At 33.5% G+C, this 118021-nt stretch overlaps 14 protein-coding genes across 19 annotated transcripts; 7 read left to right on the top strand and 7 right to left on the bottom strand.

Moving 5' to 3' along the window:
• Positions 1-12728: 12728 nt before the first annotated feature.
• Positions 12729-24348, top strand: LOC145627378 (uncharacterized). Its single transcript, XM_081679769.1, has 9 exons — positions 12729-12956; positions 13081-13152; positions 17661-17750; positions 19388-19430; positions 20544-20650; positions 21302-21397; positions 21951-22141; positions 22236-22305; positions 23929-24348. The coding sequence occupies exons 1-9, from the start codon at positions 12774-12776 to the stop codon at positions 24034-24036; spliced, it is 960 nt and encodes a 319-aa protein (XP_081535895.1). The 5' UTR covers positions 12729-12773; the 3' UTR covers positions 24037-24348.
• Positions 24349-26556: 2208 nt separating this feature from the next.
• LOC145628239 (ribonuclease 3-like protein 3) lies at positions 26557-38955 on the top strand. Its single transcript, XM_081680538.1, has 10 exons — positions 26557-26999; positions 28284-28439; positions 28538-28899; positions 29255-29426; positions 29487-29567; positions 30433-30521; positions 35955-36402; positions 37855-38010; positions 38105-38466; positions 38823-38955. The coding sequence occupies exons 1-10, from the start codon at positions 26625-26627 to the stop codon at positions 38953-38955; spliced, it is 2334 nt and encodes a 777-aa protein (XP_081536664.1). The 5' UTR covers positions 26557-26624.
• Positions 33182-36560, top strand: LOC145629399 (uncharacterized). The gene is made up of 4 exons (XM_081681998.1): positions 33182-33382; positions 33980-35055; positions 35150-35229; positions 35655-36560. Exons 2-4 carry the CDS (start codon positions 34006-34008, stop codon positions 35896-35898), a joined length of 1374 nt encoding a protein of 457 aa, XP_081538124.1. The 5' UTR covers positions 33182-33382; positions 33980-34005; the 3' UTR covers positions 35899-36560.
• A 1314-nt stretch (positions 38956-40269) lies between the features above and the next one.
• LOC145629400 (ribonuclease 3-like protein 2) lies at positions 40270-42656 on the top strand. Its single transcript, XM_081682000.1, has 4 exons — positions 40270-40701; positions 41712-41864; positions 41955-42313; positions 42479-42656. Exons 1-4 carry the CDS (start codon positions 40330-40332, stop codon positions 42654-42656), a joined length of 1062 nt encoding a protein of 353 aa, XP_081538126.1. The 5' UTR covers positions 40270-40329.
• A 2527-nt stretch (positions 42657-45183) lies between these two features.
• On the bottom strand, positions 45184-46061 carry LOC145627377 (stigma-specific STIG1-like protein 3). Its single transcript, XM_081679768.1, has one exon. It carries the CDS (start codon positions 45969-45971, stop codon positions 45450-45452), a length of 522 nt encoding a protein of 173 aa, XP_081535894.1. The 5' UTR covers positions 45972-46061; the 3' UTR covers positions 45184-45449.
• A 3851-nt stretch (positions 46062-49912) lies between these two features.
• On the bottom strand, positions 49913-50670 carry LOC145627376 (uncharacterized). Its single transcript, XM_081679767.1, has one exon. It carries the CDS (start codon positions 50569-50571, stop codon positions 50080-50082), a length of 492 nt encoding a protein of 163 aa, XP_081535893.1. The 5' UTR covers positions 50572-50670; the 3' UTR covers positions 49913-50079.
• A 1783-nt stretch (positions 50671-52453) lies between these two features.
• Positions 52454-53208, bottom strand: LOC145627375 (stigma-specific STIG1-like protein 1). Its single transcript, XM_081679766.1, has one exon. It carries the CDS (start codon positions 53129-53131, stop codon positions 52643-52645), a length of 489 nt encoding a protein of 162 aa, XP_081535892.1. The 5' UTR covers positions 53132-53208; the 3' UTR covers positions 52454-52642.
• A 2718-nt stretch (positions 53209-55926) lies between these two features.
• LOC145627374 (stigma-specific STIG1-like protein 3) lies at positions 55927-56592 on the bottom strand. Its single transcript, XM_081679765.1, has one exon. The coding sequence runs from the start codon at positions 56486-56488 to the stop codon at positions 56012-56014; it is 477 nt and encodes a 158-aa protein (XP_081535891.1). The 5' UTR covers positions 56489-56592; the 3' UTR covers positions 55927-56011.
• Positions 56593-59584: 2992 nt separating this feature from the next.
• On the top strand, positions 59585-80912 carry LOC145629398 (uncharacterized). Its single transcript, XM_081681997.1, has 23 exons — positions 59585-59755; positions 60677-60895; positions 61428-61458; positions 61660-61838; positions 62642-62801; positions 63181-63277; positions 66402-66571; positions 66840-67003; positions 69219-69404; positions 69552-69641; positions 70158-70238; positions 70462-70605; positions 71048-71130; positions 73304-73445; positions 73606-73689; positions 74621-74782; positions 74868-74952; positions 76822-76899; positions 77324-77390; positions 77470-77575; positions 78458-78574; positions 78662-78718; positions 80573-80912. Exons 1-23 carry the CDS (start codon positions 59609-59611, stop codon positions 80714-80716), a joined length of 2793 nt encoding a protein of 930 aa, XP_081538123.1. The 5' UTR covers positions 59585-59608; the 3' UTR covers positions 80717-80912.
• A 971-nt stretch (positions 80913-81883) lies between these two features.
• Positions 81884-89769, top strand: LOC145629396 (uncharacterized). 6 transcript variants are annotated; one of them, XM_081681993.1, is made up of 5 exons: positions 82212-82347; positions 84060-84145; positions 84314-84474; positions 84994-85788; positions 88086-89769. In XM_081681993.1, exons 2-5 carry the CDS (start codon positions 84139-84141, stop codon positions 89673-89675), a joined length of 2553 nt encoding a protein of 850 aa, XP_081538119.1. In that variant the 5' UTR covers positions 82212-82347; positions 84060-84138; the 3' UTR covers positions 89676-89769. The 6 variants fall into 6 exon arrangements, with proteins under 6 accessions (XP_081538117.1, XP_081538119.1, XP_081538118.1 ...); XM_081681992.1 differs by having other exon boundaries at positions 84308-84474; XM_081681994.1 differs by adding an exon at positions 84639-84729 and having other exon boundaries at positions 84060-84474.
• A 4561-nt stretch (positions 89770-94330) lies between these two features.
• Positions 94331-99435, top strand: LOC145627373 (WRKY transcription factor 42-like). The gene is made up of 6 exons (XM_081679764.1): positions 94331-94727; positions 94826-94939; positions 95100-95267; positions 95467-95772; positions 96205-96318; positions 98424-99435. Exons 1-6 carry the CDS (start codon positions 94497-94499, stop codon positions 99057-99059), a joined length of 1569 nt encoding a protein of 522 aa, XP_081535890.1. The 5' UTR covers positions 94331-94496; the 3' UTR covers positions 99060-99435.
• Positions 99436-99965: 530 nt separating this feature from the next.
• Positions 99966-101875, bottom strand: LOC145628238 (uncharacterized). Its single transcript, XM_081680537.1, has 2 exons — positions 101605-101875; positions 99966-100099 (listed from the first exon to the last, which is right to left on the bottom strand). The coding sequence occupies exons 1-2, from the start codon at positions 101873-101875 to the stop codon at positions 99966-99968; spliced, it is 405 nt and encodes a 134-aa protein (XP_081536663.1).
• Positions 101876-102942: 1067 nt separating this feature from the next.
• On the bottom strand, positions 102943-105323 carry LOC145628237 (putative F-box protein At3g25750). Its single transcript, XM_081680536.1, has 2 exons — positions 104522-105323; positions 102943-103771 (listed from the first exon to the last, which is right to left on the bottom strand). Exons 1-2 carry the CDS (start codon positions 105321-105323, stop codon positions 103089-103091), a joined length of 1485 nt encoding a protein of 494 aa, XP_081536662.1. The 3' UTR covers positions 102943-103088.
• A 2015-nt stretch (positions 105324-107338) lies between these two features.
• LOC145628236 (putative F-box protein At3g25750) lies at positions 107339-111078 on the bottom strand. Its single transcript, XM_081680535.1, has 2 exons — positions 110325-111078; positions 107339-107958 (listed from the first exon to the last, which is right to left on the bottom strand). The coding sequence occupies exons 1-2, from the start codon at positions 111076-111078 to the stop codon at positions 107339-107341; spliced, it is 1374 nt and encodes a 457-aa protein (XP_081536661.1).
• Positions 111079-118021: the final 6943 nt, after the last annotated feature.

Raw genomic sequence — 118021 nt, 5'->3', positions numbered from 1 at the left:
CTACCCCTTTTGTAGTTTATTTTCTGTTTGTAGTATTTACTTAACATTGTAGTATTTTTGCCTCTTTTTGGCACTCTTGTGGTTCCTTTTGTTGGCTTAACTATATTGCAAGTTTGATGACCAAAGAATGTGATTTAAACCACCTCTTAGCAAATGAAGGCTTGAAACTTGAGATGCTCTTCTATAGCAATGGCGGAGCCTTTCCTCTCTACTAGCCTAGCCTAGCCTCTCCGTTGGCACTGCCTCTCCTCATCACATGAGAGATGATCCTTGTTGAAAAAATTGCCCCATTTAGCAGAATTGAAGCTCTGGTGGTGAGGATTCTCCAATCTACATGCATCATGCTACTAAACTTGTTGCCTCTCAAATAGATTTGAAGATAATAAGAGGCGCGACCTCTCTAGCATAGCATAGAGGTGCGACATCTCACCCTCTCCACCCCTGACACAATATCTCCTATTTAGAGAGGCCTCTCCAGCATTGAGGTGCGACATCTCACCCTCTCCACCCCTGACACAATATCTCCTATTTAGAGAGGCCTCTCCTCTTGAGTGCTAAACAATCTACCTTACTCCTAACTGAAGGTGATGCGGCCTCTTCAAAGAATGGTGCAACCACGCCTAGGTTTCTCTGCGCTTCTTCTAGCGGAATACTTTATGTATGTAATTTAGAACTTCTATTAATTAGTGAATCAAGCTTAGAATTGTCAACTCAATCAGTGTAGAAAGATAATATTAAGACTTGTTCTCTTAATTTAAGCATTTCATTCAAACTTCGAAGCGTTAAGTTGTAATTTCTACGAGTATCCCTTTCTCTTACTATTTTATGTTTTTATTTACTTTGAACTTCTAATAGCTCTCTTAATCTTGCATAATTGTTATTGCTTGATTAATCTACACTTAAAGCCAAATCGATTTAAAAATCCTATTTGTTGATTCATTGGCTAGTAGGTGTCAAATCTCATCTCCTCCCAGCATTTGTCCAGATTACTCATATACTGAATTGTAATTATTATTTTAAACAAATGTTACCACATGCTACATACAAGATTTACTGTTATTTACCACAAACTTAGATACGGATTATTAATATAGTAGATTTATTAATTTTTGCAAGGGTAATGATATATGTAGCTGTATAAGCATTAAATATACTTCTCAAAATGGAATTAAGTTGAGAATTCATGAGAAAATTACGTGCAGATCGATGCAATTATTGTTAATCTTTCCTCAATCTTTCCTTTTTGAGCTTTTTATAGTACTAAGGGAAATATTTATCATTTTCCTTTTTTTTTTTAAATATGGTTTTTTTTTATATATTTTTTTATTTTTATTGGGTGTTCCACCCGATTACTTTTGGGATAATTCGGATTTACAGATCAGTTCTGAGTGGTTAGGTTCCAATCCCTCCCAATTGTTGTTGCGGGAATCAACACGGGTCCTCCCTAGCAAATGTAGTCTCAATCACTACTACATCAACAACCAATTGGCTATATGGTTATAATTACACAAAATATATTTATGATGTGGAGGATTAAAATATTATGTACTAGATGTAAGCCCGTGCGATGCACGGTTTTAGTAATCATTTTATTTAATTTAAAATTGTGTATATTTATGAAGACCATTCATTAAATATATAGATAAAATTCCTAATATCATAAGATATTTTTTTTTTTTTAACACTAAAGTTATCTTTTGTTGTTTTATTTATTTTATGTGACGCTTGAATTTAAAATGTCAAACCTTATTCAATAATTTTGCTTATGTTGTAAAATAAGGAGAAATATAAAGATTGAGAGAGAATCGAAATGTGTATTCTACTTGTATTTCATATGATGGAGGTATATATATATATATATATATATATATATATATATATATATATATATAGTACAATAATTGATAGAGTTTGCTTGGAGAATAATAAACCCTAAGCTCTAGAAAGTTCTAGAGTGATACAAGATGGACATCCACAAATATGTTTAGATAAGAATAAATCATATATCTAGAATATTCCGGAATGATATAAGGAGCATAATGGTCATCCACACGATATTTCATAACACTCCCCCTTGGATGTCCATTATCGAAGACTGTGCCTCGTTAAAACCTTATTAGGAAAAACCCTGTGGGATAAAAACCTAATGAAGGAAAAAGAGTACAACATTCTTCGTAATACGCTCGAGATGCTGCCTCATTAAAAACCTTACCAGAAAACCCAATGTGGGACAAAACCATGGTCAAGGGAAAAAGAGTGCAGTGCGTATTTTCTCCCCCTGATGAATACATAACTTGAGATCTTCTAGTGCCGCAACAATGAATCCAATATGTTTGGATATCTTTTCATATGTAGTAAGTAAAATATCATACGTTGATCTTCGAATCTCCTAAGCTGAAGTTGCATCTTCAATTCTTCAAGTCTTCACGTGAACATGTGAAGTGTCTTCATTTCACCATACATGTGTTTATCTCTAATATCACCATTCCAAATCTCTATTTAATAGTTGATTAAAAAGGCTAAACTCATGCGGTTATGACTTCTTCTGGAAGTTGTTAATAATAAATATTGGTGATCATTATTTGATTTAACATTCATTAATAATAATTTGATGACAAAACTTGATAATATTAATGTCATTCTTCAATCTCATATGAATTATAATATAACATATGTAATTATGTACGCTAATCATGGTTCTTCTGGACCATGAGAAAACATTCTCGCGCATAAGTATTCCATTAATATTATTTAGATGTTTCATGATTGACAAGATAGCTCTCTTGTAAATACAAATAGTAAATCTTATTAACTCTCATATGCTCAAACTTCATGTTGAGATGTCAATAATGTAGTCACATAGACTTTTAAGAGTTTGATAATAATTGCAATATTCAAGACATAAAAATTTGTAGGGTCACTAGTAGAATAAATGTAATGGGAAGCCCCAAATGGCAAGCGGTTTTGCAATTCCGCTTGCAATGTTGTAAATGGCAAGCGGTTTAGGGTGAACCGCTTGCCAAATTGTAAATGGCAAGCGGTTTGGAACATGAACCGCTTGCCATTTCTTTAAAAAACCCTAATTCTCATGCTCTCTCTCCTCCTCCTCTATATTTCTCACGCTCTCTCTCCTCCTCCCCTCAGTTTTCACGTTCTCTCTCCTCCTCCTCTATATTTCTCACGCTCTCTCTCCTCCTCCCTTCCATTTTCACGCCCTCACTCTCTCCAGCTCTCCTCCATCTCCTTCTCTTTCTTCTCTCATCTCCGTTCTCCATCTCCATGAGTTAGACCATATTTTCGAGCAAATTCGAGCAAATTTTCGAGCAAATTCGAGCAAATTTTTGACCATATTTTCGAGCAAATTCGAGCATAGACCATCCTTTTCGAGCAAATTCGAGTTTAGACCATAATTTTCGAGTTTTTTAGGTCAAATTCGACCATAAAACTCTAGATCTAGAGTTTTCTTGGTCGAATTTGACCCTTAAAACCCAAATTTCAAGCCAATTTCGAGGTTATGGTGGAATTCATGGTAATTTTTATTTTTTTAAGTTTTTTTTTAAAAATTTATGGTGATGTGTGGTTGAATTGATTTGTTTCAGGCCGATCTGGTGTTGATGGGGGTTTTGGTGGGGGTCGTGGTGGGCGAAGTAGGTTGGGATCTGGTGTTGGTGGGGGTTTTGGTGGGGGTCTTGGTGGGCGAATGGGCTGGGATCTGATGGATGGTGGGGGTCGTTTTACGCGAAAATGGCTGGGATTTTGTGGATGGTGGTGGTGCGCGTGCGTGGACGGTGGTGGTGCATGTGGACGGTGGTGGTGGTGGAGCAAGTGAACAAGAGTTGTTGTTGTTGTTGTTTTTTTTTTTTTTTTTTTTTTTTTTTTTTTTTTTTAATCAAGTTGTATTATTATTATTACTTGTATTAATTTTTTTTTTTTTTATGAAATGTAATACTTATAAGTTACAACAATCAATTAATTTATCTAAATATTATTGGTTTTACATATAGTTTGTTCGTGTATCAATTTTAGTGAAAAACACCAAAAAAAAAATTTTATTTTTTATAGCCATAATGGGCAGCGGTTTGGCGCCAAAACCGCTGCCCATTCACTACAAATGGCAAGCGGTTTCGAACCGCTTGCCATGTAAAAGGCTAATGGCAAGCCCCCTAAAAGCATGCGGTTCAGAACCGCTTCCCATTAGGGGGTTTGAACCGCTTGCCATTACATATTTTCTACTAGTGGGTTGGGCATTTAATACGTCGTATATAAGTTCTTCAGGAACTCATTTTACATGATTCATAACATGTTATTAAATAAGTGTCATCAATAATTTCATTACAATTATAAGCCCATTGGAATATAAATATCTCTTTCTAATTTTTCATCAAAGCTGTAAATATGTCTTACTATACTTTGAATGAACATTCACATACACCACATCCATTGTAAGAAATTAATCCATGCAATATGAGATGTATAAAACATGATAACATATAAACAAATTATACAATGAGTAATGCATCTAACTTCCTACATATGCAATAAACCATTAACCTATGACTCACATACACATGAATATAAGACTCAAAATGATGCAAGACACTGTACAATGTGGATTTAAAATTCCATATTTCATTGGACTTCGAGTCCATAATAAACTTATGATCATTATCATTATGTCGACATCAAAATGTACATATATTTCAGATCCCTTATTTATTAGTCCATTCCATTATGCATATGCATATTATTCATCGGTTCCATTATGTACCGGTATCATAAAATTCCTTTAACTTACATTTCGCATGCTATTTTACTATGATATCTGAATACATTTCTCATTGGTACCATCATAACTTTTCTTACATCATAGGCCATCTATTATAATAATTCAGATATCTATACCACTTTTAGGGTATTTCATACACTATGGTATTTATATACAATTACACTATTAGTGTCAATTGCACTATCTTGCCAAATATCATATCTATTAAACATATCTTTATTTTGGAACCGATCATATACAACCTACACTTCAGGTGTAGTGATTCAAGTACAATTGACAAGATTTTATCTCAATGTATACACATAATTAATATGACCAAAATGTATCTTCAACGCTATGCAACATGAGTCAGAATACAAATCAAATCATAAATGTGCAACATATCTTGATAAAATATATATACAAAAGTTGGCACATATATAACTTTTCAAACTACCATATATATATATAGCTTAGTTTTTTTTTTTTTTTTTTTAATTTTTTTTTAGAGAAGATAATTATTAGTTTTTAAAAGTAATTTAAATTTTAATTATTCTCTATTTGTTTTTTTTACCTATGTGTCAAAATTCTTAAATCTTATTCGTCACTTTTGCTTAGATGGCGAGTAAATTTTTTAATTCTAAAATTAATTATTAATTTAATTTTTCATTGGACAAAATAATACCTTTTCTTATATGGCGCGCCGAATGCTCCGAAAAATGCCTACTTTATTTATATATATATATATATTAGATTAGATTCCGAAAAATGCCTACTTTATTTTTATATATTAGATTATCCTATATATAAAGAAAACATTATTAAAATAGATCTTGTTAGATTCATCTGAACTATTCAAAAATATTATTTTTATAATTTTTTAAATACGCAATTAACGATATTTAACAATAAGTAAATGATAATTAAAAGTTTTGATCTGATCTGATCTGAATATTTCTAACCTGATCCGCTTTAAATTTATTGTGAAATAAGTAACAAATATCTAAAACAAGTTGTACGAAGTAATTTCTTTTACCATAGTCAAAGTAGGAGTTACTACTACACAATATAAAAACAAAATATTCATAATTTTATTACACAGAAGAATTATATTTTTGTTATGAAATATATAGAAATTAGAGGATTAAGAGAAGAAGGTAATAAGAGAAGTATTACTACTTTTATGTATTACTCTTGGTAATATTTTTGTGCATCATACAAGTGAAATTACATGGCTATTTATAGTAGTAAGAACCACTATTACATTGTGGGCTATAACCTTAGAGGGTGGCAATTAGGGTTGGCTACTACATTAAATGCAATGAAGAATTGGAGTGTGGACATTCACACCTTGACTAATTTAATTAACTCTTAACACTCCCCCTTGAATGTCCATACAGAATAGGGTATATGTTGCCTCGTTAAAACCTTGCTAGGTAAAACCCTTTAGGATAAAAGCCATAGCTAAGGGAAAAGAGTACAACAATACATTACTATATGCTTTAGTGTACTGCCTCATTAAAAACCTTGTCAGGAAAAAACCCATTGGGATAAAAACCTGATCGAAGGGAAAAAGAGTGCAGTGCATATAATGCTCCCCCTGATTTTAACATAGTTTATGAAGACGACGCATCCCAATCTTGTGGACCAACCGCTCAACACTCTTCGAAGGTAGGGACTTTGTAAACAAGTCTGCAAGATTATCAGATGATTGGATCTGTTGGACATTTATCTTCCCTTCCTTCTGCAAATCGTGTGTAAAGAACAGTTTTGGGGATATATGTTTAGTCCTATCACCTTTAATATATCCTTCAGTTACTTGTGCAATACATGCAGTATTGTCTTCGTAAATGATGGTTGGACTTTCAGTTACTTCTTTCATCCCACATTCTTCTTGGATATTGCCGATCATTGACCTTAGCCATACACACTCACGTCCTGCTTCATAAAGGGCAATCAACTCAGCATGATTTGATGATGTCGCAGTTAAGGTTTGCTTTGTTGATTTCCAAGAAATTGCAGTTCCACCATAGGTGAACAGATATCCAGTTTGTGACTTGGCGTTTTGTGGGTCTGATAGATATCCAGCATCTGCATATCCGATGAGGGTGGCATCTTGCCTTGATTGATAAAACAAACCAAGATCTTTTGTTCCTCGTAGATATCGTAGTAAGTGTCTTACTCCTTTCCAGTGTCTCTTCGTTGGTGCGTTGCTAAACCTGGCTAACAAATTCACAGAAAAAGCTATGTCTGGTCTAGTATTGTTAGCTAGATACATTAGATCCCCAATTGCACTTAGATATGGTACTTCAGGACCAAGGACATCCTCGTTTTCCTCTCGAGGTCTAAATGGATCATATTTCATAGTCAAAGACCGAACAATCATCGGGGTGTTTGTTGGGGTCGCTTTGTCCATGAAAAAACGTTTTAACACTCTTTCGGTGTAGTTAGACTGATGGACGAAAATACCATTATTTAAGTGCTCAATTTGCAATCCAAGGCAAAATTTAGTTTGTCCAAGGTCTTTCATCTCAAATTCTTTCATCAAGTATTTTGCAGTTCTTTCAAGTTCATTTGGGGTTCCAATGATATTCAAGTCATCAACATAAACTGCAACAATTGCAAACCCTGATTGTGATCTCTTAATGAAAACACAAGGACTGATTTGATTATTCTTGAACCCTTCTTTCATAAGGTATTCACTAAGACGATTATACCACATCCTCCCAGACTGTTTCAATCCATAAAGTGACCTTTTTAATTTTATGGAAAGTAAATGTCTAGGCTTGTGGTTTTCTGGTAATTTTAGTCCATCTGGGACTTTCATATAAATATCTGTATCGAGTGACCCATATAAATATGCGGTTACTACATCCATTAATCGCATCTTTAGTCCTTCTGAGACTGTCAAGCTTACCAAAAATCTTAACGTAGTTGCATCAACTACGGGAGAATATGTCTCCTCATAATCAATCCCAGGAATTTGAGAAAAACCTTGGGCTACAAGTCTTGCCTTGTATCTTACAATTTCATTTTTCTCATTTCGTTTTCTCACAAATACCCACTTGTATCCAACTGGCTTTACACCTTCTGGTGTAAGGGTTATTTTTCCAAACACTTCTCGTTTTTCGAGTGACTTTAACTCTGTCTGCATTGCCTCTTTCCATTTTGGCCAATCATGCCTGCAACGACATTCTTCCACTGTTCTTGGTTCACTATCATTTTCGTCAGATGCCATTTCAATTGCAATGGAATATGCAAATATTTCATTTACGATAACATCATTTCTATTCCAATAATTCCTGGTAGAAACAAAATTTATTGAAGTTTCATTGTTATCGATGTTATGGTCATCTTGTTCATCCCCTTTCGGATTATCATCTTTTTCTCTATTCTTATCTGTACTTTGTCTTTCTTGACCTTCTGTAAGGGGAATATTGTCGATCTCATCAGGTCTTTTTAATTTTCTTGGTTTAGAGTCTTTTGAACCAAGTGGTCTTCCACGCTTTCGGCGTGCTAGAGATTCATTTTCAATGATCTTATCACCAGAAGGAATTTCAATTCGTGCAGGGGCATTTTCAGCTGGTATATGTGATTTTGTCACTTTCTTTGCATCTATAAATGCATCAGGCAGCTGATTTGCAATGCTTTGTAAATGAACAATTTTCTGAACTTCTTGTTCACACATATTTGTTCGTGGATCAAACATTGACAATTGTGTTGCATTCCAAATGATTTCTATTTCTTTCTTTCGTGGGTCCACTTTCTCTCCCCCTAAGGCTGGGAATACTGTCTCATTGAAATGACAGTCGGCAAATCTGGCCGTAAATAAATCACCGGTCATTGGTTCAAGATATTTAATTATGGAGGGTGATTCAAACCCAACATAAATTCCCAGCCTTCTTTGTGGACCCATCTTTGTTCGTTGGGGTGGAGCAATAGGAACATACACCGCACAACCAAAAATTTTTAGATGTGAGACATTAGGTTCTCGACCAAAAACTAATTGTAGTGGTGAGAACTTATGATAAGCAGTTGGTCTCAACCTAATTAGAGTTGCCGCATGTATTATGGCATGACCCCAAGCAGATGAAGGCAATTTTGATCTCATCAATAATGGCCTTGCAATCAATTGTAGTCCCTTAATTAATGACTCAGCAAGTCCATTTTGTGTATGAACATGAGCTACTGGATGTTCTACAACAATTCCAATCGACATACAATAATCATTAAATGTTTGGGATGTAAATTCCCCAGCATTGTCAAGCCTTATTCTTTTTATTGTATGGTCTGGAAATTGTGCTCTTAGTTTAATAATTTGAGCAAGGAGTTTTGCAAAAGCAACATTTCTATTGGATAAGAGACTTACATGTGACCATCGAGTTGAGGCATCAATTAATACCATAAAATATCGGAATGGTCCACATGCAGGATTAATTGGTCCACAAATGTCTCCTTGAATCCTCTCTAAAAATGTTGGAGATTCAGTAGCAATTTTGTTCATAGATGGCCTTATTATTAATTTGCCAAGTGAACATGCAGAGCATGTTAATTCATCTGATCGAGGGATTTTAACATTCCTAATTGAATGTCCTACTGAATTTGCTATAATCTTGTGCATCATTCCTGTACCAGGATGACCCAAACGATCATGCCATAAATTTAGCAGATTCTTATTATCTAACTTCTGGTTAGATATCGAATTTATTTCAACTGGTCGTATATCTATATGATATAACCCTGAAGAATATGCTGGCAATTTCTCATACACATGTTTCTTGCCATGTTTTTCTGCCGTGAGGCATAAATATTCTTTTTGATCCACTATCATTGTTTCTAAATGAAAACCATTTTGACGCACATCTTTAAAACTTATAAGATTTCTTCGAGATTTACTCGAATATAAAGCGTCAATAATGATTAATTTTGTTCCATTTGGGAGTATTATGCAAGCTTTTCCAGAACCTTCTATTAGCTTGGCTGTCCCAGAAATGGTATTAACATTTGCTTGAAATAATTTTAACTTTAAAAAATATTTTCTATCCTTCAGAATAGTGTGTGTTGTTCCACTGTCCAAAAGGCATTGAAATTTGGAACCAACTTCGGGCAGATCCATATCTTCATAAAATAATAAGTATAAGATTAGTTTAAGATAATTAAACTGGACGTACTTTATTAATAATGAATAATTAAGAGTACATAACTTGAACATGAAAAAAAAACATACAAGAAAAGTACATAATGAAAACATAATACATATCATAGTAATTGATGAATTATCTAAACATGATTATTCTCTCCAAAGATAAATTCACCACTAGCTTCACCATTGTCTATGTGGAAATCAGACACATCAAGGCTAATTCCAGGGACATTTTCTTCATTAACATAATTTGTTTCGGCATGTTTTTCTTTCCCTTTAATGGAAGCCTGGTATAGTTCTACCAGATGTTTGGCCGTACGACAAGTACGTCCCCAATGTCCAGTCATGCCACATCTATAACATGTGTCTTTTCCTTTTGTGGTGGCTTGATTTTTGTTTCCTTGTTGATGCCCCCTTTGAGTGTTGTTTCTAGGGGGAAATTGGCCTCTACCACGGCCATAACCACGTCCACGGCCACGTCCGCGGAAATTTCCACGACCTCTGCCACGGTTATTATATTTTCCACGTCCACCTCTATGAGCAACATTTGTCTCGGGTGGATTTGAGCTTTCTACAGCATTTGTTTCATTGAATGCTTGAGACCCAGTTGGTCTTAGGTTGTGATTCTTCAACAGAAGATCATTATTCTTTTCAGCAACCAATAATGTAGAAATAAGCTCAGAATATTTTGCAAAGCCTCTTTCACGGTATTGCTGTTGCAATACAATGTTGTTAGCATGGAATGTAGAGAGTGTTTTCTCTATCATTTGTACTTCAGTGACTGGTTGATCACAATATCTCAATATTGATACGATTTTATATAATGATGAATTATAATCACTGACAGATTTAAAGTCCTGAAATCTCAGGTTTGTCCACTCAAATTGTGCTGAAGGAAGGAGTACCCTTTTATGGTGGTCATATCTTCCTTTCAGGCTATCCCATAGTTCTCTGGGATTTTCCACCATTAAATACTCGGTTTTCAAACTGTTATGTAAATGATGCCTTAAGAGAACTATAGCTTTTGCTTTCTCTTGATCAGTTGGAACTTTAACTTGAGCAGGGGCATCTTTTTCGTTTCCTGGGATGGTAATTTCTTTGATTGTATGTTCCAATCCCTGAGCCTTCAAATTCATTTGGGCATCAACTGTCCATTCAAGATAATTATGTCCAGACAAGTCTAATACGTCAAATTGTCTTTTCATCAAGTCTCCCATTTTAACTACAATCAAATAGGTAATTATTATTAAGCCAATTAAGCAAGTGATAATTAAAGTAATCAAATTGTAATCATAATAATAATCCATTTAAAACATATTTGCTTCTCCCCCTTGGGTTATTATTATGATTTACATAAAGTTAAGCTAAAATTAAACATGATAATTACGTTAGTTAAACAATGACAACAACAATAATAACAATAACAATGATAATAATAACAATAACAATAAATACTACTACTATCACTACATCACCGACAACGACAACAACAATAATAATAATAATAATAATAATAATAATAATAATAATATTAATGACATACATTAATGATAAGACAAAAGAAATATTTATTATAACAAAATGCACTTATAATCTACCTAGAAGACAAAAAAAACTTGAAGTACTACGGAGATTACATGCATGAATTCTCTTTGTCGAAAAACCGAGCGCTACTTATGTAAAATGATGAAAATCATCATTGCCATTAATAAAACTACTAGGGCCATAATTAAAAATAAATATAGTTTTAATTTCCTTAAATCTTCTTCGAAAGTAAAGGGGTGTGGTGGTTGTCGGTTGTCGACGGGGAACATGGTGTATGACCGGTGTAAATGGAGGAAGAAGAAGAGGAGATAATTTGGGTAAAGTTTAAGGAGGGGATAAGGTTTGTATGGTGAAATAAGGGGGTGTAATCCGCCTTTTATAGGGGGGTAAATTATCCGTTTCAGCTTTACACTACTGTAAAAATATCATACAATGTTCTAGTAGACTGGTAAAATAATCGTAATCAAACTATTAATATTTACAAACGTAAATAAGTATCACACTGGGATGCAAGCCGTAGTGGTCCGAGAACCCTAATCTATTCATGAGGTCAAGGGTTCGAAAACTGAAAGAAACATAAAAGTGTGTAATCTAAAAAATTAAATAAATATAAAGGCTGCATCATTTTTTTCATTTTAGTAATTATGCACAAGTAAGTAAGTATAAACATGATTTGTGTGACCATGAAATTTACTCTATTAACATGCATACAACAAATATTTCCACATGCAAAAGTAATTATATATTACTTTCTATAACCATGCATGAGAGTTACCAAACTAAGTATCATAAATAAGGTATGTATTGATATCCTCATTTTTAATCAACATGGCTAATAATGTGGAGTAATTTTGTGGAGAAATATATTGTGAGTTTCTGGTATAGAGGATCCCATATGGGCAACTATAGAGCATACTCCTCAAAATATATTTTGTGAAAGAAATTGAATCTTTGTAAAAATTGGATAATCGGTATAAGTATACCTGATTGAAGATGGTGCTGATAACGTGTTATGAAATATATAGAAATTAGAGGATTAAGAGAAGAAGGTAATAAGAGAAGTATTACTACTTTTATGTATTACTCTTGGTAATATTTTTGTGCATCATACAAGTGAAATTACATGGCTATTTATAGTAGTAAGAACCACTATTACATTGTGGGCTATAACCTTAGAGGGTGGCAATTAGGGTTGGCTACTACATTAAATGCAATGAAGAATTGGAGTGTGGACATTCACACCTTGACTAATTTAATTAACTCTTAACAATTTTAATAATTTTTGTTTTTTGTTACAAAGAGTAAGAAAATCAACCGAAAATGGCAAATCTGCCGCAATCTCTCTCCTTGAACGCAGCAGCTTACGGCCCAACCATCGGTGCTACTTCGCCGGCGAATTCACAATCCAACCCTAACGACCGTAAAATGCAATCGGCGGAACTTCTCGTCCTCGACCTTAGCAATCCCGACCGCCGTGAAAACGCGCTTCTCGAACTTTCCAAGGTATTTGTCCTTTCCCTCGCAAGTTTTGATTTTTCAATTTGAATTTTGATTTAGGGTTTTGAATTGATTATTGTTGTGAATTTCGATTGAATTTGTAGTTGATGATTGCTGTTTTGTGTATTAGAAAAGAGAATTGTTTCAGGATTTGGCTCCGTTGCTGTGGAATTCTTTTGGAACTATTGCTGCTCTTTTACAGGTGAATTCATCAACTTACTGGGGCTTATTATTTTATTTTTTTTAAATATATTTTTTTAATTCTCATTGTTATGAAGATTGGTGGCATGCCTAGAAGGTTTTGCATGTGTGACTGTTTAAGGAGTCAATTTAGAGGGTGTTTGGTTCATCAAGTTGGAATGGATTGGTATGAAATCTCATACGAGATAGGTATGGGTTCTAAAACCCATACTAGCCCTAATTTGTTTGGTTTTATAGTTGGAATGGATTCTATCGTTCATTAAAAGAATGGATTGTGAATCTTAGGGGGCGGGTATGGGATATTAGGGAAATGGGGTGGAATTAGAACCCTATATAAGATTTCATACCTAAAATGTCTAACCAAACAATAAAACGGATGGAATGGATTTTAATTCCGTTCCATAAGTTCAAACCAAACGACACCCTATTTTTATTTTTATTTTTTGCAAAATTCTGTTTGTTTGGTGAGTGAAGAATCTTAATTGCATAGCATAATGTTTTTCTAGAAATGAGGTTGCATTTGGAGTCGTTGATAGGTTAAATTTCATTTGAATATAGGGAATTAAATTCTAGAAATTAAATTCTATGATTTTATTCCAATTTGTTTGGTCGAAAATATTGGCAATTCAAGTTCCAAACTTTTAGATTCAGGAGATCTGTTTTGGAGATTTTAGAACTTCAATTCAAGCATAGGATTGCGTTGGAATATCAATGCTACAAAGGAAAGATCCAAACTCGGTATTCATGAATATCAATAATTATACCTAAAATTCAAAGTTCAAACTATGGAAGATAATTACGTTAATAGTTTAGACACTAGCAGAGTTAAAGTTACCGTCATTTTAGAGGCTGAGGAATCAATTAAGCTTCTCATTTAATACCTAATACTTCCAACAACTCCTCTACAAGTCTCCACTTTTCGGAGAATTCGTGTTATATTCCCACTATGAAGTCTTTGTAACCATTATATGCAAAAATACTACTCATAACTCCACTATAACTCTCCTCTTTTCGGGTAATGCGTTTCATACTCTTAAGCTCAAGTCCTTTGAAACCAGTCTATATTGTTGCTTGGGTTAGCAAATTTGGTAATCAATCAATTAAATCCTTAATCCCATAAGTGGGGTCGGTTACTTGAACAAAAAATGATTCTTCCGTATAGTCATCCACAAAAATCTTACTCTTTGATATCTTAGGTCAAATACCTCATTCTCATGCAAACATATCCTCTTCATGATCTCAATCTTCCACTCTTCATACGATGCACCTTAGGGTCTCCGTCTTACATGCCCAAACCAATGCAAACGATTTTTCCTTAGTTTTCAATGCCTGGAACACCCACTTTCTTACGAATAATTTAATTTTTGATTCTATTTGGTAGAGCGTTTCCACACATCCATCTTAACATGCACATTTATGTAACCTCTATCTTTTTAATGTGCTCCTTCTTAGAAACCCTACATTTTGTACCATTTAAACTACCCAGATTTAATCTTGTGGGTCACGTCTTGATCAATGTCACCATTCTTCTAGATGATTGACCCAAGATATTTAAAACACTCATTCATGGTCAAATTTTTTTTTGTCCAAACTCACTACATTATCGCTTGTCCCCCTTTGTGTACCAAAGCGGCATACTCCGACATAGCTTAAATCCTCTAGATGGACAGAGTCAGAGTTGGAATCAGAGTCAAAGGCCGAATATTCAAGTCGGATCAAAGTCGGAGTTGGAGTCTCGGATGTCGGAGTCAGATGTATCTACTTCTTATGGGGTCTAATTCGAAGTTAGCATAATTCAGTCCGACCTATTGCCATCCTTACACACCGTAGACCCCAAAACCAAGCCTTAAGCTTCTTCTTTTGTCCACCTTGTCTCTTGGCAGCCGAAATAAAATTAAGATATTCTCTTGCTAAACTTTTACAACCCACTAATTTAAAGTTAAAAGGAATACAAGATCAATGAAAATAACTAAAAGAAATTATGATTTAGGTAAGAGATTTCATTTAAACAACTGTGGTAGCGTAAACCAAACTACATATCATAGACATTATCTTACCATTTATCCCATTCCTCTTTTTTGATAAAATTCAAGTCAAGTTTTTAGTCCAAAGATTGAATTCGAATATGTTAGAGATGAGAACACATAGTACAACAAAGTGGGGAAATATGTTGTCGGGGTAGTGAGGAGGGGGGGGGGGGGGAGTTGGTTTAAGTTGTAATATTCCAATTATGATGTACGGTTGGTTTTGACTCTTAATTTGGACATTTAACTACTATTGACATGGTAAAGAGAATGCTATCAAGCATTTGGAAAGTGTAGGAGTGACGAAACATTTGCAGCGTATTAAGAGGCTAACATTAAGGCAAAGGTAGCTGTTAGCCAAGCAAAAGCAAAGGTTTTTTCAGGATGTTACGAAAAGTTTGAATTTTTGAAGGGATAAAATGTCATTTATAAGATGGCAAAAAGAAGACAAGAGTCGAGGAAGGATATTGGCATGGTAAGGTGTATGAAAGTTAAGATAAAGACAGGATAACGGATACTTCGATAAACTATTTAATAGAAGTCAAGGAGTTGTCGCAAGAGATACTTTTGTGAGTGATGAAGAAATCAACGTGGAGTATGTGCAAAGGATTCGAAGAGTAGAGATTAAGACTACACTAAAGAAGATGAAGCCTAAGAAAGCAGTTGGTCCTCATGGTATACCGGTGGAGGTTTGGAGGTGTTTGGGTAAGATTGTTATTTATTGGCTAACAAACTTTTTTAACAAGATATGGAGGGCTACAAGGATCCACAAGAGTGGAAGAAGAACACTTTGGTCCTAGTGTATAAAATAAAGGGGACATTCAAGATTGTTCTAACTATCGAGGGATTAAGCTTATGAGCCATACTATGAAGTTGTGGGAGAGGGTGATAGAACATAGGTTAAGGACATGCACAAGCATTTTGGATAATCAATTTAGTTTTATGCTCGTGGGATCTACTATAGAAGTAATTCATTTGATAAGATAAATGATGGAGTTTTATGGAGTAAAGAAGAATGACCTTCGTGTGTTTTTTATTGATTTAGAGAAGACCGATGACAAGGGGCCAAGAGAGGTACTTTGGTGGGCAATGTTGAAGAAAGGTATTCCACGAAGGTATGAGACTTGGTTAAGGATATGGATTGAGATGTGTCAACAAATGGTGGGTTGACAATAGATTTTCCTGTTATAATTGGATTGCATGCATTAAGCCCTTTTTTTTTTGCAAAGATTCTAGATGAAGTAACCTTTCCAATTCAAGATGAGGTTCTATGGTGTATGTTGTTTGCGGATGATATCGTTTTGGTGGATGAATCTAAAGATGAGGTTAATGCCAAATTGGAGTAATGGAGGCAAAGGTTGGAATCAAGAGGGTTTAAGCTAAGTTGGAGTAAGACTGTATATTTGGTATGCCGCTTGTGAGAGGATTTTGGGTCGATCATCTAGAGAAATTGTGACATTCAAGACGTGGCCCCCATGGTGGCTTAAAAGGAGAGCGATCACGGGAGTATTATGTGATCAAAGCATTATTTTATAGTTAAAGGGGAAGTTCTATAGGTATGCCATAAGACCAGTGTTGCTTTATGGTACATAATGTTGGGCTTCTAAAGGAGCACATTAACAAGATAGAGGTTACGGAAATGCGCATGTTAAGATGAATGATGAATGTGCGGGAACACGTTAAGAAAGTAAAAAAATAAAGTTATTCGCAAGAAAGTGGGTGTTGCAGGAATTGCGGACAAACTAAGTGAAAATTGGCTGCATTGACGGAGACCCAAGGTGCACTGGTACAAAGGCTGTAATAGTGGGATCATGGAGAAATTAGGCGAGGTAGAGGAAATTGAAAATAACTTGGTTGAAAGGAGTTAGGGAGGATATGAAACATGTGAATTTGCATGAGAATTAGGTATTTGATCGTAAGGGATGGAGGGCGAAGATTTTTGTGGATAACTATACGGAATAATCACTTTTAGCCGACTCCACTTATGGGATTAAGGCTAGGCTACCCCACTTGTGGGACTAAGGCTTTGATTGATTGGTTGATTGAACTATTATTTATTTGGAGGACGTGGTTTAGGCAAGAAGGATAACCAAACTTGACCTACCCATGACCCTTCTTGGGGCCCGAGTCTAGCCCAGCGCAAGTGCAAGGCAACAATGCAACATGGGTCAAATCATCTAAAATTTCAAGAACATATATGTAGTACAATGGTAACATAAATTACAGAACTACCAGTATGATTCTCAAGTTCTAATACAGAATAAATGCCTTACTTGCTTTGATCATTTTTCTACTTTTATAACTTCAAACAGTATTCAATATTCAGTACATGTCCCTTTTATAATTTTGAAATCTATGATACCTGTTTAGCTGTTACAAAATAGGATATTGTACTGCAATATTTAGAGTTTTGAGTATTACTGATCAGTTGTTTGTAATAAGATTTAAGTTTTGCTGTCATTGATGAGTAATTATTTGGCTGTAGGAGATCGTGTCAATATACCAGGTGCTGTCACCACCTACCCTAAATCCAGGACAATCAAACCGTGTCTGCAATGCTCTTGCTCTATTGCAGGTTTGATCTATTGTGTTTCCTTTGTTGTATGTAGCTTGTTTACAATCTTTTTGTTTTCCAACTTATTAAAAGTGTGGCTAATTGGGGTTACTGGTTTTTTTTTGCTTATTTTTGAATTTTAGTTAGTATGTAATATTGAAGTAATCTGTTTTTATTTTTCTTCCTGTGTATTTTCTTTTCTTCCTCCTTGATTATTCGTCTCTGTTGTTGCCAACACCGATTTATGAAGAGAATTATGAAAATAGAAACAAAAAGGATAAATATTTTTTGATTTCTGTTAAGTCCAAAGTTGATGAATATACATTTGATTTGGCCTTTCTTATTTTACAAATTTTTTAAAGTTCCAAGTATCGTCTCCTGATATTAATCCAGGGGATAGCCAGATTCAATGGTTGAGGGGGGCGGACAAATAGAAAGCTAAAAACTTTTGACTTGTCAGCCTTTTACTAGGGTACTTGGGCCTTTGGGAGGGGCCACGGCATATTTGAGCCTCTATAATGCCTAGCCCTTGCTTTCTCAATTTGCTATTTTTGATTGATGTATACTTTTGTAAGCATTGCTTCAACTTTGGGGATTTATTGGTTGGGAAAATTTCTACAGAGTTTCAATGGTTTGCTTCATTTCACATAATTTTGTAAATCTTTGAAGGGGATAGTTCACTAAAGTAAATTTGAAATATAAATGCTGCTTAGGTCATGTGGCTATATATAGAACTGAACTTATGAAGATAATTTAGTTGTATAATCCTGCTCATATGCCCTCATTAGGGCTGTACACAGTTTGGTCTGGACCGTAACCAAATCAGACCAAACCGCATTTTAGCGGTTTGGTTTGGTTTGCGGTTTGAAAAAATACGGTTTGGTTTCGATTTTTTGGGAAATACGGTTTGCGGTTTGGTTTGTTTTTTAAAAATTATAAACCAAATCAAACCGTAAACCAGTAGACCGCATTTTAATATTTAAATAATTTTTAAATAAATTAAAATAGTTATTATACATTATAAAACAATAAAAAAAAAATGAAAAATCATTAAAAGACTATATGGTCAGTATACTACTATACTCTATACTCAATCTCAAATATCAATACTTAAAATTCAATAGGTCATATAACTATAATGTAGTATGAATTATTTTTTTGGACAAATGTATTATGTTTTTTTTCCACTGTTAATTTCTTATGTATTATTTTTATTATGTGTTATTGTGTTAGCACTTAGCACTTGATTAGTTGGTTGTTATTTTTATTAAAAATTTGTAGTAGAATTTAATCCCTTTGGCTAATTATTTGAACTTTATTATAAATTTATTAATATTTGACAATTTTTAGGAAAAAATGTCATCTCATCATAAACCGCAAACCAAACCGCACCAAACCGCATTATTACGGTTTGGTTTCAATACTAATATGGTTTGGTTTGGTTTGGAAAATTGACCAAACCGTATTTTACGGTTTGGTTTGGTTTGGTTTAGACTCAAACCACACCAAACCAGACCGTGTTCACCCCTAGCCCTCATTGGTTGTCCAGTTCTTTTGCCGCTCTTGTTGTTTAGTAAATGAGTTATGTGGCTGTACTTGGACTATATAATATTTTATTGTCGTAGTCTGGTGACAGTAATCTTTCTGTTTTCCTGCAGTGTGTAGCATCTCACCCTGATACTCGGATGCTATTTTTAAATGGTGAGTTCCCTGACAAATTGCATTGTAAGGGCATAGTTAATTTCTTATACGTAGTTATTGCTATTACCATGTGCATTCTAATAAGTATATGAGAGAACCATTTTTTTTTCTTGGGATTACTACATGTCCCACATTTTCTGTTGCCAGAAACATAATTTTGGAGGATGTATTATTGATTCATGTCCATCAGTCAGCTTCTTGCATCTGTATATGGTTTTTTGTTCCCATTTATTTTTATGTATAGAGAATTTGTACCTATATTGTAATTTGTAAATAGTTTTTACTCTATGTTGCTTGCATGACTTATCTTTTGTGTTAACTCTACCATGACCACAGCTGCATGTATGTTCAAGTAAGCTGCATGTTGTAATGATCTGAGATCATTTACATTATCTGTTGAATTATCAGTGCGTCTTGTGTGTGGCTGGCCACACCATGTGGCCACTTATTAAAAAACAAAGTAACTCTTGTAACACTGACCCAGTAACCCCATGTAATACTGACCAAGTAACCCCTATTATACTGACAAAATAACCTTTGTAAAACTAAACGAGTAACCCTATAACACTAACAAAGTAATCTTCATAATGGATAGCCACACCGTGTGGCCAGCCACATATAAGAATTTGTGATTATCTATTTTATCAGTTATAATACTATAGGTCTGATTCTCTCTTTTTTGACCAGTTATCACCAAGTATATAGCTATACCATGTTAAATGCTTCCATGGAAGTACATTCAAGCTGTGTTCATAGTGATTCTTATTATTATCATGTTTAGAATTGTGCATGTCGAGGTGTGGCAGGCATTATGTGCATTAGTAACATACAATAAGATGTTTTCTTAGCAATTATAACTTTGCTATCCTCTTGACTAGACTTAGGTTGGAATAAATGGGTTCCATGACAAGAACCATGTGATCAATTGTGTAGCTCCATCTATCTAGAAATGTTTGTCCTTTTAGGTTTTTTTGGCACACAATATTAAGTCAGATTTTCAAGCTTGACAAAAATTCTTATTAACTTGAAGAATTACATGTTAAAACATGCTGTAATGTTTAAATTTGCTGACACTTTATGTCTAGAACCATTTTTATATATTTATTTTTTCAGCACATATCCCGTTATATCTATATCCATTCCTCAACACAACAAGCAAATCCAGGCCTTTTGAGTACTTGCGGCTAACTAGCTTGGGTGTCATTGGTGCTCTGGTTAAGGTATTAATATTTCTGGATGCTTTCATATTTTGTCTTAAATTACTTGTATTGCTTTTTACCAATAATCCCGAATTAGTCTCTTGGGAGTTGGGAGGCTTAACTAGGAAGAAGATTGCAGTTGGATCACTTCCTCCGTTTTTTTAGTTGCATCACTTTGTAAATTGCGGACTCCTTGGCAATTTTGGGAGATGAGAGAGATAGAGAGATAAAAAAAAAAATGGACCCATGTGATAGGAGAGAAAGAGAGAAATTATTAACTAAAAAGGAAAGTGATGCAACTAATATAAAACTTTCGGTTTAGGAAAGTGATGCAACTAAAAAGAAACGAAAGAAGTAAAGTCATGGAGCACTTTTAGCTGTTCCTGACATTCTTGATGTGATTTAAGATTCTTCAATTTTCAAGCTAAAATACATCTCATTATTCTCCTTTTTACGTATAAACAATAGTATACTAATCTTAGGTTAACTTTTTGAGTAAAAGGACACATGAAAATTTAAAGATTGTATTGTTAGTTGAAACAGTTCAGTCATGGAAAGTATATAGTATACTTTGTGGATCCTATTCTTTATGACTTTAAAAATAAAATGATATTCATTAGACTGATCACTGATGTTGCATATATTTCTGTAATTCGGGAATTTCATTTTCAGGTTGATGACACAGAAGTCATTAGTTTCCTTCTTTCAACAGAAATAATTCCATTGTGTCTTCGTACCATGGAAATGGGTAGTGAATTGTCAAAAACAGTAAGTTTCTTGTATCCTTGATAGACGCTTTCCGTCAAGTTCCTCCCTCTTCCCCCACCCCCTCAAATTGCTTTTTGTTTATTGTAGCTAAGTGGCCCTAATGTATATGATGTTTGCTTCTTTATGTGACTGATTTCTGGGTCCTATTGTATGGTATATACTGTTATCTACTGTATGGGCTCTATGTTCTTTTTCAGTTGACATGTTTCTCTTATCACATATGTCAATGCACAAGTTCAGCGATTAATATCTCTTATTGTACATATGTAAAAATTATAACAAGTTGATATATGAATGCATGCATTGAAACGATTTTAGAATGACCCCACATAATTATGATATATCGTAACTATAAATCACAAAAGCTAGTCAGAGTAGATTTTGTGATTAGTGTCAAAAGTCAACATTTGTCAACAAAAAAAAGAACGGAGGAAATATGATAATTAGTTAAAGGCTTAAAGCACAGAGGGAAGGAAAAAGCTTCTTTGTGGGATGTCAAAGCCTGTTCTTTGTATGTTATGTAAAGTTCAGCATGTTGTTTGGTTGTTGACAGGTTGCTACATTTATAGTCCAAAAGATTCTTCTGGATGATGTAGGCTTGGATTACATATGTACAACAGCGGAGCGCTTCTTTGCAGTTGGAAGAGTTCTAGCCAACATGGTTGCTGCATTGGCTGAGCAGCCTTCTTCACGGCTTCTGAAACATATTATCAGATGTTACCTTAGACTTTCAGATAATCCAAGGTTGGCAAAGTGATTGGATCTATGGTTATTATTTTCAGCTTTGGTCTTCTTATTTATGCTTAGTTATTTGCGTTGCCTTCTGTTTGTTCTGCAGAGCATGTGATGCTTTGCGAAGCTGTCTGCCAGATATGTTGAGGGATGCCACCTTTGCTAGTTGCCTTCGTGTAAGTTTCCTCTGTTTTTGTGTGTCATATTGTGCCATATATACATATACATATATACATATACATATACATATACATATACATATACATATAAATATACATATATATATATATATATATATATATATATATATATATATATATATATATATATATATATATATATAGTGTATCTCTTCTCTTTTGGGGTTAATTTTTTTTATATTTTTATTTTAAATAAATGCAAGTATCTGATGTGGTCCTTGATGTTGTGGTATGAGAAATCTGTGAAGGTTATAGCATGGGCTTTGATTGTGTTTTTGTGTTTGTGATTCATGGTTCCATTCCATCATGCATTTAGGCCCCTTTTGGTTTGATGTAAAATGTTTTTATGGAAAACAATTTAGTAAGAGTCAGCTATCTTTTCGAGGCTAACGAGGTTTTATCTTTTTCCCTTAAACTTTCATTAGTGATTTTTGTAGTTTGGAATTTTGGATTAGTCCTTGATAATTTTGGGATTATCTGGTAAAATGCTACATTGCTGCTTTGACCTTCTGAGGGGTTTTTTTAAATGTCATGTATGGTGCTTGAACTTGCAAAAATTGACCTGATCTGATATTGACAAGAAATAATAGGCTTTCAGCACATTTTTTGACCAATTCAAGGAACATGAATAACTGTATCTGCTACAGACTACAGTTGCATCATGGATCTGAGAAAATACAATATAGCATCATGTTCTCACTGTGTAAGTGGGTATAATGTTGGTTAAACACTTAAACCACATCCATCTTTATATTTTATTTACAGAATGAAACTTTTTCAACTAAACCCGGTGGCATTTCTCATAATATGAGCTTTTAGGTGCCAAATTTTCTCAGCCTCTTTTTGAGTCTACATACCTTAATGAAAATGTTAGATACTGCCGTGTGTCTTCCTTATGCTGATGAAAAATAGAAATCTCTTGAGTCATTTGGTCTTGGGGAGTTTCTAGAAGATGCACACACTAATCGCTGGCAAGATGCAGGATGCATTTTCTTTATTTATGGATCTAATTATGTTATTGGTTCAAATCTCATCACTCCCCTTGTTACATGAAGTTCTTCCCAGTTTCTAATTAGGGCTGTTTCTTAAAGTTATTCCAACTTTTACTTTTTTGTCAATGAAATACTATAATTTTATCCTAAATTGACCCACTTTTTGGGACCATTTTTCCTATTACACTCTCTCCTACATGTACAAACTTACATCATTTATTTTCCTTAGTACGTTTATCTATAGTAAATGGGAAGAACTTCATGGAACAGAGGGAGTACTCAAAAAGTCAATAGCCTGGGTTCAAGTTTTGGGTGGTTAGTGGTCCGACAGGAAAACATCTGGCACTTGGTATATCTGCTGTATTTACTATTATTGCCTGTGGGACTCTGCTAGATTTGTCTTTCAAACATGATCTATGGTTGGACCATATTATTGATTTTTTTGTTGCTGCTGAACGGGGCGCATTTTGTGCGCTGTGGATTCCCTCATTAACTCATTTATTGTTTGAAAGCTTAGTCTTATAGCCATGATTTGAGGGCTCATTTTGCTTTATAAAACTCGTTAATCTTCAAAATTTTCACATACATTTCATGGTTTCAATTTCAGGAAGATCCAACTACAAGAAAATGGCTTCAACAGCTGCTTCTCAATGTTGGAGGACCTCGAGTTGCATTTCAACCTGGAACTGGATTTGAACATATGATGGTGAACTAAGTTATACATATTACAAGCTTCCTGTCCTGTATACCAAGTGATTGCTTCCGACCTCTGATGTATTGCCAATTCAATTTAAACATATCATTAGAAGCTTTGCGCCGTATGCCTGTAGACAGAAAAGGAAAAAACGGTAAAAAAAGCCGAATAGAATTTCTTTATTAGCTGAATGTCAAACATAATTAGCGTAGACATTATGATTAGGGTTTCCTTCATCATATTTATTTCTTTATTTAGTACTGTTAACTATCATCTTTCTGTACATAAAGGAAATTGCTTTCGAGTTTTCAGTTAATTGCTGTTTTGATCCGTGATTTTGGAATGTTAATAGAGGTGTGTCTGATAACGTTCAGATACTAAGGTGTTATGTTCGTTATTTCTTGGTTAGAGGCTTTAGAAAGAAACATGCTATTCAGGTAAAAGTTATTTAATTATTAAACCCAAAATAAAAACAAAAATCCAATTACAAGAATATTTTCTTTTCTTTGGTAGGTGAGTCACTCAACATGTTTCATTATCCCTTGGGAAGGTTCCCTGAACATTAGTTTTTCTCTCAAGTTTTTGTTTTTTATCATTAACTTTTTATCTTTTATTGTTATTCCTTAATTTTTTTTTTTGGGTAAAGGTATGAAAAAGTAAACATTAGGAATATATTTTTGTTTCAATTGGTACGCGACTTTGCATGATTTAAACCTTCACCATCAAGGGGCTTCCTTTATGACTATTTGATTTGGAAAATTTAGACTGTGAGTGTTTAAAGGAAAAAAGAAGCTGGATGTGAGGCAATTCTCAGGGACTAGGCTTTTTACCCTTTGATAGTTAGATGACTACATAGAAATTTTTTTAAAATTTTTTGGACAATTATAAGTGGGTCTGGCCAATTAATCAGACCCAAGACCTAAAGTTTTTGATAAAATTTGATTTTGTTTTTGTTTTTTTTTTTTTTTTTTTTTTTTTGAAGGGATAAAAATTGAAATTGACCCTAACTTAAAGTACCCCATTGTTTATCCAAAAAAAAAAAAAAAAAAAAAAAAAAAAAAACATTCTCCCAATACAACCAATACTTAATAGATAAGCCTCAATGAATTACTCGTAGTAGAATAAAGATTTACAATTTGCACCCAAAAAAAATCATTGATTTTAGTTGCACTTTATTACTTTAATACTGGTACTTTATATTAGCTGAACTTTATTTGTAAAAACCAAAATTTACAAATAATTGATCAAAATAACAATGCAATTAAAAATCAAATGCAATTCTATACACTAGAGTTTAATTAAGAAATTATCAAATGGTTTTGGTACATCTATATCTATATCTATACTTAGTATTTAAAAACACAAACCATAATTTTTCATATGACACGTGTCATCACAAGTCACTCACTAACACATATGACACATGTCACCCCTTTTGATCTTTTTGTTTAAGTCTTTATACATTCTATAACTTGCAAATTCAATTAAGAAAATGAAGTGTTTCATTTCCATCATAATAAAATAAAGTTGAACCAATATGAATTGAATTGTATAAAAATTGTCTTTTTAAATAATAAACTTAAAATATAACTTAAACCAATATGTCATTTCATATCCTACAATCTCCATGTATATATACGTATTTAAATTCCTTTATCTTTTTCCACAGTTCTACCCTCATTCTTTTTTTCCTTTTAAGTTTTAGCAATAAAACAATTACTTCGTATTTCATATCAAAAGTTTCAACTATTGAAAAACATACCTACATATGAAATAGCCTAGATAAGAACCCGTGCATCGAACGGGCCAAAAGGCTAGTTATATATAAAAAGGTGATAGGAGATGATATATAACTTAAAAGTTTAAGGTAATTGCAACCAAAAAAAAAAACTAAAATAAAATAAAATAAAAGAGTTAGGTAATGAATTTCAGAATTCAGTATGATGAAGGAGCTACCCTCATATTGTATTTCACTTCGTATGAGGCAAAGTATTTAAAATTCAGCTCATTTACTGTGTGGCTGGTTTACACACACTAAAAGTCTAAAATATTGACCGAGTAACTACTAAACAAGAAATCCCTTACCAACTGAGTATCTCGTAACTGACCGAATAACCTTTGACCAAGGAACCCTTAATCAAGTAACCCATGAGTGATCTAATAACCTTTGACAAAGCCCTTGTTCTCTATGCATAGAGTTCTAGAAGAAATTGGAGAAATTAATAAAAATATGAAGGTAGGGGGAAGAATAAAAAAAATTATAAAAAATAAAAGTAGTTGAGAGAATTAGAGTACATAAGATATGAAATTAATAAAATATAATTTATATTGAATCCATTAGGTGAGAGAAATGAATTAAATATTATAAAAGATTTTCAAATAAGAAAATTAAACATGTACTCCGTATCAAAAAAGTGCCAAAAAGGGAAAGTGAACCAAATATTTAAAAACGGAGGGAATACCTCATAACTTGGTAAGCTTTTTTAAAAAAATAAAATTATGTTAAACTCAAAAGTAGGACCTAAATTGACTGAACTTCAAACTCCCTTATAATTCTCCTCTCTCTCTCTTTTTCTCTCTTTCTCTCTCCTAACTCAGCGATCCGAACAATGACTCACCGATTCAACTCACCATTACCACTCTCCACAGAATTACTAACCCACAAAAACGACATGGAATCCTGCGTATCATCAGTAGAATCAATCCTGAACTACAGGTTCGGGAACAAGAAGGTTCTAGAAGAAGCGCTGACTCACTCGTCGTGTACTGAGTCAGCATCGTACCAAAGACTGGAGTTCGTAGGAGATGCAGTAGTTGGACTTGCTTTTGCAAATTTTGTGTATTTGGCGTATCCAACTGTTGATCAGGGGATTCTCTCTCTCCTCCGTGCGGCTAACATCAGCACCGAGAAACTCGCCCGTGTTGCTGTTCGACACGGCCTCTACCGTTATGTCCGTCATAACGCTCTTGCTCTTGATGCTAAGGTTTTATTATTTTTTTTAATAACTTTAATTAATCAATTTCACTTCCTCTGTTTTGTTGTTTTTTTTATTAAAAAAAATAAATAAATAAATTGTTACATATGAAGTATTAATTGGACTATGTTTGTTAATGCACGACTTTGACTATTTTAAATATCGGTATATTTATTAAAAAAAAAAAATTAATAAATTGAAAGGTGGATGTTGTTATGTTGGGTTGATATTAAATTGACATTATTAATAATTTTTTTACACAAATTTGTTGTTATGTTGGGTTTGATATTGAATTGTGCTTGCTCTGTAATCTTACTTTTTCCATCTTGATTGTGGATGTTTGAGTCAATTGATTAATTTGAAACAATGAAAGGTTAAGATTATGATTTGTTTTATATATTTTCAACTTAAAAGGATTTTTTTTTATTATTTTTTAATTCAAATGGGGTAAATTTGCTAGAAATTTGGTAAATGGGAGAAAAGTAATGGAATGGTGTGCTAAAACTGATTTTGGCACTCATTTTTGTTAAGACTTGAGAGTGTCTAAATCAATTTTCTTTCTGCCAAAATTTTTTTCTATTAGTTTTCCCAAACTTGTTTATTCTTTGTTCTTTCCTTGAAATCAAATTAGATTGTTGGTTTTTGTTTGTTATTATTATTATTATTTTGGTTAAACTAGTTAAAAAGCAATAATTGTGAAGTGGGTGCTTGGCTTTGGTAATAATCAAATCATACATGATGTTTTTTTCTTTAGGTCTTTGGCATCTTGTATTTGACTATATGTCATATGTGTGGAGGGACAATAGGGGTTTATATGATAACTCCTTACTCCCTTAGATAACTTTGCTAATCCAAAAGCCTTATTGGATTTGATCTAATGAATCAGTCTTATGAAATTACTCGTCCCGTGGAACATTTCATCGTGTCCATATTGAACTATCATCGCTTGCATCATCTATGATTTTAACTGATAGTACTTTATTACAACAATAAGTATGACGCTGTGTTGTGCTCATATAATTGTTCCCCATGTTATTTTCTTCCCCTGCAAATTTAGTACTTAGGAAATTAAATTCGAGTGCTTTCCAGGAAAATTTTATACTTGTTATGGCAGGTGTTGTAAACAGGAAGTGTTTTAGACACATTTTCAAACACCTTTGGCTTTAATCAAATGTATATTTATGAAAAACTAGTCCATTTTGTAACATTACTTGAAACATATGAATTGTCTTGCATTAATTTGAAGCATAAACAAAAATCCCATCTGATCTTATTCGCCTTTTGTGTATAAAGGTTCGAGAGTTTGCACTTGCTGTGGAATCAGAGGATGAGCTAGCTGCTATTTACGGAGGTGCAGTAAAAGCCCCAAAAGTTCTTGCTGACATTGTAGAATCAATAATAGCAGCTGTTTATGTCGATTGTGATTTCGATTTGAAGTATGTTTGGAAGGTTAGTACACACTGGGGTTTTTTCTCTCCATTGAGCTTGTGTTAATTGTTAAAAGAATGCTTCTGTGTTTGAATTCCAAATTATGATGTTAATTGCAGATTATCAGGGGTCTTCTGGAGCCTATTGTGACCCTTGAGACCTTGCCGCTGCAGCCAGTGACAATGCTGTATGAGCTATGCCAGAAGCAAGGTAAACAAGTTGATATGAAACACTGGAGGAAGGTTGATACAAATATTTGTAGCATTTATGTGGATGGAAAGCTTATTGCTACCGGAACTTCTGATCAGAAGGATATTGCTAAGCTTAATGCAGCGAAAGAGGCACTGGAGAAAATCAATAAATCTGTTATCAATAATGTGGGTATTGTTTATGAAGTCAATGACAAAAATGAGATTGAATCTGCGAAGCAGAAGTTACATGAGCTATGTGGCAAAAAGAAATGGCCGAAGGCAACATACAGGTATTACTTTTTCTCTGTTGTAGATGTTCAATAGATGAAATTTCTAATTTTTTGGAACTGCATGCTTTTAAGTTGATGATATTTAGGTGTACAATGACTACTGTAAGAGTGTAAGGCTTGTTTGCACTAATCATGATTTACAGCCTTATAAAGTTCTTTCGCAACTAAAATCTGGTTTACCAAAATCAAACTTTGCAAGTCTTTAGTATTGGGGGTCTAGCATAAGATGTGATTAACTACATTCATATATGGGGCATTTGGAAACCAGAAACTGTAATAGTGAAAAGATAAGTTTAATAGTAATCTTGAATTAACAGATTTTATTTCTTTTCTGTTGTTTAATATGAACTTGCAGGGTTGAGAAAGAAGTGGGGCTAGCTCATGAGAAGAAATTTATATGCTCCGTTGAGATCGAAACAGCAGATGTGAAGCTGTTTATGTCAGGAGATGAGAAGTCAAGAGTCAAGGAGGCTGAGAATTCTGCTGCCTCCATGATGATCCATAGCCTTGTGGAGTCCAACTATCTCTGAAGGGTTCATCGTCATGTTGATGATGTGCTGTCATTACGGCCCATTCATCTGTTGCAGCTAAGTGGAGGAAATGGAGGAAAGTTCCTGCTTCTCATGCCTGAAACTGTGATGGAAATATCCCCCAAGAAAACCACCCAGGTTTACAGGTGTGGAAATTTCTGAACTCTGAAGTTACAGGCATAAGACACAGGTACTTCCACATTTCCTTGACCTAACTGCAACAGAGTAATGGGCCGCTCATGTATCAACAAAATCTTCAATTGAAACCATAAATATGTGTACTCAATACGGGTTTCAATTATTCTTTCAGAATAATTTGGCATCTCATCTCTGCCAAATCCATAAACTCGAAAAGTTTATGGCCTGTTAGGTTGAACTTTGATTTGACAATCTTAAGGCATTCCTTATTTGATGTACACTAGTCTTGTTTTTTTCTACATAGAACCAAATAAGCATATCCACATATTGTTTGGGCATAATTGTGGATTGTAATGTACACTTGTTATTCGTTAATGTAAGTGATTTGTTTATCTATTTTATCATACTTGTTTCTTTGGTTCTTCAACTGCCTTCCTTTTTCGGTTATCGGAATCTGTAAGCGTATGTTGAATCTTATAACTTGCAGTAGAGCAACACCCAAAAGCATGAGTCTTGCTTTGCTTGGCACACCTAACAAATTAAGATGAACTTTTTTAACAAGTTACAATGACCTCTTGGTAATTGCGTTTCCATTTTCTAAGAAAATCTACCTGCAAATTGCAAATACATTATTTGCCAGCTGTGCAATTTGGGAGGGAAATAAAGGTCAAACGAATTTTTTTAACCTGTTGACTTAATTAGTTCTAGGTTGCCTGTTTTTTCCCTAATTAAAACGGATTAGCAATAAACGTAGTATTTTTCAGAGATAATCAAAAGGTAGACTTATTTTTAGCAGATAGGTGATATTATTTATGACAATTTTCCCCTTATATTATTAGTTTGTCTGTTTTGTTTTTCATTTCAGGTTAGTTTTTTCGAGCTTCTCCGTGTTTCAACAAGTTTATTGGTTTTGTTCTGGATGTCCACTGTTGGTATATCCCCAGTTTCATTATTGTTAGACATATGAGATATCGGAAAATATATGTGTGATATATTTTCCGTAGATATTATTAAGAGAATAATATATTTAGGTTTATTTTATGTTAAGATATTATTTAGAGAATATATCTTTAGGTTTATGGTTATGTTAGTATATCTTTAGGAATATTTTTTCACAAGGGCGAAGGGACGCCGGGGGGGCTGGTGGAAGTCCGGCCTCCCCGGCCCAGATTTGTGGTCTTTGATTATTAACTCTTGCCCCCCCCCCTAAAAGTTATTATTTATAGTAATGAATACATATTTATAGTAATGCAGACACATAAAATACAACAAATGAAGCTTGTCATATTGGTTAGGTAGTGATTTTTTTCCCATGCATCATATTTTTGAATTGTGATTCTAATCTTGTTTTTATCATTGTTCAAACTTCAGAAGCAAATCAAACAAAACAAGTATTTTTAAAAATTCTTTGATTGATGATTTTGCTACTATGAAAAATCGTAGAGTACGTTTCAACTATTTTTTTTTTTTGGTAACAATAAAATACTAGTACATTTTCATTTTTTCCATCAATCTGTTGTTTAACAAGTCCGGCCCCCAGGACTTGAAAATCCTGGCTTCGCCCTGTTGTTTTCTATCTTATGTGCATAGGTTTTGTATAAATACTCTACCTATCGATGAATAATAAACAAGTCATTCTATTCTATTTCTCCCCTATTTTGTCATGGTATCAAGAGCAGGTTAGATACCTAAGGATCTTGCATACCGGTGGGATAAACCTTTAGCCAAAACTACAATTTTTTTTCTTTACATACCTAAGGATCTTGCATTGTTTAGTGTATGTTGATCACTTGATGATCATGCATGAAGATTTTTTTTTTTTTTTTTTTTTTTTGTGAGTTTTCTGTAGTTGACGAGGTGATGATGAATCAGGGTGAGCTTTGACTTTGATTTGATTAAAAAATAAAATAAATCGGCCCTGTTGTGTCGTGAGATGAATAGAATAATATATTGGAAAATTTGTAAATATTAAGTCAAACATTTTACCCATCGGCTTTTATTACGTCAACCTTTTGATTATTTCTTAACTCGTCAACCTTGTAATGGCATTAATCACGTTAAAATAAAAATTGACTTGTAAAAACAGGTTAATTACTATTAGATGAAGGTAACAAGGTTTTTTTTTTGTTTTCAATATTTGATCCTCTTTACTATTCCACTTTTTCTATCCATCTTCTTTGTTCTTCATCCCCTTACTTCATCTTTTCCGATCCACTCTTCCCATCATTCCCAAAAAAAAAAAAATAACTCTTCAATTCTTGTATTTGATGACGCCACTAAAAATTTAAATAACAATATATAGTCAAATTAGTTTGAAGGTAGAGAATTACTTTGTATTACTTGTATCTAGTGTTAATTCCCTTGTATATATCAATTTGAATAGACAATCATATACTTCAAATCGCTCCAAAGTGAATGCCATGAAAACCCCTAAATTTAAATGAGAATATTTCAAAGAGGATGATGGGAAAAGATGAATAGATGATGAGGTGGAATGGTTGTGGTGGGGTGGTCGTGGGGTGGCAGAGGTGATTTTTAGGTGGCGATAGTGGGTTTGGTAGTGTGAGCGTGTGTGGGTATGAGTGAGCAGCGATGAGGGTGGGTCGTGGGTTTGATAGGAAGAGGAAGGAATAATAATAGAGTATGTTTGATGGAGTTGAAATTAAAGGAAGTGTGGATAATATGAGGGAGATGGTGACTTTGCACAAGAGTAGGAGTAAAGAGTTAATTAGTTGGCATAATTAAAAGCTAACTTTTTTTTTTTAACATGTTAACAGATTTTTTTAATTTCAAAATTTAGAAATTATTATGGGTTTATCAAGTTACCGGTAAAAAATGTGATAAAAGTTAATAATATTATAAGGTTGACGTGTTTAATAATAATCAAAAGGTTGACATAATAAAAGCGGATGAGTAAAAAGTTGACTTAATATTTACAAACTAGATTAGCCCCGTGCGATGCACGATTTTAAAATAAAAAATGAATTATAAACTCTTTAGCACATGTTGAGAGAAAACAACTACTTTCTCTATAGTACTTTCTAATTAAATATGAAAATACAATATTCAAAAATCCATTTTTTCATATTTTTTTTAAGAATAAATTAAACTATATCATTAACTATTTTTAACAACTACTTTTAAATAACAAAATAGCGTAATATTCCCTCAAAGAAAAAAAGGGTAATATGCGTAGAAAAACTTAAAATTTAAAATTCAATTTGAATTTAATTTTCAAAACAATATAATGTTAAATAGAGTAGCTCAAAAGGGGAAAAAAAACAATATGACATCATCTTTGTATTTTGGCGGGAAAAAATTAAATAAGAGAGTGACACGTAAGCAGTGATAATGTCAGCGGTTGTTACTTTAGTAATATTTATAGATTTTCCAAATATATTTAGGTTTATTTTATGTTAAGATATTATTTAGAGAATATATCTTTAAGTTTATGGTTATGTACTTATGTTAGTACTTCGTATATCTTTAGGAATATTGTTTCCTATTTTATGAGCGTATGTTTTGTATAAATACTCAATCAAGCTATTCTATTTCTCTATAATTTGTCAACTATTAACTTTTCCAAAAAATCACAAAACCCAAAATTTTGTTTTGTCTCTCTTGTTATTCATCGTTTTCTCACCTTCTCTATTTGTCCTCAATAATTACGTAGTATTATTCTTTCATCACCTTCTTCATCCTCTCAACATCTTCGGGATTATAGTTTTTGAAAAATTGCGGTAGAAAAGTAAAAATCGCAGACATCAATTGTTATCGACGAAGCTCAACAGTTCCTTCCCTTGTTTAAATCTTCAGTAAGATGAAAATTTCAATTTTGTATTTTTAGTATTTGAAATTGAAGCACAATCATGTCTTTTCTTTTGGTTATCCCCGAATTAGCATAATTAATTAGGGTTTGAATTTTGAAGATTATCAGTTAAACCCTAATTTTATCCCACCCCTCTTTCAATTTATTTAAAGGAAAATGTTATACATAGCCGTTAGAGCTACATATAAGCATTAAATTTACACTTGAAAATCGTAAAAAGTGAAGAAATCATCAAAATATAAACACTAGTAACACTGCGCGTGTTTTTGTCATGAATCCCTAATTTTATAAAATTTTCTGGAGTATATTTAATGCTTATATATAGCCCTTACGGCTACATATAACATTATCCCCAACTTTTTGTTTATTTTAGGTTCTGGGTTTTCTGTGTATTTGAGCTTTTGTTGCTAATTGAATGTTTTGGGGAAAAAGTTCTGTTTTTACTGATTTGTGCCTATTCTGCTTATAATTCGTGTTGTGAATTTCTGAATTTGATTTCATTGTCAATTGTTATATGAAGAATTTTGGTTTTGTATATATGTTTTTGTAGTTTTATTATTTACTTTTAATACATTTTCTGCAGATTGAACTCTCACTCTCACTCTCATAATGTCGACGACTAAGTGGGCAGATCATGTACATCCAAATGTGCTTAATCTTTTCAAAGATGTTGCAAATGATCCGAATGAGGATCCCTTACTAGCTGAATTTGCTAATCAAGTGCTGGACTCGGATTTTGGGGAGGATCCTAATTACCACATTCGAGCATCACCTTTGTGGGAGTTGTCTTCTATCAAAATTTCCAGGGAATTGTTTCAGAAGATGGATAGTAATGAGGGGTCTAGCTGTGTAATTGAACTGTATGGTCATATTAGGCTAGTCGATGATAAGGGTAACATGTTTACCCTCTTCAAGCTAGATAGTCAAGATGCCAAAATCGTCGTTCTTGATGATGATTATTCAATTATTCTTCGAAAACCCCAATTAGGAACCCCTCGTTGCCTTCCAAAAAGTATGACTCTGCATATCTTACTCTGCGATAGGATTCGAGATGTTGTGTTCTTTGACGATTCGAAATTTTTGGATTTCACTCAACCCGTTTTTTACGACGTTAATGATTTTATCCTTTTAGATTATGATGTTGCTCACAACTTTTTGAAGCTTGAGAGTAAGCTTGAAATTGGTTTCACAATATTCCATTGTGCAGTCTTGGCTTATGTAGGTGTTACCGTTCGTAATGATGGAATTGATCTTGGAAGTGATGTTGAAGTGACTGGTCATTTTACCACCTCAATTAAACTTAGGAATGAGGAAGTTTCACAAGTGCTCTTTGATGAGCCTATGAAATTTGACTTTAACTCGGCTACTGAGTTGTGTGTGTTGGCTGTGCCTGTATATTCCCCACTCAAAATCAAAGCTGAATTGAAGTTTGATGAAGAGCCAATTGTCAGTGTCTTGGAATTTAAACCTAGGGATACAAAATATGAATCGGTTGATCAGGAAATTCTGGGGCATAAATGTCGCATACTAGTGAGTGTGACATGGGAGCATGCTTGCCATAAGCTTCCAGAAAATTATCTACGTGAGTGGGATGATGCTAGCGGCAGCGAAAGTGAAGACTTAGATGGTGGAGATGGGGAAAACATTAGTTTTGAGAAGGTGGGTTGTTTTGTTTTGTTTTGTTGTTGTCGTTATTTCTCTGTTGTGTTTACTTTTTCATTGGAATTGATTTTTTTTTTCTTTTCCTCTTTAGGTGCAGATCATGGAGGAGACATCTGATAGAATTGGTTTCTATATTCAACCAGAACTCCAAATGTTGCGCAAGCGAAGATGGTATGTTGCTTTGCCTAATCTGCCCTTGTGTTAAAGAGAATTATGTGAATTGGGGATAAAGTGTAGGCTTTTTACATGATTAATTAATTGAGAATATTTGTTTGGTATATTTTGATAATTTTCTTACTTAAAATCAAATTTCTTGTTTAACTACTTATATTAATATGTACAAAACCCCTTTGATTGCATACAACGCCCCCTCTAAAACTAGTGACCTTAATTGCATACAATGCCCTGTTTTAAACTATAAGTTCCCTTTCCCACCTCTTATTAAGCTGTCAATACCCCTTAATTGATAGCATATTTATTCCTTCGCGTGTTTATAATAGCACATATCTTTTGTTTTCAGTTTTCAGCATAACTATATATATTATATAGATGGATTGCTTGTGTAGTGATTGTTGATTTAATTCTTAAATTTCCAGGATCGTATCAAGTCACCCTAATGAACTTGTGGAGGTTTTCTCAGTTAGTATATGGTCTTTTGATGACGTTGACAGTCCTTTAAGTATCTCTGGATCAATCTTATCTTATTATACAGCCCAGAGTTTGGATCATTTCAGTCACAATAAGATGAAGCCCGGTATTCTTTATCCAAATGTAACTGATAATTGCATGGGTACAAACTTTTGTATGGATTTTGATTTGGAGGATTCTAAAGGTCAATAAATTAGTAGAGGATTTTTGGAATACGATGAGTTAAGAGCTGATGGTTGGTATGACAGGCGTATGTGCTCAGTAGTGCCAGGTAAACAGGGTTATGCAGCTGTGTACTACACTATATTCCAGGATGCTTTTAAAGCTAGACTAAAGATAATGTTAATGTCTGGAAATAGAGATGTAGTTCAACTTTGTGGGAGTATTCATGCTAGGTATAACAACTACAACTACTCTAGTTTATATGAGAAAGAATACTATCAAAGCACCCTTTTTGAAAAGGGCAAGTCAGAGTTGGTGAATGATGGGGGTGAAGTACCTTTGACAAAATCTGTGGTTTCTGTGCCGTCAAATGCTTCCCTGATTGTGAAAGTTGACTTGTTTGTTATGGTTGATGGCAAGTGTATTGAAACACTAAAGGGTAAGGCAACATTCAAGCCTCGAAAAGAGTCTGAAGAACCTGAAGAACCCAAGATAATCGGCGGATCAAAGTCATCTTCAACATACCATTTATTGGTGTCTGTTGTCTGGGGTAACCCTGAATATGGCCTCAACCATTGTTATTAAAATCCCAATTTAAATCTTAAAATCTTACGATTTTACGATTCATGTATATCATATGTTCGATTTACGATTCTACCCAATTTTAATAAATTATATAGGTTTTTATAAATATATATTGTCAAGTATTGATTGCTTAATGGGTAAATAACTATTATCTATCAATAATTAGGTTTCAAACTCATAATTTCAATATATTTAAATAAATTTATGTTTGATGTTTTGATTATACATGACAGTAGAATCTTACAATTCTACGATTTGATTTTACAATTCGATTCGATAGCTCCTTCTAGTTCAAAGTAGAATCTCGATTTTAATAACTTTGGCCCCAACCTTGTTATTCCATGATGGTTCTGGGATGTCTTCTTGGGCTTATCACTTGCTAGTGTCTTGAGATTGGATGATGTACTTTGTGTTTTGCATCATCATTAAGTTTTAGTAGAACTTTACACATGGAAGTTTGACTTTTCTGCCGTAGGTGGAGTAGCAGTCAAACTAAAAGTTAGTTTGGTTTAGTGATCTTGTTGTCCGAGTTACTTGTAACTCAGCCGGTAAAACTGTGATGTAGATAATTTTGCTCATCTAAAAACTTTATTGGATGTGATCTAATGACTCAGTCTTATGAAATTACTCATCCCCGGGAACATTTCATCGTATTCATATTGACAAACACTTGTTACTATCATCGCTTGCATCATCTATGATTTTAACAACATTAATATGACATTGTGTTGTGGTCATATATATAATTGTTCTCCATGTCATTTTTTTCCCTTACAAATTTAGTACTTAGGAAATTAAATTCGATTGCCTTGCAGGAAAAATTTATACTTATTATAGCAGCTATTTTGTAAACAGGAAGTGTGTTTAGGCATGTGTTCGAACACCTTTGGCTTTAAGTAAACACAAACTATCGGGTGTACAATAATTATTGTACATCCATTATAAAGATAACCCAAAGTGATTAAAAGTTACCCCTGAAATGAATAAAAGTTACCCCAATATGAGTTAAGTAACCCAATTCAAATAAAAATTATCTACGCTTTATTAGTAAAGAATCAAATTTTAAATGACTAAAAATCAATTACTAGTGATTGAATGTAATTAAATCACCTTTATAAAACTTTTCTTGTTGTTGATTTATATAAAAATTGTATTATGTTTAAAGTTACCCAAAAAAAGACAAAAAGTTACCCTAAAATTAGCTAAAAGTTACCCTTATACTGCTACACTAATATTAGTGTAAATCGGATGTATACAAAAGTTTTTGTTAATTAAATGTATATTTATGGAGGATTAGTCCATTTTGTAACATAACACGAAACATATGAAATGTCTCATATTAATTTGAAGCATGAAAAAAAAAAATTCACATCTGATCTTATTTGCCTTGTGTGTATAAAGGTTCGAGAGTTTGCACTTGCTGTGGAATCAGAGGATGAACTTGCTGCCATTTACGGAGGTGCAGTAAAAGCCCCAAAAGTTCTTTCTGACGTAGTAGAATATATCATAGCAGCTGTTTATGTTGACTGTGATTTTGATCTGAAGTATGTTTGGAAGGTTAGTACACAGATTTTTGCGCTCCATTGAGCTTGTGTTAATAATTGAAAGAATGCTTCTGTGTTTTAATTCCAAATTGTGATGTTAATTGCAGATTATCAGGGGTCTTCTGGAGCCTATCGTGACCCTTGAGACCTTGCCGCTGCAGCCTGTGACAATGCTCTATGAGTTATGCCAGAAGCAAGGAAAACAAGTTGATATGAAACATTGGAGGAAGGTTGATACAAATATTTGTAGCATTTATGTGGATGGAAAGCTTATTGCTACCGGAACTTCTGATCAGAAGGATATTGCTAAGCTTAATGCGGCAAAAGAGGCACTGGAGAAAATCAATAAATCTGTTATCAATAATGTGGGTATTGTTTATGAAGTCAATGACAAAAATGAGATTGAATCTGCTAAGCAGAAGTTACATGAGCTGTGTGGCAAAAAGAAATGGCCAAAGGCAACATACAGGTAATTCTTTTTAGCTTTGTGAGATGTTCGATAAATGAAATATCTAATCGTTTTGGAACTGCATGCTTTTAAATTGATGATGATATTCAGGTGTACAATGACTACTGTAAGGCTTCTTTGCATTAATCATGATTTACTGCCTTTTGAAATTCTTTCGAAACTAAAATAAGGTTTTCGTAAACCAAACTTATCAAGTCTTTATTATTTGGAGGTCTAGCATAAGATGTGAATTACTACATTCATATTTTGGCATTTGGAAACCAGAAACTGTAATTGTGTAATGACAAATAATTGTTAGTAATTACAAATCAACTGGTTTATTTTTTTTCTTTCTGTTGTTTAATATGAACTTGCAGGATTGAGAAAGAAGTGGGGCTAGCTCATGAGAAGAAATTTATATGCTCCGTTGAGATCGAAACAGCAGATGTGAAGCTGTTTATGTCAGGAGATGAGAAGTCAAGGAGGCTGAGAAATCTGCTGCCTCCATGATGATCCATAGCCTTGTGGAGTCTGACTATCTCTGAAGGGTTTCATCATCGTGTTGATGATATGCAGCCATTGCGGCCCATTCATCTGTTGCAGCTAAGTGGAGGAAATGGAGGAAAGTTCCTGCTTCTCATGCCTGAAACTGTAACGGAAATATCCCCGAGAAAATCACCCAGGTTTACAGGTGTGGAAAATTTCTGAACTCTGAAATTACAGGTATAAGACACAGGTACTTCCACATTTCCTTGACCTAACCCCAACAGAGTAATGGGCCTCTCATGTATCAATAAAATCTTTACTTGAAACCGTAGATAAGTATACTTTATACGAGTTTCAATTATTTTTTCAAAATAATTTGGCGTCTCTTCTCTGCCAAATCCATAAATTCAAAAAGTTTATGGCCTGTTAGGTTGAACTTTGATTTGACAATCTTAAGGCATTCCTTATTTGATGTACACTAGTCATGTTATTTTCTACATAGAACCAAATAAGCATATCCATATATTGTTTGGGCATAATTGTGGATTGTAATGTACACTCGTTATTCGTTAATGTAAGTGATTTATTTACCCATTTTATCACAGTTGTTTCTTTGGTTCTTCAACTGCCTCCCTTTTTCGTTAACTGGAATCTGTAAGCGTATGTTGAATCTTATATAACTTGGAGTAGAGCAACACCCAAAAGCATGAATCTTGCTTTGCTTGGCACACACCTAAACAAATTTAGATGAACTATTTAACAAGTTACAAAATACAAATGCACATGTGCCACGCTAGCGGGAAGCTTTGTTTTGCAAATGGCTTTTTGAAAATTGCGTTTCTAAGAAAGTCTACATTAGGTTAATTTTCAAGACATTATATGAACTTGCATCAACATTTCAACAAAGTTTTCTTTTCTTTTTTTTGACAAAAATAGACCAATCTTTTTGAAAAGCGTATATTTGTTTTAAATTTACTATAATGAACAAGCAACTGGAAATGTACCATACCAATGTAAGTTTTGATCAAAATATTAAGATGATACATTGCAAGGTAGAGGTGTCAAATACTGACTCAATTGATCCAATTTGAAACTGACCCAAAAAAAACACGATTCAGATTTAGACTTTTTTTTTTTTCACAATGGTAAGAAAAAAGTAAATATTAGGAAACGGGAAACCCCTCACAAGGGGAATTCCTAATGCATCGTTTCATAATTCAGATTTGGACTTGACTGTACACAATTACTCCGTATTTTGCAAGAATCAAATTTAAAATAGACCCGACCCAATCTAGCCTCACTATGGTCCAACCTTTAGCTATCAAACTAAACTTATCTTGTCCTCCACGCGCGGACACCGCGAGAGTATTTAGGTTTGTAATACAACAACCGATTCCAATGTCAATCCCCACCCCAATGTCCATCTCCGGTGAGGAGGACCCACCAAAAGACATGGAACGCTGCGTTTCATCCGTGGAAGGAATACTAAACTACAAGTTCAGGAACAAGAAGCTTCTAGAAGAAGCGCTGACTCACTCGTCGAGTACTACTACTAAGTCAGTGTCATACCAAAGACTGGAGTTCTTAGGCGACGCCGTTTTAGGGCTTGCAGTCGCAAATTCAGTGTTTTTGGATTATCCAAATGTTGACGAAGGAATTCTTCATCTCCTCTGTTGTGCAAATACTAATACTCAGAAACTTGCTCGTGTTGCTGTTCGTATTGGCCTTTATCGTTACGTTCGTCGTAATTCTCTTCTTCTTGATGCCAAGGTACTCATTTATTAAGAATTTGTATTGAATACGGAGTAATTGATTGTTTTTTGTAAATGACTTAATGGTCATTTTGTTGGAATTTTTCCCCATGGTGTAGAGAGATGCGAAAAGACGAATAATGTAGGCGAGATTTGATATCAAAACTTTTGGTACCACTTAAGGCTAAAACCAACTAAACTATTTCTTGTTTCATTATAGTTGCATCAATGTGATGTTTGTCAATATATTTCATACACTAATACAAAGTACTTCAATATCTTTACATACAAGTACATTTCATTTAATTAAATCATAAAAAATACAATAGTAATACTACATTTATATCAAAATATGTGTAAACGTCGAGAGGATGCAACTATTATGAAACAGAGTTTTTCGCACTTATACACATTTTTTACTTTTTATCTCCTCTGGTTTATATTGTAATTGGAATTAATGTGTGTTGGTGCTAATGCACACTATTAACTATAAAAGAGGTGATTGTTACCTGAATACCTGTTTATCACGTATGCAGATGACACGAGTGCCTCTAAGTACTAAACTCTTGCATTACTCACATTCTTGTGACTGCCCCATGTTACTACTTAATAAAACCTACTAGTACCAGATAAATAGTGTTGAACTTGAACATACGTAAGTACATGACTAAGGGCCTATTTGTTCTCATTGACTGAACTGAACTGAATATTTTATAAGAGAAGAAAATTAGGAGCTGACCTGAACTAAACTGAATTTCAACGTATGAGAATAGGTCCTAACTATGACTATACTCTGGATTGGAGACAACCAAAATAGTGTTCAATGCGCCAATCTTTCTAAAAAATTGGCAACGATGCATAGGAAATTATATTCTGTAAACGCCGAAATGGTTCTTTTTCATATGGCAATAAGAAAAATAAACACTTAGGAAATAAAACATACTTCGTAAGTTGGTATGAAATGTTCTCATATAATTTACAGCATATGAATACGTCTGATTCTATTATTTCTGCATTGCTTGTCTAAAGGTTCGAGAATTTGCACTTGTTGTGGAAGCAGAAGATGAAACTGCACTTAATAAAGGTGCAGTAAAAGCCCCAAAGGTTCTTGCTGACATAGTGGAATCTGTAATAGCAGCTGTTTATCTTGACTGTGATTTTGATCTGAAATTTCTCTGGCAGGTTAGTACACCGGTTTCTGGTTCTTTCATTGTACTTGCATCAATTAATGACAGCAATGCTGTCACATTTGAAAATGGCGGTATATTGTAGGTTGTTAGGGGTCTTCTAGAGCCAATTGTTAGACTCGAGACATTATCAGTGCAGCCAGTGGCAATGCTCTATGAGTTATGCCAGAATGAAGGAAAAAAAGTTGATATTAGGCACTGGAGGAAGGGTGAAAAAGATATTTGTAGCATTTACGTGGATGCTAAGCTCGTTGCTACTAGAACTTCTGACCAGGAAAATATTGCTAAGCTTAAGGCAGCTAAACTGGCACTAGAGAAGCTCAACAAATCTGTTAATGATATGGATGTTGATTATGAAGTTAACGAGACATATGAGATTGAATCTGCTAAGCAGAAGTTAAATGATCTTTGTGGCAAAAAGAAATGGTCTAAGGCAACATACAGGTACTCTTTTTTTATTTGTAAATAGCAATGAGACGAATGAAATGTCAAATGTATGTATAACTTTGTTGGAGCTGCATGAGCTTGTTTGTATTTTTAGTCGTAATTTACAGGTTTTTTGAAATTACATTAAGCAAATCTAATAATTTCATACACATCAACTTGCAGGATTGAAAAAGAAGTAGGGGTGGGTCACGAGAAGAAATATATATGTTCTGTTCTGATCGTAACATCAGATGATGAGAAACTTTCTGTGTTGGGAGATGAGAAGTCAAGAATCAAGGAAGCTGAGAAATCTGCTGCCTCCATGATGATATATAGTCTTATGGAGTCGACCAATATCTGATGAGAGGGATCTCATTGTCGCGTTGTTTAGTTGCTCTAATGCCTGTATGTGTATTATGGCTGTTCATTTGCTGCATTTAAGTGGAGGAAATGAAGAGAGTTCCTGGTTTCATGTATTAAAACCCCTTCTGGAGTGCAGGCATGAAACACAGGTACTGCCACGTTTCCTTCTCCTAACTGTAGCAGAGTAAAGAGCCTCGATCTCTTACAAACCCTTGTTTGAATCATAGGATTGGAATCATGTATTTGGGATCTCTAAGCCTCTTATAAATATGAATCTTATTAAGACTTGTTTCTGACAAAATAAGTCATTCCTTAAATTATGTCATCTTGGCTTCGTTCAATAGTGATTTTTGTGCCTGTTTTCCCCTGACTTCTTTCTACTTAGCTATCCCTACAAGAGTAAAAGTCCCACAACACTATGGCACTTGAATTTTGCTTTTACACTATAGGATCGGGTTTGATGTTTGGATACAAAATTGGTTTCATCACAAGATATGGTGTAGCGATAGTGAGTAGAGCAGGTTTATTATGTTGATTATTACAAGGCATCAACCGTGTTCTTGGTGATGAAGTTGGACATGGGGGTAGGGCACAAGGGAAGAATTGTTATATGGATGATAGCCACTTAGGCAGAGTGAATTGGTAGCATGTTTTTACATCGAATATTAATAACATACAAAGATTGTTTATATTGAGTATTATCAATGTCATGACTATCAAATCGTGTTTAAATTAAGCTGGGTTATTCGTGTCATAAATTCAAATTTATTAATTGTTTATCAGAGATCAATATATCCATGCATGTTAAGTGTTTTTTTTTCCAAGCCATATTGGTTTTTCTTCAACTATGGTTAGATCGAATTAGTTTTTGACAGCTCTACTCTTGGTTACTACAGAGTAAATAGTTTACGTGGTAAGGGCTTTTTTCTCGATTTCAGGAGATCTTGGAATCGATTTTCACCCCGCCCTTGTGAGTATCTAAACACCAAAAAACTTAGTATTTGGAAGTCAATATCTCTAATAAATTCCATCTTTCATAACACTAAATTAGCTTGCGTAGCCTCATTTTGACTGTCTTGCTAGCTAGCTAACTGCTAATAGACGACGAATTCATGTGAAAAATCCCATCATTTGTGCAAACTATTATTGTTGGGTCAAGTGTTACACGTGGTTCAAAGCGAACTTAATGGAGATAGGTTCTTTTTAGTTTTCACGTAAACATATTATTTATACTTGTATTAAATTATGTGACATTCAAGGTTTTGCTTTCTTATTTGTGGGTTTCTTTTTTGGCTTTTTCTTCTACAATTTACAAGCTTGCCGTAAATCTGCAAGGCTGTATTACATTATACATACATACTACGTATAAATGCATATTACTCCGTATTTTTTTTCCTAAGAAACTTTGGTGTTACAACATTGACTGTAATTCTGATCTGATTAATTTATTAATTAATCATAAGATTATGCTTAATTAAGCAACTATAATGTGAAATATGCTTATTTTTGGTGCTAATTGTGCATTATTACTTGGTTTACACTTTTGTATTGATAGCTCATATCTTGCATAGTGATGGAATTTTGTGCCTTTTGCATAAACACACTATCCAGGAGATCTAATTGTTGCATACAAGTCACGTTTGTTATTAACATTTTTTTTCTCTATAAAGATACTCCATCCATCCCTAAATTAAAAGCCTCTTTTTCTTTATTATGTGAGTAATAAATGCTAGAAAAGACTTTGTATTAAGAGGCGGAGCAAGTATTCATTTTGTTCGTTATTATTAGAGAAAATAATTGAGGAACTAACAAAGTTGAAGCCAATAAAAACAAAACAATTGAAATTAAAAGTGTCATTATTTATACTTGGTATACAATTGCTTTACTTCATATTAGTATTATTTAATTCTAGAATAATCGCTTTTAATAAGGAGTCTAATCTATGTTTCCCTAATATTTCCACTATTATTATTTTATTTATTATTGTAACATTGAGGTACGCTAAATTGGTATTTTAGGTGCTCATGTGATTAGAAGATAATAAAAAGTGAGACCAATCTATAGAGAATAGGTAAAGTTATATTGCCATGCAAATTGTTGCAGATTTTGAGAAGGTGGTCAAAGTAGAAATTGCTAGCCATAAGCTTTTGAATTTAACGTTGTGCAAGCAATTGGTTATACCTCTGCAATGAACTACATGCGCAGAAATTGTTAATAAGAACACCTTTTGTTATATTGACACAAAAAGTAACGAAAAATAACGAAGTATCATTTAAACGCACAATGCTATTCATATTACGTTTACTTTTATCAAAATAATCAAAAGACGACCTAGGTTAACTTTTAACCAAAAAATTAGAAAATAAAATCACCTAGTTAGTTACCTCGATACACAATTTATTTAAGTATCCTCATCAAATCAATATCATGCGATTCCTGAAGAAAAATGGACATTTCCAATCCCTATAACACAACACAACATTAGTATTTATAACAACAAAATATTGCCAAAGCAATAATAGGTCTTCTTACAACATAGAGAAAATTTAATAGTATATGTATGTATAGTACATTATTGGTTTTGATAGCACAGAAGATCATCATATCAAGACATAGATGTATATGTATGAATTGAATAATCAAACAAACTTTGAGTATGTATAATCATAAACTTTTTTTTTTTGTATAAAAACAGAAAATAATCCACCACAAATTTGTGGCTCTTTATTACTTGATAAATAAATATGACAAACCTCAAATAAATAATGACTCAAAATGGGATATAAATCAATCAAGCATAGTCACACATCCCATAAACACAATATTGTCCTTCCTTGCACTTGTAGTTGCATCTCCCACAATGCCTCTTGTCATAGGTTTTGTCTACACACTTTCCGTCGCAACAATCGTGCGTGAACTTACACTTGTTATGGCAAGATCCACAATGCTTCTTATCAATGGTGAGATCGAAACACTTGTTTCCACAACAAGTAAAGTCCTTACCATACCTTATGTCACAAACCTCGTAATCCTTGTGGCAATGATCCGCGGGCTTTAAGATTCTTCCATGGAGTTGAAAATCATCAGTGTTACCTTCACCTAGGAACCGGCTCACCCTCTTAGAGGGGAGTAACAAGTGATCATCCTCGGCTTGTTCTTCAACATGGTCATCAACATATCCTGCATCGCGAGCAAAGGTTTGCTCGCGTTGTTGGTTGCTAAAATTGATGGAGCTTATTGCCATGATCATTGCCAAGGTGATTGCTACCAAGGCTATTGCCTTGATAGTCCTTCGAATCATCGTTGTCGACATTTTGAAACAAAATGTCAACAAAAGGGGTTATGATAAGGGTTGTAAGTTTTATGTTATTTGTGTTATGATAGCTTATGAACTTTTAAAGGGTTAGAGGGGAGGTAAGAATGGTTTGAGGAGAAGAAGGGGTTTATAGAGGGAATAAAGGAAAGAGTTGACGCGAAAATTGTGGTTAAAAAAAATGAGTTAACGTTGTAGGGTGATTTTGTGGGGAAGGATGCATGAAGTGTGGTATAATCTAATGAGGTTTTTATTCTAAATTAAGGAGGTGACTACTTTTCAAAGATATTCTTTGTAAGTTCAGGAGTTGATTAATTAAATAAATAAGAGGGGAGTCAATTTATTTACTAGTATATAGTAAAATAATTGGGTCAAATATAGGGTGCTTCCAAGTGTAATGGATCCTAGTCGATCACTAGAACATAGATCTTAATTTCTCATTAATTCCATATAAGTTTTATATTTAGACATTGAATTGAATAATGCAAATAATAGGTTTGATTTTCACACCGTAATTCAACATGGTTTACTTGTGCCCCTATACCCCCTATCTAATGGTTAATTTAGTTGGCAAATAGGTCAGTCAATTGAATGATAGCTAATTTTGTTGTATTTTCGTGATAAGTTATTTGATTCGAATTTGGCTAATTTATTAGGTTAAATTGTGGTTCATCATTAGACCGATCATCATTTCGCTTTATTATAATTTAAATAAACGTGCATGGCTCACTAAGGGCCTGTTCACATTTACTTAATTTCAGTTCAGTTCAGTTCAGTTCAATTCAGGTCCAATCAGTTCAGTTTAATTCAGTTCAGTAAATGTGAACAAAGCCTAAGATAGTACATGGATCATAACCATCTAATTTTTGCTAATTTCTGGTACAATTTAGTATCGTATATGGGTTTTGTCGTTCGATCGAGTTCTAATTTTCCACTTTGGTCGGATTGATTTTATCAAGTTTACCCTTATAGCTCTTTTGTTTAGGGAGTAGTAGTATTGAGACTATCTTTTCTTTTCTTTTGTTAATTGACAACAAAAGGTTAGACAAGAGTGGAGTTCCTATTTTGTCACAATAAGCTAAAAGTTTTTTTAAATACTCAACCATATTGCAATTTTAGCAACACCCATTCCAAACTAAAAACAATCAATATAATTCAAATTGGAATAACCATATAAAACTTGCTTTGGTTCGAGCTAGTCTTTGATATTAATTTAATAAGCTACTATATAGCCCTGGCCATACTTCTCCTAGGTAAAAGAAGTTGAACATAGTTTGCATGAAGAAAATTAAGCAAAATATATAGTATAGATTTTATTTATTTATTTATTTATTTTTAAAAAGTCCTAAAGGATGCAAATAATAAGAAAATAAAAATGTACTCTGTACTCCTTATATATTATACATAAAACAAACATTAATAATAAATTAATAATCATTAATGCATGATTACATAATTATATACAAAGTATTTATAAATTAATATCATTTTAGAAAATGTTTTTAATGCATGAAATGCAATCCAATAAAAAGAAAATACAAAGTGGAGTATTAGATTTTGACCCTTAAGCATATTTAATATATCATGCTTTTACCACAAAAAAGAAAGGTGGGAAGGGTTGCTCATTCATGGAGTACCGACCACCAAAGAATATAATTGGTCAATCCATAAAATGAAGCAAAGGGCAAAAACGTTTTTTTGTGAAGTGAGCAAATCATCAAAGAAATTGGTTATGAAATAAGCTAATCATTAATTAGCCTGTAAATTAAACTCAAAACTTTGGAATTACGCATTATAAAATTACTCGGTTCCTTAGTTTATGTTATGCGTATTATGTAACGCAAGTAAATGTTAAATTAATGATGCAAACAGCAATAGAATAGTGCCACGTACAATAGTGTAATTATATTGGAAAAATTCGTACTCCATCGTTTTTTGCATCTTTACACCATTTTTACTTTTTTTTTTCAAAAAAAAAAAAAAGGGAAGAAAAAAAAAATGAGCTTGCCTTAGTTAATCTAAGTGAAATACTTTTTGTTTATCACATGATATATAGGTAAATTTATCAACAATTTCATCCAATCACCATCCACTGTGGAGCCTACATTAATGAAAAAGTTGTTAATTTATTTACAAAAATGCCTTGTGATAAACCGTTTTTTGTTTATTACTGAGAGAAACTTGTATTTTTGCTTCCATAAAGTAAACACAAATAGAGATAGTGTTCGGTAATTTTTATCAATGTATGACATACGGAGTACTGCGTAATATTAACAACTAGTTAACTCCCGAGCTATGCGTAGGCTTAAAATGAATATGTACATATAGACAATTAGACATATAGTACATGTTTATATGTATTGGGATTTATATAATGTTTATTCTTAAGATTTATTTTTTTTAATGTTATATACCGTTCAGATTTTTTTTTAAAAAAAAAAGAAAAAAGAAAAAAAAATTCTAAAATTAGCAGTTTGGTGGGAAAATTAATCATATAACTGGACTAGGTTCGTGTGATGCACGATATTTAAAATTATATTACTATTTTAACAATATTTTTTAGCTTATATGTGTGTAATACAAACAATTTAAGCAAAATCTAATAGATTGATAAATTAATAAAGAGTGGAAACCCCAATCATATAATCTGTATAAATATACGGAGTAGGAGAAAAAGATAATGTTTATAAGAAAATGAAATAATCCGACCTTCCTTTAATTTCTCCAATGGTTAGTCAATTTAAATAAAAAATATGTTAGAAAAATGTATAATTAATTTACCATTTACCATTTTTAATTTATGTTGAAAAAAAATAATGATGTCATTATTAGTTTTGGAGAAAAAATTGTTTACAAGAAGTCGGCATGTGGAAAGTAATGACATCAGCGGTAATTACTTTAGTTAGATTTATAGAATGGTGGCCAATAATTACTAAACAAGTCCTATAAACAATAAACCTAAAGCCAAATTTCAAGATCAGAGTAAATGAACGGTGGTCAAGTTGAGTTCCCATTTTCTTGTTTGTAGAATTGTTAAGCCAAGCCCGTATATATTGTATTTAGTTGGTTAACGGGCTATGTTAAGGCCCTTACTTTAGGTTGTATAAATACCGTGTTTACACTGAAATGCAAACCAAGGATTCACATTTTTGACATGGTATCAGGCCAAATAAACCCTAAAAACTGAAAAAAAAAAAAAAAAAAAAAAAAAAAAAATTCCTTTGTTTACTGTCGATTGAATTCCACCATGACAAGAATTGTAGAGCCTTTGGGTGGGGGGCTAGCTACCAATCTCATCAAATTTTCGTATTTATTTTTTAACAAAAAATTTATTCGTATAAATTTAGAGGGAAATTATTTAGGAATTCGTGAGTTGATGATTAGAGTCATGAGTAGACATATTTTACCTACATTATATATATATATATATATATATTATATTTTTTAGTGTTTTTACTTTTAAAGGGTTTTGTGTATGAATTCAAAAATAAATTCATCCTATATATCATACTCCGTTTATTATTAATTAATGAATCTTTTATATTATTCATTAGCGTCTTCTCAACATCTACACAACGTTGGGCATTACTACATACGAATTTGTATAAATTAAATTATTAGGTCATTATCTAGATAACTACTTAATATCATAAATGAATCACCTAGTACTTTCTCTGTACTTTACATAAAATAATTATTTTCACTTTTTTTTTTTTTTAACTTGCCATTTTCTAGCTTTTATTGATTTTATTCTTTCTGCACTAATGAGTTTATTGGCAAAGTCAACGAGACGATCAAAATAAGAAAGTTGGACCAAACTTTAGAGGGACATGTATGTGAATCACCTTAAGCAACAAATAAACTTTTACAACTTTTAAAACATTGTGCTATTTTATGAAAATAGACAGTTGACGATATTCAATAACAAATTTTACCTCATTCTTAAATCTCAAATCTGGCTAATTGCCAAAAGAATTTGATATATATAGAAGTAACAAATTTTCACCACAATTTATGTACTAGCTCAACGGATGATCAAAATATCCGTCTTACAAAATAATTAAATACGTATTATCGAATAATGAACTAATATGTATAATATGATTAATTAAGCATAATCACACATCCCATAAACACATAATTGTCCTGCCATACACTTGTTGTTACACCTCCCACAATGTCTTTTATCATAGGTTTTGTCTACGCACTTTCCGTCGCAACATTCATGAGTAAACTTGCACTTGTTATGGCAAGCTCCACAATTTTTCTGATCAATGGTAAGATCAAAACACTTGTTTCCACAACATGTGAAGTTCTTACCATACATAACGTCGCAAACCTCGTAGTCCTTGTGACAATGATCCGCGGGCTTTAAGCTTCTTCCATGACGGTTGTAGTCACTTTCAACTAGGAACCGGCTAACCCTCTTAGAAGGTAGAAACCCCGCGTTGTTGTTGTTGTTGCCTTGTTCTTCATCGACGTGGTGCTCTTGTTGCGAATTGTTGTTACTAAAGGAACTTAGAGCAATAAGGGCCATAGTCATCGTGATCGCTACCACAACAAATGCCTTGATTGTCGTCTTCATTGTTGTCGACGACATATTTCTAATTTGATTGATATGATGTTGTGAAGGATCACAAATTATTAGAGAGGGAGAGAGTATGGAGAACAAGCTAAGGAAAAGATGGTTAGTTTTAGTTTAATTAGTTGTGTTAAGGTGGTTGAAGGTATTTATAAGAAAATAAAGTGTAGAGTAGTTTGACTTAAATTAAATAATTTGGTAGGTTTATTTAAAAAATTAAGGAGTTGCGTTAATTTGGGGTGATGCATGCATGGAGTGTGTTTGAATCATTAGGGTACTTTTATTAACATGGGGTGAGATGACTATAGTTGAAAGTTTGTGTGTAACTTGAATTTTAAAGTAGTTACTGAGAAAGCAAGGCTAGGAAAATAATCAAACAAATTTAAATTATGAAATAATTTTTTAAATAGGAAAAACATGATTAAAATGGGGTTCCTAACATAGTAACATGAAAGGTGCTAAAAATTAGGGGGCAAAATCTCAAAGAGGGAAAGGGTGTATGTGCTTAGTACCAAGGGATTGCTAAAGATACAGGATCCATGAAAAAAAGATTTCTAATGATCTCTTGTATACCTAAACTGCTAGTTGACGAATGAGGATTCTATGATCTCAGCACGATCATATATACTCATATAGTCTTGTATAAGATTTAACGCAAGTGAAAAGGTAAAAGTTAAAAAATGGGTATGAATAAGTATGCATGGTACGGTATACAATATAATTGTGGGATAGTTACCAAAAGACATAACAAACCTAACAGGGTCTAAATCGAGTAAAATTTAGTTTTTATAATTAAGTAATCTATAAACGTTAATTCTAATAATACATAATTAGTTGCAATAATTTGAAATAAGTTGTAACCAATTTTGGTCAATAAAATCGATTTAATCAATGTTTGGGTGAATTGAACATGCATGCATGGCATATCATTGTCATGCCTGATTAATCTTTATATATACTTCCTCTATTTCATTTTAGTTGACATATTTATAAACACGTTTTTCCATGCATGATTTTTAAACCTTAATAAGGTTAACAAAAATTAGAATGTATGGCTACCACATGATGTGACCATTCCACATATAAGCATGCAATTATAATTTAAGTAATGGGAGTTGCAACAATGATCAAATGGGGTTACCTTAATGGATTTGGGGTTACTGTAATAGAAAAATGAGATTATTCTTATAAATAAATAGTTAACGTTTCAATAGTCGAAATAAAAGAAAGAGGGTTACTCGAATGATCAAACAGAGTGATCGCTTATTTTTTAAAATTTATTAATGTTACATGTCTAATGAATTGGGGTTACTCTATGGGCAAATTAAGGTTACCACCATGAATAATTGGGTTACTTATCTTAATAAAAAATGATTATTTTTATAAACAAGTGTGGTCATAGTGTCATACTATGTGTGGCTAGTCACACACAAGACTTACTGTATGGTATATATGTATTTATTATATTTTCTGTTGCACAGAAATGACATGCACGCGACTGTCTCATTCTAGTCGTTCATCCCTTAGATAGTTGAATTGACTACTAGTAAACCAGTAGTCTAGTAAATCAAAGAAATTAGAATTAGTATTCATCATATCATTAATTAGCTACTACCTCCGTTAACTATTATTTGCAACAAAGGAATATTTTATATCTCACAAATAATACCCCTTTATTGCAAATAATAGTTAACGGAGGTAGTATATAAATATATAATTATATATAATTGACTAGCAATCAAGCATACACCCCATATGATTAATATAAGTAACTTATGAATTAACAAGAAAAAATGATTTGTATTAACTAGATGTAATTTTTCATAAGATTTTATGTTACTACTTTAGCTCGGATCATATACTATTGGAACAAGTTCATTCCAGCCAAAATTAAATGTTCTTTATTTAATAAATACAATAATCAGATAGAACATTATTAATTAGGAGACCCTTCTTATGAGGAGACCAAATGATCAGAATTTCACGTTACATAATGCTTATACATACTAGCTCAAATGATATACGTAGAATTTTCCATCCAAATCAAATCCAAAATATGGTATACAATTTCCTAAGAGCAAGTATTAAATCAAGCATAGTCACACAATCCATAAACACATAATTGTCCATCCAAACACTTGTGGTTACATTTGCCACAATGTCTCTTATCATAGGTTTTGTCTACGCACTTTCCATCACAACATTCATTAGTAAACTTGCACTTGCTATGGCAACCTCCACAATTCTTCTGATCAATGGTTAGATCAAAACACTTGTTTCCACAACATGTGAAGTTCTTCCCATACTTGATGTCACAAACCTCATAGTCCTTGTGGCAATGATCCGCGGGCTTTAAGCTTCTTCCGTGGTGGTTGTAGTCACTCTCGGCTAGGAACCGGCTAACCCTCTTAGAAGGAAGTAATAGAGAAATGTTCTCTTCTTCTTCATTAGGGTTTGGGTGATAATTTTGGTGATCGTATTTGATAGTGATGGAATTGAAAGCAATGGTGGCTATCACCATGGTGATAGCTATCAAGGCGAATGCCTTCACTGCCTTCATCATCATCCTCGACGACATCTTCTCTTAATTATTGAGAAGAATTCGAGGTGAGGAAGGCGGAAGCAAGCTGAGGTGAGCTAGCTAGGGGAAAATAGAAATAGCGAGGTATGATGAGTTGTAATTAGTTGGCTTACAATGTAAGAGTTATTGAATGTATTTATAAGGGTGTAAAAAGTAAAGAACGAAGTTGACTTTAAAGTTGGTAAACTATTCTAAAAAAGGAAAAGGAAGGTGTGTTTGAAATCTTTAAATACTAGAGGCTTTTTTGAGAGATAACTAAAAATGGAAGTTTGTGTGTATCTTGAATTGTAGGGAAGTAGTAAGTTAATTTAAGTTGCATGCATGTTTAAATTACTTGAACAATAAGGTCCCTAATACGATGCATGAGGCTCATTCTACGTCTACAAGTGAACAAGGCTGCTTAGTACCAAGAGATTACAAAAGAGATTCTTGAAGATAAGATTATATTCTCTAAAAACTTACTAATAGCACATCAATAAGTCATGCACCATTTTCTCTATATTAGGGTCGAAAAAAATAACCAAATTCATCTAGCTTTAACGTTACTACGTAAAATCTTCTGTATAGGGTACACGCTTTTAAGAATATATAATTCAAAATATAAAATTATTCCAAAATCCGTTAGATGTTCATTTGGCATAAGGAACCTATTGATTTATTTGCCAAATCTGCCTCTAATTACCTTGCATGTGTAATTGATGTTACAATCAATCTTTTAGTAAGGTATAGTACTATCAATTATAACCACACATATATAGTATTTTAAGTTTTTAACACATGTAATTAGCTTTTTAATTTTACCCAACGTTATATAAAAAATCCATATTTATACTTTAACTTGTTTAGTGTTTTCATTTCTTCCATTGGAAGCTAACACTATTCATAGGTCAATAACTTGATTTCCTTGTCCTTATGAATGAAATCAATGAATACATTATTCTTCAATCTATTACCATATAAAGGGTTGACTTTTGAGTTCTTAATCAAATAATAAAGTGGTGTATCTTCAGCTTCTTGTTACAGGAAACATCAGCTTAAAGTCAACTCCATGCATCTTCCATGTACTCGTATTGTTAAAATGGCTAGCTCAATAAAGTAAAGCAGAAACCTAATATGCAAGTTATTGCAAGCTAAGCCTCAAGCATGAAACAAGTGTGAAATGAGAAGCATTATTATTTCTGTTGTTAATATAACATTAATATAACTATCTCCTGTTAACAACTCAAAGGGTGCAAGGAAAACAACATTAATTAAGCAACAAGAATAAGGGGCGACTAACCGTGTGACTAATTAGATCGATCGATCTTATTTTCTTTGTTTTTTTGTATGTATAGTAAACTTTTAGTGTTAACATAAATTAGTAATTTTTCACTTCCTTTAAGTCACAAAATTTGTTTGGAAAAAACAAAAGTATATTACAGAGTACGTGAATAATTTCAAAATTGCAAATAAATTTAGATGCTTTGAACACATAATGATGTATGTGACCTATGTCTAGGTTTAACCTACTATATATACCTAGCTACATTATTCAATCTTACATAATACTCTCGATCTTCACAATAGGTTTACTTTTCAGCAATAAGGTTTAATTAATAAAGTTATTTTGAACAATAAAGTTAAGTTTAATTAATTAGTCAAATTTATTATCAGCTTCACATAAGTACATAACAAAATATACTAATTTTTTTTTTCTTTGAAAGAAACAAAATATACTAATAAATCAATCAAAAATTAGTAATTACGTAATAAGTAAATATAATTTCTAACACATAAGTAAGCTGCAATCAATAAAAACCATTATCAGTTATCAATTTTGTACAATAAATTTATTTTGATGAAGAGAACAATATAATACTCCTTTACATAATAAGTATTGTTCCTTTCTTTCTTTCATTATTCTTTCTTCATAAGAATTAAAGGTAGTAGAGGGATTGTGTAATTACTGAATATATGCATACATACATAATAATTATTGACAGCAGGCTTGAACAATGTGTTCTTTCGTCATGAGATCGAATTAAGGGCACGGTAGTAGAGAGATTGTTTACTTACGGAATATAGTCAGTAAGTTTTTTTTTGGCTGTCAAATTTAACGAGAATTAATGCCTATAGAGGTGGCCTGACATGTGACAAATTTCTTTAATATAAATGGCATGGTAATTATCATTTGAAATTAGGAAGTATATATTTTTCATGAGCTTATTTTATCAAAACTTAGAAAGAGTATAAACAAACTCTATGAGAATCGGACACCCAATTTAAATGTACTATATTTTGAGACGAAGTGAGTATACACTTATTAAACAAAAAAAATATATTAAAGCTATTGGACTCTCCCATCTTTCAAAAAATAAAAAAAAAAATTTAAAGGTGGACTCTCCCATACATACTTATGTTTGTAACATAAGCTTTTTACAAAAAGATTTAACAAAGTTACTCAGGTTATCAGCAATAATTTGCATACTTATGTTCATCGTTTAATAGTTTGATTTCTCCTATGAAAGTCCATATTTTGATTGTCATACGATTAAAAGGTGCTTTTACTCAGCAATATTAATGTATCGCATACTTATATTATGTTTATCTATAAATAAATATATAGTCTGATTATTCCTCCTATAAAAGTTCATTAATTTCGTCAAAAAAGTTTAGCTAGAGATTGAATTGGAAGATTATACCAAATAAAAGATTGATCCAATCATACATTAGGAACAAATTTTGATCAAAATTTTATATACAATATAAATTTTGTAGTAATAAAGATGTTACAAGATACAAGTATAATTGTAGCATCAAATATTATATACGATAAAAATTTCTATCATAACCAAAAAATATGTTATACAATTGCATAATAGCAAGTAGTAAATTAAATCAAGCATAGTCACACAACCCATAAACACATAATTGTCCATCCAAACACTTGTTGTTACACCTCCCACAATGTCTTTTATCATAGGTTTTGTCTACGCACTTTCCATCACAACATTCATTAGTAAACTTGCACTTGTTATGGCAACCTCCACAATTCTTCTGATCAATGGTTAGATCAAAACACTTGTTTCCACAACACGTGAAGTTCTTCCCATACATGGCGTCGCACACCGCGTAGTCCTTGTGACAATGGTCCGCGGGCTTTAAGCTTCTTCCATGACGGTTGTAATCACTCTCGGCTAAGAACCGGCTCACCCTCCTAGAAGGGAGCGCGATGTTGTCCTTTTCTACTCCATTAGGGTGATCTTGTTGTTCATATTTGATACTAATGGAATTGAAGGCGATTGTGGCTAGTAGCATGGTGGTAGCTATCAAGGCGAATGCCTTCACTACCATCTTCATCATCCTCGACGACATTTGATATTATTTTTCTTGTAAGTTATTGAGAAGAATTTGAGGAGATGAAGGTGGAAGAGATGAGGTGAGTAAAGGTAGGGAAAGATAGATGTTTTGATGTTATGTTGTAGTAATTTAAGTTGGTTTAAGATGTAAGAGGAAATGAAGGTATTTATAAGGGAATATAAAGGAAAGAAGTTAGTTAATTGACTCCAAAATTATAGGAGTTAAACTTCTAAAACAAAAAGGAAAAGGAAGGTGAGGGGGTTACTTTATTTGGAGACAATGCATGCATGAAGTGTGTTTGTATTTATATTAGGGGTTAGTTTCTTTTGAGAGATGACTAAAAATGGAAGTTTGTGTGTATCTTGAATTGTAGGGAAGTAAGTTGCATGCATGTTGAATTAATTACTTGAATAACAAGGTCCCTTGTACGAAGCATGAGGCTCAGCTCATTATACTAGTATACTCAACGTTTACAAGCTAAGTGAAATAATTTGTTAGTACCAAGAGATTATTCTTGAAGAAGTAGAAAAAAAAAAAAAGAAGTAGATTGTTGAAGATCATATACATACATTCCCTTAGAACATCAATAATATTAACAATTAAAAATTATATATACTATTTTCCCTATGTTGTGGCTGGAATAGATTAAATCTATCTCAATGTGAGCATAGGGTGTATGTTTATAAGAATAATCCAAACTGCCTATCTATTCCAAAATTCATTAGTTGTTCAATTATCAAAAGGAAATGAAAATCTATCTTAATATAAAAAGGCAATGTCTGTCAAATTGATCAATTACAATTTACAAATATAATATAGCATTTAAACTACTTTATAAGTAAATAGCTTTTTTCTTTAATGGTTTAAAGGACTCTAGCCAAACCTTCAATTCAATCCTCATATTATTTTATAATTTGTTTTATACAATATTTGCAAGTCAGACACATAAAAGAGGAAAGGGTGAGGAATGGAATCATCACCGTCAAGTATTGCACTTGAGAGGATTCAATCTTATGAACTCAGTTAAGGTTATAAGTTAATTAAATCCCCAACCCCAATTATACTAATTAAGCCTTATTTGATATACGTACTAGCTTATTAATTAGTTTTTGCAGACATCCTAATAAATAACTCCCTAACTTGTACAATGCTTGCCTTTCATGTTAATGATTTATTTGCATTAGTATAATAATTTATTAAAACATTAAGACTCATTTCTTTCATTGGAAGCTAACACTACTCATAGGTCAATAGCTTGGTTTCCATGTCCACATATATGAATACATAATTTTTCTTCATCAATCTATGAACAAATAAAGGGTTGACTTTTGAGTTCATAATTATTACAGAAAGTGGTGTATGTACAACTTCTTGTTAAAGGAAAAATCAGCTTGAAGTCAACTCCATGCCTTTTCACTATATTCGTATGGTCAAAATGGCTAGCTCAAAAAGTAAAGGCAGCAGAAATCTAATATGCAAGCTATTGCAAGCTAAGCCTCATGAGAAGCATTATTTCTGTTGTCAACTAACAATCTCAGTTTCTCAACATAACTTAATTTAATTATCTCATGTTAACAACTAACTCAAAGGCTGACCTGGAAAACAACATTAAGCAACAAGACTAATATAATGGGCGACAAACCGTGTACCTAATTACATTAACACTGTTTTTATAGTCAACTTTCAGTATTAACATAGATATGGATCCCTTTTGTTAACTTATAATTGCAACACTTATTGGAAGTAATAGAAGTATATTGCAAAGCACACTTGCTTTTTTGTACAATGACATCATCATGATGTCAATGTGACATCATCGTGACGTCAACATAACATCATCGTGGCATCATTAGTGTCAGCAATTACCTCAATAATTTTCAACAGTACATACAGTCAGTCTATTCTCTGCCTGTTTTTTTCCTTTTCAAAACCATAAATATTAAGGGTTTGTTCAGATTGACTGAACTGAACCGAACTTATTGGAGCTTAACTGAACTGAATATTTAATGAGAGAGGGAAATTAAAATAAGATCTGAACTTAACTTATTGGAGGTAAATCGAACTGAACTTATTGGAGGTGAACTGAACTGAATTGAAAATAAGCTGAAGAGAACAGACCCTAAAAACAGAGTTCAATTATATAAAAATATACTTGTGTCAAGTACTCCTTCAATGTTCTTTTTACAAGGTGCAACGAATTGATTTTACAAAACTCAAGAGCTTTATATAAAAATATACTTGTGTCAAGAGCTTGAGTTGAACTAGTTAATTAAAATAGTACTTCTTCTATATTTATATACTTGTAACACACTAGTTTTAATTAACCGCACTTACAGAAAGATAATAGACTAATTAAATGTGTAAAATAATTGAAATAATTTTTCCATCAATAATTTCAAACCACAACTAATACCTTGAGAATATTGGAAACTTGTAAAGAATAAAACCGGGCTTTGAGAATGCGTTAAGGTTAGTCAGGAGCGGTTAATGACTATAACACTCCTTAATAAAAATGTGTAAAAAGTAAGTGTATACTCTTTTAGCATGAGTAAAAATATAGAGCTAGGAATGTGACGAGCCTACTCGCAGGCTGCTTAGGCTACATATTTTTAACAATATCTGTCTTACCAATATAAGACCACCTTGTAGGTGGACAAAGAGTAGAGTGAAACTAGGATACATGCTTGTAGTGACTCTCAAAAGTGGTCTTAGAATGATAAAGCGATATTTAGTAAATGTTTCTCGTTATGATCATTGTTACCGTGTTTACACATCAATTTTCATTATTATGCACAAGACACAACTTGTAGGTTTGGTTGTACATGCGATTTAACGATGAAAGAATATCAAGAGCCTAATACGATTCATTTTTTTCTTGATCCGTATTAGACCCAACAACCTACATGATAGTATATCTTTTTTGGACCTTGAGTGAGATTTGAACTCGTGACCTTAAGGTTACAATGTGAGCTCCTCATCAAATCCACTCGGCTAGGCACATTAAAAGTGGGGAGGGTAAAGGAAAACCCCGTCCCAAAGTGTCTCTAAGGGTGTTTAATCCAATAACCTGATTAATCGAGTCTAAATTCACAAAACTTGAAGTTATGAACTTATGATGCCAGGACTCCAGAAGTAATGGCGGATACTGAAAGCAGTGAACCACCGAAAATGGTCGTCAAATTTCGAGCAAGAGACTACGCCGCAGAAGCAAAGGCACATTCTCTCCCTCGAATTCCGGCCGATCTTCATCCTCTCTCCTCTACTCCTTCTCTCTCTCCTCAGGTTTTCGTTCTCAACTTTCTGTTCATGTTTATTTCGATTAAAATTAGCTATGTTATTCGCAGAAAAATTCAATTAATTTATGCACTCGACAAATTGCATTAGAAATTTGTTGACTTGTTCATCAGTAGTTTAAAATTCGTTGATTTCTCTAAATTAATTTGATGTGTATGATTAGGAGGAATGTAATGAGGAAATCGGAATGTAATTTTTGCACATTGAATTAATGCATTGTTAATTGTTCTGATTTCTGAGGGTTTGATCATGCAAATTAAGTGAAATTGATCATTTTTGATGTAGATAACTCAACACTGATTAATTTCGACCTTTGTTTCGAACATTTTGGTATTTTTTGGATTATTTTTCTGTTCACGGAATGAATTTATACTTATGCATGAAACAAATTATTTTGTGCACTCGGGAGTGTGATGCGCATCATAGTTCATAACAAAACACATATCCTCGAGGTTAATATACGACTCAGAATAAATATTATGTAAGTATGATAAAATGACATGCAATTATATTGAAAAACAACATTAATTTGGAGGATGACACTCACTTGCTCAAAATAACGATATCTTTTTTTCAAGACAAATTAGACAATGCATTGAAATGAATGATCTAATCATAATTTAGAAGGACTAGATCTCCACACTGATGACTGATCACACCTAGTGGAGTCAAACATTTTCTCTTCGAAAAGAAAACCAAAAAAATTAGAATGAAACTGAGAGATTTTGCACTTACTATTTTTGTGATTCAGGGTGCGATACTGCGATTGGTGCATAGAAAAACAATTGTTAATTAGAAGAGCCTTTATTATTTATGTGAAATGCCGCCTATTGATTAATAAATGTTCATTTTAATTTTATATTTTCTCTGTCTGCTTACCAATTGCTTGTGCAATAATTTGTGCTTTAGGTTGATGTTAAAGATGAAGAGAAGGATGACACTTTTGATCCTTTACGAGCACCACGTGGCAGCATAGTTGTGCCTTCCAAAAACTCAGAGGATGCTCCATATGCTTCTAAATCAGATATCTCAAGCAGTTATGTTCAACCTCTCGGGAAAGATTGGACCACATTTAAGAAATTTTTGGTGCAGAAGTTTCCTCCTTCTAAGACGGTTGCAGTTTCATCGGTACGCGTGGCAGTCACCTGAACATCTTATATACTTAAAGTAGGCCAATATCCAAACCTAGTTGAAAACTAGAGACCCAAAACTGGCTCAACCTGTATAGGTACTCAAAAGACCCCTAATTACAATATGATCCGACCCTAACCCAAACCTGAATTGAATTGCCATATTGTCATCTCTAAAGCAAATTTTGTATGTCTATTGCTTGCGTCTACCCCATTTTCTTTGCTAGATCCTGGAAGTTCTTAAAATAATCAAGCTGAACCCTTTTGTAGTTTCCAATGTGTCGTAAGAGATATGCCCTCTTCTGATATTTTCTGTTGAAATGAATGTTTTGTTTGACAAAGTTGCCTGAAAAACTCATTAGAAAACAATCAATTTTTGTTCTTCTAAAATTGTTTGGAATTTTTTTAGTAGCTGACTGAAGGAATCATGGTTTAGCCTCAATATTTTCACATTTCTCATGTTAGAACATGTAATATCTTTACTCTTTAGTAAGCTGTTATAATGACATCTTTGTTTCCATCATTTTCAGGCTGCTGATTTGGTGGTCGGAAATCATAAGGGTAATTGGGATCCTTTTCTCTCTTTATTATTATTATTTTTTTTATTTATATGTCAGCTTCTTTGTTTCTACCTTTTTGTAAAACATGCAAGTATACAACCCGTTTTGATGTTATGACTTTTTCCCCTCACAAATGCTGCTGGTTGCCTCTTTAATGCTTTAAGCTACCTTACTCATTCCAAAATGATGCCTATTTATGCAGCATATGAGAAATTGAATACGCATTTGGATGAACTGGATGATCCACAGGGATCAGCTGTTGAGGATGTAAAATTTATCACACAGCAAGAGTATACTGCAAGATTAAGTGAAATGAAGAATGAAATTCTTTGTACTTGGGCTGCTGGTGATCATTTTAAATCTCTGAAGTTATCTGTTAAGGCAAGTTGATGAAGTTGTAGGATTTTTTCATTATCTTTAGTTGGACTCTGACCTTATGTATTCCAGGCACCCTGCCCACATCTTCATTATCATTTCCTAGTTAAATATAATAAGCTGATATATAGGTGAAGTGATCTTTGTATTTTAGCTGTAAAATTCTTCTAAGGCCATTTCTGGTAGGTTTTTTTTTTTCTTTATTCAAGATCATCACGGGTTTCTATGTGATTGGTATGATTGAAACCTCTTAATTAGCAGCAGAGACTAGCCAGAGAGTATATAAAAAGAAGAGATAAATTGCCTTAGAACAACCAGACAGACATAGCAATATCACTGTCAAGGAGGGCATATATTTATTTGGAGAGTGAATGACCACTGTAGTTATTTTTCTATGTGCTTGCAGGTTTCCTTCTGGGTTCAAATATTCTTCTACGCTTTAATTGTTAGTGATTTCCCCCATTTATTGAACTCTGTGAATTTATTATTGATTTGCTTCTCATTTGTGCTCTAGAAGTGATTGTAGGAGAAACTTTGCTTTCTCTTTTACCATTTCTTGTGGTCACTTGGGGATTAAGGAAATAAGTTTTCATTGCTTCCCACAAAGTTGCCAGACAAGCCACTTTTTGTGGAATCAGAATTGTGATTTTACCTCAAAAAATGTGTTTAAGATGAGTCCAATTTAATGTAGATGAGGGGTTCCATTTTTATTATACAACTGAAAATAAGTTAAAAATTGTATTTTCTCAAGCAGTTTTGATATTTTTCTCTTTATGTAACATGGAATTCAGAGATTGCTTAATTTGCAGGTTGCTAGGTTATTGAGGGATACGGCTTTGCTGCAATTTTATCCAACCTTGTTTACTCTTGCTACTGACATATTGGATATGCTTGGTGATATGGTATGGGAGCGCATCAAGCAGAAGGCCGAATTTTCAGAAGATGGTTCACAGATTCATGCTTTGCCAGGTTTTCGTCTTGTTTTTAATCATCACATTCTGCATTTTTTGGGTCTTGCTTCAATTTTTGGGAGTGCATTAAGCAGAAGGCCGAATTTTCAGAAGATGGCCCAATAAGGTTTAATAAGGTCCAATAAGATAAGATAAGTCATAAGTTTATGACTAACAAAATAAGATAGTATAAAATGAACTCAAGTGAAGAGAACATTACATTAATTCTTTCTTCTTTCTTATACTTCCTGCACTTCCTTTTGGTTGTTTTTCAGAAACAGTGCCCTCTTATTAGGGTTCAGGGATGTCAGTAGATGCGGGATTAGTGTATGAAAATATTCTTTCCATCAATTTAAGATAATTATGGTTATCTGAAATTTGTGATTGGTTTATGATAGAGGATTTCCAAGCGAGTGATGTTTGCTCAGATGCAAAAGAAACCTGTCACAATTGGTTTTGCAAGATCGGTTCCATACGTGATCTGCTGCCTCGAATGTGAGATTACTGCTTCTTACTCTAATATGTTCCTTATTGTTTAAAATCCTGCTTGCATTTAGATGCATTGAGGCACATATAAATGCAGATAACTTGCACTGAGATCCTAACATCCTCATTCACTTACCACTGAATGCTGAGATCCATAGATATGCAGAAAACAAATGATGAATACTCTCATAATGTATGTCTTAAGTTTTTTTAATTTTTTATATTCTATTATTATAATCTGATAAATTACGTTGTAGAGGCCATTTGTCCAACACTCCAACTGCTTATATCATCTAATCATCTTTTCGATATTCTTATTCTAAAGATTTCTCTTCTTCAATATCTCTTATGCTTTTCTGAAGAATTAACTTTAATGCATAAATGTTACTTGTATTATCTATGCACCTAGTCTGCTGATTGCTATATCTTGTATTAACTGGTTTAACGAGCTGGTAAATTGCTGATTGTTTTAAAGTGTTTGGTCTTTAAGTGTTAAATATTAGCAAATTCTGTGTATGTAATAGCCAAAAAAGCTTATTTGAAAAAGCTCATATAACAAACTTTTTTAAAAAGAGTTTTTGAGCCTCAAAAACTCTTTCAAATGGTCAAACCTCTAGGCCTCAAAGCTAAAAACTCTCCAGAAAAACTGTTTACAAAGCAAGGCCTTAACCAACTTAAGTTTCTTTAATTAACTCACCTTCTTTGTAACAATCTTTCTCCTGTCAACTCATACATACCCTTCTCCATTACTCCTAACGTAACAACCAATATCATCACCTACCAAACCACTACTCCCACAGTAACCACCGCCCACCTCACTAAAATCACCACCACCTCCATTACTCTGTCCGAAACAACCACCTCCAACCCCACCGAGCCTTTGATAGTTCAAAACCACCATCCACCTTTACAAATCTCATCAAAACCACCACCCACCTTCACCACTTTTTGCCAAAACAGTCTATTCCATCACCACTGCTATTTAGTTCCCCATCTCATTCTTGAATTTACTCTCTCCTCTCTTAATTGTACTGGTGCCCGACGGTCATGATGACGGTGATTGGGATGAGGAGAAAAGGAAGATGGGTTGTTTTTTGTGATGGAATTATTTTACTAATCCATTTATCTTTATAAGTAACTTTGATTGATTTTTTTAGATCTGGATATTTTCTTTGAAATTGAACTATCTAACTCAGATATATCAAGTTTCGTTGTTGTTGTTTTTTTCCTAGTTGATTTTAGGGCGATGGTGGAGGCGGTGGCGGTAGGGGTTGTGGAGATGGACGGTTATGGCTGTTAATTAATGAAATTGGTAATCTGCAGGGATGACTGATGAATTTAAGGGAGTAAGGTGAATAATTAAAGGGGTTAATGAAAGAGTTTAGTCATTTGGGGACCAGTGAATAGTAATTTTCTTAAAATGTGTGCTAAAGGGTGTTATGCAATTATTTAAAAATGGAGGAAGCAATATTATATTGTAAAAAATCGATTTTCTTGTTATAAATTGTGCATCGCATGAGTTCTAACCTTGTTCATTACTATTTTACTTATAAATGTGTGTGTTAAAATATGGGCGTGTCAAACAATGCAGCTACAGCCCATCCATTTTCATGATGTTGCTATAGTGGAATAATATGATTGAGGATTCACATGGATAGGGACACAATTTAGCAACTATTTATGCTGAAGATTAGATACAGTAGAGTTCTAAATCAAGTAAGATTTAGTAAACCACCTATCATTTATTATATTTTATTTTATTTGTTTGGAAATGTAATATGCTTAATTAGTTTCTTGCACACTAATTAGAATTTGTTCCTGAGTTTTAATCTTATTTAATTGGATGTAATTATATTTAGTGTGATAAAGATAATTTACTTTTAGAGTGTAAAGCCTTTGAGAGAGAAATTTATTGTTGTGAAGCTTCGAACATGTTATCAATCTGGCTTTACTGTCTTTGTCCATTGCCATTAACATCAAACTTAAGAATCATTGTTATGAATCCATCGAAATGCTTAACAATCAATCAATCAATCAATCAAAGCCTTAATCCCAAAAGTGGGGTCGGCTAACATGAACCAAATTTGATTATTCCGTGTAGTCATCAACATAAATCTTTCTCCTCCATCCCTTACGATCCAAAACTTCATCCTCACGTAAATCCATGCACTTCATATCCTTCCTCACTCCTTCCAACCAAGTCATCTTTGGTCTCCCTCTTCCTCGTTTAATCCCTCCATGGTCCCACTCTTCCACTCTTCGCACCGGTGCACCCTCGGGTCTCCGTCTTACATGTCCAAACCAACGCAGACGATTTTCCCTTAATTTATCTACAATGCCCGCCACACCTACTTTCTTGCGAATAACCTCATTTCTGATTCTATCTCTTAAAGTGTTTCCACACATCCACCTTAACATGCGCATTTCCGTAACCTCCATCTTTTTAATATGCTCTTTCTTAGAAGCCCAACATTCTGTACCATAGAGCAACACTGGTCTTATGGCAGTCCTGTAGAATTTTCCCTTCAACTTTAAGGGAATGCTGCGGTCGCATAGCACTCCCGTGGCCGCTCTCCATTTAAGCCACCCTGACTTAATCCTGTGGGTCACGTCTTGATCAATGTCACCATTCTTCTGGATGATCGACCCTAGGTACTTAAAACATTCACTCATGGTCAAATCCTTTCCATCCAAACTCACCACTTCATTGCTTGTCCCCCTCTGAGTGCCAAAACGACATACCAAATATTCAGTCTTACTCCGACTTAGCTTAAACCCTCTAGATTCCAACCTTTGCCTCCATTGCTCCAACTTGACATTAACCCCATCCTTAGTCTCATCCACCAAAACGATATCATCTGCGAACAGCATACACCATGGAACCTCATCTTGAATTGGTCTAGTTAATTCGTCTAGAACCGTTGCAAAAAGAAAAGGGCTTAATGCAGACCCTTGATGCAATCCGATTGTAATAGGGAAATGCTTAACAAGATTTATATAAATAACAGAAGTTTTTTTTTTTTTATTATTTTTTTTTATTTATTTATTTTTTTTTTTTATGCAACCCTGTTATAACTTTTGACATTTCTTCTGGTTTTTTTGCCACTACCTTATGAGAAATTTTGTATTTCAGCTACTTGGAGCTTGCTATATTGCCTTGTTGGCGTTTTTTACTTGATGATACCACTGATGTAATCCAACGCTTGCTGGCGATGATGCGTGGGCTAGGCAATCCCTTGGCATCTGCATATTGTCATCTATATATGGTCTACTGTGTTCAGAAATTACCTTTATGCCAAAATGGTATATTCAATTGAAACTTGCATATTTATTTTGTAGTACCTGTTGGGTTTATGCTTAATATGTATGCCTGTCTTTTGTTTCTTGTTTATTTTTTTTTTATTTGTTATTTACGTCGATGTGGTTCAACTTTCAATTTTACTGTATTTGATTCAAAGAAGTTCCAAAAGCTTTCACTAAATGTAGGGGAAAAAAAAAATGGCTTTTGACAACTCAAAGTATTGGTTTTTATATTAATTATGATACCATTTATAAACTACCCAATTTGCAGGGTATCTTGTTACTTGCATTAAAGACATTAATCGCATGATGGTACCTCTTGTTGCATCGAAAGAAACCACAGAAGGTAGAAATACCCAGAATAATCAAGTCCTTGTTCACCTCATGGAACCATCCATGTGGTACATCATGAAATGCTTATTTAAGGATCATCAGGTCAGTGAGATATTAAGTATGTAACTTTAGTGATTTCTATGTTATTTGCATGCTCATTCCCATAGGACCACTGTACATAGAAATTAGAGTGATATTTAAAGTTTTTTGTTCTGTATCTTTTTCAGGTTATTCTTTTCTTAATCTTAGTCTATGGTTTCCTTGAATCTGTCTTTTCTTCTGTTTCTTTCCCTCATGCTTAATGGATTTTGTAATTCTTGAACTTCTTACATGTGGCTTTTCCTTCTTCCTACTGATGACTGATCTTATTTGCTTGGGACTATAACATCCCCCTATCTTCAAGGCTAGTTTCTTCTCTTTCATAGCTCTCTAGAATCTGGAGCTTACAAGTTCAAAGATAGATATGAACTTTAGTTCATGCTTTCTGGTTTGATTAGTCATTAATGAGTTTAGCTCTTACGCTCTTGCTATATCTATTTCATTGTCTTTTCTTTTTCATGTATCAAATTGGATTTCCATCAGATTCAAACTCTGTTTTGACAAGGAATTGTTTTTTGAGAGCCATTGAGTGCAATTATAACTTGTGCTGGCAATAATGTTTAAGTGTGATCTCAGCTTGAGGTTGCTGGCAATAATAGAAGCCAGTGGTGTTTTGTGGTTGGCGTAGTCTTGACGTTACTTAGGAAGTACAAGATCTTCAATTTCTCTAGTATAAACCTAAATCACAAGAAAACTTAGAAGCAAATCTTTGTTTCTGAATAAGTAGCTTTGCTTGCTTCTAGAATTTCAGGATGCGGCTAGATCCTAGGTCAGATATAGTCATACATATTATTAGTTAAGGGTACATATTTGTTGTATATGAAAATCATTTACATTTAAATAGGACTAGGTGTCCTGTACTCCTCTGTTAGCTATTAGAGTGTTGTAACTACACCATGCATCACTGAAAGACAAAGCATTGAAAAGCCTTGAAGAAATCTCAAAGCTAAAGCTTATAAAACTACTCTAGTCAGTCCCGTAGTCCCCTAACCGCATTATGATGCATCTCTGACCACAAAACAGAGGATTTCCAATCTAGTGCATGACAAAGGTAATTTTTTGGTGCATTAACATAGGTTGCTTACTGCAACCTTTAAGTCTTATAAAGTCTAGTCAGAAATAAGCTAAGAACACAACATTATCAAAAATAGCAATGCAAAACTGCTGCTTATAAGAAGGGATCATATGAATTCAGAAGTCTAGCTTATTTTCTATGTGAATTTGTTGTTAATAGAGAGAAATGGTTTTGCTATTTGTGTCTTCTATTGTGAAAAGCGGATGGTTCCTTTTCAGTGCCGGAGACTGCTATATGTATATTCAGATGATGGTCTGTTTTTGGAATTTTCAGCATTTTCATGTTTCCGAGATGCAGTAAGTGGATTTTGAATTTTTAATAACAAGAGTCTGTCCCTAGTCATGTGTTGGATGCAGGCTTGGGTAACTGCTTACATTCAAAAGGCATTATGCAGAATGTTGTTTCCACTGAGAATTGTATGCATTATGCTACCTTAAGGCTATATGACATCTTATCAACCCCAGTGTATAGGCTTGACAGTACTGCTCTTGGCTGTAAGGATGGTGATGATAGAGTAGTGGACTACTGGACTGTCTTGGGATGATGGGTTAGAATCATTTGTATTGTACTTATGTCCATGTTACATAAACCAATATTGGAGGATTTCTGATGACTTAGGTTTGTTATCATGCGCTGTGCGCCTGTGCCTCATCTCACTCCTTGCAGATTGGAACTTCATTGGGAAGGATTGAGCTCTTTCCTAGGTGAAGACCTCTCTGGACGTGACTTACCATTGATCATACTATACACTACTTAATTTTTCCATTAATATCTGTGCTGTGCTGAGAAGAAAGTGTCTTTTTTGCATTGCTTTGTAATACTTTCTTGGACTTTTATTATTGAATGTCCATCATAGTGACATAGTCTCTTGGCTTAGAAAATATTTGTTTGTAAAGTTTTGGTATGCTCTCTTCTTGTGGATAAATCCTCTTATTTTAAAGTGCCTAGTGGGGAGGGGAAAGGGGTGGCTTCTACTTACTGATCTATTACACTAATGGTTTCCCTAGAAGTTTGCATTTAATACTTGTCTTTAGCTCTCTGGTTATCTCACTCATCTGTGTAACATAAAATACAAACCATTTATACTGCTAGCTGACATTTGTGTGTTTGTGTGTGTGTGTGTGTGTGTGTTTTTTTTTTAAGCAAGGATGCAATACACTTTTCAAGCTTGGAATCACAAGGAATTTATCGGAGTTGTTTGGCGAACATTCTTGTGTCTCACTCAATCTTCATCATCTACTTAAGGAACTCCCACCTGAGGCTGTTAGATCTAATATTCTGCACATTCTTGACCTCATTGAGTGCGGCATTGGTTCATCCTTTGATCAGGTCTCTGTGTATTTTTGCTTCAAAAAAAAAAAAAAGATCTCTCTGTATTTCTCCTGAGTTGAAATCTTAACAAATATTTATCTGATGTATGCTTTCAGGGGAATTGTTCAATACTCATTTGTTTTATACTTTCTCCCTAATTTTTAGTGTATGAATTTCCGGCTCCTTGGATTCAGGCTTTATGAAACAGACGCTCCTGTGGAGATCGTCAATGTGGTTTTGGAGCGAGTGATTCAGGTCTATAATGTTTCTTACATGATTAATTCATTCTTTCAGTTCATTTGTACCACCTGATCTTTCTTGATGTATACCTGTTTTTTGCAATCGTTTGCTTGTAGTTTTGATCTTGAGGGTAATTTATCTTATAGGTCAGGGATGCATGTATGAAATTATCTATTTTGTTTCAGTTAGATAAGTGCTTGAAACTAGATCCTGATTATCAAGAGCTGTTACCTGCCCATATTGTTAAGCTTTCATTATAATACACGGCTTTTCTCCTCACTCTATTCACTCTTCTTAGGTTTACTGAAACAAAATTATTCGCGTGTGTTATTCTTGAGATATTGTCTGTGTAAGATTAAGCAGAGACAAATAGATATTGATGTTGGATCATGGATTGTATATATCTCCAGTTGCCATTAGAGCTGATTGTATATTGTCAAGTTTCATGTTGCAGCTTTTAACATGGAGCATGATTATAATTGCTCTTTACATCTTCCTATCAATGTTGCTGACTAATATATGGAATTTCAGGATGTTATTGAGTACCAAGAACTGGATGATTACCTAAAAGTCATAGATGGTTATGTTGATGTTGTTCTTCAGAATCAGATGGTGAGTAAGAGTAGCTGTTAAATGATCCTACTCTGCAGTTGCTTGAAAACAAATGTGGCTTTTTTTAAAACCCGATTATTGATTGAATACATGGTTTTAAGAGTTGATTTGATAAAAAAAAGGATGTAAATACTGTTTTTTTTTTTTTTTTAACCTGATAGAAAGTGTAGACCCGTTACTTAATCCTTCTTAGTTCCTCCTGATCAACTCTATTTTATAACAGAAAATTCAATTGGAAGGGCTACTTGAGAGGATTGCAGAGCGAGCATGCAACAAATGGATAAAAGACAGTGAGCTCGAGAGCTTGCAGTCTGTTTTTATCAAGATTCTTAGTCATACAAAGTGCTTGGAAGATATTATAGAGCTGGTATCTCTCCTACTGTCCTCACATTTATGTGTCTCAGATTTGATTAGATGTTGTATGCTGTAAAAGTGTGCTGGAGCACAACTAGTTTATTATTATTACTCCCATTTCATGATTTGTGTTTTTTGAGGTTATGCCTATACACAAGTTACATAATTGTTTCATACAATTCTAATTAGTATATTCATTGGTGTTTTAAATTGCAAGTTTTTAGTGCATTGATATTGTAATTACTATGTAATGTGATAAAGAATACTACGCCATAAGTTGCTGTGTTGACATATTTTACCCCTACCACCTTCCCTTTAAAAAAGAACATTTAACTTGAATTGTGTGACTATATGAAGTATTTGCATGCTCTTAGTTTTATGTTTCCAAATGAAGTTACTGGAGTACATGCTACTGATGCTAGTCATCTCAATATCAGTTTTGATGGTCCTTGCAGAATTTCTTTGCTGAAATCATGGATGTCATGCGTGGGACTTCAAAGAATGCCATCAATATGCGTATTCTTGAAATTGCTACCAGGTACATAGTATCATCTAATTTGGTCTCACAGTTGCTATCCTGATGAATGAAGTTTTTTTTCCCCCTTTTGTTATACTCTTTGACTAATGACAAGTCGAGTTCACTAAAATGCAAATTAAGGGCAATAATCTATTTTCTTTTACTACCTCAACATAAGAGAGGAAAAATTTGTTTTCCAGTTCATCAAAGCTCTTTTAGGCTTGACAGAGATGAGCCGAATAAAGGGTTGAAATTTTTAATCAATCAATGGGATATCTTTTACTTATTTTACACAATTCTTTAGGTCAAAATATCAGGGCAGCAGCTTTCTCTGAACAATGACGAGCAAATAAAAATGCTCATATATGAATAGGTTTACAGAGGAGAATCTGGATCATCATGTACTAGCCTACAGGTGTAATGTGTAGCTATTCAGGCATGCAGATGGTATGGCTGTAATAATTTGATACATATAAAACATATCCTTTCATTCCTTTGTAGGATAATGGCTTTTTCCCCAACTGAATTTACATATAATAAGATAAGTTTGCACTCTTAAAATATTCACTAAAAGTGCTTTCCCCTTTTATTTTGTACGTAATAATTAGATTAAGCTATATAAAATGTATAATTTTAACTGTAATTCATAAAAAACTTGTGGATTGGGTAAAACCTGTCATAGGTCTTAATATTCATTCTGAAATCTGTATATTCTACTGTGACAACATATATTAACTATTAAGGGAGGGTGGTGTTATTGAAGGGTAATAATAGACGGAAGGATAAAAAGTTCGTCTTAGTCGTTGAAAAGAGATACTTCCTTCGGCTTTTTAGTTGCAACATTTCTGTATATATTAAATAATGTACATGTACAAGTTATACAAAATATATTTGAACAAAGAATTCATTGAGACGAATCTAACAAGATACAATATTATTGTTTTTCGTTAAGTATAAGGTCTTGTTTTCTTCACCTTAATTTTGCTAAACTAATATTGTTTTTGCTGAACTGAAATTATTTTAATTTTGCTAAACTTGGAGTTTATTTTTTCCCTGAAATAATTTTTAGTGATGGATAGCATTTGGCGCCCACATGTTTGAATTTAAGGGAACTTGTTTATTACTTTATACTGGGGTTCTCTATTATATATGTTCTTTAAAGTTTATGATTTTTGCTGATTAAAAATTATTTTTGCTTTAACTTATATTTATTGTACTGAAATTAATTTTACCTAATGGTTTTACTGAATATTATTTGGATAGGATGATGAGAATAGGGGCTAATAAAGTTTATTTAAAGTGGAGTATGTGAGTAGTGTACACTGTAGAAGTATTGCTATTGAAATAAGAAAAAGTAAAAAGAGGAACTATAAAAAAAAGGCGCTTACTATTAATAGCTTGATACTGCAGATGATATGGAACCCCTCTCTCCCCCTTCCTCCCCTGCTAAAATAAAATAGGGGTATATATGAATTATAAAATAACAGTACTGAGGGTGAATGAAAACGAACAAAAATACATTTTATTTGGTATACAATAGAGAGTCTACACTCTACAGGATAGGGATTATGTAATAAACGATATGAGCAATGAGAAGTTAAGCAGAGAAGTAGCCTCAATGTCCTCTTCAACATCCTAATATATCATTTTGGCTGACGGGCAGGTGGAGTGACTCTTTCTGAAAAATTCACTGGATCTAATTTTGTAGCAAGTAGATTGAAACAAAAAAGTAGCACTGATGTAAGCTAACATTATTGGAGTATTCTTTTTTAAAATTTTCAGGATATCTTGAGAATGGATATGCGATAAAAAAAAAAAATTTAGAAGAGGGGTTGGATTGAATAAACCTTAGATGTTTCAATATGTGTATATCCCAAAGATGAAATGACTAACTGAAAGGTATTTTAGCAAGCAGCCAATTACAGGTTTCAGTATCTGTATTATGTGCTGTTTCTGATAATTGAAGGTGTTTTGAGTTGATGATTAGGCAGTATGAAAGGCTGATGCATTGCATATTTTTTCTTTCTGCATATGAATGCTCCGACACTGATCTCATGTATCTCTGCAATTAAAAGTCTTTTCATACTTTCTGCAACTAGAAGCCTGGGGATTCAAGTCTTTTGCTTTTGGGACTTGTCTTAACTAATTTCAGTTGTCTTCATGTCTGCCTAAGTACATCTTTTTTTATCTATAGGAATGGATGTATCTGTTGTCCGACTACTATACAGTTCCTTTTCGAAGTTTGTCAGGGTCTGCATAATGCCAAGGGCTCTTCAGACATGCTGGACAGTGATTATCAACCTTTGGAGCGTTTATGCTCTCGTTTTGTGCAAATGGTAACAAGTCATATATACACAATTTCAAACCCTCTTTTTTTCTCCCCTCTCCCAATTTTATAAGTAACTCTTTTTGTGTTATGTGAAATTTATTTACCATCATGTGCTGACGGTGCTGTTACGTGACTTGTAATTAGTGATTTTGGAAACTGTTGAACAGGTTGATTTTGGGACTGAGTGGGAACGTCACCTGGCATTTTTGATTGAGTGTCGTGCAACTTTTGCTAGTGCAGATGAAATCAAGGTCTGTACTCTCTACTAGGCATGCCACTAAGTAAAGCAAAATGTTGTCATGATTAGTTGCTAAATGTTTTTCCTTCTGCTTATGTTCTCAAAGCTTTGATAAATCAATTCTGCCCTCATCAATTAAACAGGGAACTGAACTAGAAAGATAAAAGGCAAGACCTTTGGACTGTCCATTAATTGGTATTACAATTTTATTTTATTTTTCTATTTTATTATTTTATTTTATTTTTATTTTTAATTAGCAACTCTATGAATGACATCAATTTCAATGATGCATTAGAATCTTTGATTTAGTTGATTTGGATTTTGAAATTATTTGAATGGATAGGGGGAAAAAACCGTTTATTTATTGCGCATAATGAGATGATATGTGAAAAACTTACTATGTTTGGTCTTTGGAGATAGAGAACTAGGTCCAATATTCAGTCTCATGTGCCTGCTATGTATTTCTTTAATGTTGTAAAGTTGCTTCCCTGTCGATACCTTTAAACTAAGGATCTGACATACATGTAGTATTCAGTCTCTTGCTGATTATTATTGTAGGGACATAACTACATTTCTTCTTACAACCTACCCGGACTACAATAACCCGCCATAGGTGGAGCCTTATAAAAAGGCATTGGTGCAATTTTTTGGCGTGTTAATATACTACTCTGTTTGAAAAAAGCAGTCCACATGTAATGTTTTTGTGATGTTGACTGTCACCATTATTTATCAACAGTGTATCTTACGAAGGCATACGTTGAAGAATTTTGCAGTAATTTAGAAGTGCCGAAAAAGAAATAATTTCACATTTTAGCTTGATATATATATATATATATATATAGTAGTCAAAGTTTGGAAACCTTGACCATTGAAGTGACTTTATTTTCAAAAGGACATAATAATTTCTATGAATTACTTTTATGTAATGTTTCCATTTGTTGCAGGAAACTCTTGTTCATCATGCAAACTGCTTAGTGATGAAAGCTTTGAAGGATTCAAAGCAACTTGTCTGTTTTGGCAAGTCCTGTTTAGCATTTTCTGAAGCTACAATTCCTTCTATTGTGACTCCTGTAAAGCAGTTATATCTATATCTTGAGACTGCTGAGGTATGAGGCTTCAATGGTTTTTGTTGTTGGATTAGGTTTCTGAATACTGAGAGTAATCACATGATGATCTGTTATATACTTCCAGGTTGCATTGACCAGCGGCTTAGTTTGTCATTCAGATGGATTAATAGATTCAACTTTAAGTTCTCTTCAAAATTTTGTTGCTGAGGGTTAGTCTGTTTCCCTAAATTTTAAAACATTCTTGTTTGTCGCTGGTTTCCTGCTTGAGCTCTTCATAATTTGATGTCTGTTTTGTCAGCCAGATATTTTAATGCATTAGCAGCTCAGTTGAATCGTTTACTATTTAAGCCATTGTTATGTACCAAATGTTGTGGTTCCAAGTGATGCACTATGAGTTCATTCTACAATAGACGGCTGGTGAAAACATTGGGTCACAGTTTATGAACTTTATTTGTCACTTTGTTGTAGTTGCAATAATATGTACTTTTGGTGAATAAAATTCAACACATTTTGGGAAATGAAGTACTTTACAAGTTATCATGCAAATTTTGCTGGAATAATATTTTGGCTAGAGTGAACTATACTATCCTACCAAAGCTACTTCTAGGGTCCTCCACTATCTTGGTTGTTCTATACAACCACAGTCCCTCTATGATTGACAGACTTTCTTCTCTGATTATAATTATTAGTCTCAAAAGATGTGTTTTTATGTGGCTACCACAATCATTCCTTGCTGAACATTCAAACTATATACTCCCTCTATATATTAGTAAGTGCTCCACTTTCTGTTTTTGGCCGTATTTCAATAATTGCTCCATTTCTATTTTTGGGAACTTAGAACAAAAATTTACTATTTTCCTCCTCACTAGTGTTCCCCTATTGTATTATTTTTTTTGATTCTCTCTCCTTCCCACTTATACCCTACTATTGCTTTTTCATATATTTTTTTTTATTCTTCATTCAATCAACCCCACTTCAATAGTAAATTAATGCATTCTACTAATTCTTCTAAAACGCTGTGCCAGGGAAATGGAGCACTTACTAAAATAAAAAGGGAGTATTCTTTTGCATTAATAACTACAACTGACCATTGATAGAAGTCACTGAAAGAGTGAAAGGTAATTTGTAGACAATCAATTTTACTGGGTTTGACCTGTAAAAATGCTTTTACTAAAATTTTCTAAGAGGAGCCTAAGACCTACCTTCACAAAAGTGGTATGTATATTGGTTATTAGTAGAGACATTTATCTATCTCCATTCTGGTTCATTTAGACATTCACTGGCATTCGTGACATAGTGGATGTGATAAGCTGATAAATGATCAATCAACAAGTAGATAGAGGGAAAGATACTTTGGGAAGCTAGAGAGACAGAAATAGTGGGACTGCATGTGAATGCTGATCGTGCCTATAAAGATTCTTTAAAATGTAAATGCTAAAACCATCTATCTTTAATAAAGAATCCTATGCTAGCATATTAAAATGTTCTGTCAAGGTTTCCACCTGACGAGCTACATGTTTCTGAGAAGCACAACTCCATTATCTTACGCGTCCAATTGCGCAATGTTCATTCCTAAAAAAATTTTAAATTCTCTGTGGAAAACTTGCCTTCAGTTCATGATGGAAGATGTCTCCAATGATGAATCCTATTCAAAAAACCTTGCTATTATTGTTAAGGAAAATGATGCAAGATCATAGTTTAGTCTTAGGTTTAAACAATTTTCTGACATTTCAGAACTACCACTTAAGATTTGAGTGAATGAAACCTGAACTCCATGTATAGTATGTGAAAGCTTGGTGACTTTCTTTCGCAGTGCCTGTTACTAATAAATGTCTAATTTGCGTACCCAGAATACGTATATGGATTCTCTGGAGTCTGGTTGCTTTGATTTTTCTTGCCGTGCTACTTCATATCATTTATACATTCACTGTTACTCTGTTAGTGATAAGTGTCTTATTTGATCACCTGGGCCATGTTTATGGATTATCTGGATTGCTTTTGATTTTTCTTGGTGTGGTACTTCATATCATGTGTATTACAAACTGGAAATTCTTTTTAACATTAATTTTGTGTTGTAGATTCAGGGACACTGCTTGATGTTGGTAGAATCATCTGCATAATACAAAAACTGTGCAGCCTTTTGATCATGGTTCCAGGTACTATAGATGGACTTAGATCTCACCAATCTTATTGAATTTTCATAAATAAAAGATTATTTCAGCTTGTTTTATGTAAGCGTTAGATTTTCCATTTTGTCAGTGTGCTATTTACACACTCATCATCCCATTAACTGTGAAATGTGTTATGAATCATGTGTTATATTCTAGGAAAAAAAAGGAGGAATTAGTCATCTCCTGTGTCCAGTGATTCTGTGTTTAGGCAGGGGCAACATTTATTCAATCCAACTTTTATGCCTATGGTTATATATTTGCAAGTACAATTCCGCTTTGCACACTTCTTCCCGTCCACTTGAAGAATTCAACACTCCCATTTTTTTCGTTACATCTTCCAATGACCAATTATCTATCTATGCTTCGAAATTTCCTACCAGAATACTGAATATTATTGCATCACTTCTAGGTAACCCTATGCATGGAGTCACGTACATCCCAAAGAGCTTACTCTCACTGGTTAATTCTCACTCATTGTAAGTTTTATTAATATTAAAAAGAATGATACTTCCAATACTTTGTTTTCCACCCCTTATTTATTCAATTTATTCTCAGGCAAAATAATGCTAGATTAAGAGTCAGAACATTGTGCGCAAATATTATTTTGCTGGCAGCATTATCACAGCATAAACTCCCATATAGTCCTTGTGGCACGAAAGAGGTATGCGATTTAGCTATGAGATATCTTTTATATATGCAAAAAACATCTTTTGGTTGTCTTGACAATGAAAATTTTCGTGTCATTCTTAGGAAGCTTAACTTTTGATATAAAGAATATATGACTGTACTTTGCTAATTAATAAATTAAATTTTACTGGTTTTCAAAAAAAAAAAAAAAAAAAAATACTTGTAATTTTTTTGGTTATTATGACCACATAATTTTTATCCCCTTGAGATTCCGTATAGGCCCTCACTTCTTGGTGGTTGTATACACTGCTTTAGATAGGGTGTAGTATTATCCAACTTGCAGTTTATAAATATTAAAAGAATAGATTTGTGGCGTCATTTATATTTTTGATATAGTATCCAATATCCAGTAACTTATGATTGTGCCCCGAATAGGCTAGTCCAATTGCTTAAGAAGAGCTTATAAAGTTTCCATTTTTGGCTGGCTGGCTGCATTTGTATGTGTAGTTGGCTATTTAGCGCCATACTCTAATGGGCTTCTCATATGCTGAAGGCCTGAAGACTTCTGGAGTCCCATATGAGGGTTTTCTATTTAGTTGTTTATTTGAAAGATTACCATGTTTGAGGTGGTTTATTTTGCCTTATGAAATCAGTGAGAATGATGTAGGCTATTTTGAATGAATTGTCCGTTTGTTTATATAAGTTATTATTTTAATGTTTTCCCATTTTTTCATCAGGTTTGATGGACATGAACTTTAATTGCATCTTTCCATAATAGTGTTCCACTTCCCTTCTTTATTGAATTTTTAAGCTTAATTTGTCATTACTGAATTAATGGCTTAGGTTACTCAATTAAGATATGAAAAAGCTATATGTTTCTCTCTTGCTTCTTATGGTATAGAGTGATGTCATGCAGGTTCCTGGTAATGACATCCTGTATTTTGATGATCTGTACTACCATGAGGAGCTTGCATCTATCTCTAGTCACATTCTTCAGGACTTTGTTCATGCAGTTAAGGAAGAAGCTTCCCCGGTATGTTTATCTTTCTATGAGTTGTTGCCTTTACAACCGAGTTTTCATTATGGGCTCTTATGTTAATAATTGAATGTCACTATCTAGATTGCTCGGGGAAGCCTTGCACTTGATGCTTGCAACTGTATTGTATCAGCCCTCCAGGTTTGGTCCTGATTAGTTTCATTAGCTTAATGGTGGCTTTTATGAACTACTCCCTCCGTTTTCTTTTAAATACTCACTTTCCTTTTTTGATGTTTTTTTAATTTACTCACAAGTCACAACTTAACTTTTAGAAATGGGGCCCACTACTGTTACTCTCACAACTAATATTTTTATGTCAATATGACACTTTACTTAATTACTACCGTGTTACCGAGATAAAAAGGGGAAAGGACGTTCAGTTTTAAATTTAAACAGGGGAAAAAACCGGGATGGGATAGGTTACAGGTTATGTGCAACGATTTGACATAAAGCAGAGAGGGAAAATGTCTAATCGTTGCACATAACCTGTGACGGAGGTAGTACTTTTTTCCTCCCCAAACTTTAAATATGTAGTACAATTCTTGGTTTTCGTGATTAGAGAAGTGTGTAAAAAAAAAAAAAAAAAAAAAAAAAAAAAAAAAAAAAAAAAAAAAAGAGGGGGTCTATGTTATTTTTCACCCTAGCATCTCTAGCTCCCAACAAGTTGTCATGGTCTCATGGAGTTTGAAGCATGGTGTAAAAATGCGGCCATTATGTGACGATTATCAGTGGCATTTTTTGTGGCAACAGTTCTATGTAGTAGGGTGTGCTTGTCATAACTCTTCTGCTAGTCCACCCAGCACCGCTAGATTTGTTGCCGAATATCTTGGTCAGAAAAAGAATTTCCTAATGTTGTAGACCTGAACTGCTGACACTTTGCCACATATTGTATCTTTTGAGCCAATAAGGGTTTGATCACTTAAAACTCATGAGGCGTTTATCTGTGTTAAGGGCTTTGTTATTACTCAAGGTCGCTGTTCAGAGGAGGTGGTTCCTTCGTTGTGGGTAATTGGGAATCTCACTCGTTCTAAAGTAGTGTACGCTCCCCCTTAAGAGTAATAACTTAGGTGCTTGAGAATTGAGAAAAACCCATGTGGAAATTATTTTGCAGCTTAAAATCCTTGTAAAATGAAATGGATGTGTGGATATAGTGATGCATATGAGGGTGTTTGTAATTTGTATCTCACCCAATTATGAAGTTTATTTTCCAGGCCATAATATTCTTATAAACATATTATAGTGAGCATGTGCCAAGGATGGAGGATTGGGATGTGCTGATGGCCTGATTATGAAAGGATGTTTGGAGGCTCAATGCATTCGAAGGCTCTAGTCCAGCCATGAAGGCACTATAGAGATAAAATAAGAGATAGAAGTTCTGGCCTCTATTTGTATATATCCTTGGAATGGTGTTGTATAGAACTGTAGAAGTCTCTAGGCGTTATAAATGTGAGTGTCACTTGTATGAGGAATGCTTGACTAGTTGAGGAGGTGGAAATCCTTTTGGAGCTCAAGTGCTTTAGAATCTCATTTATACATCCTTTAAAATTCTCCTCTTTGTTCCACTAGTCCCTTACACACAAACCATTTGTAGATGATAACTTAGCCTAGCTAAGATTTTTGAGATACCGGACATGTTTGATCTTCATTCAATGTCATGTATGTACATATAAAGGTCATGAGTTCAAAACTAGTATCTCCATAGTATTATCAATGTTATGACTCAAATTAAACTAGGAAATGTTAACATGATGGAAAGGCGGGAGATTGGGAATAAGCATGCACACTAGCTACTAAGCTCAAATAAGAGAACACGGTTCAAAGATAGATAGACATGATATTATAACTCTATTGACAATAACTTAAAATGAAACAAGGTTTTTGTTTGTTTGTTTGTTTATGAAGGGAAAATGAAACAAGGATGAATATGTTGATGCTTGTAATGGATGTCTTCCTTCTTATTGTTTGATAATATTGTTTGCTATTCAATTTATGCAGATAGATGACAACGTATTAAGTATCTGCAATGAATTGGTGGAGATTGCCCGGTCTTGTTTGAGCACGAATCACAAGTACTTATTGTCAACATCTAACTTCTTTGTTGCCAATCAAATGCGTAGTGTTACAATATCCAATAGCTGATAGTATGTATATATATCATGTAATCAGTGTTTTTGGTTTTAGTTATGTATCAAGGCAAGATGGTTAGATGTGATGTGTATATTACAAGTACTTTAAATAGATAGAGTAATTGTTCTAGATGCATTGATCTTACTAGTTACTACAGTCTACAGCTTGTTTGAGGTATTTGCGTAGTAACTCAAGCCTTGTTATTTCATAGCATGCCTCAACTGTGACTTATAAGTGTTTAATTGCATTTACTCTTGAAAGCCAAGCATTTTGAACTTCAAGCCTTGGTGTTGATGGAATTGAGAGGGGTTTCAAACTTTCAACGCTTAAATAGGATTAGATCAACAAAACAATGACAAGTTCGAATTGGTTTTTTTCTTTTTTTTTATGTCGATAATGTTTTTTGCCAGGAGTTTTCAGGTTGGATACTAGAGTCGCATAAATTTATGTTCTAAAGAAAAGAAAATAAGAAGAAATGATAGTAGATGAATAATGTGTATATTCTTCTCATGGAAAATCATGGGATAAATTGAAGATAGAACAGAGTTAATGGATCACCCAGAAATCATAAGCAGTCAAATGTCTTCAAAAAAGAAATACGTCAAGATAACAAAATTTTATAATAAAGGATTATGATTGTTAGGTCTTTTAATTACATAGAACTATAATTCATACTTTGTACTCCATATTTTTTTATTAATTGTGTTAGGTTGTTAATTTCTCCCTCCGATAAATATAATTACGTGTTTGTAAATGGTATCCAAATCTTATAAATTAAGATAATCAAATAAATTTTTTATTTAGAAACCCACCAAGGGATAACTAATTTGATACATAAATCATTCAAAAGCAACATCTAAAGTATGATTTGGATTACCACACTCTTTAACCAAAGGCTGAAAATGTGTCAATTTGTGAGTGACTTTATTCACACTTAACTAAAGAACTTATTTCTTTGTAAAAAAAAAAAAAAAAAAAAACTAAAGAACTTATTAGTGTTGTGCTCATAATATTTTACGATGTTTCCCCACAATAACAAATTAGAAGGAAATTGACACCTAACCACCCAAAACTAATTCGAATGAAACACTAAAAAAAAATATTTAAAAATTACTCCGTACAAAGTACGGAATACATACATAATATATCCCGTACATTAATACGAAACAATCCGTTATTTGGAGAAAGAGGGCAAGTAGCAAACCTCCACGGAAGGGAAAAGGCGTTGGGTTGGGAGGTTTCCAATCACCTTGGTCGAAAGAATCCCCAATTCTCACCAATTTAGGGTTTCTCTCTCCTCTTCCTCCTCTCTTTTCACCCCCTTTCATCAAATTCACTCTTCACCTAACTTTCTCTCTCCTCTTCAACAATGGAGGTCGAACTCGAGGTAGTCGGCCGCCATGCGATGCTCTTCGACGACGATGCCACCGCCGCCTTTGTCAACTCCAAAGATGCCCTAATTGATTGGAATTCTCTTTCAATCGATCGTTTTGATGTTCGCAATCTTCTCACAAATCCTCCCTCTTCTTTCCGCAAGCTCTCCGTTCATGGCGGCGGCGGAGGAGTGTCTCCCGATTCTCATCTCGAAGCTGAGCTCGATCTTGAACGATACGCTGATCTTCCATCTTCTTCTGATGAATTAGGTTTGTTCTTTTTCTCTTTCGCTCTTCTTTCAGCTGAAATCTTTGATTTTGAATTTATTTTGTATTTGTGGTTTATCAATAAGCAAGCAATGTATTGAACTGATTTGTGCTTTGAATTGATTAAAAATTGAATAATTCTGTGTTATTTTGTTGATATTATAGTTTATTCCAGTGAATTTAGTTTTGTAGGGTGGAAAATGATGCAACTATATGGAATTAGAACTCTCAGTTGTTAGTGTAAGTTATAGTTTGTTAACTAGGTCATAATCTGGTAAATTATATATCAGCTTCATTCAGAGTGTTCATGTTGATCAGATTAGTGCTTGGAGTGTAGATAAGATAACAAGTTTGGCTGTTTAAGTCTACTATTTAGACGAGGATGTGGTTTTTGAATTCATGATAATGTTACTAACTCAAGAGAACTCATTGTGGTTAAGATCACGAAAAGGTTGTTTTTGTTCGTGTCTTTTAAGAATATTTTTCAGATGAGAGTGTGGTATTTGAAATTAAGATAATCTTCGCTTGAGAGAGCACTCACTTTGGAGAAAAATGGATTATGAAAGTGTTGCTTAAATTGTTGTATATAAGTATGATTCAGTTGAGGATGGGTTATAGAAATTAAAATAACTCTCTCTTGAGGGAGCACTCATTGCAAGCCAGATCATGGTTATGTTGCTCATTTTAATGTATAAGTGCACAGAATGCGTTCACAATATATGAAGGATTTCTTCTCAAGAAATGGCAAAATTGGCAAAAAATAATTCGCTTGTTTTTGCTCCAATATGTGAGCTAGTACCATATTGATTTTTCTTTTGTAAAATAGTAACTTGAATATATTTTTATATTAAATAACAGCCTCAGTACCTTGAATTAAAATTTTTTAAATATTAAAAACAGTATCTTAATGCCATTTTGTGGCCAATATGTCAAGTTTCCGGCTATTGATTTCTGTTTCCTCACCAATATTATGCGCGTGCACCCATGCTAATGCATGAGATATAAGTATGTTGTTAAGAAAAAAAAAAATTAGTATAAGTGGAAGTTACATACATTGAAAGTGATAGATTTTTTTTGTTAAAGGAAGTTTTTTTTTTTTTTTTTTTTTCTCAGTATAATTTGGGATGTGGGAGTTATTTAGAGTTATTTTCTAATATATATATATATATATATATATATATATATATATATATATATATATATATATATATATATATATATATATATATATATATATATATAAAGAGAATGCATGAGAGTTGGGGGTTTGGAGTGATGTGATGAAGTGTTGCAAAAGCGACTTTTAAATTATATAAAAGATGTTTGTGGGTTTGTAAGATAAAAAAACAAGGGCAATTGAAAGGGTATTGTATCTATCAAGTAACAATAAGGGTGAGTTTGGGAGGACTTTTTTTGGAAATCAAGATGATGTAACTAGCTTTGTGGAGCATTTATCTTGTGAGCTCCCAGCTACTAAGAGCGATCACATAAATGAGTTTTTGGAATCTTTGGAGAGGGCAGCGGATATTTAGGGAATTGAGTTGTTTGGCATGGAAATTAGGGAGTGTGCTAAGAAAATACTTCTACGGGCACGGGGCGCTGGATTCTGGATTTTGATACTTAGTTAATGAGGTCTGTCTTTGCATTTATAGGTTAACTTAAAGATGAGAAAAGTTATGGAAATCAATTTGTAATGTAACAAGTGTTAGTTACAGGTGCATGCTATGTTGCTTTGCTACATATTTCCACATTTGCAGGAAAGATTTCTTATCTGCAACTGGTTGATCTCTTGAAATGACAAGTAAGAATGTCCTCCGTCCTCACTCTGCTAGTAACATTGTATGTCTAATTTTCTTGGGTTCTTTCGACACTCAGCTTCTTTTGCAAATAATCTAGATTAAATAACTAATTTGTACAAAAGACAATGTTGGTAACTGTATTTTGGATTTGTTTTGCCTGTTAGAAATAGAAAATGAAGCGGCGAAGACAGATGCTTCTGGATATCATTTTGTGCCCTTCTCCTATGGAAACTCTACTGATTCCAGTGACCAGAAAAATCTTGACGTGACAACGGACACTTCTGTGTTTCATCCTCCATTTACAGTGCCTGAAAGTTTACTACAAAATCTGGTAAGCTGATCCCTTTTCAGTTATACATCTTACACATGGCTTCTCTAAGTGTTTTAAGAAGTTGATGATTTTTTTTCCTCTTTGGATAAATAGCTGATGTAAACAAATGGTATTTGTCTGATGTGCATATGTTATTCTGAGGCTTACTATGTCTAAGTTTTCAGATGCTTGGAGCAGGTGGACTTCTTCTGACCTAAAGTTGCCATTCAGGGGCACATTGTTCCCTTTTGATGTGATGACAGATGGGCCATGCAGGTGGGATTAGGATGATTGAGTTAATTACTTTACCCGGAAATTCACATCATCATAGTCGCGTGGAGCATATGGAATGAAATGTTTCCTCATAGAATTTTGATATTTTATCGTTTAAGATTATCAAGCTCTATGTGAGATGCTACTTATCAAGTTCCCTTGGCTTTTATTATTCTTGGTTCTCTACAAGATTTTAGATAAATTTAACATGTGAGAATTTCTTCTCTTTATTAATGCATATTTTTGTTTTCCTCTGATTCTTTTCAGCCTCCTACGGATAAAGTGCATCAGATTATTGCAAGGACTGCTTTGTTTGTTGGAGAAAATGGTGGCCAGTCTGAAATTGTTTTAAGAGTAAAACAGGGAGATAACCCAACATTTGGATTTTTGATGCCTCACCATCATCTACACCCATACTTCAGATATCTCGTTGATCACCCAGAGCTTCTGAAAGCTGACCGTGATGGCAAGTCGCAGAGAGAGAACACAAATGAGGATCAAACTAGTGGAGCACTTTCTCTCCTGGGTTCATTCTATGGTACAGGAGAAGATGAGGATGTTGCAGCTGTGCCTAATCAAGAATCTAATCAGGTTGACTCTGATGAGACTACAGCAGTAGCTTTGATGTCCAAGTCTCATGCAGTAGAAAAAATTACCGGTTCTGAAAGCGAGTCTGGAAAGGACGAGATTGTTTCTAAAGTTGCACATCCTTCTAAAGTGAAAGTGCCTTCATCGAGTAAAAATCGTAGTAGTAGCATTAAGTCTGTAAAAGCGAATGCCGTAAATAAAGATTCCGGCACTTTAGCTTCTGCTGGTTCCATCATGGACAAGTCAAAAACTTCAAGTTTGTTTCCAGTTTCTGAAGTTGAAACGCTGCTTGTAGACCCTCCAGCAGAAGTTAAAAGGTTGGTTGATCGAATAGTTGAGATCATCTTGAAGAATGGTAGGGACTTTGAGGCAGTGCTTATAGAGCAGGACAAAAAGCATGGCAGGTTTCCATTCTTGGTGCCATCCAACCAGTATTACCCGTATTATCTAAAGGTTCTGAAGAAAGTTCAAGAGGTTTGTCTCTAAATAGTTTATGCTGTATTTTCTTAGTCATATGGTCGTGTATGAATTTTTATTAAAAATGGGCACATATGTAAGTCATGGCCAGTTTACTTTGGATGAGCCTGTTGGGACAATGGGCATTGGGAGATTTATAAATAACTACATGTTTCAAACCAGTAAATTATTGAAAGGTATGTTTTGATAGCGGTGGATTATGTTGAATTTGCTTGATGTTGAGGCCTATTAATGTGAAATGGGATGCTTGTATCTCATACTTCCTTTTTGTTTTTGTTTGTTTTAATTTTTTTTTTTTTTTTTTTTTAATGCGAAGTCAGTCTGATACGTTAGTCATATGTAGATCTCTGTTTCTTTGGTTATTCAATTTTAGGATATCAATCAATCAATCAAAGCCTTAATCCCAAAAGTGGGGTCGGCTAACATGAACCAAATTTGATTATTCCGTGTAGTCATCAACATAAATCTTTCTCCTCCATCCCTTACGATCCAAAACTTCATCCTCACGTAAATCCATGCACTTCATATCCTTCCTCACTCCTTCCAACCAAGTCATCTTTGGTCTCCCTCTTCCTCGTTTAATCCCTCCATGGTCCCACTCTTCCACTCTTCGCACCGGTGCACCCTCGGGTCTCCGTCTTACATGTCCAAACCAACGCAGACGATTTTCCCTTAATTTATCTACAATGCCCGCCACACCTACTTTCTTGCGAATAACCTCATTTCTGATTCTATCTCTTAAAGTGTTTCCACACATCCACCTTAACATGCGCATTTCCGTAACCTCCATCTTTTTAATATGCTCTTTCTTAGAAGCCCAACATTCTGTACCATAGAGCAACACTGGTCTTATGGCAGTCCTGTAGAATTTTCCCTTCAACTTTAAGGGAATGCTGCGGTCGCATAACACTCCCGTGGCCGCTCTCCATTTAAGCCACCCTGACTTAATCCTGTGGGTCACGTCTTGATCAATGTCACCATTCTTCTGGATGATCGACCCTAGGTACTTAAAACATTCACTCATGGTCAAATCCTTTCCATCCAAACTCACCACTTCATTGCTTGTCCCCCTCTGAGTGCCAAAACGACATACCAAATATTCAGTCTTACTCCGACTTAGCTTAAACCCTCTAGATTCCAACCTTTGCCTCCATTGCTCCAACTTGACATTAACCCCATCCTTAGTCTCATCCACCAAAACGATATCATCTGCGAACAACATACACCATGGAACCTCATCTTGAATTGGTCTAGTTACTTCATCTAGAACCGTTGCAAAAAGAAAAGGGCTTAATGCAGACCCTTGATGCAATCCGATTGTAATAGGGAAATCTTTTGTCAACCCTCCGCATGTCCTCACATTTGTTGACACATCCCGATACATATCCTTAACTAGGTCTACATACCTTCGTGGGATACCTTTCTTCAACATTGCCCACCAAAGTATCTCTCTTGGCACCTTGTCATATGCCTTCTCTAAATCAATAAAGACCATATGAAGATCTTTCTTCTTTACCCTATAAAACTCCATCATTTGTCTTATCAAATGGATTGCCTCCATAGTAGATCTCCCAGGCATAAAACCAAATTGGTTATCTGAAATGCTTGTGCATGCCCTCAACCTTTGTTCAATCACCCTTTCCCACAACTTCATAGTATGGCTCATAAGCTTAATTCCTCGATAGTTAGAACAATCTTGAGCGTCTCCTTTGTTTTTATAAACCGGGACCAAGGTGCTCTTCCTCCAATCTTGTGGGATCCTTGTAGCCGTCCATATCTTGTTGAAAAGGTTTGTTAACCAATCAATACCAATCTTACCCAAACACCTCCACACCTCTATCGGTACCCCATCAGGGCCAACCGCCTTCTTGATACCTATTATAAAAAGCAAACTGACTCTTATAAAACCCTGTTTCTTTGGTTATTCAAAAATTGTCACACATTACTCCATGAAAACTCTCTCTTATAAAGAATGTTGTTTAGTACTCAATTGTTTAGTACTTCTGAGCTATGTCTATTTATCATTCCAGCTTTCCTTATCAGTTAAGCTTTAGCTTGTGAGTCAATTTAATTTATTCCTCCTGCTTTGCTTTCAAGATTCAACTTGTTAGAATGTAGCTTTATAAAGCATATTGGTGTGAGACAGTCCTTCAATTTCACTGTTGCATCATGATACAGCTTATTGTTCACGCTTCATCGTATTTGGACAGGAAATAAACTGCTGTATATGGTTTCATTTTTCTCTTTTTTATTTTTGGAATCCTGATTTTTCTTTCCTTCATCATTTCTTACAGTCCAGATTAAGTGGTAAGAGTTTTAACTCTGAGACAGAAAAGAACACTGCTTCTAGGAAGGACAGTCATATCTCATCATCCGTGGGATGTGGATCTGATGATTCAGCGCTTGACTGTGACAAGAAAGAAAAGTTCAAAATGGTAATTAGCAAATCAAAAAAAGATGCACATGATCATCCATCCAAAGAGACTCAGCAGCACTCAGGAATTACCGTGGATGCAGCAGCAGCTGCAGCTATACTTCAGGCTGCCACTAGAGGCATTAAGAAACCTAATTTGGATATATTCTCCAAAACATCTTTGAGTGGTGTAAGTCGTGGTTCCAGCAATGAGGGTGGGCAGGCATCAAGTTTTGGAAGCCTTCAGTCTTCACAAAATCAAAGTTCAGGCCAAAAGTTTATTGAAAATCAGAAGTCCAATGTTACAATTCCTGTTGCTAAAGAAATTGCCAATACTGCTGCTCGTGCAGCAGCTGGTGAGGCAGACTCATCTGAAGCTGGGATGACCAAGGAGCAGAAGTTAAAGGCTGAAAGATTGAGACGAGCAAAGATGTTTGCAGCAATGATAAAGAGTGGTGTTGCACCATTGGGTACAGAGCCCCAGGAGGCTTCATCTGTAAAACCATCCAGCTCCGATTTCCCTGCCTCTGCCACTGAGGTAGCCAATGGAGAAGTCAAAGATAGAGAAGGAAGCTGTGTTCCAGAAGAGGCTGAGACTTCAAAAAGGATTGAGATGCCAGTAAGGAATTCGTCTGACGATGAAATTGAAAGGAAAGAAAGAAAAAGCCGCCATTATAGGTCTCGAATACATGATGACAGTGAAGGAGAAGAAGATGAGTACTTGGGGAAGAGTGGGAATGATGAAGAATCTGATGATCCAAGGCATTCTAGGAAGAAGCATAGGTCACATAATTCCTCGAGGCATCATAGAGATAGAAGCAAGGATACTCACAAACATCGAAAAAAGCATTCATTGTCAAGAAACAGAAAATCTCAACATAGACACAACCATGATAGCACTTCTTCTCCCTATGAAGATGACAGACATAACAGATATAAGTATGATAGCTCTTCTGATTATGAACACAAGGGCCATAAGCGTAAGCACAAGCATGATAGCTCTTCTGATGATGAACACAAGCGCCATAAGCGAAAGTACAAGCATGATAGCTCTTCCGATGAAGATGAGCACAGACACCGGAAGCACAAGCATGATAGCTCTTCTGATGTAGATGAGCACAGACACAGGAAGCACAAACATGATAACTCTTCTGATGAAGACGAGCACAGACACCATAAACGTAAGCAAAAACACTACAGGAAAGAAGAAGACACACATAAAAGAAAATCTAGGAAGGGTGAGAGAAAATCCGTAAGGGAAGAAATTGAATTGGAAGAAGGTGAGATACGAACCAAATCTTCAGATCAGTCTTCGTCAGCTATAGGTGATGATGTTGCTGCAGAAGCCTCAGTTGATGTTTCAAAGATATCTTACCAAGATAAGGCTCCATCTTTACATCCTCCTGAAACAACAGAAGTTCCTGATGAGCTAAGAGCCAAAATTCGGGCAATGTTGCTTGCAACAATGTAACTTCTTTTTGTATTCGATTTCTGTACCATATAACCTATTTTTCTGACATTTCTGGTTTTACCATTCCACAATGAAAGATTGTTCTTTCTCAACTTATTTCTGTACCATTTTTTTCTCCTTTTATCAGTAGATTACACTCTTTCTATTGATTATACTGCAAAATTCATGAGTAAGATCGGCCGTAGGGTGTAAAAGTTATGATATTAGATAGAGAAAAAAAAAATATGATACTTGATCTCAAGGAGTTGCCACAACGTGGCTAGTTTTACCGAGTTCATATACTATACACCTACAGTGACCAGGTCACAGATATGTACCTAAAATAAATCATTATGTGATTGTTGATATCTATATCATTAGTCACCGGTAGTTAATTGAAAATTGAATTCAGGACAATCCGACATATCTATATTTTTCTGAACAAAATTTCTTTTTTGTAATCATCACCACAGTCTAGATTGAGTGATGATATATCACGATATAAGCATGAGAACTCATCCTTTGACTGCAATGAAGAAGGTTCTCTTTATAATGTGCATACCTTTCTTGACCACCCCCCCCCCCAAAAAAAAAAAAAAAATCTATATAAGTGGATTGCTAAACACCGCCAGCAAAAATGATCACCACTGCCAACATTTGGTGTAAATGGGCAATCGTACCCTTACTACTTCACCATCCCTTCGTACTCCCGGCAACCCACAACCCCTTCCAACCGGCGATCACAGCCCTTTTTTACCGACGACCCACCACACCCCCCTCTATGACAACCCACCACCTTCCCTGACCGGCGTGAAGGTGGTGGTTTTTTTTTTATTTCAGGCAACCGTGGTATGTAACCGGTTTTGGGCTCCGTTTACCATACACGGAAATTGATTTTGGGCTTTGGTTACCGCGATTGCCTGAATTTTTTTTTTTTTTTTTTTTTTTTAAAAAGGAGGGAAGGTGGTGGGTCGCCAATGCGTTGGTGATCGTCGTCGGTCAGTGTGGTGGGGTGGTGGTGGTGGTGTTAGTCGTCAATTAGGGTGGTGATGTCAAGGTGTTAGTGATTGATGGCAAGAGGGAAGATAGTAGTGAAGTACTAAGGACATGGTTGTCCATTCACACTAAATGTTGACGGTTTTGATAATTTTGGATGGCGGTATTTAACACCCCCTATATAATACCAGTAGAAGTAAACAAATTAGTACTCCGTATTATTTTAAGTGGATGATTTAAATTAGGAAAGATAGGCACATGGAAGTAAGTAGAAGAATCAAACCCTTTTTGACAAATTAGAAATAAATAGAGCATGCATGTTTCAAGGGTTATCCGATCCCTTGATTTCTCTTTGAAAAAAAAATCCATACACATTGATTGCGGCATGAGCTAGCCAACTTTTTTTTTAAGAATTTTCTTTTACTATCTAGCGTACCACACCCCTTTGTAACATTGTATACATTGCATCATGCATGCTTCTTTGTCCACATCAATAATGAAATGGATAGCATTTTCATGCAAGCACACACTCCGGCTAAATGGTTAGCATGTTAGACAATATATAAATATTCTTGTGTCATAAACAACGATTGTTGTAAAAGTCAATCTTTTCTACTACCTCCGTTTCATATTAATTTGCAACAATTTGACATAAAGTAGAGAGAATTAATGTCTAATCGTTGCAAATAATATGAAACCGAGGTAGTAGAATAGTTTTTCAAAAACAACGAAAAAAAATATCTAGAATTTACTTTTAGTAGCCATAAAGTATTAATTAAGTAGACAAAAATATGTTTAAAGAAGAATGAGCAATATAGATAGAAATGAGGTCACACTGAATAGGAGTTAGGAAATTATGTTGTTTATATGGGCTAAATTGGTGTAAAGCGGGAAATTTTGGGGAAAAGAGGGGGGAATTAAGTCATTAAAGGGTCAGTGACCCTCACGTGACATGGTCAACGTTGGGAAATAAAACTCAAATGTGTCATTTCGATGGAAGGTAGTCAATTACAATATTTTATACTTTATAAGATAGTTAATTACAACATTTTGTTTTTACGGTAGTTTTTTTCGCAAAATCTGGAGTTTAAAAGGTAGTTTTTCAAAAAAAAAAAAAAAAAAAAAAAAAAAAACTTCAAAATTATATACGTGACTATTTTTCAAACATACAGAATATTAGTTTAATTATATCATGATTTTTTGTTTTTTTTACCCAACTAAAAAAAATCAAGCTAGCTTCATCAAGTCAATGAATTGTGCACAAGTTTAATCTCACGAGTCTTGCAAAATACCAAAAAGCCTATTTATTTTTTTTTTTTTTTTGAGGGAACCAAAAAGCCTAATTTTGCTGCACATAATCTTGTTTTAAAGTTATAGGTAAGCCAGTCAATCTTCTTTGAGAATAGAGTGTAGACTTTGGAAGAAAGATAGATGTAACTTGAAAATACATAAATAATAAATTAAAAATCCTCCAAAAGACAACGAACTCTATAATTTTTAGAGAATTAGCTTGTCTAACATGCGTCATCATTCATGCATGCAAGCAAATTAAAATAGATATATGATGAATAGTATTTTTTGCATACCGGGCGGCTTACAATTTAACGAATTTTCCTCAAAAGAAAATTAAAAATAAATTTAACGAGTTTTCCTATTTTTTTTTTTTTTTTAAAAAAAAAAACGAATTGTCAAAAAGTCTAGTATGATTTATGAAGCACGAGCCAAGTAAGTTAATCATGTGACTATGTGAGTCGAGACTCACGACTAGTCGTCCCATTGCACATTGAAGATTAGAGAGAAACTAACATAGATAGGGTATACCGCTACTTAATCTATCACCAATTGATTTTAAATTATTAAAATCTTGTTAGCTTATTATATGTGGTCAATATAAAAAAAGGTCTCTATGTTAAATTAAAGGGTACTCCATGTTATATTAAAATAGTCATTGTGTTATTATAAATGTCACAAGAGGTTAATTATGAAATTTTTGATATATAGGTCAATGTGAATGATAAAGAGCAATATACTAAAATTAGGGTCACTATGTTCAAAATAGCACCGTACTTCTAATTCATAAAAATATTAAAGGTCGCACGATTTTTTATAAAGGTTAATATGTTAAAATCAGAGTCATTATGTTCAATATATAGTTAGTTGCGCGTGTGTAGATCTCGGGTCCACAATAATATTATTGTGGACCTGGTCCATGCAAGTTTTTTCAGTTGTGGTCAATTTGAGCAAAAATAAGTTTTAATTTAATTTCTTTCAACAAAAACAAAATGCTAACTTGATCTGTTATCTTAAAAGTAATTACCTTTGACAAATATAAAGATATAGTGTGAAACAACAAAATTTTCTTAATTGATTAATGAGAACTATTTAAATTAATAGACAAAAGTTAACGAGTGCCCTATGGGCGTTAGATAAGAGAACTAAATATGAAAATTTTAAAGTAAAATAAACATTAAATTACACCAATCGTCCGATCGACACATAATTTTATCATGCATTTTGAATATAATAATATTTTAAGTAATATATATATTAAGAGTAATTATTTATCAAACACCCCATGACGCTTGTTGGCAATCATCAATACTTATATACTTAAAAAATACACCAACAATGACATCATGTGCCATTTTCTGGTATGTTTCTTATATTCTAATTATTTTTTAAAAATAATTCCATATAAAAAAACAAATGTTAGACATAAATAAAAGATTTGATGTGTCCTTATATTTATTGTCAAATATAAAATTAAGTATAAAACATAATTCCTTATTTACATAAATAAAATATATATTTGTTGTATCCTTCCACCATACAATATATAGTCAAATGCATATTTTAAAATATCTGTTTGGCAAATAAGATATTTTATAATCCATTATAATATTTACATATGTAAATTTACACAATGTTAATTTTTTTGTCTTTAGTTTGTAGGGCTTGACACACTTATGCATAAAATAAATAAATAAAAAATAACAATAATAAAAAAAAAAAACCTTATATAATATTAATTTAAAATTATTTATTAAAAATCTTAATATATGGCACAAGGTCTAACCTACCATCCTTATTAAGTTATTAATATAAAGACATGAAATATTGTTGTAACCTGATATTAAATGTCAACAACCTATGGTAAACGATTCTTACTTTATAGTCTAATCTTACGATTAATACAACCCAATTATAGGAAGACTAGTCAATCATATTGACTTTCTCAAAATTCTACACACCTTAATTAAACCGTTTTCTTTTTAACGAAAATCATGCATTTGTCTCCATGATTTACATTCTTCTTGGAGATCTAATCTCATTTTATTTTCCATCCCCCATTCTTTTGACTCTTTCTCTCTATATAAGATTACGTGTACACCTATGCATTTGACGCAACCCCTTACCTCATGACCTAGATTTTATATAATAAAATATAAAACACTATATATATTATGGTATATATAATATATATACCTTATTATATAAAATTATATGTTGATAAATTAATTAATTAATTAGTTAATTAATTAATTTAGTCACCCCCATTACATCTCTTCTTTGGTCTTTAGCTTTGACCTCTTTTAATGCCGAGTCCATCTCCTAATTTTTGCTTATAATCTCTTAAATTATTTCTGTATTGTTCACTTTCTCAACTCTTTAGACTTCTACCTTTTCTTTTTGTATTTCCACCTTTTTCTTCACCTCTTCCTCTTCTTCCTATTTTACACTAATAATTACTCTCCATAATTATAATCTTCTTAATTTTGACTCCCCCACTAAATCTTTATGATCTAGCAAATATTTGAGAGGATCATAATATATACACAATAAAGCATGGAATATCATATAAATCATAGCTATATTAGAAGAGATGATGATGATAATATTGAGGATGATCATGTACCTCAAAAGCATAGGTTCAAGGAGATGGACTTTTTTCAAGGCTCTACTTTTTCTTCAAAGGGGGCATTAGAAGAAAGTGTTACTAACAAAGTTGACAACAATGGCGGCGACATCCAAGATGGTTTTGGTGATGATGATGATCATCTTAAACTACAACTTGATGTATGCAACTAAAAATTATACTATAGTTTTGTCTTCTTTATGTTGTTTAAAGTCATTTAACATTATTTTTTGTGACTCGCTTCATTTTATGATCATAGACCGGGTTAAAGCTTCAAGTGGCTAGAAATTTCGATTTTGTTGAGAAAACTACGGTGGGAGATGAAGTAGAAATGCTACAATCTCATGATGAGAATCAAAATGCTAAGGATGAGGTGATTAACACTTAGTAAACTCGTGTATATACGTAAATCTTATGTGATTATGATAATTATGTACGTATATTTTTATGTTGTTCTAACTTTTAATTTGATAGAATTGGTTCCTATTTTATTGTTATACCATGGAAATCTAATTTATTATATGTGAGTGAAGATGATAATTCTAAGGGAGGAAATTGCACGAAAGAGCGTCGAAAATCAAAGATTGAAGACTTTACTTGATCAAGTTACGAGCAGCCACCAAGCCCTACAAATGCAAATCATGACAATGGAACAACACCAACTTGATCAAAATAAATCCATTAAAGTCCACCCAATAGAGGTATATATTTCCCTTTTTTTTTTTTCCCCACATTTACTTATTTTAGAAATGTTATACTTTAAAATTATATATTATGTTGGAAAAGAAAAACTTAAAAATTTATAGGTAATGAATCATCTAATTAATATATATGAAATTTTTGTATAAAACATTCTATGATCTACACGTTTATTATGTGGATTCGTGCATATGATTTCAGACATTAACCAATGAGGGAGTAATAATAAACGACAAAAGGAAACAACAAATGGGTCAATTCTTGGGTCCAAAGCAAGAAAGTCTTATCACTGATGGAGATGATAGAAGGAGGTCCAATTCAAATTCGAGTGATACCAATAGAGATTACGAGCAATTAAATAGATGTCGTGAAAGAGAAAAACAAAATACAAATAACATGCAAAGAGTTGGGGGCATGGCGCCTACAACCGTAGAGACCGAGGAGGCTCATGAAGTAACCATGAGACGAGCTCGCGTTTCAGTTCGAGCACGATCTGAAGCAAATATGGTGTGTGTAATGTTTAAATTTCATGTCACTTTCAGTTATATAATTTCATGATATTTATTTGTATTCAAATAATAAATTTAGTTAAATACAAAACTACAAACAAATCACAAGAATCTAAGCAATAACGGAAAACAATGCATGAGTTTGTTACGATATTAGCGTTACGCTGTTGGTAAATAAAACAACTAAACAAATCACATCATAAATTGCTTCTTTCTGTTGATGAAACATTTTATATTATTTTTGTTTCCTTAAAAATAACTAACTGTAATTAATTACTTGTTAGTGTTGTTACAAATCAATAACATCTTGGCATGTTGTCAAAAACTATGAGTTTATGTACAATAACTTGCATGTTTAGATTTTTCTTCTTCCAGTTATTAGGATTAATTCAGATAAAATAAGATATTAACTAATAGCATTCTTATGCAGATTAGTGATGGATGTCAATGGAGAAAGTATGGTCAAAAAATGGCAAAAGGAAATCCTTGCCCTCGAGCTTATTATCGTTGCACCATGGGAGTTTCTTGTCCAGTTCGCAAACAGGTTAATCCTTCTTTAATTATATTCTTTGTACCTTTTTGTTTCAATAACTAACTTGCCAGTTAAATTTGAATAGTTGTTACATGAACCTATTGAAATTTGGTTGAACTTATTTTTCACAAATAAATTATTTGAAAAGTGAAAAGAATAAAGAAGCAAATCGATCAGATTAAAAACCTTTGAAGCCAAAAATAGTTTAGGCCTCATCATTAATGTAACTTACAATTATTCTCTATCAAAGCTTAGTAGATGATCTTGATCATCTAAAGCAAACAATTTACAAAGTGTTTTTTTTTTCCATTTATAGAAGTTGCAATGGGTAATAATAGCATTATAGTTTGAACCATTTCTAGAAACAAACTCTGGAAAATACCTTATTCAGTACTTACTGCAAGTATATATGTACAAGTGTATCACTTAGGTGTGGTCTTTAATTGGTTCACAAAATGCGGATATAGTTATGGGCTTATATTATTGGAGAAAATTGCAAAAAATGAAATTTTGGTGCTAGAATATTGCAAAATTTAAATCATATCTTAAATTCTCAAGGTATGTGGTTTAAAAATTGAAAAAAGGAGTGGATGATTATGCTGAACTTCTAAATATTAAATAAAAAAACAGATCAATTATTAAAAATAAAACAAACACGTGGTATATATTGTGAATCAAGTACATTCTAAATTCATATTAGTATGATCCTATCTCATTCCATACGGTCTTGTTAACCCCAATCACCCTTACTTGGTCCTTTGTAAGAAAGAATAACATTAAGTAATAAGGCAAGGTTACAAAGCTCAAAGAATAATTTAAACATAATTGTATCTTTATTTAAAACAAATTGTGTTTCTACATTATCGTAGTCGATCTATTTTGTACTTGATATTTCGTAGAAAATTTTCAACTTACAACCAATTGTATCTTATAGATACAAAAAGAGATACTTCTCTCATTTAGTGCTTCCACAAATAAACAATAAGCAAGGAGTTAGCTTTGATATACAATGGATAGAGTATAATCAATTGTACACCAAAATTAAAATAGTGTTTTATCTAGTAATATGCGAATTTAAATTAAACATCCCTATAGCTAGGAGGCAACAAATATTTCATCTTTACAAGGCCATCTTCTTTGTACATTCCTTTGATATGTTACTAAATTATGTGCTTAATAATGTAAAATTCTCAATCCACAACACAAATGTTGTTAAAGTATCAACTTAACCAAAAACTTAAGATGATGGTTGAGGCCTAGAATATGTTTTATAATCTATCACTTTCCTTCACATGGGAGCCTTTTGGGCTTGAAATGTGGATGAAGCATAGGCTCTTCACATACTCTGCACAAAATATTTCATGTTAAAGGATCAACTCAACCAAAAACTTAAGCCAATGGTTGCGGTCTAGATTTATATTTTATACTCTATCAATTATTATATGCACACAAATATGCAATGAATAGCTTGAAGACAAAAAAATAGAAAATAAATAAATAAATAAATAAATTGGTATGGTACATCTAGAAAGAGATGGACAAAGCATTACAACTATTAACTATAGTAATTCTTTTGTTTTAGAATACTTGCAACGATTTAACTTTTGTACTATGCATAGTTGCATACAATAACTTTGAACATATTTTATTACTACTCGTAACATTTATTTATAAATCAAATGTTATTGCGTAAAATTGTTTAATTAGTTATAGAATAAAAAAAAAAATTCTATACAATTAGGGCCTGTTTATATTTACTTATTTTCAGTTCAGTTCAGTTCAGTTCAGTTTTATGCATTTTAATTTTTCAGTTCAGTTCAGTTCAGTTCAGCTCCAATCAGTTCTGTTCAGTTCAGCTCCAATCAGTTCAATTCAGTTCAGTTCAGTAAATATGAACAGGCCCTTAGTCAAGCACTTTACCTTATTTATCATGTCAATTATTGACCTATAAATTGGCATAAATTTTGTTATTTTATGTTGACGTATATATAATTTTTGTTTTTGCATTAGATAACCTTAGGCAGCTGTCTAAGCTTAAGGAATATATTCACGTTCATTATTCTAGCTAGTATTTACACAAAGTTAACGTTATCATACCTTATATTCTATTTCAATAGGTACAAAGATGTGCAGAGGATAATAGCATTCTCATCACAACCTACGAGGGACACCACAACCATAACTTACCACCCGAGGCGGTACCCATGGCCAGCACAACAACCTCGGCCGCCTCAATGCTCATCGCTGGCTCCAAATCATCAAGTCCGATGGACGGACTATTATGTCCGTCCATCTTCTCACAACCCACGGCTCTCCCGGGCCTCCCAAGCTTGGCCACAATATCTGCCTCGGCCCCGTTCCCTACCATCACATTAGACCTCACTCGGCCACAAGGCTCACACCCACAAGGTAACAACAGTAACATGTCGTGTGCAAAGGAAAATGGGCCGGCCTTAATGGGCCTTATGCAACAGCTGTTGGGCCATGGGCCCAATAATTTCCAAGGACCAAATGAGCCCAATAGAGAAAATGGTAACTTGCCTTTAGTTGACCCATTAAGTATTGCTAAAGCTGCCCTTGCTTCGGACCCTAACCTTGCTTCAGCTTTAGCCACGGCTATATCCTCAATAATTAAGGGCAATTATGACTCAATTAATAATGTTAATAATAATGGTAACAGTAGTGAAATAGTTATGGGTAAGCAAATTTCCAAGGACAATAACTCTGAATTGTCCAATTTATCAGAGAATTAATAGGTTAATTATCAATAATATAATCATCATTCTTAATTTTTTATTTCCTTATTTTAATCATTAGATTTATTTTTTTTTTCAAAAATTTTGACGTGCCTAGAATCATTTGTTCTACGTTTTTTTTTTTTTTTTTTTAGATTCCATGTATCTAATAAGTAGTGTAATTTATAATTTTGAAGGATATTATATTGCATTTATTCTTCAATTATTCGATCATTTAGTCATGAAGTTCATCATATAGTTCAATTAATCAAACATATCTAACAATCAAGTCAAACAACAACTTTATTTTGATATCTTTTGCTCACCAATATCCCTTGATTCATGCTTTATGTCGAACATATTAAACAATAATTTATAATTTAATTAACCTCAAATTATCAGTTTCAACTATGGCATGACTAGGAAAGCAAGAACGTGGCTGGAATTTGTTATATACACCAGGTGCACACTCAACTAATTCAAGGTTAGGTTTTTCTCTTTATTTGATGATTAAATGAATAACAATCTTCAAAATGAGAATAAACTCATGGGTGTACGGTGCACCTAGGTATATATAATAATCTCCCCAAGGTGGCAAACGAAAATCGAACCTCTAACTTATTGATCGATAGTGTAATTTAAAAAGTGATATTGACAATGATTTAATTTAAACGAAGGCAACATCGAATAACATTATTGGAATGGATAAGGTTCTATTAATTTTATAATTTGGTAATGGAATGAATATATAGAATAAATAAAATAGTATGTTTGATCATGATAAACAATAGGACATGATCTGATCGATTACCATGCAACAATTCATGCACGTTTTATACATACAATTTTTTTACTAGCTATGAGTTATTTACAGTTTCTAACTGCGAGTTGTGACGTTAGCTTCAAGCCTTCAAGCTGATTAACTTACATCCTCTCCTTGTGATGAGTTGGTTCACTAGCTAGCTTAGCCGTAGCTTGCACCGCCTTTCCCTTTAGTCGATGAAGCTCATTATCTTCCCTCAATCGAGAAATCTCATTCATATAATAGTGCAGTCTGTCTATTATGAAAGCAAGAAACAAGTGTTGGAAGTTCTTGATATAATGCTAGAGTGTTAGGAAAAAATAAGAGAGAGAGAGAGAGAAAAACAATGGAAGGGGAAAAGTCCCACATTGATTGGGGAGGAAGGTTTTTCCTTGTTTTTATAATGTAGTGCTTTAGCACTACTTAGTTGAGTAAGTTGGAGGTGTGTGTTACTCCACACACACACGCGCGCGCGCGCGCGCGCCGAGCCGGGTCGGGTCGGGCCTCGGGTCTTGGGGAATGCGATGCGCGGGCGTGGGTCCTTGTTATCTTTTTGGAGAAATCTTATTTCCTTTTTCTTGTTAACAGAATATTCCAAGTATCCGTTTTTGACTGTTGGGATTTTCTGACTGTTGTGGGAATTAATCAGCCATTAATCCCTTGATTTTAGCTGATTAATTCACTCCCTTGTTTCTTGCCTCGTTTGTTGACTGACTAGATTAATCTGGTCATCTTCTTGGCCAGGTTCTTCCCACCTTTTATGCTTCCCGTTTTTCCTCTTCACCCTATAAATATTCGGTGGTTTTCTCAGCCAAAATACAACACACAATCAGTCTTCTCTCTTCTCTAAAATTATTTAAACACATGTTCTTCCTGTTCTGTTTTCTGGGCAAGTATTCTGAGTTCCAGTCGGGTTTGTGAGTGCACATAAACTCCGGCGCCGTGCTTATCCTGGAGGGCGACCGCAATTGTCTACTGCACCGGGAGGTAGCGCGGAATCGTCTTTTAGGTCAGTGGTTCTCCACGACGCGGCTATTGTCAGTTTGGTTCACGCATCAAGAGATAAGTTATTTCTGTTTATTGCTTATTAGTATAACAACAAGGAGATTCCTATACAAAATTTGTGGATAAAGATTATGATAGGTCACAAAATAATAGAAAATTTGTCTGGAAGGGACATATATGTTCACTATTTTGTCTGCAAGGACCTTATATGAATTATGTTTAAAGTGGTCTAAAAGGACCTTATAAGTTTATTTTCTTATTTGGGGGGACCTTGAAATCGGAATTCGGCAATAATTAACTTTTTTCTCCAACGCTGATCTCTCATATGACCTTAAAATATGACCCTCTTTTCTTTTTTTTTTTTCCATGATTTCCATCAAATTCCCTTATTTTGATTTATGTCATTTGGGGATTAGAAGAGAGAGAAGGAGGAATTGGAGGGAAATCGTGGAAAAAAAAAGAGGTTATTTTTTAAGGTCATGTGAGGGGTCAACGTCAACAAAAAAAAAACAAAAAAAAAAAGGGTCAATTATTGACGGATTCCGACCTCAAGGTCTTCTCGAACAACAAAATAAATTTATAAGGTCCTTTTAGACCACTTTAATTATATAAGGTCATTCCAAACAAAATAGTGAACATCTAAGTCCCTTCTAGACAAATTTTTCAAAATAATTCACAATTTACTAGTTGAAATTAAACTTTATTAAAAATAAAATCTATACTAGTTAATTAAGTCTGAATTCAAGAATTATGTACCAAGAAGAGTTGTTTCGAGGAGATGATGAGCCATAAGAACTTGTTCGGTTGGATTAATGGCACCAGCATCCATGAAGCGGCGATGGGCTTCTAAGAGGCCATACAAGCTTGAGAGGAACAACACAAGCATCGTTATAGACAAAGTTTGCGCAACCACAGGACCACGGCCAACCTTGAGCAAGCTTAGCCCTTTCACTAGAAGCTTTCTCAAAGGAGTTCGGAACAAAAGGATACAAATGAGAAGAATTTCCGTTAACACCAATGGATACATTATGTACAGAAACATCTTCAACCGAAAAATATAGGTTTCTGAGCTTAATAGTTGGAGATTCAGAGACAATGTTTTAGTACAAATTTTGTGATTTAATTGGTTTTTCTCAATTTTAGGACTAGGAAAGAAACATACGATGTTTAATTTACTTAATGATTAAAAGTAGAGAAATTAAAAAAAAAGAATTATAAAACTTCTATTTTAATTAAGGTATGACTGTGTCAGAAAGAAAGAAACTAACTCAAGTAGGGTATATACTATATAGTTTACAAACATTACCTTTTTTTGTCATCAACCTTTGATTCTCAAATCTTAACCAAACCATCAAGTAAACAAATACTACGTATAAAACTTTGATGAAGCACTATAGAATAAACTCAATGAAGTACAGTGCAAGTTATTTACCCTCAGAACATATTTATTTAGCACTCCTACGACTAAATTTCTTACATACATCCATGTATATAACCCACTTAACGCCCTTTATGACTCATATATATATTAAAGGACAAACTCAACCAAAAACTTAAGCTGGTGGTTGAGGTCCAGGAATAAAGTTTTATACTCTATCAATATCCATTTTTGATAAGTTGCTGTGAGGATGCCCTGGTTTCTCATGGTGAGAAACAAATTTGTTTCTCATAATGACATTTTTATGAATAAATCAACAACTTTTTCATTATTGTGGGCTCCACAATTAAATAAAGTTGTTAATTTATTTACGAAAATGTCATGTGAGAAATAAAATTTGTTTCTCACCATGAGAAACAGGAAATTTCCCAATTTGCTCTTACTTATATCTACTGTACGTACTACCAACCTTTTCAAATCACATGGTTAATTGTATTGCGCGACCCATCCCCTGATGAAGGGTTAAGGAACTTATCTTACAAGGTTTGGGTGGATGATCAGAACATGACAGTAAAATCAATCATAAACCAGTTATATCACAAGTTTCTGAAGCCATAAGATCGAATTAGCAACATGACAGTAAAATCGACCTAAACGATACAATATACAAGATGAATCCATCTGGTTGGCCGTAGCAAAAACAGGATGTCATACTCATAGCTAACAATAAAATTAACAAGACTAGGACAACGAACTCATCATCATTCCAATTACATCCGAACTTGCAACTTGATACACATATTTAAGAGAAGATTAATTCTTCAACAAATGCATCAATAAGTTATATTAAATAATAAAACCCTTAGACATCTAGCCTAACTTCAATATTGTTAAGACTAGGACAACGCCAATTAACCCAAGAGGGTGGCGGAAAGAAGAGTCTAGTACTCAACTCCTTGCGCTTCTCACAAGACATTTCGTCGACATCCTCATCATTTTCGTTCACGATGAACAATTTGAAATAATCTTCATATGTGGGATAAATCAAATTATATTCGCCCGTGATTAACAAATCGAAATAATAATATCCATACCTCACAACATCGAAAATACGACGACGAAGACACTCTGATCCCTCGGACATACAATGTGGATTCCACCTCGCTAGCTCAATATGGTTACGTCGGGTTAACTGAAATGGCCCGCTTGTATTAAACGAGTAAATTGAATTGGGTTTCCATAGTGCTAGGCTTCTTGGTGAAGGTGGAAGAGCAAATGACACATTACTTCCAATGAAAAATGTCATATTTCCTATGTTTTCAACCCTTTCCCACTTACTCTTCTTCTCATCCTTTTCTTCCCTTAACATGAAAACTAGCTTATGTCTATGAATTATATCCTCCCATACCGTGACATCGATAACCAAATACAAGCAACTATTAGTTTTAGATGATACCAAGTTTGCATCCATGCTCATATAGTTACCTTCACTTAGATGCAAAATGCCATGAACATCGATTACTCGCTTCATTGTTGAGAGATTACCTGCACAAGTATTCAGGTTGTCAAGATTTGATTATATTAATTTCGACAATTTCGTATATATCACTCACCAATAAACCGGAATAGCCACATGGATGTCAAATAGCTTAGAATTTGGTTCTATTCAACTTATTATCTTAGATACTTGTAACTTTTGTTTTTCAGATTCAAATCAGACCAAAATATTTAAGCTAGACTACATTATAACATTTCAATTTAGATTAAGGGACTGTTCACATATACTTAATTTTAGTTCCCCGAATTCAGTTCAGTTCAGCTCCAATCAGTTCAGTTGAGTTCAGTTCAGCTCCTAATTTATCTATCATAAAATATTCAGTTCAGTTCAGTTCAGCTTAGTTCAATAAATGTGAACAAACCCTAATTATTGTTGATGGTATTTTTTTTTTTTTTTTTTTGTGGTATGAAAGTTACTTACTTAAAAAGTACATGATGAAATAACAAGAGCTAAATTGATAATAATGTTTTTGCTTATAATTAGTGTAAATTTGCGGTGGTTTAGTCAAATTTATACAATGAACATGCCATACCAGACCTAACACCAGGTCTTATTAAAATCAAATCAGATTAACCTAATTATGGTGAAAAGAACAAACTCAATTATAATTGGGAAAAGTCATAATAGAATGGCATCTAAGAATTTGAATCAAATTCATCTACATCATTTTCCCTTGCAACTCTAACTAAACGAGATAAACAAAATTATAAATTAAGGAAATCGAGGTGTGCCCATACCTGGATTGATCGTCCAAACTTGACACTGATGAGATCGTCCAAACCGAAAGGCATAAAATTTGCCATTGTGAAACTCAACATCTTGAAACACCCCATAAACATCTTGTTGTTGATCTCCAATTGTAACCCATTGGTGATCCCCCAACCTCCACAACATCAACCAATCCCTTAATCCTGGCCCATCAAGTAACACTAACACGGCCCGTGCCCCTTCGACAACTTTCTTCGATATTGGTTGAGAATCGTAACCCAAATCATAAACCAAAGACATGGGTCTAGCAAGCTCAACAACACGAAAATCCAACAGATTAATTTCTCCAATTATGGGTGGGTCAGTGTACAAGTACCTCTTAAAATAAAAGTTGGTACAAAGTGGGCTAAGAAGTCGCCATTTGTTTAAACCAAGCTCACCCATTCTAGCTATCCACCCGCCGCAACAAGGACTCCCGGGCAAAGGGTAAAAAAGGTAATATCTAGTTTTGAGTAGATAAAGAGGTTTATTAATGTTATTATTATTACCATATATGAGGGGTGGGACTAAGGCTTCGTTGTTGTTGTAATCGAGGGGCGGGACCTCTATGTGAATTTCCCGTAAGGGGAAATCGGCTAGAGGTAGAGCGGACCTCCAAGAGGGGCAGACACCGCGAATGCGTGGGATATCCGTCTTAAAATCAAGATGGTAAGCGATGAGATGGAGGACGTCTTTTGGAAGATCAGCCCATTTTTTGGTGTTTGAGTGGTGATTTTGGGTGGTGATGGTGTTGTTGCAAGGCTTTTTCTTAGGGGGTAGTGTTTTTTCCATAAGTAAGGTAAAGAAAAATGAAGATGTATTTTTGTGGGTTAATTCAAGTAATAAAATGAGTTGAATGAAATGTACAAGTATATGGAGGATTGAATGGGATGGTTTTTAAAGAATATAGCTAGGTGATAAGGCTAACTACTTTTGATGGGGTTATTCTTTTACATAAAGGATATAGGGCTAATTGTAGTAAAATAGTACAGTCATATGAAGTAGACTGACTTAATTTGACTTGGTAATACAAATATGCAAAAGCAGGGCCAATGGGCATCAAGTGTTTTGGAGGTATGCTCTTTGGGGTGAACGGGTGACTTTTACTTTCAATTACTGTATTTCTTTCTCTTTCAAGAAAATTCACATACGGTTTCAAAAAAAAAAAAAAAAAAAAAAATTGACATACGAAGTATTTTAAGCATTTTTAAATACTTTTTTTTAATAATATTTTTTTTATTTCTTTCAATTATTATTACTATTTTTTATTAATTTTACCTAACAATTTTATTGTTTTTTTTTTTAATAGCAAAAATATTTCATTAATTAAAAGTCATACGACATCTACAATAGAGATTCGACTTAACAAATACATAAGATATTGAATCAAATAGAATTTTCCTTCATAAAAACTACTATCGTCGAGTAGATCTTGCACTGCGGAGCATCTCCCGCTTATATCGCTGAAAATTACAGCCTTGTTGGAGAGACAATCTAACGATCCGTTGTAGCCGTGAGGATGTTTTCCTTTTGATTCATCTGTACCGTGAGGATGTTTTCCTTTTGATTCATCTGTTCGTATTCGAAAACTTGATAACTTTTTCACCAACGAAATAATTTCACGACAATCCATTAGATCTGCTACCATAGATTCAAAACTAAGAAATTTCTCCCTCGAAAAGAGGAGATAAACCTTGTCTTTCGAAGGAGGTCGAAAAACCCTTGTCTTTCGAAGGAGATCGGAAACCCTTTCTTTCGAGGGAGAAAAGTTCCTCCCAAAATAAGGAAGCATTATTATAAACCTAAAAAAACAATAAAGAAACAAGGATTGGGGCTTTCCACCGATTAAAATCGATGAAAGCCCCTTCAAAATTCAACAATGGAGGCTAGGGTTTTGGAGAGAGAAAGGAGTCTAGTAAAATGTTCTTTATTTACAAAGTAGTATTTTAACAATTTTATAGTTTCAATTTAACTTTTTATAGTCAAATGTTTTAAATTTTCCCGCCTAAATTAAATAAAATTTGATGTTATTATATTCTTCTTTGGTTTTAATCATTTTAAAGCCACGAAAAATTGTACCCATCTTTTGTCATTGGGAAATGAAAATTGGAATAAATTTGATTTGACTATAGAATATAGACTGTGCACTTAAAAAAAATTGAACTTTAATATTTTCAATCAATTCTTTATATGCTTTGTGGGTAAAATTTCAAATTTAACTTCTCCTTCTCTCAATTAATTTATACTCCGTATTATTTAATTTGTTCTCAAATCGTGTATAGAGTACAAGTCTAACCTTTCGTATTTGCTTAAGTTTTCATATTTAGTTTGCTCTTCTTCAATCTTAATTTGTTAAATTTCAAAACAATATGAAATGGGTCTGGCAACCCGAACAAGGAGGAGAGTTTGGTTCACAAACAAAGCTTCGGAGCTTCCATGCTAAAATCAATTGACAACAGTAGGAGTAACTCATATACTTTATAAAGTGGAACCATCCCTCCTCTTTCTCCAATATGGGACACTCACAAATGGGATACAATGGGTTTCAACATAATTATATTAAATTCTCTATAACTTTTCTCATATGGGCAATTGCAATTGAAGTCTCCTAGGATTTAATTTAATAACCATTAGTACAAATATACAATAGAAGTCTATAACAGAAACTACAACTAAATCCAGGCTACTAGAAGGAATTTTTACTCAAACAAACGCATCATCATTCAATTACATCCGAACTTGCAACTTCATACATACATAAGAGAATATTCATTCAACAAATGCATAAAGGCATATTCATAAAACCCTTAGACATCAAGCCTAATTTCAATATTGTCAAGACTAGGACAACGCCACTTAACCCAAGAGGGTGACGGAAAGAAGAGTCTAGTACTCAACTCCTGGCGCTTCTCACAAGACATTTTGCCGCCATCCTTATCATTTTCGTTCATGATGAACAAATTGAAATGATCTTTATATGTATGATAAACCATATGGCGAAAACACACTGACCCCTCGGACATACAGTGTGGATTCCAACTCGCTAGCTTGATATTATAATGCCGGGTTAACCAAACTGGCCCTGTTGTATTATTAAACGAGTAAATTGAATTGGGTTTCCAAAGTGCTAAGCTTCTTGGTGGAGGTGGTAGAGCAAATGACACATTTTTTCCAATGAAAAATGTCATATTTCCTATGTTTTCAACCCTTTTCCACTTACTCTTCATCTCATCTTTTTCTTCCCTCAACATGAAAACTAGCTTATGTCTATGAATTATATCCTCCCATACCGTGACATCGATAACCAAATAAAAGCAACCATTAGATTTAGATGGTACAAAGTTTGCATCCATGCAACCATATTTACCTTCATTTAGTTGCAAAATGCCCGGAACATCGATTACTTGCTTCATCATTGAGAGATTACCTGCACAAGCATTCAAGGTATCAAGATTGATTATAATTTGTATATATTAGTGTTTAACAATCCCATAATAAAAAAATAAAAAAATATAAAAAAAAAAATCTATATCAAATAGCTTAAGACTTATTCTATCCAACTTATATTAAATACTTGTAACTATGTTTATTCAAATCAGACCAGACCAAAAATATTGAAATTAAACTAGATTTTAACTTTTGATTCTTGTTTATTTATTTTAGGGTCTGCTCTCTTTAGCTTATTTTCAGTTCAATTCAGTTCATCAGCTTCAATAAGTCAGTTCAGTTCAATTCTTAGGCCCTGTTTGGGAGAAAGCTGAAAGGTGAAAGCTGAAGCTGATTGAGTTAGCTGATTTTGACTAGCTGATTTTATTAGCTGATTTGACTAACTTATTGTATTAACTGATTATATAAAAGTGTTTGGTAAATAGCTGATAGCTTAAAGGTGATTGAGTATGTGAAATGACCAATAAGCTAATTGTGGGGTAGGTAGTTTAGATAGGATTTTAAATTAAATGAGGTTATAAATGTCATTTCACAATAATTAATGAATAAGCTAATTGAAAAAGCTCCTAAAATGAGCTTTTTCAAAAAGAGCTTATTTAGTGAAATAAGCTCTTTCAATAAGCTTACTACCAAACACTTGTATTAGCTTGTTTGACTAGTCAATCAGCTAAACTTAGTCAAATAAGCTAATATACCCCCAATAAGCTTACTACCAAACATGGCCTTAATTTTCTTCTCTCATAAAATATTCAGTTCATTCATTTCAGTTCAGTTTGGTTCAGTTCAATTCAGCTCAATTCAGTTAATCAGAACAGGCTCTAAATATCTTCAACTATGAAATTTTTTACAAAAGTTACATATATTTGAAAAGTACACAATAAAATGAATCTAACAAGAACTAATTTGATAGTAATATCATTGCTTATAAATTAATGTAAATTTGTGGATGAAATTTAATTAGGCAAATTTATATAGCATATATCATATTAGACCAGATTAAATCTTAATTTATTAAAATCAAATCAAATTAACCTTAATTTATAAATATCAAATCCGATTAACTTATTTATGGTGAAAAGAACAAAGTGTATCTTACATGAGAGGACAATATCTAAGTAATAGTTGGTTCGTGGAGGCGGATGCACGATCCACATGGTGCATCCGCTCCAAAATACAAAAAGGCGGAACGAACATTCAGGTATATACTAATGAACATAGTCATATAAAAGAATATAGTAGTCATTTATAATGTACATGGGCATATACATAAAAGAACATAGTGTTCATTTGTAATGTACATCAATTTTTTATGCAACAATTTTGTATATATATTTTTTTTAAAAGAAATTTTGTATAATGAAATAGATAAATAGTACTATAATTAATTTTTTTTACCATTACAAATCATTTCAATTTTTTTTTACCAAAAGTTCACTTTCTCTCTCCAAACAAAACTTCAAACCCATTCAAATTCCTCAAACCTCAAACAAAATTTCAAGAAATTCGAAATTTTGAGCCCAAGATTGTTCAAGATGACAAATAAAAACGAAAGGTAAGACCAAATTCGACATTTATACTTGTTTATTTGACATTCATACTTGTTTATTTTGAGTTTGAGTGTTTATTTTTTATAAATTTGATTGAAAATTGTAATATTTGATTTTATTGAAAATTAATTGCAATTTTGATATAATTTTGTTGTTGCAATGAGAAATAAAATGAAATTCTTGAAGAAGATCAACCGATTAATATATTTTGGAAGAAGAAAACAAGCAAATAGACAAATTTAGAAAAAGTTGTAGATCCAAATAATACAATGTACATTAAAATACAGTAAAATGTTCTTTTTTCATATACTTATATGATGCAAATAATACAATGTACATAAAACATGTAACCAACATTATAACATATATGTTCATTAGAATATAATACAATCTACATTATAATACAGTAAAATGTACATTTTCATATACATACATGATCATTTATACCAAATGTACATTTACTATATTAATAATGTTCTTTAATATTATCATGTTCTTTACTAATATTACAAATATTCTTTAGATTTACCAAAAAAAAAACATATAAAACTGGATGTTCTTTATAAAATAGCTATATGTTCTTTACAAAACAACTATATGTTCTTTATTGAAGAGCTAAATGTTCATTCCTCCTTTTTTAAAGAGCACTGGATGCACCAAGCATGGTGCATCCGCCTCCACAGAAAAAATTTCAATATCTAACACTTTGAATCAAATTTTATCTACATCATTTTTCCTTGCGATTCTCTCTAAATTGGATTAAAAATAAAAATAGAAGAAATTGAGTTGCGCCTCATACCTGGATTAATCACCCACACTTGAAACTGAGAAATCAATGTCATCCGAAAGGCATAAAAATTACCATTATAAGACTCAATATCCTTAAACAACTTATAATTATCTCGTTGATCTTCAATTCTAACCCAGTGGTGATCCCCCAACCTCCACAACATCAACCCACTAGGCTCATCATCAAGTAACACTAACACGGCCCGTGCCCCTTGGACGACTTTCTTCGATAATGGCTGTGCATTGTAATCCAAATGATTAACCAAAGACATGGGTCTAGCAAGCTCAACAACACGAAAATCCAACAAATTGATTTCTCCGATTATGGTTGGGTCAGTGTACAAGTACCTCTTAAACTTCAAGTTGGTACAAAGTGGGCTAAGAAGTCGCCATTTGTTTAAACCAAGCTCACCCATTCTAGCTATCCACCCGCCGCAACAAGGACTCCCGGGCAAAGGGTAAAAAAGGTAATATCTAGTCTTGAGGAGATAAAGAGGTTTGTTATTATTGTTATTTCCATATTTGATTGGTGGGACCTCCATGTGAATTTCCCGTAAGGGGAAATCGGGTAGAGGTAGAGCAGATCTCCAAGAAGGGCAGACACCGCGAAGGCGGGGTAGATCCGTCGTATAATCAAGATGGTAGGCGATGATGTAGAGGAGTTCTTTTGGAAGATCAGCCCATTTTTTGGTGTTTGAGTGGTGGTTTTGAGTGGTTGTGTTGTTGAAAGGCTTTTTCTTAGGGGGTGTTTGTGTTTTTTCCATAAGGTGACGTGGGTTAGTTCAAATAATTAAATGAATTGAATGAAATATACTAGTATATGGAGGGGAAGGTTATTATATATTAGGTGTGATAATGTTAACTTCTTTTTGATGGGGTTATTCGTTTCCATACGTTTAGGGCTAATTGTAGTAAAAGGGTACATTCTTATGGAGTAGACTCACTAGACCACTTTGGCAATTTCTACTAGGGGGTATGCAGTATGCTCTATGCAGTATGCTCCTACAGTCCTAGGGGTGAACGGGTGACTTTCCCTTTAAATATATTTCCTCTTTTCTAAATAATTGATAAGATATACTCATAATTTACTATTTTTCATTACACGTATTCCCTCTATTTCAAAAACTTGTCCTTTGACCATGGTTTTTTAATGATTAACTTGTTAAAAACAAAGTTTATCATAAAATATATTGTTAATATGAAGCTTAATACTTCGTAATACTACCATTGTTTCGTAATAATAGCTTTGTTAATATGAAGCTTAATACTTCGTAATACTACCATTGTTTCATAACTGAAATGTTTCTCTTTCGCACGTATGTCAATGCAAGAATTTAACTGATAACATTTTTAAATATCAAAAAGTAAGAATTATAACAATTGCATATTAATAAACTATTCATATTTTTTCAAAAAAAAGTAAATAAATAAACTATTCGTAGAGACGATTCTATTTCTAACAAGAACCCACAAAACTATTTATTCATATGTATAAATCACAAAAGTCAGAGTAATAAATTTGATAAATAGTGCAAAAAGTCAAAACGTTTCGCTATTTATAATATGGAGGATATAATTATTGCAACATTCCTAGCTTATTACATACTGACCCAGTATTATTTTATTAATTTTCTACCTAACTCACTCTACTTTCACATACTACTAGTATTTTATATCTCTCTCAGCTCATACCAATTTCACTTATGACGTGTTCAGTAAAAGTAGTACGTTGTGTGAGTAGTTGTTATTTGTCATAGTAGTGTTCAGAAAATTAGTTAACATGAATACATGCTTGACAATTACAATGAGATGAATAATTCAATACCTACGTACAATAATACTAGTGATTGCAACCGGAGTCTCGTACGATCTAAATAACCTTTAATACAATACTGAAGTCTAAAACTGATACTACAACTAAATCTAGTCCTAAAGCCTAGCCTATAACTTAAGGTTACGGTTAACGCTAATGATCATGCTAGAAGATGAAGTAATTTTCTTGTTTGTTGTTGATGATATCCTTCTACTTTAAAGTTGTTACCGCTTTGACAATGGTTGATTGGTTTGGGAAGAACATCTGGCTTTTTGGGTGATTGGGCCACTTATTTGGGCTTTCTTATGCTTAGGCCTAATGATTCAGGGCTAAGTAAATTTCACTGAAACCCCTAAGGCCCAAAAATTGAAAAGGACACTAACGCAAGGGAACTTTCTAAAAAATATATGGATGATTTACAAACAGCTTAACCATACGGAGTATTATTTTATCCCGCGTAGAATTAGAATGTGAGTCTCAATTATTTTTTATGATCAAAATCACTAGCTACTAGTGATTACCGACATTAATACAATAAAACCGCTATTTTAAGTATTGTTTTATACTATTAAAAAAAAAAAAAGGTATTGTTTTATAAGACAAAATATGTTGTCAAAGGATCGGATGACATAACCATTCTTTGATAATACATTTTTTAATGCATATACACTTAATTTCCTTGATTTTTTTTTTTTTTTTTTACGTAAGTGATATGTTCTTTAGTACAACTAGCTAGTCTGTATAAATATACTTTTATATTTCATTTCTTCGTACCTGTAACTCATTGCATAGGCACACATTCTAAGAAAGATATCATATAAAGTAAATAGAAAAATAATTTGGAAAATTTGTCAAAAATAACCTTTTAAAGTGTCCACTTTATTTAAAACAACCTTTTAAATTTTTTTTTGCAATTTAAGACCACATTATAAATTTTTTTTATCAAAGACAACCAAATGTTACTTTCCGACGTTGACTCAATTTTTGCCGATGTTGACCACGAGTGTGCGAGTCACGTGACCTCCTACATTGCTTAATACACCCCTTTTTCCTCCAATTAACTCCTATTAAAACCTCTGCTTCTCTTTCATCCCTCTTTTAGTACGAGTGAATTGGAGTGAAAATTGGTGTATTAAGCAATATACGAGTTCATGTGCGTTGCACACTAGTAATTAACATCGGGACAAATAGAGTCAAACGCCGGAAAGTAGCATTTGGTTGTCTTTGATAAAAAAAAAAATTATAATGTGGTCTGAAATTGCAAAAAAAAATTTAAAAGGTTGTTTTAAATAAAGTGGACACTTTAAAAGGTTGTTTCTGACAAATTTTCCAAATAATTTTAGCTTAACATTAAGAGGCAATACATATATATATTAGAGTGACTAGTACTGTTCAATATGAGATCAACTTTCTTCTTATTGTATTAAGACATACGTGTAACAAACTGAAAAACCTCACGTACTACTGCAATACTCGTACTAAGCAGTTTTGACAATACAAAGAACTTAATTAACACTACATATTTAGATAGTGCCTCACTAATTATCTAATAACTTGACAAAATCATACTTATAATAACAAACTAAAGGATTCCTTATTTCTTTTATAGTGCATGTTCATGTGTAGTACGTACTACGTAGTCCTAGTTTCCTCCAGGGTTAGGACCTACACCAGAGCCTGCCCCAGCCCCAGCTCCAACACCAATACCCGAACTCGATCCAACACCAGGTATACCAGGCAAACCTCCCATGCTCCCGCCCATTCCAGCACCTACTCCGGCTCCAATACCGGTGGACCCCCCGATGGGTCCACCAAGGCCGCCACCACCCATCCTAGAACCAGCTCCAATACCAGCTCCAATACCCGAGCCCATGCCAAAGCCCGGTTGTCCGCCCACAACACCTCCAGGAACACCACCCATGCCCATGCCACCACCAGGCCCACCTTGGCCCATACCAAAACCCGGTCCACCTTGGCCCATACCAAAACCTGGCCCACCTTGACCTAAACCACCACCTGGAACCATTCCCCCTATGCCACCTTGACCTCCCCCAACTACACCGCCTGGTGGTACGCCACCCGGTGGTACACCTCCGACACCGGGAGGAGGAAGACCACCTATACCGGGAATTCCGCCACCCATTCCCGGACCACCACCATACACACCAACATCACCTAAATCCTTAGTGGTGAAACGATCATTTCTTATAGCATAAGTTTCACCAATTACACAAACAAGAACGTATATAAGCCCTAGAAAGATAAGAAGCTTACAATTCATTTTAATACTTATATTTTAAACTATCAAAATTACAAGCTTTTTATTTTTTGTATGTAGAAATATAAAGCAAGTGATGAAAGTTGACTATATTGAGATTTAAGAGGGGTTTATATAGAACAATGGTGGAAGAAGACAAAATTTGCATGAGAAAAAGTACCGTTGAGAAGGTTATAAATGTGGTAAGGCCACCAGCCAGTTTAAACATCTATATATGTTTTGCATGTGCATGTAATCTTAAATTTGAACCTATGTGGCACTCTATGTGTAGTAGCATAAAGAGTAATGATATGATATGTAGAGGTTTTTATTTTTTTTTTTTTTTTTTTGGGTTGGTAAGGAGTATTGTTTTACCAGCTGGAATCTCTCACAAGTCCTCCCAGTCCGGGATAGTCGGCTAAGTGCTTTGAAAATAGGGATGGAGAGGGTAAGGGAATCCTCACGCCACCCAACCCAAAGTGCATTTAGTGGGGCGTGATCTAAACTCTTACGTTACAAACTTTTCTATTAAACCAACCAAAGCTTGGTGTTTAAAAAGTAATGCACAATATAGTATATACTACGTATGTATAAGTGTAAAACACCAAGTAATGATTTGAGGCAGTGAGGCACTACTCACTTACTCAGGTCCAAAAATTAGTACACCCTCCGTCCCTAAATTACATTCCTACTTCTCTAGAAATGTAACGGAGGGAGTATGAAAATTTAACGTATATATCTTTTTCCAATAAAATAAGGCGGTGTATGTATTACTGGTAGATAAGTATATACAGTAGAATTAAATGTAGTTTGAGGGTAGAAACAAATGCATAACAAACTCTATTGAAATTTGAAAAAGAGAAGTCGAAACTGAATTTCAGTCTTATCATCATTATCTGCCTTGATTTAATGAAGAATTTATGGTTTCAGTGACCGGTGTCTTCCTGCATGCCATGCATGTCTTGTTGTTGTTAAATTATTCGTTTATCTCAAATTTGCATGCATAATATGCATTGGTTTCACCGGCTATAATTTAGTACAGTACTTCCTTAATTTGCACGTCAATGAAATAATTTTTTTTATTTCTTTTTCTATTTTTATAATAATATTTATCTATATATAACATAAATTGAAAATCCAACGTGGTATAATTTAATTTGTTGGCTTTTAAGTACTTATTCATGCAAAAGCAACTTAATTACTACGTACTCTATTCTCTATTCGATCTTTAGTTGTTTTGCACCTTTTACTTGAATAAATATGGGCAGAGAAAGGTTGTAGTTAAAGAAATATTATCACATGTATGTTTCGATTGATGATCGATTATTGATTATTAGACTTAACCATACGTAGATTAATAAATAAAATGCTTAAAAACATTTTATTAGTTTATCGGAAGGTTCTTTCAAAAAAAAAAGTTTATCGGAAGAAATTTAAATTATTACCGTTCAGGTCATGAATTATAAAATCATCTCTAACATAAGATCAAACCTAACCGAACTCATTCTAAAAGGTGTCCAATTTCCTCCCCTCCCCCCCCCCCCCTCTCTCCACCCCTCCTGGTATGGGTCTACTCCATGTGTATAATTTTATTCACGAATTGTATAAAATTAATTAAGAATGCAATCGCAACTTATCATACTGAGATAAAACTGTAAACATATTAGCTATGTTCATAAACGGTGTTCCATGTTTAATTAAAGAAAGTGTTCACAATCTAAGAGTTTTACTCTTATATAATGACTGACTTTTGAACACTATTATAATATGTAAAAGTTAAAATGGTGCAACTATGGTATAATGGAAAAGTAGAGGTTATTACAGATCGGGTTATGCTTAATAAGATTGGGCCAATAAATTCATGTTCATAACTTCTTTATAACGGCCTGGGCTTGAGGCAGGTAATTTTTCCAACTAAATGGGCCTTCCAGGCTCGAATTCAAAGCCCAAAATTGGGAAACCCACCATTTTATGACCCAAGTTAAGTTTGATCAGCTCTAGGAGAAAGTATGTAGTATACCCAATAACCCAATACTAGATGCATGCATTATATCCTTTACTCAACTTTTTTTTCTTGTGCAATACTGCATGCAAGATGCAACCATTTGATGTAAGGTCATTTTTTAGCCATGCGTCTTTGGAATCTTTGTATTAATAATCTGATGCAAATGAAATCACGTACTTTTTCGATCATTAAATGTACTCCCTCCATCTTAAGATGATTGTTTTCTTATGCTTTGGCACGTATATTGAGATTAGATTTTAGAGTTTTGTTTGTTTTTTTTTTTTATTATTATTATTTTTTATGACACAAGTGGTATATGTTTGTTAAGAGTAGTGGATTATGGAAAACTAAAGCCAAATTATTTTTTATTAATATGGAGTAGCTATTACAGTGGTAAACATTTTAAAATTCAATAATTTGAAATGGAAATATACAATTAGACAAACCAAAACCTAGTAATTTGCAAAATTCCAAGTACCATTTAATTTTACTCTAATTGCAAAAGTATGCGTCAACCATGAACCATCTCAACATTAATCTGAGATTTGTATAAAAGTTAAATTGGTGCAAAGTGGAAGCGGAGGAGTTATGCATCTTATATTTTCTAACTTTCTCATTAGACTTATCACTTCATTATACCCAAAGGCCTAAATGTGCTTCTCATGTTATCATGTCACTATTCACAATAATGCAACTCCATTCCCTAACATGTCATAAATATGATTAAATTAAATAATTACTTAATACCACCTGTAAAGCTAAGTAGATACTAATTTGAGGATAGACAAGCAGACATGTATAAAATTCCAAATAAATTAAGTTCACTAATTAATGGTATACAACATTAAATATCATACTGCCAATTAGATTTGGTTATTTGGCAGGTCGATCTAAAGGTATGTGTGTGGGACAATATATAACACGTTTAGGTTATAATTAGGCCGGGTCGCCTTTTAAACAATCATTATTGATTGAGTTAGGTCATCAATAGTGAGGGAGCTAAAAAATAAGCGATGGAAAATTAGAAGTGATAGAGACAAAAGTGAGTACAATTGAATGCAAAATTATATTCTACATACAACCTTTTCTTATTAGGTCTATATTATTTTTGCCTTATATTGACTCTGTCTAGTTAAAAACTTGTTCATTAAAGTTATTATCAAATAAAAACCCCTTTAATTTGAAATTAAATCATACCCTTCCAATTACCCTGTCCATGTCCATCAACGAGGTCATCCACATATCAAATGGGTCGTCCAACAATGAGCCAAATTATACAGCTGCCATATAAAAAGCATGCATGGTATTATATTCAGATTCATTACATCATAAATTAATTCTAACAATAAATAGAATCTGATAAATGTCGTGTTTCATGTGCCTAGCTATATACTTCCTCTGTTTTTTTTAGTTGACACCTTTTTATTATCACGTTTGTCAACTCATGTTTTTAATGATTAATATCTCTAATTATCAACATTATAAAATTATAAAAAGTGGATATTAATATAATATACATTGAAACAATTCAAACAAGACCCCACATGAATATGTTTTATCGTATCTATTAACCACAAAAGCGAGTCAAAGCGTATTGTGTGAATACTGTAAAAGTCAAATGGTGTCAGATCA

Source organism: Chenopodium album, chromosome 4 (assembly GCF_948465745.1).
Source record: "Chenopodium album chromosome 4, dcCheAlbu1.1, whole genome shotgun sequence".
Taxonomy (NCBI): domain Eukaryota; kingdom Viridiplantae; phylum Streptophyta; class Magnoliopsida; order Caryophyllales; family Amaranthaceae; genus Chenopodium; species Chenopodium album.
This window is presented reverse-complemented; position numbering and strand designations above follow the sequence as displayed.

Bases quoted from the DNA above. Each gene is read 5' to 3' on its own strand.
- LOC145627378 (XM_081679769.1), top strand. From the start codon at position 12,774: ATGGCAAATCTGCCGCAATCTCTCTCCTTGAACGCAGCAGCTTACGGC. The intron at 13,153-17,660 runs GTGAATTCATCA...ATTTGGCTGTAG, and splicing joins CTATTGCTGCTCTTTTACAG to GAGATCGTGTCAATATACCA. The intron at 22,142-22,235 runs GTTGGCAAAGTG...TTTGTTCTGCAG, and splicing joins AGACTTTCAGATAATCCAAG to AGCATGTGATGCTTTGCGAA.
- LOC145628239 (XM_081680538.1), top strand. From the start codon at position 26,625: ATGACTCACCGATTCAACTCACCATTACCACTCTCCACAGAATTACTA. The intron at 28,440-28,537 runs GTTAGTACACAC...TGTTAATTGCAG, and splicing joins ATTTGAAGTATGTTTGGAAG to ATTATCAGGGGTCTTCTGGA. The intron at 29,427-29,486 runs TGAAGGGTTCAT...CATCTGTTGCAG, and splicing joins TTGTGGAGTCCAACTATCTC to CTAAGTGGAGGAAATGGAGG.
- LOC145629399 (XM_081681998.1), top strand. From the start codon at position 34,006: ATGTCGACGACTAAGTGGGCAGATCATGTACATCCAAATGTGCTTAAT. The intron at 35,056-35,149 runs GTGGGTTGTTTT...TTTCCTCTTTAG, and splicing joins AAAACATTAGTTTTGAGAAG to GTGCAGATCATGGAGGAGAC. The intron at 35,230-35,654 runs GTATGTTGCTTT...TTAAATTTCCAG, and splicing joins ATGTTGCGCAAGCGAAGATG to GATCGTATCAAGTCACCCTA.
- LOC145629400 (XM_081682000.1), top strand. From the start codon at position 40,330: ATGTCAATCCCCACCCCAATGTCCATCTCCGGTGAGGAGGACCCACCA. The intron at 41,865-41,954 runs GTTAGTACACCG...GGTATATTGTAG, and splicing joins ATCTGAAATTTCTCTGGCAG to GTTGTTAGGGGTCTTCTAGA. The intron at 42,314-42,478 runs GTACTCTTTTTT...ATCAACTTGCAG, and splicing joins TGGTCTAAGGCAACATACAG to GATTGAAAAAGAAGTAGGGG.
- LOC145627377 (XM_081679768.1), bottom strand. From the start codon at position 45,971: ATGTCGACAACGATGATTCGAAGGACTATCAAGGCAATAGCCTTGGTA.
- LOC145627376 (XM_081679767.1), bottom strand. From the start codon at position 50,571: ATGTCGTCGACAACAATGAAGACGACAATCAAGGCATTTGTTGTGGTA.
- LOC145627375 (XM_081679766.1), bottom strand. From the start codon at position 53,131: ATGTCGTCGAGGATGATGATGAAGGCAGTGAAGGCATTCGCCTTGATA.
- LOC145627374 (XM_081679765.1), bottom strand. From the start codon at position 56,488: ATGTCGTCGAGGATGATGAAGATGGTAGTGAAGGCATTCGCCTTGATA.
- LOC145629398 (XM_081681997.1), top strand. From the start codon at position 59,609: ATGGCGGATACTGAAAGCAGTGAACCACCGAAAATGGTCGTCAAATTT. The intron at 63,278-66,401 runs GTGAGATTACTG...TTTGTATTTCAG, and splicing joins CGTGATCTGCTGCCTCGAAT to CTACTTGGAGCTTGCTATAT. The intron at 71,131-73,303 runs GTACATAGTATC...TTTTATCTATAG, and splicing joins ATTCTTGAAATTGCTACCAG to GAATGGATGTATCTGTTGTC.
- LOC145629396 (XM_081681991.1), top strand. From the start codon at position 82,074: ATGGAGGTCGAACTCGAGGTAGTCGGCCGCCATGCGATGCTCTTCGAC. The intron at 84,475-84,993 runs GTAAGCTGATCC...GATTCTTTTCAG, and splicing joins AAAGTTTACTACAAAATCTG to CCTCCTACGGATAAAGTGCA. The intron at 85,789-88,085 runs GTTTGTCTCTAA...CATTTCTTACAG, and splicing joins TTCTGAAGAAAGTTCAAGAG to TCCAGATTAAGTGGTAAGAG.
- LOC145627373 (XM_081679764.1), top strand. From the start codon at position 94,497: ATGGAATATCATATAAATCATAGCTATATTAGAAGAGATGATGATGAT. The intron at 94,728-94,825 runs GTATGCAACTAA...TTATGATCATAG, and splicing joins ATCTTAAACTACAACTTGAT to ACCGGGTTAAAGCTTCAAGT. The intron at 96,319-98,423 runs GTTAATCCTTCT...CTATTTCAATAG, and splicing joins CTTGTCCAGTTCGCAAACAG to GTACAAAGATGTGCAGAGGA.
- LOC145628238 (XM_081680537.1), bottom strand. From the start codon at position 101,875: ATGTATCCATTGGTGTTAACGGAAATTCTTCTCATTTGTATCCTTTTG. The intron at 100,100-101,604 runs GTACATAATTCT...CTTTCATAATAG, and splicing joins CCTCGAAACAACTCTTCTTG to ACAGACTGCACTATTATATG.
- LOC145628237 (XM_081680536.1), bottom strand. From the start codon at position 105,323: ATGGAAAAAACACTACCCCCTAAGAAAAAGCCTTGCAACAACACCATC. The intron at 103,772-104,521 runs GTATGGGCACAC...ATACTTGTGCAG, and splicing joins AGTTTGGACGATCAATCCAG to GTAATCTCTCAACAATGAAG.
- LOC145628236 (XM_081680535.1), bottom strand. From the start codon at position 111,078: ATGGAAAAAACACAAACACCCCCTAAGAAAAAGCCTTTCAACAACACA. The intron at 107,959-110,324 runs GTATGAGGCGCA...ATGCTTGTGCAG, and splicing joins AGTGTGGGTGATTAATCCAG to GTAATCTCTCAATGATGAAG.